Genomic DNA, 141,271 nt, shown 5'->3' on the forward strand with positions numbered 1-141,271 from the left:
ACAGGAAATATAAACCAGAACTTTTCCGACCTGGGGTTCCCAGCCAGGAGGTGCAACAGAATCACCTGGGATCCTCCTGCAGTGTACGCACACCTGGGCCCCCTCTCAGGCTTACTTCTTTGTAGGGTGGGCCGGAGAATCAGCATTTCAGTTTGGACTCGCCATTGGGTTGGCCCTTCCCTCTTCCTTCTTCATCTTTCGGAGCGCCGGGTGCCTTGGAAAGATCTTCCCAGTCTCTGTGGCCCTAACCTCCCTCTGGGCCTGAGGCTCGCCTTCGGCAGGAAGGTGGCCTCCTGCGGACCTGCCCGCGGCGCAGGATCTGGTTGGAAGGGGACAGGTGCGAGTTATTTGTGATCATTGGCCAGTTTTCCCGAAAGAATATAACAAATATATTCAAAGACGCCATTACTCTGACTAGTGTTTTTTTTTTTCTTTCCAGGCATACTTGAGTAGGCACTTTCTTTGCTTTACTGTGTTAATAAGTAACTCTTCGCATGTGCTAGAAAAAAATCTAAACGTGAAAGCGTCTAACAGTGAAAGAATAAATAGAAATAAATCAAGCGTAAGATAAAAAAGAAAGAAAGAAGAAAGAAAAAAAGAAAAAGAAAAAGAAAAAGAAAAAGAAAAAGAAAAAGAGAAAGAAAAAGAAAATGAAAATGAAAGAAAAAGAAAAAGAAAGAGAAAAGGGAAGGGGACAGGTGGTTTTCTGAAAGGCCAGCAGAGGGAGCCCAGAAAGGCGCTCTCCTCTTGCCGCGTTTCTGTGGCTGCGGATGTGACAAACTGGTAATTTTTTTCTATCATTTGGAGCAAATTAAACCAGGCTCCTAAGGTCCTGAAATTTGGCAAGTGAGGGTGCCTGGCATTTCAGCCCCGCTTTGCCACGCGGCACGGATGTAACGCGCTGGTGCCGATGTGGACGTCCCCGCTGCCCCATGACCCTTTCTGGGAGGGTGACAAAGAGCAGAACCAAACTGGACTCCGGATTACAAGACAAAAGGCCAATACATTTCTCTTTGGATTTCTTTTTTTTTTATTTCTAACTAAAGAATCCCGTTCCTTAGGGTGACGGTGTTATTCTTTCTGAGAGGGGCCCTATTGGAGGCCTGAGCAAGCTCCTCTTGTTTGATCCTTACCCGGCTAATTACTTTAGATAAAATGAAGTGGGTGTCATGCTGGGTCTGCAGATGAGTCAAATAGGTAATATATAAATGAAAAGGAGAATCAGCCACAGAAAGGGAGGAAAAAAACAAGAATTCAACCCAGTTTTACAATTGCAAAGAGAAATGGAGATACTTAAGGGAAAAAAAAAACGAATTATAAAAGAAATGTGCTGATGAATAGAATCCTTTCAGGTCCTGAGCAAATGGAATAATAACAATAAGTCTGTACTAGTGGGGGAACTTGGGATTATTCCCTGGGTATTGGTGGGAAATGATGACCAGACCGGAAAGGAGCATAAGTATTACTTGAATCAGAGCCCCTATTCTTCAGATGGTGAATGAAATAGCGATTTTAGAGTGAATTGGGCTAAAAATAGCTAGAAGACTTTTCTTTTTTTCTTTCTTTTCTTTTCTTTTCTTTTCTTTTCTTTTCTTTTCTTTTCTTTTTTCTTTTCTTTTCTTTTCTTTTTTCTTTTTCTTTTCTTTCTTCTTTCTTTCTTTCTTTCTTTCTTTCTTTCTTTCTTTCTTTCTTTCTTTCTTTCTTTCTTTTTCTCATTCATTCACTCAGAAACCTCTGCAATGGGTCAGCGTCGGCTTTTCTGGATTCTGGTAGGCAAATGCCAGCCTAGGAGCTCTCAGAGTTGTTCTAGCTGAAGGACACACTGGGGTTTGGGCCTGTAGCGCCCAGCCCAGCTGGCTCCGGACACTGCCCACCGCCTCTTCCAGAAAGATGGTTCTGAGAGGCAGCACCTTGTCAAGAGGCCAGAGCCCCCAGGTTCCTGGCAGCTTCCCGAGGTTGAAATATATGCCCCCTGACGGGCGCTCGGTGGCCTTCTCCTGTTCTTCTATAAGCGGGTGTCACGGGGGGCTGACCTGCCCCTTGGGACACAGGGGCAGTGCCTTCAACTCTCTCATGACTCGGCCTGTGGGAAGTGGCCCGTTGGTCCCGCAGGCCGACCAACCTTACGTTATCCTCTGAACATCCTCGGCCTTCTGTTTGTCTTCCTAGGTTGTCGGGGTCGCCCCATGTCAAAGGTGGAACATTAGCCGCTTTAGTTTCCACCGCAACACGTGGGCACGACTCACACAGTGTGGATGAGGCTCCTGGCTGAAGACGGTCCCGCGGAAATGACGGGGAAGGTCCAGGTGATCGCAAACCACAGCCCGTCCCTCTCAATCGTGCCATTTTTCTCTCTTCCTCCTCTCCATTCTCCACTGGATTCCCTGAGGAGGTCCGGCGGTTTCTCCGCTTATTTGCAGAGCATTTCACCTTTTTCTCTTGAGCCTTGGTTCTGGGCTTCATGGTGGCCTGTGCTGGTGGTGGCGGTAGCGGTGGCGGTGCTGGTGCTGGTGGCGGTGGTGGCAGCCTGGAGAGGAGTGGAGATGAACTGTTCCCTGGGTTCTTTTCAAATTATTTTTCAAAAGGGAAGCGTGCCATTCTGAAGGCAAATTTTGGTGCAAACCGTTGGTTAATATTTTGTCAACATCCCCGTGATGGTTTTAGGTCAATTACTGGTATCCTTGAAAGATAACCACTTCATGTGACTCAGTTAAGCTTGATTCACAGCCTTGATCTTGAGAAGTCCATGGAAATGGCTGGTTGGAGAAAGGAAGTTGAGACCTTTTAGTAGGAAAAACATGCCTATAAAGGTTTTCTTATTAAAGAATAGTAGTTCAATAATACTGATGAAAAGAAAAATCCAATCCATTCACATGGGCGCATGAGCATAATAAAATCTATCGTCACTTCCTTTCGTCCCCCTCCTCTCCCACCTGCTTCCCCGAGGTCGCCACTTGTGACCATTTCTGATTTTACTTCTTCTGATGGTTATAATCATGACTTCCCTGAACGAGCGGGATGACTAAGCTTTGAGCGTGGGGGCGGGCTGTGCGCCCCACAAGGCTTAACTTGAAACACGTGGGCAGGAAGTCACGTTAGAACTGCTCAAAATGCCAAAACAGGATGGGCCCTCTCCCCGCGGGCTGGGTGCCCAAATCCAGTGATCCTTAAGCCAGCGCCATCAGCATCATGTGGGAGCCCCGCAGAAATGCAGACTCTCCCGCGCACCCCGAGACTCACGGAGTCGGAGCCTTTGGGGGTAGAGCCCAGAAATGTGTTTGTTTGTTCTTTTCTCACAAGTTCCCCAGGCCTTTCTGATGCCCACTCGAGTCTAAGGAGCTCGGCTCTGAGGCACCCACAGAAAGCCCATCCCTCTTGCTAGGGACTGGTTCAGGGCTGCGCGTGTGGCCCTGACCCGGCTAAGGAGATGTGCTAGGAGGTTGGCCTGGAAGGCTTCCGGGAAAGAGCTGTTGCTCGCAGACAAGAGGCCTGGAAGAGGGGAGCCCTCCTCAGGCCTTGTGCCAGAGGTTTCCACGTCTCGCAGGGAGGGTGCAACTGCCGCCGCCGTCCTGTGGTCCTGATGCACTGAGCAGGGGACCCGGGAAATGGCAAGACTCTGCAGGCCTCCTGCTATCCCGGAGCTTCCCAGAGCTCCGAAGCGAACCGTCCTGGAAGCGTCCGACCCTGGACGGTGTGGGGGGGAGAAGACAGGACAGCGAGCCTCCGCCACCGTTCACTCCGCAGGCATCGTTCGTTCTCCTGCCCCTGCTGCCCCTGCTGCCCCGTCTGTCCGGGCCGTGTGCTGGGCCAGGGTCCCTTCTGGCCGGTGTTTATCCTCCCTGTGACTACCCGCGCCCGGTTCCCGGAGATGCCCGGGAGCCCTTGGCCTGCTGAGTCTCTGCTCTGCCCCCTTCTGCCCCGTGGCCTGCGAGGCCGAGAGGCCGCGGGGGGGGGGGAGGTTGGGGAGGGCCGGAGGCCGGGGTGTTGCTTTGCTCGCCCCTGCTGACGAGCGGTGCCCAAGTACGAAGCGAAGATGCAGCGTACGGAGGAGGAGGGGAGCCGGCTGCCCAGTGGGGTCTCCTCTGCAAGGTCCGGGGAAGCCCTGTGGGACCCATGCGGAGGCCGCAGAAGTCACTCTTACCCCGACCTGCTGTGGCCGGGAACGGGCGGCGAGGCCGCGGCCTCAGGTTGCTTGCACCTGCCTGGAGCTCGGCCCAACGGCCTTCCCTCCCGAAGAGTGACTCAGAAGACGCGGACTGCGGCCCTTCTGCTTGATGATTCTCCACGACCTAAGTTTCCATCGTCCAGCATATGACGACGGAGCACGTACACACAGTGCTCGCTATTCCACCCCAGCCACGCCACATAATCTTGAAGTAGCACTTACTTTGGTGAGAAACCACCGTAGGGTCTCTAGGGCCGTCTCAGGCATCTGTATTCTGGTTTTTTAGAGTTTTCTGACCTAGACTTCCTTCAACCTGATGTGGTTTTGCCACAGCTGCTGTTTCTCTTTACTCTCCGACCCTAGTTCGCCAAAACAATACGTGCAATTCTCTCTTTTTAAACATCAGAATGAAAAAAATAAAATAAAAAAGAAATAAACGTCAGAATGTGACCTTCTGTTTGTCTACAGGTGCGTGGCTCGTGTGCGTTCCTTGCTGCTTCTCCTACACGTGGGTGCATGTCAATCGGCCTCGTGCTGCTTCTAAGCAGGGAGCCCCCTTGAAGGGTGAGGCTGGGCAGGGGCGCCATGATCCGGCCTGAGGGTGGTGAGGCTTTGGCTGGTTCCAGAACTCAGTCGATTCACTCTTTTTTTTTTTTTGGCTTCAGATTCTTCCTCTGCAAAAAACAGAGATTAATCACAGCCCCTGACAGGTTTGTGGTGCTGAGTCCTGACAGGGCTGGTCGGTAGCCCCGGCAGTGTTGTGGAAGTAAAACCAGAGGTCTGAAGCATAAACAAGGCCGCTGTCACCACCACCGAGAGAGGGAGCGGCCACTCGACCTTCAGTGTTTCACCTAAGAACCAGACGCGTATCCTTACAGTTTTTCTTGTCAAAATGTTTGTCATCTGCAACGTCCTCAAGAGGACAATTTTGGTTTCTTTAAAAATGGGGGTGAAAATTTGAAGGCATATTTTAAAGCATTCTAAGTGCAGAGAGCTTTAGGATCCCCCACCCCTCCCCACACACTTACTCCCATGTGATTTGACAGGTTTTAAATTCTCTTTCCAAATCTAATTACTTAATTTTAATAGAAAAAGCTCTGTTTTTTTTTTTCTTTGCACTCCTATTTCGTTGGTTTCAACTAATCAACTTCATCATATGATTAAAATATATGATTAGGGTAAGTACAGCTTGGATCACCCTGGCATGCATTTGCTTGGGAACGGATCCAACCGAGAGTATGTACAGTTCACTTGGTGGGAGTGGACGTGAATGACGTGCTGCCCGTCATGAGCGCTCTGCAGACCTGGGCACCTGTCAAGGAATTTTGCAAAGACCCGGATAGACTTGGGAACTGCCAACGGACAAGTCCACTGGTGGAGACTCTTGTGTGCCAATCAAATGTGCCCCCTTCGAAGTGGTCCCCTGGACCCTGGCCGCTCAAACTGTGGGGACCAGCTGCACGGGGTCATCAGGAGCATGTTAGAAATGCAGAAACTCAGGGTTCACTCCAGTCCTTCTGAGTCAGAATCTTCATTTTTTTCAAAAAAATTATTTTATTTAAATTCAATTAATTAACATATAACATATTACTTATAAGTTACGGTTTCAGAGGTAGAGGTCAGTGATGACTCATCAGTCTTACATAAGCCCCAGTGCTCATCTCATCACGTGCCCTCCTCAGTACCGGTCACCTGGTTTCCCCATCTCCCCCTGCCCCCCGCCCCTCCAGTAACCTTCAGTTTGTTTTCCATGATTAAGAGTCTCTTACGGTTTGTCTCCCTCTCTGATTTCATCTTGTTTTATTTTTTCCTCTCTTCCCCTGTGCTCTTCTGTTTTGTTTCTTAAATTCCACATATGGGTGAGACCATATGATTATTGTCTTTCTCTGACTGATTTATTTTATTTAGCGTAAAATCCTATTGCTTCTCAGCCTTTTGGCTAAGATCAAGTGTAATATTTGTTCTTACCAGAATCTCCATTTTAACAAGAACCCAGGGAAGTCTAGGAATCACTACTCTAGGGTCTGCTTTAGGGCTTCTGTTCTCACTTCATACACTCTCTGGGGGGAGCTCATCTACTTTTGAACCTGGTATGAAATAGGCAGGTCATAAATATGTGATACCCTTGTTCTGAAAAAAAAAAAAAATGAGAAAGTTTGTTTTGTTGGAAATTGCCTCCAGAGCCAGCTTATGGGCCGCCCAAGAAAATAAGTTTTATAATCGTATACAACGAGTTTCTGCTTGCTACTGTAATAAATCACTACAATCTCAGTGGCTTAAAACAACACGGATTGATTCTTAGATGGTACTGGAGGTCAGAACTCCAAAATTGGTCTCACTGGGCTGAAGTCAAGGTGTCTGCAGGGTGAGCTCCCCCTGAAGGTTCTGAGGGGACATCTATCTTCTTCTTCCAGCTTTCAATTTTTTTTTAATTTATTTTTTTAAAGATTTATTTGTTTATTCATGGAGACAGAGAGAGAGAGAGAGGGGCAGAGACACAGGCAGAGGGAGAAGCAGGCTCCATGCAGGGAGCCTGACGTGGGATTCGATCCCGGGTCTCCAGGATTATGCCCTGGGCTGATGGTGGTGCTAAACCTCTGAGCCACCCGGGCTGCCCCTTCTTCCAGTTTCTAGAGGTCATCTGCATTCTTTGGCTCATGGCCTCTCTCTCTCTCTCTTTCTTTCTTTTTCTTTCAAGATTTTATATATTTATGAGAGAGAGCAGAGGGAGGGGCAGAGGGAGAGGGACAAATAGACTTTGTGCTGAGTGCTGAGCTCCACATGGGGCTCGATCTCAGGACCCCCAGATCATGACTTGAGCTGAAACCAAGAGTCAGATGCTTAATGGACTGAGCCACCCAGGTGCCCCTCATTAGCCCCTTTCTCACCTTGTTCCATAATCACATCAATCCCCCCCTGCTTCCTTCTTACAAGGGCCCTGTGGTTACACTGGACCCACCTGACAATCCAAGACGGTGTCTTCATCTCAAGATCTTTGACCCAATCACATCCGCAAAATCCCTTTACCCGTTCTCATGTTCTGTGGATTTAGCATGTGAACATCTTTACGGGTCATTAGTCAGCCTTTTTACAACCTAGTTGTCAACTATTGCCTAGAGGAAATTTAGCATTATTATTATTGCTATTTAACAATGGCTGCTGTTGTCCGGGAGCTTCCCATACAGGGAGCCTAATCTTTACAAGTCTAGCCCACAGTCGGTATCATCAACTTGTCCTTGTAGATAAGAAGGGTTCAGAAATCACAATGAGATGGAGCAGGGGTTGCTCTCGTGAATCCAGGTCTACCGAGCGCCTCTTGGCCCCTGGCTCATGTCACCAACATAAGCACCTGATGTATTTCCAAACTTAGCACGTGAGATGTCAAACAGCCCAGGTTTGTCCAGTTACCTGTTATGTCTATTGGTCTAAGGTTCATGCTTATTTTAAGAAGGAGTCTTTAAATGTAATGCAGCGACCAAGGTGATGGTTTTGGTGAAAAACCCTTGCAACTTCCTGCTCGCTATCAGCTGACTGATCAGGACTCATTTCTAGAAATCACACACCCAGACAGGGAGGGTCCCCACCTTAAAAATCACAGGAGCCAGGCAGCAATGTTGCCTGGTGGCAGGAGGTGGTTTGAGAGATGCCATTTTGATGAGATTCTATGATAAAGTGCAGCTCAAACTTTTGGTGGAGCAGAGGAGTGAAGCTGGGTCAGAACAGAGCTTGTAGACGTGGAAATATTTCAAATAGTTTTCCTAAAAAAGAAAAAAATAATAATTATAACAACTCTTCTCCTTGCCCTGGAAGCTTTGCTATGGGCAGAGATCAAATTCCCCTCGGTTCTGTGGCCGTAATCACTTTGTTATTGGAATCAACCGGAAGAGCACCTTGTTGCCGCAGAAGGACCAGTGGGTGCTTTCAGCATTTCCCCACCTGCCACATTCAAAGGTTCTCTAGTGAGGTGGGCAAAATCTATGTGGTTTTAGAAGGTGTGGGCTATTGTCAGATACACCCCCGGCCCCTGCCAGATGTTTTGGAAGATCTGAAGTTGATCTTAATGGACTCCTCTGTTTGGCCAGTATGATCTTTCTGAGCAGAAATACATTTTTATGGAAATCCAGCTATGCTCATGGATGTGACTGAATGCAGAAATGCTTAAGACACCCTCAGACTCCAAAGCCTTATTCTTTTTTCCCTCATTCTTTCCCCCAGGGTCTGGAACCACACATGAAGCTTCCCGATAGCGACTTTAATACCAGCGTCATGTTAACAGACAGTTACGTTTCAGACCACAGTGCGTGCAAGTCTTAATTGCACCGGCTGCTCAGAATTTAATAAACAAAGCTTTTTTTGAACCACAGGTACAGCGACAGGTAAAGCACGGCGACTCCCTTTGTGAAACTGACCAAAGCTCGTTTCCTCTTTTTACCGGAAGAACTGACCGTCGGAGATCAATTCCTTGCTTTATTTTGAATTTTATACTTTATTTCAAGCGTTCTGGGGCGTATTTTCTGACCATAAGATTTGCAACAACTCTTGGGCAAAATACAGATTTCTAACTCGGCCCTTCAGTGAGTGAGTATCTCACTGGCCCACGCCTCGGTTTTCTTCTCCGTAAAATGGATGAACAATATTCGCCCTATTGACACGAGGGGGAAAATGTATTCGTAGCATACGGTCCACGGGAGGACAGAGGAGACCACTCACAGGGTGACCGCAGTGTCTGTCACCAGAAGAAGCCCCGAGAGGGCAGGTCACTGGCCCCAAGGAGCGTTGGTGGTCTGGCGGTCGTGTTGTCGGCTGTGGAACCAAAGAGCCCTGGAGGGAGGGTCCTCAGAGCTCCTGATTGTGGATGACGTGTAGGGCACTGGGGCCTGGGCTGCTGCATTTGACCCTTTGGCTTCTCCTCATGAATGTGAAGGACTGGGGGGTGTGGAATGGCACCAAAGCATTCGCTGGGAGAACAGTTCTGCACCATTATGCTCTGGGGCCATCTGGGGAAAATACACTAGACTTTCTAAGGCCCCCACCACAGGAATCTTTGCATGGACTCTTTATGCGGCTGACAAAGGCCCAACAAGCCACAGTAGGGGTTAATGCAGGGCCTCTTGTGGCAAAATGAGGTTTCTAGACTGGCTGGTCTGTGGGGGCGACACACCTGGCCTCAGGTTGAGCCGGACTCCGAGTGGCCAAGTCTGCATACCTGTGTGTGGTGTGTAACTTCCCAGAGACCCCGAATGCAAAGTTGAACCCCCCTGAGACCCCAGGAGCCGTGAAGGCTCAGCCTCACACACGGTAAGAGCCCAGACAGGATGCGTGCGGCTTCCAGGTCTCTACCCGGGGAAGCGTTAGGAGATGAAGGATAGGGGAGGCTCAGAAAGGATGGCCACCAGCTTTTTTGATGGATGAGAAATGGAGCAGCACCTAAGTCTGAAACCAGGGGAGAATATGGACAGTCTAAAAGGGAAAGCAGCTCCGCAGGGTCACATGAGTGTCATCTGTCTGGGTGCGTGGCCTGGTTGGCCTGCATAGGGCTTGTGCTCAAGGCCAGGAGGCCGCATCTGGGCTCGAGAGCCTGCAGGGCAGCCCCCTCCGCACGGCACTGTGGCTGCAGGTTACCAGCAAGGAAAGGCTCGGCGGGGCCAAGGTGAGGAAGGAGGGCGTGGGTCGATCCGAGGGACAGGCCTTCCGGCGGGCACAGTGCACCGGGCCTCTCGGGCAGCTACTCCAGGACCAGCTCCAAACAGAAAGCCAGTGGGCTTCCCCGAATCCCTGAGGGGCCTGCAGAAAATTATAGGAGTGAGCTACATTTATTGGGCACCTGCTAGTGGCGATTTGTAGTCGTCGGGACCGGTGTACGGGGGGTAGATCTAAACCTGGAGCCGTTCCTGTACGGAGTGTGACCTTCCAGAACCTGGTCAAGGAGGAAGGTGGGCAACAGGGCCCCCTTCTTGTCCTAGGCTCCCGTCTAGGGATCAGTGAGCAAGCCCCCACTCCCTCCTGGTTCCCAGGGCTTGGAGGGGAAGAGAGTGCCACTGCAGCTTGACCCCATCAACATATTTTGGGGTCTGTCGTGGGTGGAGTGCTTCGGGACTTGCGGAGGGCCCGTCACAGATGAGACTCCCCTGCCCTAGGGAGACCCATGGGCCCTTGAATGTGAGGATCTGAGGGATGGGGGATGGACGAAGCTGTTCCCTGGTCCCCTTGGTCAGGTTGTGCTGCAGGTTGCTGTGACCTGCCGTCCCCCTGAGCGCGGGGACGGGGCGGAGACAGGCACACTTCTGCCTGTAGTCTGGGAGGGATGCAACCTGAACGTATCCATGTGCTTTGGGTGATTTGACTAGTACCCTCTCTGGTCCCTGGCGTCCCCTGTGGTGGGGGGATGGAGACTCCCCACTCCGCACAGAGCCCATTTCTCCCCTGGAGATGGATCATCGGGCTCACTCTGGAGGAAGTGAGAGGCCCTGGCTGGTTGGGCAAGGGCACTTCCAACGCTGGCACATGGGTCAGGTGGGGCAAAGAGTCTCGCTCTTTCTAATCCAGGTCCAAGGGAGCTATGCGCTTGATGGATGAGCTGCTGGGGTCGAAGAGCAGAGCTGTGAGGTGGGCAGAACTGTCCAGCGGGTGACCTGAAGGCTGCTCTGCACAGCCACGAGGGGCGGCTTGCCTCCTTCCAGGGGGAGGTTGAGACTCTTCCAGCCTCAACTTCCCACCACGCTGGGGCCCCCAGTTCTCCAGGCTGTGGGTTGCTGACCTTCCTCCCAAATTCCCTAAACACCAACATGGAGTTCCGACTGCTTGACAACTGAGCCTATAAGGTTGGCTTCCCCTGGGCACAGCCCCTCTACTGCAGGGCCCCAGGATAAAGGAGAAAGATACCGGGCAGCCACCTGGCTGGGTCTGGTCACCCTGGGCTGGCTTCCACCCCTGGCGAGGCTGTGGCACTCACCCTTCCTCGCGCTGGAGGGTCTAACACGGATCTTCACCTGCCTCAGCCTCACTCCCCTGAGACCTTTACTGGAATGTCGCGTATCCCTCAGGAAGCTTCACCTGGGCCGTTCCCAGCTGCAGTCCACCCCTCCTGGAACTTACTGCTTCTCTTACTTCCCAAGACACACTGACTTTTTTCTCCGCAGCACTCACCACCCACTAGCTTGTCACACTTGTTTCACTTACGTTATTGTTTCTTCTCACCAGAATAATCTTCACAAAACGAGATATTCCCATCCCTCTTGCTTCTGGCCACATCCTCTGCACCTAGGACAGTGCCTGGTACACAGTAAGGGAGCATTTGGTATCTGTTGAGTGAATACGTGGCAGGAAGCAGAGTGGGCCTCTGACAACCAATCCTATGAAACTACTGTTGTTTGCAGGTCAAACATGGGCAAGTATCAGCAACTTCGTGTGGTTCAACCAACTATGTCAGCTGTGACTGGCCTGAGGGAGGTGTTATGTGGGGAAGTGTTTCCCTCTGATTTGCTGTGTGTGCTCTGATTCACAGAGTTCAGATTCTGCTATGATCTCATGGTTATATATTTCGTGTTTCAATAGACAGTTAGAGCGTGGCCGGTGACAGTGGCAGTCTTGGCCTTCAGGACCAGAGAGATTTCTTTTCTTTTCTCTTTTCTTTTCTTTTTTTTCTATTCTTTTCTTTTCTTTTCTTTTCTTTTCTTTTCTTTTCTTTTCTTTTCTTTTCTTTTCTTTTTTTCCCCTTTCTTTTCTTTTTCCTTTTCTTTTCTTTCCTCTCTTTTTCTATTGCTATGGGAGGAAGTAAGGGTTAATAGACTATAAACTGTGACCAGACATCAGAACCAACACCACTAGGGGCCTTGGCAGAGATGAGATCAGTAACGAGGCTTGTCCACCTCACTGCTCAGGTCCCAGAGGATACAACACCGAGAGTGAGTCCTAATGTAAACTATGGACTTCGGTTAGTAATGACATATTCATATTGGCTCATCAGTGACAACAAACATACCACACTAATGCAATATGTTAATAATGGGGGGAAAGCAGATTAAGAGGGGAAATGGAGAATAAGAGGGGAAATGGAAGAGGGGAAATGGAGAATAAGAGGGGAAATGGAGATAAGAGGGGAAGTGGAGAATAAGAAGGGAAATGCAGAGTTAATAAGAGGGAAAATGCAGAATAAGGAAGGAAATGCAGACTAAGAGGGGATATGAAGACTAAGAGGGGAAATGGAGAAAAGAGGGGTAATGGAGATAAGAGGGGGAATGGAGAATAAGAGGGGAAATGGAGATAAGAGGAGAAATGGAGATAAGAGAGGAAATGGAGATAAGAGGGGAAATGAAGATAAGAGGGGAAATGGAGATAAGAGGGGAAATGGAGATAAGGGGGAAATGGAGAATAAGAGGGGAAATGGAGAATAAGAGGGGAAATGGAGATAAGAGGAGAAATGGAGATAAGAGGGGAAGTGGAGAATAAGAAGGGAAATGCAGAGTTAATAAGAGGGGAAATGCAGAATAAGGAGGGAAAAGCAGACTAAGGAGAAATGGAGAATAAGAGGGGGAAATGCAGGGTGGCTGTATTGAGGAGGGAGGTGGCCTGTGGGAACTCTGCTTTCCATTCAATTTTTCTGTAGATCTAAAAGTGCTTAAAAAAATAAAGTGTGCTGATTAAAAAACAAATGAGTGCTGTACTGAAATTGTCAGGGTAAGCTCATTAAGATGTAGTTTTTAAGGTATTTTTTTTCCATTTATTTTTGAAAGGTTTTATTTAAATTCCAGTTAGTTAACACACTGTGTAGTGTTAGTTTTGGACGTGCAACCTAGTGACTCAACACTTCTGTACAACACCCGGTGTTCACCATGAGGGCATTTCTTTTTAGAAGAGCATCCTACAGGTTTTCTGACCACACCACCTAGTTCAGATCCAAGGCTTATGGGAAAGCTCACAAGCAGAGGGGGTTTCTTAGAGCACCCCTGGGGAGAGTGGGGTAGGGGCTTGGTTTGGAGCTCAAATCCTCAAGAAGCTGTGGTGGCAAGGAGTGGGGATGGTGTGGAGTTTGCAGGTGAGTGGTGTGAGCAATCAGAACACGCAGGTTCCACAGCAAGGAGAAAATTCTCCCCCCTGGACGAGGTGGGAGTTCTTGTTACCAGCAGGGTCATGGGGACCTACCAGGAGGGCAGGGACTGGAGGCGGTCCAACGAAAGGGAGGACTGTTTGGCACAGGCATTATCTAGAATTACTATGCATGGTGGTGATTTTAAAAAGTAGGTGGTTTTTAGTTTTGTTATACTTTTAAATGGACTCTGTCACCCATCGCTTTCCCTTCTCGGCCCACTGCACCCTCACCACGGAAGGAGAAAGACATGGGACTCATGGAACCACCGCCATGGTCAGGGCCTTAAGATTTCACCAAGCAACTCCTCAAGGACTAGGGGAGACAGGTGCGATGGAGCCCCAGCCTCAGCCACCTCTTTATTTACGTTCCATGAGCTTTTTTTTTTTTTTTTTTTTTTTTTTTTTGGTTAAATAGTAAAAAGCAAAGTCCCTTCTGTTTAGGCTCTACCACCAAGAGGCTCAATCTAGATTCATCTTTGCTTGTGTCTCTCCCCCAATATACAATTAATTCTGTTAAAAACGTCATGAGCTACAGCACCTGGGTAGCACTAGCAGCCAAGTTTCTCTTTGTCCTTGGTAAGGGAAGAATCTACGGATCATAGGGAACTGTCCGGCCGCACAAGGACCCCAGCCCAGAGAGGACTCCCCGGCTTTGTCTCCTGAACAGAGACCTCCTGGCAAAGGTGGGCCCTCATGCTGTGGCTCTCCTGGAGTCTGCTCAGATGCTCCAACTGTGGACGATCCAGAAAACTGAACTCCCTTTCTCTGCCACCCGTTTGTCCCATGCTGGTCAGTGAGGCAGCTCGTGTGTTGTCCTTCCAGCCTCCTCGGGCGTTGTTATGAATCCTTGTGGAAAACATCAGCTCCAAGAGTAATGGTGATGAGGGTGATGGTGACAAGCATCATTGGGGCATGCTGTGGGGAGAGGGATGGAGAGATCAACTGGCAAGTGGGTCTCTCCAGCACACCTAATCACTGCCACTAAGGTGTGACTGCTATTTATGCAGGGCATCACTTGAAAATCCCAGAGAGCCAGGCAGTGGGGAGGCGGGGTGGGGGGGCAGGGACATTGCACTTCAGTGGGAGCAGAAGCATGTAGGAAAAAGGCTGCTGGAAATTTGGGGTGGTATTTAGCACGGTGTGTCTCCATCAGCTAAGAAAAAACTTAAAGGAAACAAAACAACATAGGACGTTAAGTCAAAATCGGAGGTTCGAGTTGTCGCTGAATGCAGTCATAGACATGCAGGTTCCCTGTGGCTACATCTGTGGATGTTTCAAGAAGCAGAATTTAAGTCTTTTGGAAAACCGAACCAGCCCGATCAGCACACAGAAAGAGGGTCGACGTCGTTAGCCTTCAGAGAAAGGCAAATCAGACCCACAGGGAGCTGCTGCTTCGTACGCAGGAGAAAGACAGATGACAACGAGAGTTGGGGAGGCAATGGAAGAGATGGAACCTTCCTACATTGCCGATGGGAACCTAAAGTGGTGCAAGCACTTTGGAAAAACGTTCGGGCAGTTCCCCAAAAAGTTTAAAAGTGAGTCTCCATAGGACCCAGAAATTACGCTTCCAGGTACGTATCCAGGAGAACCAAAAGCACACGTTCACACAAAACTTGCATGTGAATGCTTCTGAGAGCATTACTCGTTAACAGCCAGAGAGCGCAAACGGTCCACATGCCCGTCAACCAGTGACCGGATAAAGTGTGCTACACTTGTACGGCGGGATAGGATGTGGCCATTAAAAGAAATAAAGATCTGACGCCGGGGACAACACAGGAGAACCTTGAGAACATTATACAGAGTGAAAGGAGCTGGTCACTAAGTGTCATGGGCCATAGGATAGCATTTATACGAAATGTCTAGGATAGACAGAGGAGAGACAGGTAGTGTAGACCCGTGTTAGCCCAGGGCTGGGTTGGGGGAATGGGAAGGGGCACCTCCCCCTTGGGCACCCCCTTCCCCTTGGGCACCTCCCCCCTGGAGCCCCCCGGGCACCTCCCCCTCATGCACCTCCCCCTGAGGCACCCCCCCTCCCCGCCAGGACACCATCCCCTACCTCCCTGACCGGCCTGGGCCTCCTTACTATCCATGGGCTGGGCATCTGCCCCGACCTCCTCCTCCTGCTGCCCTGCCGTGCTTGCTGCCCGGCACCTCTCCCAGGGGTTGCCTGTCGGGGGAAGCCACCCATGCCCGCCCGCACACACCCCCACACCCCGCACAGCACTGCCGCTGTGCTCACACTTCTGTCTGTCCACACGGTCACTTGGGGCAGACCCTTAGTCATCCTTGTTCACTTAGCCTCCGGCCAGTCCTGGGTCAGTGTTTAAGGAGTGAACGAGTGAATGAACGGATGCATGTGTCTCCCGAGCTCTAGCTCCGCCAGCTGGGCCCCCAGGCTTCTAGAAGTCTCCAGATGCTCCCACCGGGCCCAGCCCACCCGCTCCTCCCTGGGCAGGCGACTCCCTGCTAGTCAGCAGCAGCCCTCAGCCCCCTCTCCTCCTGTGTGCTCTCTGGCTTAGTGGCGGGAGCTCCATCCCCCTGCAGGGACCACAGCCAGGCCAGTGGGTGCCCTGTGGGGTCTCTTTCCCTCCCACAAAAGTCCCCTGGACATCCAGCGTCCCACCAGAAGGCCTGTTGCCTCGTGTTCCCTTCTCCGCCTGCGCACTGTGGCTGACCTCCCTGTCTCCCGCCTCTCACCCGCCCTTTGCCACAGCCCCGCATCCCAACCCCAGTTATGAAGTTCAAATGACTTCTCTTTCCTCCAGGTAAAGTCCAGACTCCATGCCAAGGCTCGCCGGGGCTCCACCGCCAATGCAGCCGTCTGTCTGTCTGTCTGTCTCTCCTCCCTCCTACCCCTTTTCATCCTTCTCCAGAGCAACCCGATGAGCTCTTTCCTACTTCTGTGCCTCTTGCATGCCCTGTGTTTTGTCTGCAAGCCTCTCCCAACCCTCTTGCCTCCCCAAGTCACTCATAAGCCTTAATGCAAAAGACATTTCCCCCAGGAAGCCTTCCTTCACTGCCCCAAGTCCCAATCCGGCACCTCACGAATAAGCCCCCATAGCTTCCTACACCTCACCCAGTGTAACCCTTCTCATGCTGTACTGTTGTCTCTCAACAAACTGTCAGTAGAATGAAAGCAGAAACAAAGTCTGCTTGTCCATGGATGTTCCTCCAAAGTCTAGCAAAACCAAGTCCTTACTCAAGAAACGGTTGCTCGTAGTGAGCACGTAGATGCTTGGATTTTTGCTTTTGTTTCTGCTATTGCATATGCTGGTGTAAACTTTGGGGCCACGTGGGACATCCCGATCTTCATTCCCTGCAGGTCAAGAAGGAGAGAAGCCCCACCCAGGCCGCAGGCTGACCCACAGTGGGCTCCCCAGAGGGAAGGCTGCCGTGTTGGGCCTTTCCAGGGGTGCTTTGCGTCTGATTGCCTTTCCAAGTATTCACACCCAACTTCCCCATCAGTCACGAGTTTTTCCAAGAGTTACAGGAACCTCCCCCTAAAGAGCGAAGGAAGTTCTCTGTATGTCTGTAAGTGCTAGCTTCAAAATATGTTCAGAGTTCCTCACTTAAAGATCCCAGGACTGGAACTTTGGGTGGTGTCACCTTCCCCGTGGAGGCATCGCTGGGCGGGGGGCTCAGGATGGTTACCCACTGCTCCTCTCCTCCAGGTCAAGGTAGGAAACAGCGGTGGTGTTTGGCAGTGATGCCGAGGTGGGGCTCCAAAGTCTCTGGTAGACCGAGTCAGGGTCAAGGTTAGTATGATGGATTGGAGTCTTGATTGGCAAATAGTCACTCCCTTCTCCCCGTCCCTCCCCACTTGAGGGACATGTGTCCTTTCTGCCTCCCTGCCTTTGGGGTTTGGCCACATGATGTGTGTTGGCTACTGGAGGCTTTGAGCTCCTAACCAAGCCCCTACCCCACTCTCCCCAGTGGTGGTCTAAGAAACCCCCTCTGCTCGTGGGCTTTCCCATAAGCCTTGAATCTGAATTAGGTGGCAAGGAAACAGAGACGGAGCAGCTGGGGAGGCAGGCAGACGACCAGGCCAGTGAGGACTCCAGGCAGCCGAGCCGAGAGAGCTCAGAGTTGGAGACAGTGATCAGAGCGTCCAAACCTGCTCGGAGGGCGCTGAGCTGACTTGCAGAATCGACCGTGATTCAGTGACAGAGACGCTGCCCACGTCCTTGGCGAGAACATACTGGGCAAGAGCCTCAAGGCAGAAACAGCAGCAGGAAGGGTCAGGAGAGAATAACAGGACAAGCATTTGCAAATGTAGACAATTCTTACCAAAGCTTTGCCCAAAAACGAAGAAAAGAGATGGGGCTGTAGCAGGAGGGGGAAGTGGAGTTTAGAGTGATTTTTTTTAAAACAAGCTTGACTGCAGGTGGGAATGATCCAAGAGAGAAAAAGAATCGATTCAGCAAAGATGGGGGAGTGATGGGGGCACCTGGGTGGCTCGGTCTGTCTGACTCTTGGTTTCGGCTGAGGTCACGATCTCAGGGTCATGAGATGGAGCCCTGCCTTGGGCTGTGCGCTCAACGTGGAGTCGGCTCGGGATCCTCTCTCTCTCCCTCTGTCCCTCTCCTTGCTCTCTCTCTTTCTAAATACATACATAAATAAAAATCTTAAAAAAAATAATAATTGATAAAAAAGATGGACGACTGAGAACACTACAGTCCACCCCCTGTTACTAGGAAAATGTCCAGTGTGCGGGCTTCCGTGTGGGCCTTAGTCGGGTACAGTAGTGGGAGCTCGTAGACAGTGTCCACCAGCTTTTCTCAATAAAACGGGCAGCGCGGTCGTCAACGGAGAGTGAGCATATGTGAGACGAAGAAGAAAGTATGACGGCGTCACCTGGTAGCGTTGAAGGATGAATAGACCCAGGATGGAGCCTTGCACGCTGGCTAGTGGTGGCTCTCGTGAGCACGTCTACCTACGGTCCAGTAAAGCCTGACAACAGATGTGAGGTAGAGCCTACGATTGGCCTCCTTTCCAGATGAGGAGCTGAACCCCAGGGTGGTCAAGAAAGTTGACCGAAGTCACGCAGTGAGAAGGTGACAGGACCAGGATTTGAACACAGGCGGTGTGGCTCGAGACTCAAGCACCTAGTCACTAGATTAGGCTGCCCCAGGTGACCGCGTGGAGGCCTGCCGTAGACCTGAGCCCCATGACGCGCGGGTCCAGCTACCGTTTGTGGTACAGTCGCCACATGTCCGCTCCGTGCTGGACGCCTTGGTCACTCGCTGCAGTCACGACTTGAGAACATGGAGGCCCAGAGGGATGCAGCTGTTCGTGAAGAGCTGCAGAGCTAGGAAGTGGAGGCTCTGCGTTTTGAACCCGTGGCCGCCTGACCCCCACACCCACGCCCTGTACACAATGCCAAGGAGCCGTCATAGCACGGGGGTCCCCCGCCCCCTCCGTTGGAGCTGACTTGGTGGCTCAGTCCCTCAGGGCCCTGGGCGCAGGCGGCTCATCCCTCCCGTGGATGGTGGAGGGCGGAGGACTGAGGCTTGGGTCTAACAGCGGGGAGAATTTAGAGGAAGGAAGCTTGGAGGAGGATGCAGGTGGCCTCTTGACCACTTTCGGGTGCGTGAGCCACTGGGGCCGGAGGGGGGCTTAGAGGCATAGGGCGGCAGTCCCGGGACCGGGCACGTCTTTCCCTTTTCCCTGAAGCTGTAGCCTAGTATCATGAGCACTCGCTCTACTTACACGAGCATTTCCAAAAACCGTTTTCTCAAGAAACAGTGCTCATGATGCATCATCTACACCGAACAACCACCCACTTCCTCAAATGCAAGGAAGCAGACAGTTAAAAAAAAAAAAAAAAGGCCGAGAGGCTGCAGTTGTTGATCACGACCTCGCCTCCGTGAGGCCTGAGATCCTTTCGGACGGGAACCCTGCTCCTCGCGACGCAGGGCCAAGTGCCACCCAGGATAGTTCTGGTAAGAACCGAAAGCAGGAAAAGCGAGGTGCACCCTTCTGGGAGCAGCAGCCCCTGCGGGCCGGTCGGAGGCCCTGGGGGGGATTTGGGTGCCAGCCCCAAGTGACAAAGTGACAGACGGATGGACGGACCTTTCTCCTGACAGTACGAGGACGCAGGCTGGCAAATCAGCCTCGAGCCCAAGCTCGCTCGGGAAGAGATCACACGGGGAGCACGCACACGGGACCCGGAGGGAGAGCGGCCCCGGCAAGAGGAACGAGGCAACAGGGGAGGGGAATCGAGACGGACTTGTGCTTCAGCAGCTACTCACCCCGAGCGGGAGCAAAATGTCCCTGAAGTTGCCAAGAAACTGGGATTTCAACCTGAAAGTGGAGGCTGGGAAAATAGGTACGTCCGTGTCTGCGCGCGCCCTCGCCCTTCTTATAGCTTCTTCTAGCCCAGCGCCCACCATTTGCATGCTGGTCTGCGGGGAGCTTGCGCTGGAACATGGGTGTCAGCAAACCTGAGTTGGGGGAAATTTGCATTCAAATTGGTACGTTGGCTCAGAGTTCCCATCACCTGCAGGGAGGGGGTTCTCCTCTGCTTGGGGTGGTGTGGGAATGGAGCTTGCTGGCCTGTGATGGGCTCAGGCTACTGATCCCACACGGGGCCGAGGGGGTTTTCTCTATTTTTAGGGAAAGGATAATCTTCCTCCTATTCAGACACTTTTCCATATTTTGGGTGGTTTTTCACAGGAGCGCGGAGAGGAGAGTCTTTCTCAAGGGCTCCATCTGGGAAGAAACTCGAGGCGTCCTATTTGTCAGGCAAAAGGAGCAAAAAAATAAGCAAGGAAGACCAGGCAGGAACGTAGAGACCGTTGACGATGGCGTAGAGACCTTTTTGCTTAAAGAGAATGGAAGGGACCGCTTGATGGTGAAATTGAAAAAGAGAAACGCGTTGGAGATTAATTAAGGGATGGCGGCATGTTTTCTGGCATATTCTGGCCTTTAGTCCGTTCCTCTCTTTATTAATGATGATAGTGATATGTTGATTTTTTTTTTTTTAAATTTTTATTTATTTATGATAGTCACAGAGAGAGAGAGAGGCAGAGACACAGGCAGAGGGAGAAGCAGGCTCCATGCACCGGGAGCCCGACGTGGGATTCGATCCCGGGTCTCCAGGATCAGGCCCTGGGCCAAAGGCAGGCGCCAAACCGCTGCGCCACCCAGGGATCCCTGTTGATTTTAATCTATGTCATTGGTATCAAGAGTTCCTCTGTGTGGGTTTCTTCCATCTTTTTTTTTTTAATTTTTAAATATTTTATTTTATTTTATTATTTTATTTTATTTTTTGGTTTCTTCCATCATTAAATCGATCACAGTAATTTGGGGGAGAGCAGTTGGGCTGAAAGCGATTTCCTGGGTTTACACTCCCCCCCCCGCACGGTGAGCTAACCTCCTTGGCGTTAGGTGAGCGGGGAGATGTTTCTTGTGGCTTGGAAAGGTCTTGCTTGGAACAAGGCTCAGGCTTGGTCTTCTGAAGGTGCTTAATGTGTCACGAAAATAAGTGGTGTGTGGCCAAGTCACATAATGGAGGGTTAATGATGTTGGTCTGAGCAGAGATTTGGAAGGAAATCGAGAGTAATCAGAGAAGCCATTAATCGTGGTGTCCAGGGAGGATCCGCAGGCCCCAATCAAGCCAGGAATCACTGCATGCTGAGGTTGGTTCCGAAAATAGGTGGTGTGTGTACCTCCGACGGAAGCAAGAGATTTTTCTTCTAAGGCACGTTGATGCCAGCACCCTTGGCAAATGCTTTTTTTTTTACTACATGTCATAAAAATTAGTTTTTAGACGTAAGACTTCTATGGTTTAGTTCCTTTGGAAGTGTCCTGCTTCTGTTTACATGGGGTCATCGTACCCTCTCGGCACCTGTGTTTGAACAGGTCTTACTCTCCTGTTTAAAAATAGGAGACATGAGATTAGTGATTAAATGATTAATTGATTCAAGGGTTACACAATTTTTTTTTTTCCCCTCCAGGGATATGGGAAATGACCATGTTAGAGCTCAGGTCTGCATATTCTCAGAGGTTGGGGAGGTTGGGGAGATTTCGTGATTTCTACCAACGTTGATTAAATCGTGGTCCCGTGAACAGGCTACACGAGAGTCACCTCAAGTACTTGCTCAGAAAGGCCGGTTCCTGGGCCTTCTCCTGAATTGTGAGATCAGACCATCTGGAGGGAGGCTCGTGTGCCTGCAGTTTAGCAAGCCCCCCGGCCTCCATCCCACCCGATGAAGAAGTCCCACTGCATGGGCTGTGGTCTGAGTTAGTGGCCTCGTAGAGCGCCGTCCCTGGTCCTAGGGGGCATGCCGTCAACATTTGTCGACTGAATGAATGATGGGCTGACTCTGATCAGGTGATATTATTTCGTGTTATTTAACGAAAAAAATAATCCCGTAGTGAAATGCAAAGAAGCCCTTCCCGTTATCCATGTCGTTTACAAGCCTGTCGCCCCCAGGGATTGGACTGCAGCCAAAACACCTTCCACGAGGGTCATGCAGATGAGATCTCAGATCCCAGGCTGGGTTCTCCTAGAAAACGAAGTCACTGGCCCGGCCACAGGACCACCGCTCCCCGCTCTGGCATCCTGTGTCCAGGCATGACGGTTAGAACCGGCTTAAGGGGCTATCGAATCCCCCGGCTGCTACGCAGACGTGCGGAGTCGGGAGTCCCGTCAGGGAGGCCAGTGACCGGCCTTGAGAGGATCAGGGTTTCTCAGCCTGGACGCCACTGGTATCTTGGGCTGGGTAATTCTTCGGGCTGGGGGCTCCTCTGTGTGTGCATTATAGGGTGTTAGCCGCCTCCTTGGCCTCTACCCTTTAGGTGACAGTGACCCTCTCCTACCACCACCACCTATGACAACCGAAAGTATCTCCAGATGTTGCCAGATGTCCGGGGAGAGACGTCTGCCCTGGTTGAGCCACTAGAGGAGACGATCACCCCAAAGGGTGGAACCCAGGTGGCAGTTGCCTCCTCATTCACCACTTGGGTCAATTTTCAGGAGAAAATATATGGGGTGGGGAGCAGTAGCATGAGGAGCTCCGCCCCTCCCCCCACGCCCCATCTCAACCAGAACCAGCTGCAAGGCTCTGACCCGCTATGAGGCCCGGGGAGGGATCCCAGCTGTTCCTTTGTGCCAGCTGTGCTTCCAGTTTCCCAGATGCTGGGGGAGGCGAGCCGGGCTGTAGTGAAAGTGAAAGTGTGTGAGAGTGGGGGAGGGGATCCCCTGCACTCCCGCCGCTGGGAGCCGGGGGTGCAGCAGGGCCGGGGCACCCAGTGGGCCACCCCAGGATGACCGGGCCAGGGGCGCAGGCCTGGCTGCGGCGGAGCCCAGAGCACGCACTTCTTTCATCCTCTATCATCTTCTATTTAGTCCCAGAATGAAACCCGATGCAGCCTCCCCGACTCTCCTGCACTGCTACCTGCGTCTTCTCTCCCAAACCCATCCCTCTCGAAGCTCCAGTGAGGGGTCCGGGGCTCAGCACCACCTTCGGAGGGCATCGGGCCAGAGGAGGGCGGCTAATGGGCCGCAGGTGGGCAGCACCTAGTGGGAAGATTACCCGTGAATTCCTGGGCCTCCCGTGTGGCCTCCGACTTTGTTCTCAGTTCCCCCCAAGTCCAAACGGGAAGCAGACCCTAGAGACCAAATGGCTCCGAGATTCATAGTGAAAGGAGCTGTGGAAGTGGCGTCTCGACGCTTTCCCCCGCCCCCAACCCCGGCGACATTTAATGTTGAAATCAGAAACAGTTGAGAAACACAATGTCATTATTGTAAGCTCCCAAGTAGGAAAGGGAATAATGCCAATGTGGGGTTTCTTTTCCTCACTTGATTTTTTTTCTCCTCTTTGATAAATCGTTATTTGCCTGAACAGTTGAACAGTTCGTCTAGTTCGGCCCTTTAGAAACTCAGAGTTGGGGAATGAAAACGTTTGTTCCTTAAGGCTGCCACTGCGAGACCAATTTATAAAACCTAAGGTCTTATGCAATGAAGCTTGTTTTATTTTATTTTATTTATTTTATTTTATTTATTTTATTTTATTTTATTTATTTTTATTATTTTTATTATTTTATTTTAATTTTTTTTGCAATGAAGGTTATTATTCTTGTTTAAGGGAGTCGGATTTGAAAGTATGGGTTTAGGATACACGGATGCATCCGTAGATCCGCAGATACACAGCTGTCCCTCGAATCAATAAAAATTAATAAAAGGAAATGAGCAACGTGAACATGAATTTTACAGAAGAGGACGGATACGACCAGTAAACACACGGGAACGTGCGCACTGGCGATGATCAGGACACGCACGGTGCACAGCGCGGCTGTACACGCAGGGCCGCGTGCATCCCTTTGAACGAGCGCCCTTGTACTTTTTGGATAAATAGTAGAGCGACTACTGGCTCGTAGGGTCATTCTGGTTTTGACTTTCCGAGTAACATTCATGCTGTTTTCCAGAGCGGCTGCGCCAGCTTGCGCTCCCCCCAGCAGGGCACGGAGGCTCCCCTTTCTCCGCGTCCTCGCCGCCCGCCGACACCTGTTGTTCCCCGTTGATTTTAGCCATCCCGACAGGTGTGCGGCGACATCTCCTTGGAGCTGCGATTTGTGTTTCCCTGATGAGTGACGTGAGCATCCTCTCACGCGTCCGTTGGCCGTCTGTGATGTCTTCTTCAGAGAACTGCCTGTGCGTGGCTTCTGTCCGTTTTTAAATGGGATTATTTGGGGGTTCGGTTGTAGAAGTTCTTCATGCATTTCGGATACTAACCCTTTTTCGGATCTGTCATTGACCAACATCTCCCCCCGCCCCATTCCGAAGGCCGCCTTTTAGTTTTGTGGATTGTCTCCTTTGCCGTGCAGACTTTTGTTTGGGGGAAGTTCCAATAGTTTATTTTTGCTTTTGTTTCCCTCGCCTCAGGAGACACGTCTAGAAAGCAGTTGCTAACGGCCCATGTCAAAGAGGTTAGTGCCTGTGTCCTCTTCTAGGATTTTGATGGTTTCAGGCCTCACATTTAGGTCTTCAACCCATTTTGGATTCATCTTTGCATACAATGTAAGGGGGTAGTTCAGTTTCACTCTTTTGCATGTGGCTGCCCAGTTTTCTAGCTCCATCTGTTGAAGAGACCGTCTGGTTCCCATTGGATATTCTCTCCTGCTTTGTCAGAGGTTAATTGGCCATAGAATTGTGGGTTTATTTCTGGATTTTCTGTTCTGTTCTACTAACCTGCATGTCTATTTTTGTGCCCGTACCACACTGTCTTGATGGTCACAGCTTTGTAACAGGACTTGAAGTCTGGAATTGTGATGCCTCCAGGTTTGCTTTTCTTTTTGAAGATTGCTTTGGCTGTTCAGGGGACTTTGTAGTTCCAAACAAAATTAGAATTCTTTGTTCTTGTCTGCGGCCATACCGCCCTGAACGCGCCCGATCGCGTCAGAATTCTTTGTTCTTGTTCTGTGAAAAATGCTGTCGGTATTTTGATAGGGATTGTATTATTATTTTACAAATGTTTTCCAGGCTTCCTATGATGAACAGGTATTATGTTATTAAAATACCTAAAACTAGGGGCGTCTGGGTGGCTCAGTTGATGAGGTGTCTGCCTTTGGCTCAGATCATGATCCCAGGGTCTTGGGATGAAGCCCCACATTGGACCCCCTGCTCAGCAGGGGACTCTACTTCTCCCTCTCCCTCTCCCTCTGTCCCTTCCCCTATGCCCACCCCCAGCTCATGCACACAGTCTCTCTCAGTCTCTCTCAACTAAATAAACAAACTCTTTAAAAAAATACCTAAAGCTAAAACAAATTCCAAAGTGTTTGGTCACGCATGTTGGTGTAAGATACTACAGGCATCATGTGCTCTTCGGGGATCTACAGCCAGCTGCAGAGGTTGGAACAAGCCAGGACCCACAGCTGGTCATCTGTAGACTTTCTGTACCTCTGGACTCAGGGTAGAGGGTTTTCTTGGAAGAGCTACATGGTCCCAAGGTCACCACGCTATCCTGTTTGAGTACATTTCTCATTTTATAGGAACACAGAAATGCTCATTCCCCAATTTGGGAATCCTGAAGCCATGAAGCTCATAGTGAGCTGGTCTGTTTATTCGGCTTTCAGCTTTGGTGAATACTTTCTTCCCTCTTTCCTTTCTTCCTTCCTTTCTTTTTAAGATTTTATTTATTTATTTGAGAGAGAGAGAGAGAGCATGAGTGGGAGGAGGGGCAGAGGGAGCGGGACAAGCAGACCCCTTGCTGAGCGGGGAGCTTGACCCAGCGCTCAATCCCAAGACCTTGAAATCATGACCTGAGCCAAAGGCACCCACTTAACCAACTGAGGCACCTGGGTTCCCTGGTTTATTCCTTGTTCAAGTTAAAATGTCTGACCTATGTTGTCATCGACTTATCTTTAGGCATAAATTAAGTTCTTTCCATGAGGTGCATGTGTCTCCTGCTGCCCAGGCCGAGAGCCTCCTGGCCATTTGGGGAAGAGGCTGATGTCAACCTAAAAACAGCAGCAGAGTGAGGGTCGACTGGGAGTCAAGATTTTGTTTTGTGCTCACTCGTCGACAAAGGTCTCCCTGCAGATGCCGGGCAAGGGTGATTTAGAGGCTGCACGTTGTGTTGGATTGGGCACCAAAGTATACTGGGATCGGCAGAGGTGGGCTCAGTGGCTTGGGGTCTGTGTCTTGGAAAACGGGTCTAGAGTGAGATACCCCGCGGTCCTCGCATGGTAGACACAGCCCGAAGTATCTTCCAGTCAGGGCACTCCTGCTGTCGCTGGCTCGCGACTTATGAAGCATCTGCACAGAGCGTCTGGGGGGGACCACGCGGAGACTGCCGGGGAGCCTCAGGGCTGGAGTGCGGTCCTCTGCATAAGGGGGTGAGCATTCTGGGCTTTTGGAAACATCTTGGCAATGATTGAGGAGAAGCTGGTGATGATGAGGGTCCTTTACCGCAAGGTGCTTGAAAGGAAAAAAAGGTATGACCTCTCGTGAAGCGGCACCGTGGCTGGATAACTGGATGCGCAAGAGGTGACGCGCCGCCCTGGCTGTGGCCCCAGTGATCGAGACCCATGACGACGGCCCCGACGGTGGAGCCCGGGGCAACCCCAGGGGCTATCCACAGGGAGGCCCAGGCCAATGGAGGGGTTCCTTCCAGGGGATTGTATGTAAACGCTGTAGACTTCCCAGATAGGAACTGAGATATGGAAGTGACAAAAAGAGAAAATAATTTACATTTCTTGTTTTATGCTTTACTCATCACCATGTTTCTCCTGGAGATTTTCTCTCCTTTGAAAGTTTTCTAAAAAACCAAATATCCCTTTACAAAAAAAAAAAAAACAATACCCGTAGGTGTGGTGACCCAATATAAAGAGAGTCCTGCTCTCTGCTCCTGCAGGGCTTCCAGGCTAGTGGGGCACAGACAAGGGGACGACTAGAAGGCAAAGCAAGTCCGGTGATGACACGAGGCAGGTCCCGCGGGAGCCGGGGGAGGGTCCCTGTGGGTAGGAACCCTGGTCCGGCCATTCTTTGCTTGAGGATATAGACTTGTGCTTTCTCTAGCGCATCCCAGGCTTGCCATCTTCCTTGGGCTGGTTTTCCTGAACATAGCTTGTTTCTTGGGAGAAAAAAAGCGTTTTTTTTTTTGCTCGGCTCCTCCCAGTGGAGTCGTTCAACTCAAAGTCCTTGGGCTCTGGCCCTGCTCGCCTGCCCGTTGGTCCCCTGCCGCCCGGCTTCCCCAGGTGCACGCACACCAGGACCCAGCTTTCCACCTGCCCCGAGCCCACTCCATAGGGGGTTCCCTGTCTACAACCCAACTCCTACCCATGCTTTGGTCACAGTGTAGACGTCTTGCCCTCGTGGAGACTCTAACTCTGCAGATCACTAGGAGGAGAGTCCAATAACCCTTTCTCAAGCTGTTTACGCAGAGAAGCTTAGAGGTTAGAGACCGTGGACTTCCACTGAGATGAGCTCAACGAACGTCCCCGACCTTGCCTCTGTGCATCCACACGGCCCAACCACCGCTTGGTTTTCTGAGCGTAGACATTCGCCTCGATCTGAAAGACGCAACACAGGGTGCTCTGGGCCCTCCCCGGAGAAAACAAACTCGAACAGCCCGTGAACATTGTCTAAGGGACGAATTGCGCGTTGAAGTCTTCCTCGAGAGGCGTGTCGGCCGGTAGGAGGGTGTGTGGTAGAGAAGAGAATCCCTGAGCTTAAGACAATCCTGCTAATTTGCAGTGAATCCCAGGGCAAGTTGCCCACTTATTCAATAGGATAGTGATACAGATGTTGAGAGGGAAAAGAATATTTTGTACGCATGGCACATGTTTGGTGTTCAGCAAACACCTATTCCCTTTCTTTGTAGGTAATCTCATTTCCAATTCAGGGTCAAACTAGGGGCTGTACTTGGACCAGGTGACCTTGGCACCCTCCCAGAATGGGCCCGCCGAGTTGTGCTTTCCCGTCACACCCTCGGTTTTCATCTTCACCGCAAGTGATAACGTCACGAGATTTCGCCCCTGATTGTGTTGGAAAATGAGAACGAGGTGTGGACAATGCCCCTGGGACCCACACTCTGTGCGAGAAAATCCACTGAGAACTCAGCACCCGGAAACACCCCGTGTGTCGGGAGGGAGGGCGCTTTCTCCTTTCTGCACAATTGTGCGAGTCCTCACGTTTTTTTGTTTTTGTTTTTGTTTTTCCTTTTCATCTCGGCTGCCCGGGAGCTCAGCGCTACCCTGAAGCTCCTTCGCCGCTTTTGCCTCTTCAACTAAAACACTTCATATCTTCCTTTGCCTTTGATACAAATGTGCATGTTCACGGCAAATGAGTTTTCTGTTTGTCTTTTTTTTTTTTTTTTAGTTTTCTTTTCGGATGTGAAAAGCCAGTGAAGCCTCTGAGGAAAGGAGGGTAATCCCAGGCGCGAGATGAGCGCACAATTCCCCGGATGTACCGTGGTTATGTTTCCTATTGATTAGTAGCAACCGGGCATTAGGATTTTTTTTTTGAAGAACCGGGTTCTGAGACTGTGGGTGCTGAGAATGCGGTTGGTTTTTGTTTTGTTTTGTTTTAGTTTATGAATGAAAATGCAGCCCTACTGCCACCTACGTTTTTTCCCTGGAGTTGCAGATGTGGCGTCTTCAGGACTTTGGGGCCGGTCCTTTCCCCCGTTGGCTGACTTCTGTGCGATAGATCCTTTTCTAGAAGCATCCTCGGTGCCGTGCTTCTCACGCTGGTGACCCGCCCCAGACCGGCACCTCCATCTTTCTAAAATGTATGTCTTAGGCTTTGGTGCCACCACATTTTCCCCCGTAAGCTGTGGGGTGTCAGTCACCAGGACTGTGACCGACTCAGGTGACAGCTGCTTCACTTCCTCGCTTCCTCCTGGGGCTGCCCACCCACCGGTCCCCAACGCGCACACGCGGATCTAGGTTTTCCAGGTGGGGCCGGGGACGCTCTACCGCTGGCCTGGCCTGTGGCTCCCGAGCCAGATCCGCGAGCTTCCTTGCAGGCTGGGGAATCTCACAGCGAGAGGAGCAGTGCTGCCGTAGGAAGGCTCTACGGCTACGCAGAATGGTTTCACTTTTTTTTAAAAAAAAAAAACAACCCTGTTGAAGACGACGAAAAGAGTTTCCTGATAGGGTGTGAACTGGCCGGTTCGAGAAGAAGCCGGCCGGCCGGCTGTGTGGCGCGGCGGTTGGGACGCTAGCTCTGGAGTCCCGCTGCCCAAATTCCACCCCGCCATCGGGGCTCACCGGCTGGGTGGCTTTGGTCCTCAGTTCCCTCGTCTGTAAAATGGGCACAACCCTAGTGCCAAGCCACGTGGTTACCGTGAGGACTAGGGGACGCGATCCTCGAGCGCCTGTAGTGTGACAGCGAGCCCTGGTTCGCGCAGCACGAGTATCGGTCGTCATCGCCGCCGCGTGGACGTCCCCACGCTGTACCTATGATACCAGCTGCCTCCGACAAGCCGGGGCCGAAAGGCACAGCCGGCAGCGCCAGGGGTTGCCTTGTCCTGGTCCCATTTAGTTCGTCTGTGCTTCCTTTAGGCGCGGTCTTGAGGGCATCGCCCGTGGCAGGGCCTGGCCCGCAGCAACCGGCCCGCGCGCTGTTGACCAGCCACCGCTTCTTTCTTACTCCCTTGGTCTCCGGGCTGCGGAGGTGTGGATTCCTTCCTTCCTTCCTTCCTTCCTTCCTTCCTTCCTTCCTTCCTTCCTCCGTCCGTTTCTTTCCTCTTTGATTTTCCTTTTATGTATTAAGATTTATTTAGTATAGATGGAGGGAGGGAGGGAGATGAAGTCGCAGGCGTTCATTTCGGGCCTACCTCCATAACAGCTACGTCACATTCCGGGGCTCTTCATCAGCCGTTCACCCGTGGATGTCTCATAGTTCAGTGACCTCCTCTCCTCTATCATCACACAGTAGCCTCCAAGCCTTGTTTTCCGGCATGGGGGGATGCCATCAGCTCAACGAGCAGAAATCAAAAGGCTCCGGTGAATCTCTAACCTAGGGGGATGCGGGAGGGACAAGGTTATTGCCGGCACCGCACTAGGGGGGAATTAACGCCGGGGTCACACAGTCGGTGCAGCGTGTTTCACGTGTTAGCTGAGAAAGGAGAAGGGTCGAATGATGGTAAGGAGTTGGACGTATTCCTTGATAAACTGGGTGTAGTCTTTACACTAGTACTTGGGGGGGGGGGGAAAAAAATCGAAAAAAGAAAGACATAGAACGATGTTTCTTTCTATAAATAAAGTCGGCGATAATAAAAATTCTATCAACATCTCATATTCTAACTACATTAAAAAAAACTCATATATACATAGGTGATACCAAAAATAAATAAAAAACTTTTTTAAAAATTTATGTAATAATAAAATTAACTTATTTTAAATACTAACATGGAAAATAAGCAAAAGTCAGCAAAGAAGAAGGATAAATCGGTGACTTAAGGAGAAGGAACAAGTGAATGAACAGTTGAAGAAGGAGTTTGTTCGGGTATGGGTGCATAGGATTTGGCCTAAGATACCATCCTCCAAAACTCCTGGCAGCCCTGAGTACCCAAGGTGAGGACCGAATGAATGACGGTGGCTGGTCACCACGCTGCGGGCTCCCGCTTCGCTGTTACCTTCCTGTTCCTTCCCGTGTTTTTGCTTGTCCTTGCGCGTGCCCCAATTCTTTGGTTATTTTTTTCTTTTCCTTCCATTGCACTTATCTTGTCTTTTTTCTTTCTTTCTTTGCTTTCCTTGGATCTTTTTCTTTCATTTATGTTCCAAGTTCCAGTTTCATTATCATAGTTTCTATCTTTCTGTTACTTTTCTGCCTATAAGGGAAATTTGGCTAAATCCTAGTCAAAACGTTAATACCTTGTCTTGTTTGGGCTTTCCACTATCGTCTCTTAGGGAATCATTATATTTACGGTGTCTCCTGGGGCTCGCATTCCTTCCTTTCCTTCCTGCCTTGGGCCGGGTGGAATCGCATGTGGGGGCAACACTAAGGACGCGTGGTCCTAGGTCTTTTTCGTGTATATTTGCTGTTAAGCCTTCTGTCAGTCATTGTGGGTGTGTACTGGCTAATCCCGGAGGGGGGGAGGAGTCGATATAAGAAATCAGTACTTCCGGGTGATGCCATATGATTAAACATGTGGGCTTCTTGCTGAGACTTATTCATTTTACAGAAAGTCTATTGAGTGAATCGATGTCTCACAGATTGTTTTTACTTCTTATGTAAATTCCTAGCACAGTGAGAGAGACAGAGAGAGAGATGAGGAGCGACACACAGATGAGCACATGGCAGAGTGAGAAGACCAGGCTCCCTGCACCGTGACCACGACGTGGATTCGATGTCGGGGGGGGGGCGCGGCGGTGGGTCTTCGCATGACATCAGGTGTTGTGCCCCTGTATTGGCCAAAGGTCAGGCACTAATCTCCGCTATAGAGAGCGCTACGCAGGCCTGAGCAGGTCAGAATCCCAATTTTGCTCTTATTAACTTTACACCATGCCCGGTGAGCCCCGTAATCGTTGGTCTTTGGGCTGTTGTGAATTCCTTGTCGGTCCTAGTCGCGGTATCTCTTTCTCTATCGCTAGCTGTCCATACCGTTCCGCGCCATCATGCCGTGCCGGTCCTGCTTCTTCTCGATTTCGTGCCTAGTTCCCCATTCCTCTATATCTTCTAGCGTAACTACTCTCTTTCGTCGTCTTCTATCAGGGTTGTTCTTTTTCTTCTTTAAAATAAGTCGTGTACTCTTCCATTCTTTTTCTGTAAGTTCCGTAGAGCCTTCCTCGGCAATCTTGCACTGCTCTCTCACGATCTTCACAGAAATAGCTTCAATAAGTATCTCACCAATTCTCAACCTTGATCTTCAATGTGAATGCTCTGCGGATCTGGCTCGGTTGGCCCACTAGGTTCCATGCTCCTAGTCGAGTCATTATGACGCTGATAACAAAACCATTCTCGTCTGTGTCTCTGCCCCACGCCTGGACGACACTCCTTCCATCACTCCGAACAGTCGCCTTCGTTCCGACGTGCGTGTGGCAGTGACCGGGTAGTGGTGAACGTTGGTTGCAGCCCCATGGAGAAGCAAGCGTGCACAGGAAGTGAAGCAGCTGAGCTGGTGGGGGGGCACCTTATCTTTGCGGGCTGCACAGTCCTGTGTGACTGACCGACATACGCAGAACCCCAGCTACGATCTTGTCCCCCACGGGTGTACACCCCTTGTGTGTGTTGTAGGCAGAACCGATAAGCCTACCATACAATACTTTAGCCACCAGATCCGGCGAGTCGTCGTGGTGCAGCGGTCTGAGACGGCGGGCTCACGGGCCAGCGTAGAGCAGGGAAACCGGCAGGAACCGAGGGATGCTTCCAGAACATGGATCCTATCTGGTCGCACCATAACCAGCGGCCAACGGGGGAAAGGACCGGCCCAAAGGCGCTGAAGACGCCACATCCTCTGACACGGATGCCATTCACTGCGCGTCGAGAGCGCAGCCACTAACGTAGGCTGGCAGTCAGTGGTCGTCCTGTCCATGCACATTGGTAACTCATGTGTCATGCTTGAGCTCTCTGGCAACGACACGTACGAACGAATGAACAAAACGAAGAACAGTAACCGGCCGTTTGTTCGGGCCTCGCTATTACGCCGCATTGCTCAGCTAGCGCGACACAGTCTTCAGTATTGTAACATGCACTTGTTCAGTGTCGGTGACAGGCAGCAGCAGGCTGGATTTTCCGGTGCACTGTAAGAACCTCACGGTCGTGGCCTACCATGCATTTTCAGATCGTTATTTTTAGATGTCATTATGAATAACGCAGGACCCGTTCTCTAGCAGTCGATGGCTTCCTGCCTCTTCAAAAAAAAAAACTCTAATCCCCTCTGGCCTCTTCGGTCTGCTGTTGTTGCACAAATCCCCGCGTTCACTTTATGTGAGTGCGTCAATCCTATACCCCGCGAATCGCTCATAACGCATGGGGCATGCTCGCGTTCACGTCTTATGACTCATTGGAGGAATTGTCGCGCAGTTCACAATCCGTTTCTGCTGGGCGGTGCGGGTCGGGCGCGTGGATTACGCAAACAATCTCCTTCACTTCCATCGCAGTCACAACGCTTCACAAAAGATTCCTTTCACATCCGAAGTAGCAACGGGAGTTACGATGATCACCGTCCCGGTAAGCAAGCTGTGTACCCAGGCCATCCCCCCCCGCTGCTCCCCGTTTGCTGCAACCTGCCCCTTCATGGCTCTTTACACCTTTCCTTCTTTGCCTGCTCGCCCGCGGCGACCGCCCCCTGTGTCTGTCCCATCAGTCCTCAGTTTTCTTCTTCTTCCCCCTCTTCTTTTTTTTTGTTTCTTTTTTCCTCTTCCTTCTTGAACCCCATCAATTCCCCTTTTTATTTTCCTTTCTCTCTTCCCCCCTCTTGACTTCCGTCCCGCCCACTTCTCCGTCACCTCCCTATTTTGCTTTTTCCCCTCCTTCTCCCCTGCCTTTCCATGTTAGTTATTCGTAACAAGCGGCCTGCTCCTTTCCCATGTTATCTCATTGTATTAGGTCCCCGAACTCTCATCCATCCGCGTGTTCCGTTGTTATCTTGCGTTCCCAATCTCAGCCCGCCTCTGCTTTCCGGCTGTCAATTTCCACCCTTTGCCTTTGTTGTATCGTATTCTTGGCAGAGCTGGTTCAACGCGCTTTTCGCTCCTTTGTCACTTTGCGTCGGGGCGGGATCCCCGCCGATCCTGGTATCTTCGTGAATCTAGCCAGTACTGCTGTCGGTCTTTCGCTCAGTTGCTCTACTTGTCGTCTCAGTGTGGAATCCGTGTTATTATTCTATTCTCATTTTTTTATCAGAAAATGAATTTTCACGTTGCTCCGTACCTGAGGTAGAGGACGTCTTATAGTCTTTCTATTTTCTTACCATTTCACGCCTGATGTCCTGCCTCCCAAGAAGGGTTGGTCCAGATTTACGTCCCCTCTATCCTATCCCTCAGACTTGTTGCCCCCGGGTGCAGGCCCTTCCAAGTCTTGACCACAAGCCGACTTTTCTACCATCGGGTACTTGTTTTCTTCGAGTTGCCCGGGGGGTGCCTGCTCGTTTGATTTTCCCCTTCCTTTCTTCCGGTTTGCTTTTTTCTTTATATCATCTACAAACATAGGTCTCTACCACCTTCTATCCTCAGCTCCATATTCCTCCCGGGCTCCTACGAGAGTTCCCCTCCAGCGAACACACGCGCCTGGCAAGAGTGCGCTGACAAGTGACGTATCCATACACTTTAACATTGTCTTTCCAGCCCGTTCTTTCTGTATGCCAGGATTAGACCTTCCTGCTCTTTTTTTTTTTTTTTTTTTTTTTAAAGATTTTGCTTATTTATTCATGAGAGACACACAGAGAGAGGCAGACGCACAGGCAGAGGGAGATGCAGGGAGCCTGATGCGGGACTCAATCCCAGGACCCCGGGGTCACGCCCTGAGCCGAAGGCAGATGCTCAACCGCTGAGCCCACCGGGCGTCCCAAGACCCTCCTGTTCTGTGAAATTGCACCACTTTGCTCATTTTCCTCCTGTTGTGCTTGACACGTATTTATCAGATGCCTACTGTGTGCCGGGTGCTTTACTAGGCTCAGGATGTAAGAAGGCAAAACAAAGATTAAGGTCTTGACCTCGAGTAGCAGCTCCCGGTGTCAATGGGGAGACACCCAGAGGGGAGCAGGGTTCACCCACTAAAGAGAAGCAGAATTTCCTAAGTGAAGTAACTGCGATTGTGGGATTTAAAACGCTTCTGTAACTACAGCTTCCTTTGCCCTCCCCCGGCCCTTGAACCACAGCCTCTAAATACCTACAAGGGGCAGGTTTTCACTTGGTGATTCAAGTGTGTTCTCTTCCAGGAAGAGAGACGGTGTAGGATGGCAGGCTGCTATTCCCACCAGCCGCCAGTAGACGGCGTCTGCAGACAGTGACCATAAACCTGGGTGTTTCTATCAAAGCCCTGGATTTAACCCTCTCTGGGCAGCATAGTGTTGTCTTCATTTTCTTTTCTTTTTTTTTTTTTTTTTAAGATTTTATTTATTCCTGAGAGACACACACACAGAGAGAGGCAGAGACCCAGGCAGAGGGAGAGGCAGGCTCCATGTAGGGGGCCTGACGTGGGACTCGATCCCAGGATCCCGGGGTCATGCCCTAGCCCCCCAGGGGACCCTTTATATCTTATCCTTCTGTGCCTGAAATGCCAACAGCATTATAATGAAAGCAAAAGATAATTTAGTCCCTTTTGTATCTTTTACAGATAAAAAGTTTCTCTTGAAAGAGGAAAAAGAAAAAACAAACGCACACACAAACTCCAGTTAAATAAGAAGCCAGACCTGAGCATAGTTGGGGGATAGAGACGTCTAGGAACACGGCCTTGAGCCCAAATAAGCCTGGATTTGACTTGAGCTGTGAGCTCAGTCTCTGGTCACCTGTTTGATTTGCGGCACGTAAGCTTCCACCTCACTGTGCCTGAGTGTTTTTATCTGAAAAATGGGGCCGGTAGTCTCGCCCACTTCATAGACCTGTTATAAGCCTCAAATAACGTGCATCGCGTCTCTTGACAATGGACTGCCGCTGTTATTACTGTTGGTGTCCTTGCTTTGATGACCTCACCTCCCGTGACCCATTCTCCGCCCTGCCCAGCAGCTTCTGGTCCTGAGTGAACCGTGTCACCCCGTATGACTCTACCATCCCTCGAAGTCCACGTCCAGGCTTCCCGGGCTGTGGTGCCCCATTCACCCCCTTCAGAAATTCTCTGACTTCTTTGAGTTCCCCCCCACCCCCCGTTCCATTGCTTCTATGACATTTTCACTATTAACCCCCCTACGGCTTCCTTCCCATAGAGTCGTCTTTCTGGCAACGTAGCTCGGCTGAACCCTGGAGCTCCCTCCTCTGTCCCACTGTCAAGACCACAGGGATAGTCCCCTGACCCTGTTGAAACCCCACGACCCACCTCCTGGGGGCCTGTTCCTGGGCAGCTGAACGTTGCTGAGGAGCATCAGACCCCTGAACCACCAGGATCGATTGGATTTGTGACCAGTCGTACTGGGTGGACGTTCAGCAGGGCCAGACGGGCCTACTGCGCCTACCTCACATGTTTACTGTCCTTTCCTCTGAACTACCTCCTCCACATTCCCCCTCGCTTCTATATTTCATAGAGAAACACATGGCAGCTGTGTGGCTACGCCGTCCTTTCCCTACCGCCCGGTGCTTCCGTTGCCCTAGCTGTCGCCTCCTGCACTAACCCCCACGTTGGGGCCGCGGGGACCCCCCATCTGGAGGCCCGGCCCTTGGGGGCTCCTGCTCTGGTTGGGCTGCAGCCGTGTTCCCCTTCCTGGGGTGAGGCCCCTGGCTGGGGCGGGGAGGGGACACATGCTCTGCTTGCCTCTAGGCCACGTGGGACCGCAGCGTTCCCTCACGATTGCCCGGAGCCGCTTCCACACTCGCATGAGTGTTTTCCTGGGTCCCCCCAGGGCCTGACCACAGGGAGGCCCAGGGCAGAGCTGGCGGGTCGGGGCAGGGCAGTCCCCAGGCACGTGCGGGAGGCTCCCCCCTGTGAGAAGCAGGGCTGGGTGCACAGAGGAGGGGCGTGGGGTGCAGGCCGGGCCCCGTCCGTGTTCCCAACGCCCAGCCGGGTCGCAGCACCAGCGCACACTCTCCACCAGGCAGGTCATCATCGAGATCGCTAACGCCCCGCACCTCGGCGGGCCCTCGTGTCCCCGGGTGGGGCTGCGGCGTCCTGCGTGCTCGGCCGTCATGTGCTGTCACAGGACCCCCCCCCCCGGCCTCCCTCGGCCTCGCGGAGGCTCCTTCGGAGTCTTCGGGGTGGAGTCCCCTGCTCGGCCAGGCCCCCCAACTCCGGGCAGGACCAGCTGCCCCGCCTGAGGTGCCTGAGCCAACGTGACAGTGTGGAACCTGCTGTGCCAGACGGCGGGGACTTCCCGGGGCGTGAGCGCAGAGCTCTAACCCACGCGGGGGCCCGGCTGACCGCACGGCCTGCGCTTCTTAAGGAGGCCGCCCTGGCCCAGGCCTCAGCCCCTGGTCCCTGTCTCTCCCCGCCAGCCGGGGGACCGCAGTGGGGCCGCGGCTTGTAGCTCCATCGGCACCATCTCCCTGGAGCCCCAGGCTGCTCGCGGCCCCACCTGGGTCCCCCGGGCTTCTGTCTCCCGTGGACTGTCCCTCCCCGCCCGCCCTGGGTGCACCTGCCTTCCCAGAGGCTCCACGGCCCCCGCGGTGCAGACGCTGAGGCCCCGCCGCCCCTCCACCCGCGCCCTCTCTCCCACCGCGTGTCCCGTCCCCCAGGGGAGAGCTTTGGGGCGCCTCGCGAGCAAAGCCTCCAACCTGAGAACTTGGTCCTCCGGGTGCTGCGTCTCCTGTGGCCACTTGCCAAGCAGTCGTCCCGCCTCACTCGTGTCCCGTGTCCCCGGCTCTCGGCGCCAGGGCCGGACTCGACGACCTCGGCACAGAGGCGGGCGCCGTCAAGCCTTCTTTGAGCCCTTCGGCATGTGGCGAGCACCTGCCCCTCCGTGGTGCTGCCCACAGGGCCCGTGGCCCAGCCGCCCTCGGGACTTCACCTTGGTGCCCGGGTCGTGGCCCGGCCGGTGCGCCCCCGTCTCTGGAGCGCGGCTCCCGGGTCCCTCCGTGGCCCTTCCTCGCCCGCTCGCTTGCAGCTCAGGTGTCGGCCCTCGAAGGGCTCTCGGGTGACCGCGGGGACAGGCCCTCTGCCCTGCCGGGCTGTGTTCCAGTGTCTTACGGGACTCTCTCCACGACACTTTTTATACCTGAAACGGTGTTTCCTCGTTCACGTGCCTGTGGCTCCAACCGCCGAGGCCGTCGGCTTCTCGAAGGCAGGGCTCCGTCTGCTTTGCTCCCTTTCGCTCACGGCCGCGGGGACAGTGCCCGACACACGGCTGGGGACAGTGGCCAGGGACTGGCCTGCGATCGCTGGCTCCCTCCCATCCCGACGAGGGGAGGAAAGTTAAGACGAGACGGATGCGGGGCTTTGGGCCGCCCTCGGGGGTGCTGAGCGGCGGAGGGCGCGGCCGCAGGAAGGCAAGGCCCCTCTCGCTCCCTTATGGGGCCGGTCAGGGAGGGTGCCCGAGGGGTGACCCGCCCTCCCACCGCCACCCTGGTCGGAGTGGCCTGGGCACTGAACGTCACCTGCCTGACCCAGAGAGGCGGTGCTGGCTCCCTCGCGGAGGAGGACGCGGGGCGTTTGGTTCCCGAAGCCAAATGGGAAAGCGTGCCCGCCCCTCCTGGAGGGATGTCGGGGCTCCGGCAGCCTGTGACCAGGCTTCTTGGGGACCCAGACCGAGTGTGGCTGTGAACCCCTTCAGCTCAGACTCGGGGGCCGGGAGCCAGGCTCAGCAGCTGCCCCGCCTGCCCGGGGGCTCCTTACCGGGCGGCGCCAGGCAGCCTTACCCAGGAAGCCACGCATCCAAGGTCTCGGTCTGCGTCACAGTCGGAGAGCTCAGTGCGCGGCTGAGCCGGGGAGCGAGGGCGGGCAGGGGACCCGAGGACAGAGGGGACGCCAAGCACTTCTGTGGCTCCTGCAGAGGGACCACAGCATCTGTCGGGTGGTCTTCCTTCTCGTCGCCTCTCCCCAGGCACCCCGGCTCCACCCTCCCTGCTCTGCCCGTGGCCAGGACCCCTCCTCAGGGCCAGCTGTGTGGCCACGGGACCCGTGCAGGTGCACACAGCCCCTCGCAGAAGAGCCCTGAGGGTGCTTTGACCCTCTACTCTTGCCATCTTGAGAGTCAATAATTTTTTTTTAAAAAGATTGATTTATTTATTTGAGGCAAGGGGAAGGGGCGGAGGGAGAGGGAGGGAGCGGATCCCAAAGCAGACCCCCTGCTGAGCGTGGAGCCCGACGCGGGGCTTGACCTCATGACCCTGAGATCACGACCTGAGCCAAAATCAAGAGTCGGGCGCGAAACCGATGGAGCTGCCCAGGAGCCCTGGAAAAGTCAATAATTTTTGAACGAGAGACCACCCGTTTTCATGTCACACTGGGCCCTGAAAATTATGCAGTTGACTCTGGAAACTGGGCCACCTCTGAGCCCACCGCTGAGCTCAGAGCCTCTTGCTCCTGCAGGTAGTGCCCAGGGCCTACCCCTCTGTCTCCTGCCTGCGCCGTGGATCTGCCCACTTGCCTTCTCTCCCTTTCAGGCCCCGACCACGCGGCAGGCCTCCTAAGTACTGTCCAGCCTCTTGGTTTTCCCCATGTTGCCCTCGTTGGCTAGGAGCTCTGTGGCGCCTGCGCGCGTCCGTGGTTCCATCGATCAGTGGCGTCGGCCCGGACCTCCGGGGAGCCCGAGCGGGGGGCGTCCGGGTCTGCAGCGCCCCTCCACCTCCGCTGAACCGCTGGTCCGCACACGTGGCCGCTTTTGGAATTGCCTGCGGAGCTCTTAAAATATTCTTGTCGCCTGGGTTCCCCTCCCGAGGTACCGATTTAAGGGGCCGAAGCATGGTCCGGGTATTTGGGCTTTTTTTAAAAATATTTTTTAATCTATTTATTCATGAGAGACACACAGAGAGAGAGAGAGGCAGAGACACAGGCAGAGGGAGGAGCAGGCTCCCTGCGGGGAGCCCGATGCAGGACTCGAACCCAGGACCCCAGGGTCACGCCCTGAGCCCAAGGCAGGCTCTAACCCGCTGAGCCCCCTGGGCGTCCCTATCTGGATATTTATTACAAGCTCCTCAGTGACGCGGGGCCGCCTGCTGCGGGGCCGGTCCCACCACTACCAGGACCTGCATTTGCAGCGCCGCTGCGCCTCGGACATCGCGGGCCGCCCGTCTTCCTGTGGTTTTCGCCTGTTCTCGGTGGCTCTGCCATCCCCAGGGGTGAGAAGCTCGTCGTGGGCCGGAGCCCCGCGAGGGTGTGGGGCGCTCACGGCCACCTGGGTGGGTCGGGTGTTGGCCTAACCGCAGCCACTCTTCCCCCTCCCAGCTCAGGCCCACCCGCTGCACCGCCAGGGACTCCGGACAGACACCGGGGGGCTGGGGAAGCCAGGGGACCCCCCGATACGTGGCAGGGACCCAGCGTTACGGGGGCCGGGGGAGTGTGCACAGCCGAGTAGATGGGGCCAAGGCGTCATGGAGGCGCCTGCCGCGGTCTAGGGATGGTCTAGGGACAGTAGGGGGCTTCGGGTTGCCCAGTCAGCACGGGGGTAGCCCGGACATCTCCCTTTCTGCTTCGCAGGACCTCAGGCCGCTTGTGACTGTACATCTAGTGCCCGACTAACATCTTTATCAGGCCGTCGTCGGGGTCCTTCCCCTCGTGCCCTGGGTCGGCCTCAGTAAGCGCACGACCTTCCCAGAGTTGTAAGAACGAGTGTGTCCACGCAGGTTCCCAAGGCACCTGCAGATCCCCTAGAGCGACAAGATCCAGCAGCGACAAGCACCTCAGCCGGGGCGCCGTGGTGACGGGGTGTGGGGCGACGGGCGAGTGACCCTGCTCCCCTGCCTTGCCCCTCCCGCCCAAATGGAGTCGCTGGGTGTTACGTGGAGAGAGCGGCTGAGTGGGAACCCCTCGACGGACCCCCAGGCCGCAGTTGTGTCCTGCGCCAGGCTCCCTGGCCTGGGCGACGGGAGGGCGAACGACGGGGGAAAATCCCTAGGACGGCCCGTGGCTGCAGAGCCCCAGGTCTGGGGGTCAGGCCCCCCTCAGGGCCGCCTCCCATCTGCTGACAGTGGCACCGGAGCCGTCGGTGGGCCGGGGACCCTGGAGGCCTTGCATCGGCTTCAAAATAACTGGGCCTCGGGGAGCAAGAGGGGGACCTCGCTCGTTGTGCTGCTCAGGGTGACTGGCCTTCCTCCCGCGTAGCAGGACCGCCTGTGCGTCCCGACAGCTCTCGGGCCTAACGAGGGGCACCCCGAAATATGCGGGTCTTGTCGCGGCTCGTGCAGTCAGCTCCGCAAACTGTGCAGCATCTGTTCTGGGGCAGTTTAAACATTGCAAACTGTTCTTCGAGACAGAACGGAAAAAAAACAGAGAAAAAGAAAGAAAAAAAAGAAAATTTAGGAATTCCATTTGGAGGGACCTGCCATTTCCGCTTCCCGGTGACCTGGGGCCCCCAGTCATTGATTTCGCTGCGGGCTTCTGGAGGCTAGGTGGCACTATTCTCACTTCCCGGATTGGATTCCCAGCTCCGCGCTCTCCGTGGGTGGCACAGGCGTGGCCTTTGTCCCCCTGCCCTTGGGACAGAGCTGACAGGAACCGGGTGAACAGCCGACCCAGGCTGTGTCTGTCTGGTTTTCTCTCAGGCTGAGGCTCGCAGCGGGACGGGCAATCAGGACTGAGCCCTGGAAAGCTACAGGACACTAGGACGAGAGCCCCTGAGCTTATTCGGGGCTCAAAACTCACTGAATCTACCTTCATTCCTACTCATCCTGAGCCTGAGTGATATTTTTTTTTCTGAAATTTCCTTTTGTTTCAAAATAAGATTATCCTTTAAAAAAAGTTATATGTACACACCACACGCACGCTTGCTCTACACGGGCGTGTGTGCGTCTGTATTTCCATGGGGACTGCCCTGCTGGGCCAGACAATTCTTGGCTGCGGGGCTGTTCTGCGCGGGGTGATTAGCAGCAGCCCTGACCAGGATCCACCTGACGGTACTGGTGTCCCTCCCTGTGTGACAACCCCGGATATCTCTAGACGTCACCAAATATCCACCGGGGGTAAGACTGTCCCCACTCGAGATAGATTGATCTGTCATCTATCTGTCTATCCATCTATCTATCATCTATCATCTATTTATCATCTATCAACCCAATCATCTATCAATCTATCATCTATCTATCCATCTGTCTGCCTATCTGTCTATCTAATTATCTATCATCTATTGTCTATTTATCATCTATCGACCCAATCATCTATCGATCTATCATCTATCTGTCTATCCATCTGTCTATCTATCCATCCATCTATCCATCTGTCTATTTGTCTATCTATCATCTATCAATCCAATCATCTATCGATCTATCATCTGTCTATCCATCTATCCATCTATCTATCCATCCATCTATCCATCTGTCTGCCTATCTGTCTAATTATCTATCATCTATCTATTGTCTATTTATCATGTATCGACCCAATCATCTATCGATCTATCATCTATCTGTCTATCCATCTGTCTATCCATCCATCCATCCATCCATCCATCCATCCATCCATTTGTCTATCTATCTATCTATCTATCTATCTATCTATCTATCTATCATCTATTTATCATCTATCAACCCAATCATCTATCGATCTATCATCTATCTGTCCATCTATCTATCCATCTGTCTACCTATATATCTATTTGTCCATCTATCTATCATCTATCATCTATCATCTATCAATCCAATCATCTATCGATCTATTATCTATCTATCTATCTATCTATCTATCTATCTATCATCTATCTATCATCTATCTTAAACCAGTTTGATTCAGAATCTATTTCTTATAGCCAAAAAAACTGTTAAAACTAAGACAGTGAGGAAACATGGAAGAAATTCTGTGACTGCCCAAATATGAACACAGCAAATTAGGACCGAGTATGAGGTCTCCTGAACAGCGCCCGGGAGTCTACCTACTGCTTTCCACAAGAGAGCTTCTTTTTTTTTTTTTTATTTTTATTTATTTATGATAGTCACAGAGAGAGAGAGAGAGAGAGGCAGAGACACAGGCAGAGGGAGAAGCAGGCTCCATGCACCGAGAGCCCGACGTGGGATTCGATCCCGGGTCTCCAGGATCGCGCCCTGGGCCAAAGGCAGGTGCCAAACCACTGTGCCACCCAGGGATCCCACAAGAGAGCCTCTTTGCAGGGTCTCTAACCCCACCAACCCGCCTGCCGTTGGGCCCTCCCTTACACTAAAACCTCAGCACCTTGAGAATTAGGAGATTATGTGGACAGAAGGAAACACCCCTGGCTACATTTCCTTGTTTGTTTGGGACGCCAAAATGGATCATCTGGATGAGGGTCACGTTCAAACTTTCTTGACCGGAGGGTGGGCTTGCATGTCATGACCTTCCCTGGCTCCCATAGAAGAGACCAGCCAAATGAAGGGCATGACCGCCAACCCTAGGGTCCTGATCCCTAAGATCCCTAAAGATCTGGAGAGCTTTAACTTGACGTGTTAATCTTCCCCACGCTCCCGTGTTTTCTGAGGCCACTCACCTCACCCGAGCCACTGTGGCTGACTGGTGGAAATACCTGTTTTTTCCATTCAGAACTCGCATCAGCTGCAGGAACTCTGAAGGTCACAAGGAGGTGAGAATGCCGAATGGTTCTGTGTGACAGGCATGCAGCAAAGTCGAGCAGATGGAAAGGATGATTTTGAAACTGACATGTCATAAAGTTTATTCATTTTGGCCTGCAATTGTATGAGTTTTGGCAAATGCCTGGAGTCCCGTGACAACCACCGTAATCAGGGCACAAAGGAGTTCCGTCATCGCAAAGAAGGTCCCCCTGTGTCTCTTCTTCACCAACCCTCGGCCTGCGCAACCACTCATCTGTTCTCCGCCCCTATAGTTTTGCTTTTTCCAAAATGTCTCGTAAATAAAATCGTCAAGTCCGTAGCTGATGGATTCCGATTTCTTTTACTCAGCAGGATGCGCTCGAGATCCACTCATGTTACTGCACGATTGACTCAACGGTTTCGTTCTCGTTGCTGAACAGTACTCCACTGCACGGTGCGGCCACTTGTCGGTTGAGAGACATTAGGGTTGCTTCTAATTTTTGGACATTTAAGTATGTGCCTGTGGGTTTGGGCATGAACATTAAGATCTCCTACGTCTCGCGGAAACTTCAAGAAGTGGGACTGCTGAGTTATGATACGTATGTATGATGTCAAACATAGGATAAATGTATGTTGAACTTTGCAGGAAACTGCCAAATTGTTTTTCAAAGTAGCCGAACCGTTTTGTGGAATCCCATCGGCCGTGAGCGAAGATTCTAGTTGCTTCTCATCCTTACTTGTCCTTGATACTGTTAGTTTGTTCTAAATTTTATTTTAGTTACCCTAATATGTCTGTAGTGGCCTCTCACTGTGGTTTTACTGCGTGTTTACCTAATGACTAACGATGTCGAGCATCTTTTTCACTTGGTGAACTGTCTGCCCAAATATTTTCCCCTCTTCAAAACTTGGTTTGTTTGTTTTCTTGTTGTTGAATTTTGAGAGTTCTTTACATCTTCTGGATACAACTCCTTTGTCAGATATGCGATTTGCAAATGTTTCATCCCAATCTGTGGCTCGCTTTTCGTTCTATTAGTGCCTTTCACAGAGAAAAAGGCCTTTTTGTTTTGTTTTGTTTTGTTTTTAGAAAAAGGTTTTAATTTTGATGAAGTCCAGTGTCAAATTTTTCTTCTATAGACTGTATTTTCGATGTCAAGGGTTGTTTCTGACAATCTCAATCCAGGATATTCTGTGGACACCAAATATGCTTCATAAATGCTATGGGCTCTTTGGGTTTCTCATTCAGCTCCTGCCTGCAAAGGTCTGCAAACATTTTCTTTCATTTTGCTTCCCCAGCACCGCCCACGTGAACACACCCACACACTTAAGCATTACAAACACAGATTTCCTGTGTCACTCGGAACCATCAGCCCACCCTTTCCAGGCTTCCTCCCAAAGATCACAAAAGTCACATTTTCCAAAGCAAATTTTTTTTTTTTTTTTTTTTTTTAAATCACGCAGGGGAGAGTGCTGGAAGATTGGAATGGCCCGTGCTGTTTTTAGGGCCGAACCGTCTAGAATGTCACTCTGGATCCTCTTTCTCAAAATTACACAAGTAGAAATGATATTCTGGAAACTCATGTCCCACTCCCCCACCACCCAAACTACGTCCACCCCTGGTGTCACAAAGTCATGCTATAGGTCAATGGACTGTAATGTCTCATTGAGTAGCTCACTATGCTTATCGATTTGTTTTTTTTTTTTTTTTTGAAACATCTCCCCATCTCCCATCTCCCCATATATTCAAAGGAACATATGTTTTCAGGGGCTGCTCTTAGGTCTGGGTACAGTTCCATCCCACTTCGCTCCGATGTGAAGCCATGTCATGTCTCAGTCGATCCAATAAGGGAATGCCAGGAAAGAGGGGTGGGAGGAGGGTGGCGTTAAAGCACAGAAGAGGAAACATATGATTCATTCCTGAGCACGTGAAGTAAGTCCTTTCTTCCATTTTTAAAAAAAAATCTGCATTAAAATCTTAACCATTTCTTTTCTAAATGTGCCACGTGCCAGTGTATTATAAGACATGTCAGTTGTTTTAGGTCCAAGCATCTACCTTGAGTTTAGTGAAGTTACTGCCTTAGAACAAACCCGACCCAAACGTTACAAGTAACTTTTCCAGACCTTCTGGAAAAGGTCTTTTCTGCTAGAGGCTGCGCCAGGCCAGAGGGACTCCGGATTGGGAGCAAATCCCACATGTCATGGTGTCAAGTCACCGAGTCCCCCGTTCGTGGTTCCCCTTCTTTCACTTCCTGTTTGTCTATTTGCATTTCCTGCTTCTTCATCTTCTGCACCCAGAACCTCACAGCGTCGTTTGTCCTTCAGTGACCATGGGCTGAAAGCAAACACATGGATGAAGGAAAAAGAAAGCGTGTGATGTTCTTGGGGTTCTCCTAGCGGGTACCAGGAGACTTGGTGTAGAGGCGGCGAGAGCCGTCAAAGGCCACCGCAAAGGGACACATCAGGGCAAAGGCCTGTGTCTCGCCCCCGAGAAAGCTTGGGTGGCACAGGTGCACCACGGTTGCCCGCAGATGCAGACCAAACAAATCCTAACATTTTTGTGAGGACCTCGGGCGACGAAAGGGAAACACGCCCCCCACCCCCGCCCAAGCATCTTGTTTTCAGACAGCTGATAAAGTGTGACAGCTTTGAAGAGGAAACAGAACTGCAGGATGTCAGTAGCAGAGTCACAGGGGAAATTCTGCACTCTGCAAGGCCTCACTCAAGGACTGTGAAGCACGGGCTGAGATGGCTCGAAACGCCGGGGAAGGACATCGTCCTGCAGCAAAGCAAGAGCGCGAGAATTTCTCACAAGTCAGCAGCTCTACGCGAGACATGGGCATTGACGTTTGATTGTGTTTCCTGAATTGTAGAATGATCTCTTCTGACAAAGCCCGAAATATCTTTTTTTTTTTTTTTTTTTAACCAACATTGCAAAATGTCACGACGGTGGACATTTTCATCCAGTGGGCAGTCCCTCAGTTAGACGACACCGTGGACGTGCAGAGAGTGCTCTGCTGCATTGTTACCTGTTCCTGTGACGTGCCTCACCTGCGCGTCGTCGTTTTTCCCTCCACAGCCCAGACCGCCAACACCTGACCTGACCCCCCAGAATGTAGGAGCCTTCCCTCCACCCTTCGGCAGTCGACTTCTCGGGGACACAGAGTGTGCCTTCAATCCCCCGCCTGTATACACGGTCTTTACCCCCCAAGACATAGTCTTCTGTTGGCGACCGTTGACTTTGCAAATAATCAATATCGAACGTGATCAAGTGTAGGTTCACAATCCTTGGAAAACATGCGGCTTCTTAGTTCTCCAACTGACTGGCGTACTAAACAGTGACAAAACTATTAGGATAGGTTTTCCAATGCTGAAGTATTCTTACGTTCCTGGGGTGTTCTAGACACTTGGGGTACGTGCTTGACAAAACAGGCAACTCTCTACCTTTGTGGAGTTTGTGGCCTATTTAAAATGATTTCTATAAAAGGAGTTAGGAATTATTCCTTATTTTTCTATGCAGAGACTGTTGTGCTTTTCCGTACTTCCGTGTGGGTTTTGTGTGTGTGTGTTTTGGGGGGGAACTAAATATGCCTAGTTCTTGAGCTTTCCTTTTACAACTTTGCTAAGAAGCTTTTATGGTACAATGCCATAACATTTTTTCATTGTAAGTGTATAGTTCAGTGATTTTCGGTAAATTTATAGTGATGTGCAGCAATCACCATAAATAAGCCCGTTTTAAGACACCCTCATCACCCCAGAAAGTTCCCTCCTGCCCCTTGCAGCCTTCCCCTGCCCTCACCGCAGCCCCAGACAAGCAGGATCTGTGCTGTCTCTACAGCCTTGCCGCTCGGGGCCTCTCACGTAGGGGATCGGAAGGTGCCGGGTCCGGCGTTCAGTTTCTTCCACCGCGGGCTGTCCCCGAGGCTCACCGTGTCGTGGGATGCGCGAGGACCTCTCCCCTTCCTTGCTACGTCTGGGTAGCGTTGCCTGGACGGGCTGCTTCGTGTTGATTGCGCTTATCCAGCCCCCGCTGGTGGCCTCTGGGTTGTTTCCAGTCTGACCACTAAGAAAAGTGCTGCTGGGAACGTTTGCATCCATGAAAGTTTGTGCTTTCGCTCCTCATGAGTTCATTCCTAGAAGTGGAAATTGCTGGGCACTATGAGAAGCTTAAGCGTAACTTTTTAAGAAGCATCCAGGAGGGACCTTTGGGGAGCTCAGCGGTTGAGCGTCTGCCTTGGGCTCAGGCCGTGACCCCAGGGTCCTGGGATCGAGTCCTGCATCAGGCTCTCCGCAGGGAGCCTCCTTCTCCCTCTGCCTCTGTTGCTGCCTCTCTCTCTGGGTCTTTCATGAATAAATAAATAAAATCTTAAAAAAAAAAAAAAGAAGAAGCATCCAGAGTAAGGAGAGTAACTTTCCTTCTGAAAGGTTTCCCTTTTTTCTCCTTCTGGTAGCCCCAGAGTAGTTGGAAAAGTGTCCCCTACTCTCGCTGGTACAGTGACCACCCCGTTTAAGAGCCGGCAGGACAGGGCCACCACTTTTTCTCTGGCCAGACTTTCAGCGTGTGGGGTAAGCTGGAAATGACACCCCTTGCCAGGTTTCTATTCTCTGAGCATTTCAGAGGGCTCCTGGGGTCCCCGTTGTCCCCCATCTCCAGCGCTGCTCTCCCCTCTCCGGAGGGGACCTTCCTGGGACCTTCCCCCCAGGCAGGTGGCCCTTCCTGCACTCACACTGCACTGCAGGTGGGTCAGCCCTGCCCTCCCACATCTTACAGAAACCCTCCTCCCACCCCAGAAGCAGGCAGGTATAGCATCTTTCTTTTACTTTCATTTCACATTTTCCCATCTTCTTACAAAAGGAACTTTTTGTCATTTCAATGGCAGTTTGCAAATGAGTCTGTTGCGCCAGGAGGTTGGGCCCCCGCACCCCGAGGCGCTCCTTCCTCCCTGGGCTCCCTCAGAGCATCCTCTTGTGCTCCCTCTGGCATCCCCACTGCCTTTCCTGTCTCCCCAAGGATGGCCCCTGCTTAGCCCCAAAGCACGCGGTCCTTCGGGTTCTGTGGTTTCCCTGATGCTGCACTCTTGCCCTTCCTCCCGGAGCACTTTCTCTTTGATTCTTTCCCAAATAATGAATCCCTCCTTCCTGCTGCCCTTCTCTCTGACCCTCAACCCGGTGAACGTTGAACGGGGGTTGGGGGGGTAGAAGAATTTGGGGGTCGAGGAGGACCTTAGCAAGCAGCCAGTTAAACTTCCTCATTCTGTATATGGAGCAACTGGCTCTGCAGAAGCTCTTCCTGTTAATGATAATAAAGCATGTCTAGACCTACTTTATATTTCCAAAAAGATCATTTATATATTGTAGCCTGCTGGCAAATTCTCCCACGAGGCAGGACAGGGTGAGGTGCCCGAGATGACATAACTGGCCCCCGAAATGCTCTATTTCAAAACTTTTGGAGTTTCCTTTCCCTTTGGTTTAGATTGTGTAAATTTAAATTCTTTCTAACGCTGGGACAGATCGTCCTTACTGATTTCTGTTTCTCGATTCGCTTACTTTAGTCTTAAAATCTTCACTGTGGGAGACTCAGCCTGAAGGTCATAGAAGAGAAAGGTAACATGGAGCTATTACAAATAATTTTTTTTAAAACTGAAAAATGACAACAAAGAGAAGACATAACAAATACCCATACACCTACCTCTCGGGGAAAATAACTTTTAACCCTACATCAGTCTGGTGTGAATCTTGCTATCATGTTTTTTCTGTGTTATAGGACATTTGTATTTATGATTTTCCTGTGCTACACTGTGTGTATGTGGGTGTGCGTGTGTATTTTTTTTTTGACAAAATGGAGTCACCTTGTATGTACTATTTTGGAATAAGTAATTTTTAATTTTAATGTCCATTCAACATTTTCCCATGTCATTATAAACCAATAACATCATCTTCAAGTCTATATAATATTTTATTTTATGGGCATCCCATACTTCAATCAACTGATTCCATGTTGTTGGACATTTAGTAGTTTACGTTTTTAAAACAATAGTACTGCAGTGAATATCCTTATAAATAAACTTAACACACTAACCTTATTATCTCCTTAACTAAAACACTAGAAGTTTTTGTTGGTAGAAAGAGCACGGATGGGTTTGCAGTTTTTGATATATGAGGTCTGGTTTAGAGTTGGAGATATACGCCGAGGATGATGGCTCCCTAATATTTGGGAGCTAAGATATTACTCCAGAAGAAGTCGACCACACAGCCTGTTGCCTTGTCAACCCTTGAGTAATAGTTGCAGTGGCTTCTGTCTTTGCACCTCCCACTCTGTATTATCAGTGGGACTTCTCAGGGGCTCTTCTGCAGCCTAACAGTGGAATTCTCAAACACTCTACCCAGGGGCATGCAAAACCATCTGTGTTTAATTAAAACAGCCTAGAATATGTCTTTTGCCAAGTCTATTTTTCTTAATCCGTTAAATAAATGCATTGCTTGGAGGCCCATGTTCTTTTTTTTTTTTTTAAGATTTTATTTATTCATGAGAGACACAGAGAAAGAGAGAGGCAGAGACACAGGCAGAGGGAGAAGCAGGCTCCACGCAGGGAGCCCGACGTGGGACTCGATCCTGGGACCCTGGGGTCACGCCCTGAGCTGAAGGCAGTTTCTCAACCACTGAGCCCCCCAGGCGGACGTCCTGAGGCCCATGTTCGTGATATAGAACTGAATTGACAAATTTAGACCCGTGGCACCTAAAATAAGATTACAGCACAAATTAAGCGGCTGAAAGACGTGTTGTGGATTAATCAGAAAAAAATTTAGAGTTGGAAATGGATTCAAGGTGGTTTATTGTCATCCTTTGATTTTATAAATGAGGAAATGAAGGCTGAGAAAGGCCTAGAGAATTATACCGTTGGTTTGTGTCTGGGCTGGAACTTGAACCCAGGTCTCGTGGTGCCATCCCAGAGACACCTTCCCCTGCACTGTGCCGCCTGCCTCTCTCCCGGGGCTGGGGGAGCGAAGGTCAAGCGGGCCACCCACCGCGCTGCAGTGAAAGTCTGTGGGCTACCACTTTGTCTCACGTCTGGCATTGCAAACCCCCATCCAGTCACTCCATTTCCCCCCATTGAGCTGTACCAGGCCTCCGACGCCCCAGACGTCACCCCTAGGAGGAAGGGATTGTCATACGAGATGGAGCCTCTTTGCCTTCCTTGCCACGGCTGTCAAGGTGCAGCCGTCCCTTCCTCCTCTCCCTCCGTGGGGAAGGGTGTGTGTGTGCACGTATACGCGTGTACAAACGCACACACGCCATCGCCGCCGCGAACAGTTTGGGTAAAAGTTGACTTTCACAGGAAATACTATCCATAACTGGGAGCATCAGGAGTCCCTCAGCAATTCCCCTTCATTAACTGATAAAGTGACAGCGCAGGGGAACGCAGGGGCAGGATCCGTCCGGGAAGAATGTGTCCGTGTGTGGTGTAACGTCTGCGTAGTGTCACTCTGCTGGGCTCGGAGGAATAACTAACAGGTCTGCAAATGCAGGCCTGGGAAAATGAGCAAGTTGGAGTTCAGGGCAATCGTGGATGTGTGGGAAAAAAAAAAAAAAGAAACCTCATAGAATGTATTTTTAAAAATTTAATAGAATCTGGAAAAAGATTTTTTTATTTCATACGCTTTTCAAACACCGATCTAGAAGGTAAGTGTAATGAACCTCCGTGTGTATCCATCCTGAAATTAAACAGTTATTGGAATTTTGGCCCATTTAGCCATCCCTTTCTATTTCTTCTTTTCTTTCCTTTGCTGAGACATTTTAGAGCAAACCCCGGATGCTATGTGATTTTATTCCTCATCCTTATGTTCGCACCTTTAAGAGTAGGAACATCTTGCACTTGACGGGATGGGCACTGGGTGTTATTCTGTATGTTGGCAAATTGAACACCAATAAAAAATTTATTATTAAAAAAAAAAAGAGTAGGAACATCTTGTTTCCTGACCACGCTGACTGATCACAGCTGGCAAACTCATTAATAATTTATCGGCATCATCTCCCCTCTCCCCTGTAGCCTAATTACCTCTATTTTTTTTAACTACCTCTATTTTTAATGGAATCTTTTTATTAGGTTGCAGAATAAGAGAAACATGTCATGGCTCGTATGCCAGGCCCAACCCGCCGCGAGGACTGTTCGTCGTCCACACTCTTAGTAGGATCGTAAGGTCAAAAAATCACTATTCCTGAAGAGCAGGGGAAGGCTGCGGGAACAGGATGGGTGACCTTCGACCTGGCCACGGCGGCCAGTCCTGAGCATGGCCTTGGCTGGGGCGCTGCTGGGAAACACTGGGATCCTAGACCTCATCCGGGCTTGTAGAATATGAATCCGTCAGGCATTGGAACGTGCTATTTATGTATGAATGCCAGTGACTCAGCAGAACCTCTTCACTAGAAAAAAAAAAAAAAGACCAACAGTGACCATGGAAGGGTCACTGCCCCTTGCAAGGCCCTCCTGGCCCTAGCACGGCCACGTGAGCAGCACGCAGGGCCTCCCGGGAGCTAAGGGGCCCCAGTGCCACCCCGCGCCAAGGCCTTCCTGTCGCTGATGTGCGAGGAGGCCGTTGGCTTCCACCCACACAGCCGCGCTGCCCCCCGAGGCCGTGTGCACCCCGACTGCCCACTGCGCTCCGCCTCGTGCTGAGCAAGAGGCAGCCCCGCAGCCTGGAGTAGGAAGTACTCACAATTCTGCAAGCTTCTCGTTATTACACGAGGCTTCCTGTTATGCAAAGATAGGAGGAGGGGAGGGGCCCTCGGGTGTTGCAACCGGTGGAGACACACACCCCCAGAAGGCAACCGGGCTCTAAATTCCTAAGAAACACAGAAGCTCCCAGATGTGGACGCCAGAGGGGCGGCCCTGGAAAGGCGCCCTGGCCTGACTCGGTTTGTAAGCACAGGAGGCCTTGGAGGCCCAGAAACAGGAAGCCAGCGGCTCGCTCCCTCCCTTGCCCGTCTCCGCCCCCGTCCCTCTCTCTCTCCCTCTCTGACACCCCCACCCCCTGCTTGTCTCACTCCCTCTCTCTCTCCCCTTTATATGGCTACTGAGACCACATTTTAAACCTCTTCCTGCGAAAGACAGTGACCTGGCCTAAGTGGCTTCCAAAACACAATTTGCTCTTCTAGGGTTGAAGTGCTGACTTGTCAAACGATGACGGGCATTTCTACAAGCTGCAGAACATGGGAAAATTAAACCTGCTCAGCTCCTGGGAATGGGGGCAGGCGTTGGGAGAACGGCTTTTAGATATTTTCTTTGAGTGAAGTGATGTAAATGGGTGGCATGACTGAGTGAGCGTCCGGGGAAGCCCGTGTGATTTGATTTCACAGGCACAGAGCCATCCCCCTGCCCCTCGGTCCCTATGGCTTGCTGTTTTCTGCCGGTGGCAAAGTTTTTCATACAAAAAATTAGAAATCATGTAGGATTAAAAGGAAAATCCGGGAGAGTAATCACAGGATGAAGTTTTCCTAAGGTTTAAGGGCCGGGTTTTGAGGTGAGAAGGTCCCCACGTTCCTGAATGCGGGTGCTTTGACGTGGAGGGCAGCTCGCCTTGGAGAGGGACAAGAGAGGAGCAGAGAAGGTGAGCCTGGAGGTTCCGACGGCCAAGACCCAGCCGTCTGCAGGAGCAGAGCTCCCAGTGTCGGGATCTGGGCAGGCGGCCTGCGGTGGGCGGGCGTGCAGGCTGGGGGGGACGCTGCGCACAGAGGGACGGGCCCTGCTGCCGTGCACGGCTCCCCCGCAGCCCCGTCCTCAGCCTGGGTGGGCCGCCAGCCGCCAGCCGCACGCCGTGCCCGGGTCAGCTCCCCCTGCCGCCCCACCGGGCTTTGGGCAGAACCCTTGGTGTCCTCTGATGGGCTGGGGCCGACGCCGGCCAGACGTGGCAGGACCACCGGCTATGCCCATTTTCTTGCCAGGGTGTCAGCACAGCCTTAGCGATGGGCACAAGGTTTCAGTTCCATCTTTTGTCATTGTCCTTCCGAGACCCGTTGAGGCTTGCAGAGCCTGTGGTGGGCGGGAAAACGTAGCACAAGATTGTTTATGCGTGATACTGAGGCAAAATGGATAGAGGTTGAAGCAGGCGTCACCCGTGATGGGTTTGGAGAAGAGGCTCTTTGGTCCCTTGCCCAAGGAAGGGTGGCACCATCTCCCCTTCACCTCCCGCGTGCTCCCTGACCCTGGCGATATTACACAGTGATTCCCAGTTTAGGGGCTTCTTGTTACCACTGGACTACACGCCGCTCCGTGGGGATGAAGCCTGGGTGTGTGTACGGGGCTTTGAGATCAGGTTTCCAGCAGGAAGACCGGGGCGTAGCCTTTCACCTCTGTGAGCTTCAGTTCCTTGTCTCTAAGACGGAGATGACCTTGTCTGTGAGACAGAGAGGGCGCGTCCCGTTAGCATGAAATGAACCTAGATTTAGAAGCATTTGCACTGTGGCTGGCACACGGAGAATATTCAATAAGTATATCCCCACTGATGTGCATCATTATTAGATCAGGGATTACCATCGTCTATCGGCCACCCTGCTTGAGCGGGCGCGTGTGAGGCCGTCTAGATGTCCCACGAAAGGGTAACCTGGCCAACATTTGTTGCATGTGTACAACACCCGGTAGTGACTTGCGTCTCATTCTAAAATGCTTATTTTATTCACTTAGCAGATATTTGTTGGGAAACTTCAACTGGCCAGATGCTCTTCTAGGCGGTGAATTTAGGTTCGTGAAGAAACAAGAGAGAACTCCCTGCCCCCCGGGACCCCGCGTTCTGATGGTTGAGCTTCCGTTCCATTTTCTTCATCTGCGCTACTCTTGACTCATTCTGATTTTACCAGAAAGAAAGCCTCGACTAGATGTTAATCTTCCCTCTGGCACTTCGTGATCCATGACCGATTATGAATCCCCCCTCCATCCCATTCGGTACGTGGGGAGTGTGATGGGGCTGAGGTCGTCAAGAGATAGGGCTGGGATTGGGACAGCCGTTGGAAACAGTGGATGGTGGGATGCATTTTTGTATGCCGGGGTGCTCAGTAAATATTTGAAACCCCACAAGACTCAAGTTCACTCATCTAAAGAGTTTCCTCTATTTTTTAAACCCCACCTATTACCCAGCACTCTGACCTGCACATAAGAAATGCCCAATTAACTTTTCTGATTGGTTGATAAAAGAGATAAGAGAGAGAAAGACTAGGTTTTTTTGGTTAAAAATTCACACTATGAATCTTTTATTTGAACATTATTCAACATTATTTTCTCTCCATTACTCTCTCTCTCTCTCTCTCTCTCTCAGGCACACATGCACACACACACCTCTCTCTCTCTTCTTCATTCCTCCCAGTTGACTTTTCTGAGCCGGACCCTATGAGGGTGCTCAGGATACTAAAATGAGTAAGACACGGTCCTTCGTGCTCTCAAGAACCTCTTTATGGCTCTAGCGACTTACCACCTGCAGACACGCAATAAGAGCACAAAGATGTTCGTCCCGGAGGCCACGGGGCCTTCAGCCCACCTTTGTAGTCAAGTACACTTCCTGAGAGAGAACACCGAGGTCAGAGACTCAAAAATGCCTTTAAAGCATGTCTTGCTTTTGAATGTCTTGCTTTACACCCTTAAGTGACCTCTTGCAGAACATGGGAGGCTGCAGGAGTGTGCACTGCACGGGGCCTTGGCAGAAAGGGAGAGTAGGGCTGAAACCCCTGGGGCTCCTGTCATCTCCGCTGTTATCCCGGTGTGTGGCTGCCTCTACCCATCCAGAGGCAGAGGAACCTATTTCTCCATTCAAAGGACCACGTGCTCCCAAGGACAGCTCCCGGCCCAGGGATGTGGAATGGGCCAGAACTGGCCCTGGGGCTCCGCTTGGCCCAGGATGACAGCCTTATCCCTCTGATTTTGCCTTTCTAGGCGGCAGCCCCTGCCTGCTCCAGCCCCAAACACTTGGTGATAATGGATTTTCTTGCTACACTTCCTTTCCCCCATGTTTAGACCTGCTGCAAGCTCTCTCTAAAGTGCCAAGGAGAACAGTTAATGTCTTCATCTCCTATCTCAGTTTATCTCCATAGCCTCAAGTCAAAAATGCTTCCCCCTGTGCTGCTGTCCCGTGCGCCCAGGTTTTTCTTTGGTTTCTGCACATCTGTTGTGTTACTTTTCAGATCTGAGGCTTTCACGTCACTCCAATACCCTGGCTTTCCCTTGCACCTTTTGCTTTGATTTCTATCTTTCTTTCTTTCTTTTTAAAAAGATTTTATTTACTTACTCATGAGAGACACAGGCAGAGGGAGAAGTAGGCTCCCTGTGGGGAGCCTGATATGGGACTTGATCCCAGGACCCGGGGATCATGACCTGAACCAAAGGCACATGCTCAACCCCGGAGCCACCCAAGCATCCCTCTGATCTCTTTCTTAATTCCCAAGCCCCACTTGTCAACACCAGAGCTCTCGTGAGGTCTACAGCTCTTGGTCCAGCTTGACCTCTAACGGGGTCCAGGACTGGATTCCCCTGCCTGTTCAAACCCACTTTGTCCTCTGACCTCCTCTCTGGCCCTTACAAACAAGTGTCCCAGATCCATGAGCTATTTGGGGACGGAGTTGTGTCTAGTTGATCTTATATCCCGTCCCCTGACACGGGTCCTGTACACACTGTGCGCTCAGCCAAGGTAGAGCAAATGGACAGATGGAGAAGGCAACCGTACCCGAGGTGGCCCGGGGCTCACAAAGGTCTTTGCCTCCCTCTCCTCCCTGTCGGGTGGTTCCCCTCACAACTGCCTCTCCTGTTCCATCCTTCTCCACTCCACATCCCAACTAGGCCTCTGGATTGGCACCTGGAATGTTGCACAATGTCCAGCCAATCTTCTCTTTTTCCTTTTCTCCCTCCCTCTCCCTCCTTTTCATCCCTTCTCTCTCTCATCTCTCCCGTCTTTTCTCTCATCAAACATAAAATTGAGTCCATTTTAGTAATAATAGCCTTCACTTGGGCCTGCCCAGATATCATTATTCATTTGTATAGACAAGCTGCCTGCAAAGCACATATCATTATCACAACTTTAAGGAGGAGGAAGCCAACCCTCGGAGATAGACCATGACTCACCTACGGCTACATATGTAGAAGCCTGAGCCTTCTCTTTCAGGCTTCTGGGGCTATAAGGATGAGCAAGGCCAAAGGCTGAGCCCCTTTTTCTTCTTAGAACACATGTGGAGAGGGAAGACAGAGTAAGAGAAAGGACCAGGCAGGATGGGAAGTGCTTTGATGGACATGTCCCCCGTTAGAGGGAACAGAGCCCAGGGTGGGCTCTGGCTTCTGCAGTCCGGCTTCTCATGGGAGATATGGCTTGAAGTGAGCCTTGAAGGATAAGCAAGGGCTTTCCAAGAGGTCAAATTGGAGGTGGGTGGGGATGGGTGGGGAGAACATTCCAGCAGAGACAATAGCGTGCTGCCCTGAGGAAGCAGTAGGCCTGGGGAGAAGGGGCGGGAAGCACTGAAGGGAACCCCTGGGAGGGAGTTTAGCCTGCATCTGTTAGTGATGAAGGTGCCCGAGGATCATGGAGGCTTTAGGCAAGAGAGTAACCTGATCAGATTTGTGTTTTAGAAGGACCACGCCGTAGACAATGTCACCCACGGACCGGAGGTGACACTGGTAGGAGAAGAGATGCATCAGAGAACTACTGTGGGAATCCAGGGGGAGGATAGAAGGGCCTACAAAAGCAGGGAGGTGGGTGTGTGGAGAGGACGGCTGAGTCTGAGAGAGCGTTGTTGATTGTGGTGACTGTGGAGGGGGGCGGCTTTCTGCTTTGGTGGGTTGGCTGGGAAGACATGGCTCACAGCTCATCATGGAGACCAGTGGAGGTGAAGTGGGTTTGGGCGTGCTTGTGGGTGTAAGGCGAAGGGAACGGTGAGGTGGGCAGGGGAAGGTGGTACTTTCACTAACTGTATGGTGACCTAGAGATTCCATCGAAGTATTTATAGACAGTTGGATGGATGGGTTTGTAGCTTAGAAGAGGGTTTCTGCAGGTGAAGCATATAATTTCTACTCCTTTCCTTTTTTTTTTTAAGATTTTATTTATTTATTCATGAGAGACACAAAGAGAAAGGCAGAGACACAGGCAGATGGAGAAGCAGGCTCCCTGCGGGAAGCCAGATGTGGGACTCGATCCCAAGACCCTTGGGATCACTACTTGAGCTGAAGGCAGATGCTCAATCGCTGAGCCACCCAGGGGCCCCTCTACTCCTTTTCAAATCCATTTAAACATGGTTCCCAGACTAACGCACTGCTCGTATCAACATATTGAGAAAATACCCAGCTTTGGGTGAACTATCAGCATCTCACCCACATATGTGGAGCCATCTAGAATAGAATCTAAACTGAAGCAGAGTTGAGAGCAGATAAAAGAAATATCTCAAAAGTAGACCCTAGAAGATTTTGTGATGGATTATTTTGGGGGTTAGGGGTCAGAAGATGGGAAGATGAAGAAAGGAAGTGATAATGCTTCCCAAGCTAACTTCTCTATTGATACTTCTGTCTAGAATTTTCTGTTGCTCCAGCTTGGGGCAGAGAGTAGCTAACTTCTACTGCACAAACAGCATCCCCTGGGCATGTGGCACTTCTTCCATGTCTCTTCTTCTCTTTCTGGTGCCCTCCATACTGCAGACTAAAGCTCAGCACACACAGTACTATTATGGAACTCATCCGTATTTTCTCATGGGCCTCCCTTGCCAAGGTATGTGAACTGGCTCCATATCACTTCTCGGATCAAGGCTGTGTTTCTTACTCGGCCCCCCGAAGCCACTTCTTCTCAGGGACCTCTAGCTTGATTTTCTATTGGATGACATACTGCCCCACCATTTACCATCCATCTTTGTCTCATCTTAGTGATGATAAGACTCAGATTCCAGGAAGTGCTGACCAGTAGAAATTTCTGTGATGATGGAAATGTTCTCTATCTGCACTGTCCAGTACTGTGGCCATGAGCCACAAAGGGCTCCTGAGGACTTCAGATGCCATTGGTGTGACTGAGGGACTACATTTGATATATTTTAATGCGTCGATGTGGACATGGCCACTCACAGCAAGGGCTACTGCTTTGGACAGCACAAGTGCTAGGGCTTCTTCCTCTCTCTACGAAAGTAAGGGGGGGGGGTTTCTCACTGTACTGAGGCCCTCACTTCCCACTTCCCCAGAGTGTTCTATAAATGCTTAGCAACTGCCTTCTGACTTCCTGCCTTGCCTGGTCTGCCTGCAGCCCCCTCTCCAGCCCACAGCCTGGCTCAGATCTCCTTCCCACAGGGCTGGGAGCATGCACTCAAGTGTGCAGTGACTGGCTCACAAGTGAAGCTTATCACAGTTATTATTTTCATTATGAGAAACAGCTCCATTAATAGTAACAGATCTCTTTGTTTACTTTATGTGGGAACAAGTCACACCCACAAAGAAGAGAGACTGTTCAAAGGAACTAATAAGGGAACTTAGCCAAAAACAAGTCACACTCAAAGCCCACCAGGCTTCCTTCCCTGATTATTTGAATCGTCTCATGGTAGGCCTGACTGATGAGCAGAGATGAAGGCCAAGGTGGGAGATGCTTCTGATGTGGGACAGAAAGCTCCCCTGCTTAGTCACTGGCTCACTGGAGGCCCAGCTGTCACCTCCCCAGTGTTTGGGGCGGATTCTAGCAGCATGGAGGCTTGAACTGAGCTATCCATACACCAGCTTGACCCAGTGTGTATAGTCAGACCACCCACAGCGAGGATGAGAACAAATACTCAAGAAGCACTGGGCGGATGTATGCGTGAAAGGTATCATTTCTGGAATACAAAAGGTGGTTACTCGAGGCCTTGACCGTATGCAGGCAGAGCAAGTGGTTGCCTACCAGTCACAAGGGCATCCAAGTGCCTCGTGGCCAGGCCTGAGAACATAAGATCTTCATCCCTCCTCTTGCCTTTGTCAGGCCATTCCACAATGCACAGATGTTTCTAGAGGAGATTTTGTTTTTGTCATCGGTTTCGTCACAACAGAGCATAAAAATTTCACAGTTAACCACAGAATAACATCCCGGCAACCGAGTCCCATGCTGAGTTAATTCTCTTCAGTCTACAGTGTCCTTTTGGCTTCTGTTTTCCCCATCCGGCTTCTTCAGTGCTCTTGGAGACCTTTAGTTTCTCCCATCGTGGTTCTCACAATTTCTTTGGGTCTCTGGGGGGCTCGGGAGACCTGAGTCTTCATAACCGTAGTGTGGCATCTGCTTGTTTCTCTCCTTTTCTGGGCTGGAGTCATTTGGTGGCATCACCCCAGAAGCCAAGTGAAGGTTCCTCATTACGGCCCTGTTCAGAGGGTGGCCTTCCCTCCCAGGTCTGAGACCACGTTAGGTGAATGGTCACGCTGGCCTAGGCTATGCTGAAGCTATTGAGAGGAAAGAGAGCCCTTTTGAACTTGTCAGAATGCCCCAGTCCTCCAATTTCTCCAAAGATTGTGGGTGCAAACCATTCTTTTTCTTCTCTGTCTACTATCTGGCCTCTTTCTAGGACAGTTAGGAGCTTTCACAAGTTATGGTCTCTGACCTAGAGAGACACAGAGCTGTACACAGTTCTTCAAATTCCTTCCTCCTGTTGTATTCCTGCCAAGACCCTCCTATCATCCCTGCAGATCATGTACACAGCCTCAGAGTACGTGACTAGCCTCAGAGTGGCTGTTCTTTGAGCTATAGGTGGAAAATCATGAAGACAGTAGTTAGCTGAGGAGCAAGATCTAAGATAAAATTCTTAACCAGGGTGCCAGGACACATGATATAGAGCATACCCTCTGCAGGCACGCTGCTATGTTGTCATCGAAATGTCAAATTCCTTTTTACTATAACCGAGTTCATGCACTGTTATGATGACATCTACCCGACAGGAGGTTGAACTAGGTATTCCCGTCCCCCGGTCGACAACACAGTATGACCTCTCCAGTCCCCATGGGAGCTGAGGGGTGACTACAGGCTACAAGATTCATGACAGGAACATCAGCTCCTTGTGAGCATCGAAGGGAGCAGAGTCTTCGTCAGACAGCAAGATAGGACTTACGGGTAAAACACATAGATAGGGTGATCACTCTGAATGCAACTAGCCTGTGACGCCATGTAAAGTTCTGGTATTTGAAAGTATACCAGAAGCATAAATAAAGGTTGAAGACCATAGGCCTAGAAGAAGATAGAAAGAAAGGAATCAGAAGTGATGGGAAAAGCTGTCGCTTCAATGCATTAAAGATAAGAACAAAGGAAGAGAAGGAGCTTGACGATGGAGTGACATTTTGAAATGTAGAGGGAAATAGGAGGCGCTCCGAGATGGTCTCCGACCCTGTAGTGGGAAGCGACATCACCTGTTGATAAAATGAGCGAGTCACCTTCGCCTGCCTTGGACCTCTTGTATGTGCCCACGTTTCATACGTTTATATTCGCCAGCTTGTTTCATCTCCACAATAATTCCACCGAGGAGGGAGTGTTATCACCCTGGTTTAACAAGCGGTGAAATTGGTGCTCAGAGAAGCTGTGTGATGAATGTACCCAAGGGCCTGAGAACCAGGAAGGGAAGGACTGGTCTCCGAGCGGCCGGAGAAACCGGTCAAAGTGAAGTTGGCTGCATTCGGCTGTGTCATGAATGTTCTGGGAACCCACAAAAGCTGAAGACAGGGCCCGTAAGCCGGAGACTTCTCCCAGCAGGGAGAAGAGGGCAGGCACTCGGTGGTGGTGGTGGTGGTGGAGGGGCAACAGCGCAGGAGCGGGGTGCTGAGCTCCCACGCGGTGGAACTGTCTAGAAGGGCACCGCAGAACTGGCAGGTGGGCGCAGAGGGCTGTCCAGCGGGGCCCTGGCCTGCCCACCGGCTGCTGTGGGTGGAGGAAGGGAGACAGTTGTCCCAGCTGGGAGCTCCCCCGAGGTGGGGGGGACCTGTGGACCTGGCCGGGGACAGCAGGGCTCTCTAGTGCTCAACAGAAGCCAACTGGGAGGTGCAGTGCGTGGAGGGTCTGGGTTCAAATTCCCCTCCTGTGTTTTGGGGGCAGGGTCATCTGTTGGGGTCCTTGCGTGGCCAGTGCAGGGAAGGGCCCAGGGTGACCCCGACCTCAGTCCCAGGGGAAGGGGGGGCTGCGGGGAGGCTCTGGGAAGGGGGAGCAGGGGGCAGCGTTCTGCATGGCCGGACCCCCGGGACCCCTGGGACCCGTGCAGCTGCCCGCACCCCGGCCCTGCGTCTCTCTCTCTCGGATACTGACGCCCCCGCAGGAAAAAGGAAGCGCCTTTTGTCAGATGCTGCGGCCACTTCCTCCCCGGGAGGCTCCGCCGCCGGGTGCAGGATGCCGGGCGCCCCGGGCTGTCGCCGGCCGCCCCGTCCCCCCGCCGCCCGGGCCCCTGAGCCGCCTCAGCCCGCGTGTCCCCCGCAGCGCGCTCCAGGAGTGTGATGACCGGCGAGCAGATGGCCACCCTGCACCTGCCGGCCCCCAGCCCGCTGCAGAGGCCCGTCAAGATGGGCTGGCTGAAGAAGCAGCGCTCCATCGTGAAGAACTGGCAGCAGAGGTACTTCGTGCTGAGGGCGCAGCAGCTCTGCTACTACAAGGACGAGGAGGACGGGAAGCCCCAGGTAGGCCGGGCCGGGGCTCCTGGGGGGGGCACCTGCGGGCCTCCCCCCTCTTCCACCAGGGTTTAGACCTGCCAGCTGACCTCAGACAGAGCGGGGCATCCTCCAAGCCGGGGGTGAGCCCTGAGGGGCTCCCTGACGCCGAGGTCGGGGACCTGGCCTTGATGGTGACATGGTCTGGACCTGACATGTCCTAGACGGTGACGCGGCGTGTCAGGGCTCAGAGACAGCGGGCTTGCCCTCGGGCAAATGGATCTGCTTGTGGGCCCGGTGTTTACTGGGTGTTTCTTAGGTACCAGGCGTGGTTTGGGTACTTGAAATCGGCCAGCGAGGCAAACGGATAAAAGGCCCTGTGTGGGGAGCTCAGAAGATAAGGAGACAGGAGGACAAATACGGAGACTATGTGGTTTGTTAAGGACAGACAAAACAAAACAAAACAATAAAATGACCAGTTCCATGAGATTAAAAAAAAAAAAAAAAAAGGAATGGGTCAAGGGGAGATCAAGGAGGTGATAGCATCTCACCGAGGGTGGTCAGCATGACTTTGGAGGAGAGGTGGCCACCGGGTGGCAATCCGGGGAAGGAGCACCCCAGGCAGACGGGAGGGCCAGGGCCCAGCTCGACGGTGGCGCACGTCTGCTGGGCGTTCGCAGTGCCAGGGAGACAGAGCCAGGGACAGGGCCAGGGGCGGAGAGGGGCAGAGGGGACGGGCTCCGAGAGAGGACGGCGGGCCCGAGGGTCACTGTGCAGAGAGCAAAGATGAAGACCGCTGCGAGGACTCGAGGGGTCGTGCTGAGGGCCTTGTGGAGGCATTGCAAGGTTCCGAGCAGAAAGGGGACGTCGCTAGGCTTACGCTGTAAAAAGCTGGGCAAAAGGAGAGTCAGGGCCAGAGGAGAGAGGCATGAGGGTCATCTAGGGGAGAGGTTATGTTGCTTAGAATGGCCGCGAGGGCTGCGGGCTGGAGGAAAGTCGTCAGGTTCCTGGTATGCTCTGAAAGCACAGACAACAGGATTTCCAGAGGGAATGCATGAGGCCAGAGAGCACTTTGGCCCTAAATCTTGGGAAGAGTGAGTCCTCATGACCATCACGGTGCCTGAAAGTGAAAGAGGGTGCTATTAACAGGTACCCTATCCTGGAGCAACCAGGACGACGGGCCACCCCATCTAGAGCTCCTATTGGTGGAGGTGCAAGAGTGAGCTTGGCCAGAGGGAACTTATTAGGGAAGACAGAGTCTAGAACCTTCTGGATCCAGAGAAAAGGCCCCGAGAAGGGTGAGGATACTGAGGGTGGGTGGCAGGGTATGTAAAGAAACAGTACAGTCATTTTGGAAGAAGACAGTTATCTGTGAGAATCAGCTTGGGGCTCCGTGACACATGACCAGCACCTGGTTAACCAGCCCGCACCCCCCCAGCTTGAGGGCTGTGAGTGTCTGTCACTGCAAAGGCTGGAGAAGGACCAGCGACCCTACCACAGACGGGGTTCTTGCTCAGTGACCTGTGCATGGTAGCCAGACTTCCTTTTGCTTTATGAACAACCCAGACCCTATCAGAGCCCAGCAGCTATAGGCTGTGGTGGTGGTGGCTGGTGCACGAGTAGCCAACGCAGCACATCTTCCCGTCTGCAGGGTGAGGGAGGTGGCACTACCGCATTAGCCTTCCCAGGTCAGCCCGAAGGACAGCTCAGTGGGGCTGGCTTCCACGAGGTGTAGACGATGAGAGGTATGATATGTCCAAGCTTGTGTTCTTTTCCTGGCTCTTCTCCTGTCTGGCCAGATAATCATTTAATTTTTCTAGATCCCTCTTTCTTCTTCCGTGAAACGAGACCATCATACCTGGCCTGCACTTATCACAGGCCCGAATGATATGAAGCATGCGTAAAAAAATGTTTTGTGAAAGCATTAAACTAATGTGGAGGTCCTAGCTTCTGTCCCTTAATTTGAAGGGGGAAACTCAAAATCTTCCCAGGGTTAAAGTAGCCTGGGACCTGGGATAATAAAGCAAAGCTTGTTCTAGGTTTTTGTTTTTTTTTTTAAATTAAATTAAATTTAGTTTAATTTAATTTTTATTTTTTAAAGATTTTATTTATTTATTCATGAGAAACAGAGAGAGAGAGAGAGAGGCAAAGACACAGGCAGAGGGAGAAGCAGGCTCCATGCAGGGACCCCGACGTGGGACTCGATCCCGGGACCCCAGGATCACGCCCTGAGCCGAAAGAGGCACTAAACCACTGAGCCACCCAGGCTGCCCTGTGTTGTTTTTTGTTGTTGTTGTTGTTTTTTGGGTTTTTTTTTTAAGGGAATCTATGAATAGAATATCAATAGGCTGAGATCAATAAGTCAAATAAGGAAAAATTGTGGCTGAAAGAAGCACTTGATAAAATCCAATACTCAAAAAAAAAAAAAAAATCCAATACTCATTTCAGGTATAAAAAGTTTTTTAAAAAGCTTTTAGAGATAAAATGATAATGTATTAGAAAGATGATTTTACTGCCTTTAGCTATGGATACTTTGATTACAAAAGCTATATGTGTGCATGGTAGGAAATTTGGAAGATGAGGATGAGCACAAAGCAGAAAATGAGAATGATCCCATTAGTAAGAAATAGTCACCTAAATTCTCGCTTTTTCCAGTCCTTTCTATACATATACATTTAGAAACCAGTCTATTTTAAATGCAAATTAGTATAATAATATTCTTTAATTAAAAAGTTAACAATAAGTCATGAATTATTATTATTATAATTAAATATTATTTTACAATGTAATTCTTAATGGTTGCAGAATAATCCACTGTATGGACATTCTATAATTTATTTAACTTATTAGTTGAAAATTTGGGTTGATATTTTTATATTATTATGAATAAGAATTAAGTGGACATTCTCATAGACTTATATATCAACAATTCTTTCATTAAGATGAAAAAAATCTGTTAAAAACAAAGCACTTTTTTATGCTATCATTTAATATTGTTTTGGGATTCATAGAGAAACATCTAGAAATGAGATGAAAGTTGAGCTAAATTCTTGGGGAAAAAAATAAAGGCATGTTTCTAGGCTCTGTTTCACACCATTCATGATTCTGGATGGACTGAAAACTTCAATGTTAAAAAAAAAATGAGTTCATAAAAGACCTAGAAGAAAATGCAGTTATCTGCATAATTTTTGGAAGGCAGGTGTTTTTCAAGCATAGGATAAGCAACAAAAATAGCACAAGGGAAAGGCTATTTAATTGCATAAATAAAAATAACTGTATCTTAAAAACCAGCATCACAAAGTGAAAAAGCAAATAATAAGGAAGAAAATATTATATATGTATGCATGTGGTAAACAAATATACTTAATATTTAAAGTATTCAAACCTAATTTTAAAAAAAGTCCAAATATCTCAATAGAAAAGTGAGCAAATGACACAAGTGGACAATCTACCAAGAAATGTAATAGCCAACACATGTATATAAAAAAGTTCAGGGACACCTGGGGGGTTCAGTGGTTGAGCATCTGCTTTCAGCTCAGGGTGTGATCCCGGGGTCCTGGGATCGAGTCCTACATCGGGCTCCCTGCATGGAGCCTGCTTCTCCCTCTGCCTGTGTCTCTGCCTCTGTCTGTGTCTCTCATGAATCAAATAAATAAGATCTTTAAAAAAAATTAAAAAATAAATAAAAAGTTCAGTCTCAGTAAAAATTAGACATGAAACATAATCTAACGAGACATCACCATCCCCTTATCAAATTAGCAAAGCTTTTCTAGAAATTTCAGCGTTGGTAAGGACAGGGAATAGGGATTATAATGCAGAGCCGATGGAAATGAAAACCTGTACCACCTTTCCGGAGGGTAAGACATGCCTTTTCAAAAATGTAAACTCTTCGGCCCTACATTTCTAATTCTAGGAATTCAACCAAAGTGATTGCTTAAGATTGCTGCTGATAATTACTTTTAAAAAATATTTTATCTATTTATTTGAGAGAGAGGGAGACAGCATACTGGTGGTGAGGGGTGGGGAAAGACAGGGAGAGAAGCAGACTCCGTGCTCAGCAGGGAACTGGGCAAGGGGCTCGACCCCAGGACCCTGAGATCACGACCCCAGCCGAAGGCGGCTGCTTAACCGGCTGAGCCTCACAGGCGCCCCAAGACTGATGTCGATGATAAATCGACCCGTACAGGTTTTCACCACAGTGTTGTTTATAATACTGATGTTGAAAACAATGCCCAGTGGTAGGTACTAAGTTGTATCAAGGACCGTTTGTGTGTTTATACCACAGACTACAAGTCTGCTGTGACGCCCTCAACTAATACTTTTTGAACTAGAAAGATATCCATAATATTGCTTCAAAAAACAAAAGCAAAAAAAAAAAAACAAAAACAAAAACAAAAAAGAAAGGCCAGTTTACAGCAGAGGATGATGTATCTACTAATCCCATTGTTGAGGGAAAAAAGTATTGAAAGTGAACTTATGGGAAAGTGGCTTGGTGGGAGAGAAATACGTGGACCTATTAATAGTGGTTATCTCTGATAGTGGAGTTTTACACAATTTTTAAATTTCCTCCTTTATGTTCATTTTCTGATTTTTCTATAACGAAGGTATAAATTCATTATAAATTTAAGAAGAACTTGGGGCACCTGGGTGGCTCAGCGGCTGAGCATCTGCCCTCGGCTCAGGGTGTGACCCCGGGGTCCCGGGATCGAGTCCTGCATCAGGCTTCCTGCGTGGAGCCTGCTTCTCCCTCTGCTGTGTCTCTGCCTCTCTCTCTGGGTCTCTCATGAATAAATAAATAAAATCTTAAAAAAAAAAAAAAGAGAACATGCCCACATATTCTCTCTTAAAAAAAAAAAAAACAATTTCAAACAGAAACCCCAGTAATCTTGGAGCAATCAGGTGAAAAAGGCCCTCGTGTACGCTGATGATATGCATATGAGCTGGTGCAAACTTTCTAGAAAGCCATTGGCCAGATTTCCAAGAGCCAAAAAAAAAAAATATCATAGGCTTACATCGAGTCATTTTGGTTTTAGGAAATGATCCAAAAGAAAGAAGATAGGTGCGGTGCTGTCCGTAATGGAGAACTGTGAGCCTAACGTCCGACAGAAGAGAAGGGCGCAGTCGATTAAGGGGCCCCTCTGGGGGACGCCTGTTCCTGCCTCCCGGGGTGCCTGCATGTCCCCCAGGTCTCCGCGAGGGGCCCGGCTCTGGCAGCCTGGGGCTCGGTGGGCCTGATGTAGCTCCTTCCAGAAGGTTCTTCATCAGGGCAATGGTTCCAAACAGAAGCTCGGCCAACGTGCTAGAGTCCCCGCGGCGGCGAGGCTCTGGCCAGTCCCAGCGTCATCGGGCCCTGTGGCGTGTCCCTGCCTCCGGGGGCCTGGCCGCGGTGGCCGGGTGGCCGCGGTCTGTGGCGGGGGCAGGCCGTGGCTGTGAGCGGCCGTGAGTCCCCACAGTTGGGGCCGCGCTGAGCGCAGAGCGGGGAAGAGAAGCGCCCAGCACAAGGTCTTGGAGCAATTTTTTTTTGTACCACCCAGAACGGATGCACACACCACATACACGAACAGGAATAATAGTAAAATACACTCGCTAACTGGGGGGCCACGAGTATCATCCCCTTTATTTTTTATACGAACGGTTTCCTCGTAAGCGTAGATGACTTAGCGCGTGATGCCGGCCGTGCTCGACGACTGGCTCACCGTGTCCCTTGAAACTGTGACGGTTCAGCCTGGCAGTCCTGCGAGGCCGTGGGCCCGGAGCACCCTTGCTCACAGTGCACCCAGTCACCTGCCCGGTGGGGCACGGGGACATCCTCCCCCGGCCCTGTGCAGGCCCCCCCACCGCTGGCCGCCCTCACGATGCTCAAGGCCCTTGAAGGGCGTACGGTCGGCCGCTTGGCGAGTCACCTGAGGGTGCCGTCCTCCCCCGGGGTACGTCCAAGTCCCACTGACTGGGGCTGGGATCGCAGCCTTCCTCCGCCGGGCTCCATGGCCTTGGGCCAGCCACCGAACCTCCCTGGCCCCTGCCTGCGCCCTCGCCCAGGCTCGACGTGCCAACGTGCTCAGGGCGCGGAGCCAGGGCCCGGCTCCTCGAGACTGCTCGATTCACGGTACTTAGGAGCTCGGTATTTTATTTTTACTGCTTTTGGATGAAAGCGGTTTAGGCCTATCAAACAACAGGTCAATTGGGAAGAGGCAGGTGCCTCTGAAATTATTCTTTTCTTTTGCCCGACACTGCTCCTCCTTGTCTAAAAATAACACGGCTTTTTATTTGGGGCCGTAAGTCATGCAAAGTAGCCCAGCTGCACAGTCTCGAGGACATTTCCGCTCCCCCCCACCCGCCCCTTCCCCCAAGGACACTGATATTACTTGGACATGATGAGGACCATGCAGGTGGAGGTTATTCTCAAGCAATAAAATTAGAGAAATGTAGAAAAGTGCAGATATTTTATAAACAGATATTTTCCCCTTTGTCCCTCCCCCCTCCTTTCCACTTCCCCTCTGTCCCCTCTTCCTCCTACTTTTCCTCTTTTGCTTCCACTCTTTTTTCTCACTCAGTCTTAGACATTTTTCTCTCCAGACTCTCAAGAAGCATGTATTCCCTTCAGGCTCCTGAGCTGACCTGAGAGCTCCTTAGGGCTGTGGCCCTTATGCTCTCAAAAGTTCAGAAATAACAGAAGTAAAACCAGCAAATCCCCGAGGTAGTAGCCGGCAAAAAAAAAAAAAAAAAAAAAAAATTGTGCATGCAGCAGAAAGTGTGCAAACCGGAAACCCTCACACCGCGACGGGGAATGAGGCTCAGGGATAGCTTGTTACAGAGCAGCTTTTTAAGTGAGAGAGCACTGGCTGTTTATTCTTTAAGGTGAATAGTTAGTTATCATGTCAGCATTCCCTTAGGGTCGCCCGGTGACTTCGGTAAATGCCCAACCCTTGAGGTCAGTTCAGGTCAGGACCGCTTGGTCACAAGATCGAGCCCCACGTAGTGCAGGGTCCGCTGGAGATGCCCTCTCTCCCTCTCCCTCTGCCTCTCCCCCCGCCCCCCACCCCAGCCCCTGCTCCAGCATTTCCTTAAATGATAGGAAACTGGTCAGTGATTGCAGTTCAAGTTCTGCCCATGACTCCCAGAGGCATAAGCAAGAAATGATCCGGGTCACCTCGGCCTTGCAAAGTAAGCAATGCCCCGCTGGGTCTGGCTGCACTGGCTTCGTTTGCTCCGGGAGTTTCCAAGGCCGCCCCCTGTTTTCGACGTTAGTGGAGGTTCTGGTGCCGGTGCTCCTCGCGGCCACTCTGCCCCGGGACCCCTGCCCTCACGCAGCTGGAACCTGCCGCTGCCTACCCTGGCCATCGATAGAGGCTGAGGGGGCACAAAGGAGCCACGTCCCGTGGTGCAGTCGCCACAGGACTGGCCTCCTCATCTGTGACTAGAGGACGCAGCGGCCGTGGGGACCTAGGGGGATGTGGTGGGCACCTGGGGAGATGCTGGTGGGCACCTGGGGAGATGCCAGGTGGGAGCCTGGGGAGATGCCGGGCAGGGACCTGAGGACATGCCAGGCGGGGGCCTGGGGAGATGCCAGGCAGGGACTTGGGGACATGCTGGGTGGGCACCTGGGGAGATGCCGGGAGGGGACCTGGGGCGATGCCGGGCTGGGACCAGGGGAGATGCCAGGCGGGGGCCTGGGGAGATGCCGGGCGGGGACCAGGGGAGATGCTGGGCGGGGACCTGGGGAGATGCTGGATGGGCACCTGGGGAGATGCCAGGCGGGGCCTGGGGAGATGTTGGGCAGGGTCTTGGGGAGATGCTGGGCTGGGACCAGGGGAGGTGCCAGCTGGGGCCTGAGGAGATGCCAGGTGGGGACCTGGTGAGATGCCGGGAGGGGACCTGGGGAGATGTTGGGCTTGGACCAGGGGAGGTGCCAGCTGGGGGCCTGGGGAGATACCTGCCGGGCAGGTACCTGGGGAGATGCTGGGCTGGGACCAGGGGAGATGCCGGGCGGGGGCCTGGGGAGATGCTGGGAGCGGGCCTGGGGAGATGCTGGGCGAGGACCAGGGGAGATGCCGGGTGGGGACCTGGGGAGATGCTGGATGGACACCTGGGGAGATGCCAGGCAGGGCCTGGGGAGATGTTGGGCAGGGTCCCGGGGAGATGCCCGGGCGGGGGCCTAGGGAGATGCCAGGTGGGGACCTGGCGAGATGCCAGACGGGGACCCAGGGAGATGCTGGGCAGGGTCCTGGGGAGATACCAGGCAAGGACCTAGGGAGATGCCGGGCAGGGCCTGGGGAGATGCCGGGCAGGGACCGGGGTCCTGGGGAGATGCTGGGTGGGCACCCGGGGGGGTGCTGCCTGCCGCAGGGTGCCCTGCATGGTGAGGCTGCCAGCTGAGCCCTGCGGGAGGCCCTGTTCCTCCGTCTCGCATTCATCCTCGCTGGCCTCGAGCATCCGTGATCCTCGTCCCCATTCCCAGGGGACACTAGGCTGCTGGGTCCCTGCCCTGTCAGCTTTAACTCCCGTCGGGGCCGGTTCCCACCCGTCCCTCCCCAGCCCCATGACATCGGGGGAAGTAGGCCCCCTGGTCCCCCCACTGCTAGGTGCGCGGGGCCACACGTGCTGGGTCCGCTGCGGGAGCAGATGGGCGCGTATCCTGCGTGCTGGGCCCAGGGCCAGACCCTGGGATGTGCTCTCGCAGCTCGGGCTGCTGCCAAGTCGTCGGCCTCCGGATCGGTGCCGCCCGTGGTTCAGTCCCCGGGGCCCAGGCAGCCGGCGCTGGAGGGCCCGCCTGACCAGCTGGTGGGAGCCCGGGGCATGCCCGGCTCCGCTGCTTACGAGGATGGGACGGCGGCGGCGGCCAGGAGACCGGTCATCGGACAGACGCCAGCGCCGGCCCGTCCCCTCGACCCTCCGTCAGGGCCTTGTTTTCTCTCCAGGCGCCTGGCGCGTCCTCGGGTGGCTCCCGCGTCCCAGCCCATCCTTCTCCCGTCTGTCCCTCAACGTAATTTTAGGTGACAGGAGTGCTGCTGGTCTCATGGGGCTGACCTTTGACCTTTCAGGGCTGCCTGTACCTACCAGGAGGCACGATCAAGGAGATCGCCACCAACCCAGAGGAGGCGGGGAAGTTTGTCTTCGAAGTCATCCCAGGTAGGCAGCACGCGTGGGGATGGAGGCCCTCTGGGATCCCCGAGCTGGGAGACTCGGGGGCGTGGGGCCAGGGATGCCGCGGACTCGGCCTGGGCTCCCAAAGGCGCCCCGGCCCGCCTGCCGCAGGGAGTGCAGCTTCAAGGCTGAGCAGTGCGTGGAGACGAATGCGGTGACACGTCGCCGTCTCCGGGGTCGGAGGTGGCCTGTGACCAGCACGGCTGAGTCATTGAGGTTAAATGACAGCAAAGAGGCGTCAGGCACTGGGTCGCCTCTGCCACGGGGCTAGGGCCGCACGCGGGTGCTGCTGCCCAGGTGAACGCCCCCTTCTCAAGTGCTCCTGGGGCCAGGGGACCGTCCTGCTCCGTCTCGAGGGACGTTTGTGTTTGCGGGCGTCCTGCTCCAGGTCTCTGGCTCATCTCCCGGCCCCGGCCTCCCCAGGAGCTCGGGGGCTGCTGGGCGGGGGGTGCAGCCGGGCGGCCCCGGGCCCCCTCCCTACTGCTCCCACAAGGTGGCCGCACCTGACAGGTGACCCCGCTGTAGAGCTCGCCTGCCCTGCTCCGACCCGGGCCCTGCCACCTTGTATTTGCATAACTGTGAGCACGTGATTTCGTTTCTTCCTGCCACTGTTTCTTCATCTGTGAAATGGGCACAACGAGGATGACAGTGAGGATTAAAGAAAGAAACGTATTGGGCCCACCTGGTGTAGTGACCGACATGTCGCTAGTGCCATGTAAGCGCTTGACATTTGGGGATCACTAGAGGAAAGTATAATGTAGAAATCAATCCTAAAACTGGCTACTACTATAGAAAACAAAGAAAAACAATTAAAAAAAAATTTTTTTTAAAGTTAGGCTCTTCCCAGGTGGCCTCCTTCCTGATGGGCACTCCTTTGTGGGGTTTTTTTTTTTTTGGTTTATGTGTTTGTTTTTCATCCAAGGCTCTGTCCATCTCTCTCACCACCTCCCAAAGAAAGAGTTTTTTTTTTTAGTGTCTCATCTCTGAGAAAGCCCCACTTCTTTCCCTCCAAGATTCCTCTAGTCCTAGGACCCCTCTCCCGGTTCATGGGATGCAAGCGTCCATGGTAACACGCGTCCCAGAGCCTGAGCTTTCCATCGAGGGTGACCCTACTGGGCGCTCTGGCTGCTGACTCCCCGTGGGCCCGTGAGGATTGCTATGTTACGCAGGACCAAGGTTTATCCTCTCATCATCACTCACACCTGCTGCGGTCTCCTGGGTGTGCAGGTGCATTGCTTGCACATGCACACACACGTCTCATAAGAACAAACAACCCTAAAGCAGTAGTAGTCGGGTGGGAGCCACTTTCCTGAAGGTTCCCTAAAGGCATCATTGTCAAGTCTTCACCCAACTTAGAATGAGGCAAGCCTGTATTCACGGTGCAGAGACATTTCAGTTCCTTTCTTGTCACGCTCTTCCTAACCGGGGCCTCTGTGACCACCGGCACTGGGTGCACGAGAGCCAGGGAGAAGACTTTCGCTGTCGTCACACTGTGTTTTGGGGCGGGCAGGAGTGCAGGACAAGCTTCCCTCTCCCTGCCGACTTCTCACACAATCGCCATCGGTTCTCCTTCCACCCCAAGGAAGTCATCAGGGATACCAAGCATTCTTCCTCTTGTTGCATTTAATTCTCATCTCACCTTGTGAGATGTCACAACAGATTCATCGAGTACCTGCTATATGAGCCAGGCCCTATGACAGGGACTGGGAATCCAGCAAAGAACAAGCTCGTGTGCTCTTAGTCTAATGGGGAACCAGGACTCTGCCCGGTTATGGGGTCGTGGGGCCTGAGAGGGTGATGGCAAGATCCATGCCCAAAGCTAGGAGAGGCTTATGATGGACTAAGCACAATGGAATAATTAAATGGAAGAAAGAGCGGGAAAAAAAAAAAAAACAACCCTGATTGAGGTAGGGACCGGGCAGCCACTTACCATTTCAAATAGAGTGGATATTCCATTAGTTGATATTTAGGGAAGATTTTCAAATTCCCTCTGGTTTTGACCGCTTGAACCCATCTCATATCATGGAGCATCACCTTCTCTACCCCTTTGCGATGACTTGATTTAGAAGCCGTCGTGTCATCGCGTCATTGGCTTTTTTTGACCAGAAGGGTGAGTCCGTAGCCGTTCAGGGGCATCCTGAGAGCAGGGGGTTTTCTCAACCGCATTGAGAGACAAAACTAAGGACAAAACTAAAAGCTCTCCCAGAAGTCAGGGTAAACCGAAAAGGCATGTTTTTGATAACAGGGTAGACTGGAGAACAGCCATGGTGGAGAAGTATGCCAGACGAATTTTGGCCAAGGCCAAACTGGAAGCAGCAGGGGCCAGTGGCAACTATTGGGAGAAAGAGCAGGGGCCGTGCCTTGAGTTTGGCCATATAACTTACGGGGTGCCAGCGGGCAGGTGTCTGCATCTCGGGGCTTGAGTTCCATTAGCTGTAGCGCAGAAATGATCCCAGCGCCCATTCTACTTCAAAGGGACACCGTGATTGCTACAGGATCCTTTAGTTCCACCCCGACCGCTTTCCACTTCCTCTTTTACTTCTGGAAACACCTAGGTCTGAGGAGTGGTCAAGGGCCTCCATGGACTGACCCTTCTGGTCAGAAGAGCTGATGACCCTTTTGATAAGATAGATTCAGAACTGGGTTGTTCCAGAGCTCAAAAGAGCGCGGTGGTGATATTAATAGAGGCTCGAGAGATCCGGACCAAAGGCAATTTGAAGGTTTTTTTTTGTTGCCCTTGAAGAAAATTCGGTGTGGGGCACAATTAGGGTGCTGGAACTAACTCTTTTTGAGAGAAAGGCCCTGACATTGTGAGAAGAATGGGTTGATGTTTATATAGACACTTTTAATAGAATTTAATTAATAGAATTTAATAGAATCCCGTGATTGAAAGGGGTTGCTCTTGTGTTCTTATCCTTCCTAAGACCTGCGCTTGATGCTTTCCTTCTCCCCGCTCTTCTCCTTTTCTGTCCTGGTTTTTCTTTTTTGTCTCTTTCTCTCATTCTTCCTCTTGGTTTCCTCTCCCCTTCCACCCCGTCTCGTCGTTTCCTCCACCTTCCTGTCTACTTGCTAACACAGACCCGGGAAGCATTACATACGTCTGCCCGTAATCGTGGGTTTAAAGTGAAAATGATAAGGTCCTAACGAACTTCGTTTGTCCATCAACTACGTCTTGAGAACCTTCCTTTTTACAACGTCTCGTGCAGGTAGGAGAGTAGAAGTTCTGAGTAAGGAAGCACTGATTTTGTGAGAAAGGCACACGGGTGCTCATCGTCCCTCCCTCCCGAGTTGCTATCCCGTGCCCACCCCAACAGCTGAGCTCATGAGTAGCTTGGGAAACTCTGTGAAGGCGTGATGGGCTCCGAGCTTCAAACTCGTGCGGGCTGAGCCTGTCTCCTCTAACACTGACGCTGCCCCGTGAACTCCTCTTCCTTTCTGGCAGGAAATGGCTTCTCTCCCCCACAGGAGCACACCGCAGCCCAGGGCATCCCAATTGCAAACCAGCGGTGCTCAATGATTTATCTATGGAATTAGAGTTTTGGTTCCCTTGAGGATAAGCAGGTTACGCCTTTGTGTCGTGTGCCTGCTTGTTTAATTGAACCAAGGAAGCAGCTGAGGGTTAGTTTCCCTTTGCTTCCCTTGGGCCGCTCGCCACTCGAAGACCTTCATTAGTATTACTTCTTCCTCCAGCCTCATGGGACCAGAGCCGCACAGGACAGGACTCCTATGTCCTCATGGCCAGCTCTCAGGCGGAAATGGAGGAGTGGGTTAAATTCCTTAGGAGAGTCGCTGGCACGCCCTCCGGAGGTAAGGACTCTGCGGACGTTCCTGGGCAGGTGTCTGTGGCATCTCAAAGATGGGGAGTTAGTAGCTCCAGACACGATAGATAGCTCCCTCCTTGAACAGTGTCCAGGGGAGACCACGGGAGGACAACTCTGAAGCCACACTCATTGCCAAGCATCTAGCCTCCCCCCTACACGACCTCAAAGAGCCGACTCTAGACTAGCTGGGCCGCCTGCGGCCCTTTGCACCTATGTGATGCCCTGAAGCACCAACGTTCTGCAGCACCAGGACTCTGCCCGGTTATGGGGTCGTGGGGCCTGAGAGGGTGATGGCAAGATCCGTGCCCAAAGCTAGGGGAGGCTGAGCAGCACAGGAAAGTCAAGCGGTTGGTCAAAACTGGGGTGGTCAGACTGGGGAGAGGTTCAGGACCTGCGTCCCGCTCACGGGTTTTCCGTCAATTCAGGGTGAGCACTTCTCTGGGTTCCATGGCTCGAGTGTTTGAGTTTTTTGGGTGCCCTGGTGTTGGGTCCACACTGGAGGAGAAACTGCCGTGAAAAACATACCTGCAGTTAACACGGTGTCCACAATAGCCAAAATACGGAGAGAGCCCAAGATGTCCATCGGCAGATGAATGGGTAAAGAGAGGTGGTGTATACGCGTGCCGTGGGGTATTACTCAGCCGTCAAGAAGAGTGAAATCTTGCCCTTTGCGATGACATGGATGGAGCTAGAGGGTATCGTGCTGAGTGGAAAAAGTCAGAGAAAGAGAAATACCATGTGATTTCACTCATATGTGGAATTTAAGAAACAAAGCAGATGAACAGGTGAATAGGGGAAGGGAAGGAAAAATAAAATAAGATGAAAACAGAGAGGGAGGCAAACCATAAGAGACGCTCAACTCTAGGAAACAAACAGGGTCGCTGGAGGGGAGGGGGGAGGGGACCGGGTGACTGGGGGACGGGCATGAAGGGGGGCACGTGATGGCATGAGCACCGGGTGTCACGTGCAACTGATGAGCCTCTCAATTCTACCCCTGAAACTAATACTGCACCATCTGTTAACTAAATCGAATATACGTAAAAAACTAAACAAAACAAGAACAAACTGCAATTAACAAACAGGCGAACCCAGTATGTTTTTTCCTTTCATGAGAGGCATGAAAGAACTGATATGGGAGATCTCGAGGGGCCACTTTCCCTCAACTTTTTAGGAACGTACTTTGTGTCAACTCCAGGATAACTGGATATAGTTATTTATCAACTGTTCTGCCTATTATTTTGGAAGTCTGTGTGTGTGTGTGTGCGTGTGTGTGTGCTGGGGAGGGTGTTTTACAGCTCAAATATTAAATATTTATTGGGTTGCTCAATGGTTTCTTTAAAAAATTATGAGCACCATAACAATTCTGCGAAAATTTGGAAAAAAATAGAGGAAAATAATCACCCCTGAAACCACCGGGAGGAATTTTTATGTTTTCTTTTCAGGTGGTATTCATATATATATTCCTTTTTTTTTTTTTTCCAGAATGACAAGCATGGAATATATACAATTTAATACCTTTTATTTTGTAGCTAAAGGGGTTTTTTTTTCCTCTTTTTCATGTTGTCGTATTGATTTATTTCAGGGATTCTAATATATACAATTTAATACCTTTTATTTTGTAGCTAAAGGGTTTTTTTTTTCCTCTTTTTCGTGTTGTCGTATTGATTCATTTCAGGGATTTTAATATATACAATTTAATACCTTTTATTTTGTAGTTAAAGGGTTTTTTTTTTCCTTTTTCATATTGTCGTATCGATTCATTTCAGGGATTCTAATATATACAATTTAATACCTTTTATTTTGTAGCTAAAGGGTTTTTTTTTCTCTTTTTCGTGTTGTCGTATTGATTTATTTCAGGGATTCTAATATATACAATTTAATACCTTTTATTTTGTAGCTAAAGGGTTTTTTTTTCCTTTTTCATGTTGTCTATTGATTCATTTCAGGGATTCTAATATATACAATTTAATACCTTTTATTTTGTAGTTAAAGGGGTTTTTTTTTCCCTTTTTCATATTGTCGTATCGATTCATTTCAGGGATTCTAATATATACAATTTAATACCTTTTATTTTGTAGCTAAAGGGTTTTTTTTTTCTTTTTCATGTTGTCGTATTGATTCATTTTAGGGATTCTTTGGTTACAAAAAATGGAAATCAAATCACAGAGAGGGATTTACTGGGTTGGTACGGTAGCTACTGAAGGAAGCCATGGGAGAGCTGCCAAGAGGAGTCAAGGGTTTGGGGCAGAGAAGTGGACCATGGGCCCGGAGCTTATTCTGTAGGTTTCTCTGGGGCCACATAGCGTAGCGTTCTGCTTTTCCCTGCATGCCTGCCTGTTTTTGCGTGGTTAGCGGCCCCCGGTACTTCCTCCTGGCCCAAGACAGCGGTGCCAGCCCCAGCTTTGCTCTATTTCCGTCCCAAGCACAGCAGGGACAAGCTCAGCCTGCACCTCCGCACTCCAGCCTCCTGGGAAAGAAGCTCCGCGGGCTTCGCTGGGGTCAGGAGACCACTTGTGCAGCCTCAGGCGCTGGGGCAAGGGGGCGGTCCTGCCTAGCGGGGCCTGGGAGGAAAGGAGTCACTGGTGGGACACCCAAGCTCGAGAACGCCCGCCACCGCCATCCCGTTACCAAAGGAGGAGCAGGGCTTCCTTACCCATCTCCCAGGTCCTAAACACTGTGCTTCGGGCCGTGCTCATCAGTCCCAGGTGAGGTTTTTCGTGCTGAAAGCTCCCTTGTATCCCATTCAGCCTGGATAGCCTTCGCTGTGACCCTCCGGATTGCCCCGAGACGGTGGGCCCCGTCCATGTTTCCTGCCTTCCCCAGCCCAGGGCTTTAGGCAGCCTGCAGCGACAAGGGACAAGGGCAACGGCCGTCGCCGGATTGTGCACTTATTCTGAGTCAAAATGCTGCCCCGACGGCGACGTCTGTGTGCCTTAGATGGTGCTTGGCTCAGCGTGGCCGTGCGAGCTGCCCTCCCGGGTTCTAATCCACGCGGGGGTTTCTCCTTTACCCCACCGCACCACCTGAGAAGCAAATCGAGCAGAGATCCTGCGGGCAGGGGAAAGTCCAGAGGAAGCCTATTTATTTATTCAAAGAACAGAATTCGTCCGTGACGTGGCATCTCAGATGTTTCAGGCCTCTCGTTGAGTCCGAATGCCCCGTCCCGGGCAGAAGGCGTTTCAAGACAGCAGAGTCCAGTGTGGGGCCACCAGGCAAGCCACACCCTGGTTCCTCCTGCTTGTATGGGAAACCTCTGTCCTGAGGAAGTAGCTGATGAGTGGAGGGGCCCGCACCGGGCCTGGACCCATATGGAGGGGGCCTTGGGCCTGGTCCCCCCCACCTGCAGGGTCCCCCCACCTGCAGGGCCCGCCTACCCCCCCACCCAGCAACCTGAAGGGCACCCCCCCCCCCCCCCCCCGCCTGCAGCACATGCCCTACCTGCAGGGCCCGCCCACCTGCAGGGCCCCCCACCTGCAGTGCATGCCCCACCTGCAGGGCCCCCCACCTGCAGCGCATGCCCCACCTGCAGGCCCCCCCCCACCTGTAGGGCCTGCCTACCTGCAGCGCACACCCCCTGCGGCTTCCTGGTTTCCCGTGGCTCTTCCCACCAGCACCTCCCTCTCCTCACCTCCGCGACCTCCATCCTTTGTGAGGTGCCCTACCGTCTCATCTAAACCCCAGCGGTGGCCCAGAAACCCATGTGCTCTCCCCTCCCCCCGACCCCCGAGGCCGTTCCTATCAGGCACGCAGTCATGTGCTCCTTCTGGAACCCTCTCTCCCCGGGTAGCCACGGGGCTGGGTACTCGGCGCTTGGCAGGTCTTTGCTGGGACCCTCCTCCGTGAGCCTCCCGCTCAGCCGGGGGGACGCGGGGTCCCTTCCTTGGCCCACTCCCACCCCCTTCCCCTCGCTCCTGCTTCCTTTCTCTCTCTGCCCACGTGCTGAGTATCTGGCTCGTTTGCCTGACGTTGGTCTCCCCGGGCTGGAGGGAGCCTTCCACCCGCTTCGGGAATTCCTTCCCCAGAATCTAAACGGTGCCCGAGGCCGGGGATGGGCAGGGGCGGCCTTCCCGTCCGTGGTGGCCCCGGGGTCTACACCGCAGGCTCTGCTCTTTGCTGAACGGCCACCAGCTGGGAAATCACTGGGTAAGTGGGTGGCCGCCTCTAGAACCATCTCTCTCCCGATGTGTCGACGGTGAGCTTTGGTGAGACCCTCTATGGTTTGTAGAAGTCTGAGAGAATCTGCTAAAAGCTGTGGAAACTTCCAGAAAAATTGTTCTGATAGAGCGACAGCCGGCGCCTGCGGTCCTTTTGCTGCCCGGCTACTGGACCCACACTGTGACGTAGAGCCCCTCTGGGACGAGCCACACACCCCACCGCCCCCTTGGCTCCTCGGCCCCTAATCATTCCGCTCACCTCGTCCCATTCTGGGGCCATGTCCACTCGTCCCGGGAATTCTTGGGCACCAGCTACGCGTCCAACAACTGACCGCAGTTCTGATGCTGTCTCTAGGTAGATGCCATCGGACCCCACAGGCTGAGGGCCCAGCCCTACAAGAACTGCCCCTGCCCCTGTCCCTGCCCCGCAGGCCCCAGGTGCCGCCGGGATCCGTGCTTCAGGCCACCCGGCTTAGAGCAGACCCTCCTCCCGCCCCGCCTCGGGTGTGCGTCACCTGCTAGAGCGGCTCCCAGAATCCAGGAAGCGTCTCGCTGGTTAGACGGTTGGTTTGTCCTAAAAGGATAGAACTCAGGGACAGCTGAGGGGGAAGAGGTGCCCGGGGGCGGGGTCAGGGGCGCCCTCCCGGGAGTGCCATGCTCCCCGACCTTCAGGCGGCCACCAACCCAGAAATTCCGCACCCCCCACATCCCTCTGGGGTTTATGGACGTTTTGGTGCATCCGATGGTTGATTAAATCCTTGGCTGTTAGTGGCCGACTGCGGCTCCAGCCCCTCCCGCTCCTTGGAGGGCAGCGGGGCTGCACTTTCTGACCCTGTCATCCTGGTTCCACCGGCCTTGGTGTCGGTTTTGCTTTCAGTTGGTTCCACGTGCTTTTCAAAAACTCACCTCATTAACATAACAAAAGACAACCTTTATCTCTCTCGACACTGCGAATTCCAGGAGTTTTAGGGAGCTCCCGGGAGGAAATGGGTAAAAGACCAAAAATACACTTCTTATAGTAAATCCCAATGTCCCCCCTTGGGACGCAGCACCTTGCTGCGCCCTGATGTCCCAGCCTTCTCTTTCCTAGCCAAGCCGATTTCTCTCTCCACCCCCCACCCGCCTGCCCCCTGCATGGTTCTTTCCTAAGGGCCAGGCTGGAAAAATGAGATTAATTTTTTTTCCCCTGGAAGTTGTGGATGCAATTCCAAGTTTTCCTGCTTTAAGTGGAAGAAAGCGAAGGGAGGTGATCCCATCTGGACTTCTGGACTTGTCTCTTTCTCCCCAGCGGGAGGGTCCTGTCCTCCCTGGTCCCCCGCGGACCCGACCTCTGTGTCCCACCCCAGGCAGCGGGCGGCCGCATCACGACCGGCTTCCCTCAGAGCCTGCCTCTCCCTCTTGCCCCGGAGGCTCACGTCTCTGTTTCCCCTCAGGCCGCTGCTGGGCACGGAAGCAACTGCACTACCTTGTGCCCAGTTCTGTTGTGAGCGGCCTGCCGGTAGGCCCGGGCCGGGGCACATGGTTTTTTTGTTTTGTTTTGTTTTGTTTTCTTGTTTTTTAAGATTTTTAATTTTATTTCTTCATGAGAGACACAGAGAGAGAGAGAGAGAGAGGCAGAGACACAGGCAGAGGGAGAAGCAGGCCCCAGGCAGGGAGCCCGACGCGGGACTCGATCCCGGGTCTCCAGGATCATGCCCTGGGCTGAAGGTGCCGCTAAACCGCTGAGCCACCCAGGCGTTCCCTGAGTCTTTTTCTCTAGCTAAAAGGGACATTAAGAAGGATGGGTTTTCTTCTTTCTTTCTTTCTTTTTTTTTACTCTCTCCCCAAGGAGGATTTTTACTTATTTTCAGCGATCCCCTTTTCTTTGGGGATCATGAGACAGATACTTTTTTTTTTTTTTTTTTTTTTTTTTTTAGATTTCTGTATTTTATTTGACAGAGAGAGAGAGAGAGAGAGCACAGGCAGGGGGAGGGACAGAGGGAGCAGAGGGAGACTCTCCAGCAGACTCCCCGGCTGAGCACGGAGCCTGACGCGGGGCTTGATCCCAGCACCCTGACATCACGGCCTGAGCCAACACCTAGAGGCGGGCGCTAAGCTGACTGAGCCCCCCGGGCGCCCCCGAGACAGACCCTTATTTATTCACTTAACAAATATCCGTTGAGCGTGTGCCAGGTGCGGAGCGCGGTGCTAGCCCTAGAGGTGCAGGCGGTGACCCCAATGCCCTGCTCCGGAGCTCACGTCTAGCAGGAGACACGGAGCGGGTGAGCCCGTGCGCCCTGACGGCTGGGACGGGCCCTGAAGGAGGAGCGCGGAATGCATGGGGGAGAAATGTCTTGGGCAAGAGGATTGGGGGAGGCTCCCCTGAACTCGTGATGATTAAGCTTAAATCCGAAGGGTCAGTGGAGGCTCGGCAGGCAGAGGGGGGCGCAGAGGAATGGACCTCAGCTGGAGGAGCAGCTCCCGCCCAGGCCCTTCGGCAGGGAGGACAGGCTGCCGAGCCGGGGGATGGACGCGTGGACGCGGCCCTGCTGAGGATGGTGGCCTCGGCCCTCGGGTGGCCTGGGTGGGGGCTGTGCTGGTGGAGGGGGAGGGGGCTGTGCAGGGCTGACGTGGCCGTGGACACGACAGGGAAGGAGGGGGCAGTGGCGGTCGAGTCTCCGATCCCGAGCGTCTGCGGGAACAGGGGGTGGACCTCGGGTTGGCGGCCCGCCAGCCCCCGACGCTGAGGCCATCCCTAGTCCCCGGGCCGGCTAGCAGGGAGGCCGCGGTGTCTGCTAAAGTCTCAGTGGGAGGGGAACCAGCCCGGTGCCCCCCCCCCCCCCCCGCCGGGGACCCTTGTCTCCGAAGGCTGGACCGAGGCCTCTGGGTTGGGGGTGGGGGCGCCGGGCGGAGGCCCGTGCTCGTGCCCACGCGGTGCTACACGGAGGGCAGGAAGGGAGGTGTGCTAGCGAGGCCACCCGGGCTGGTGCGCCGGATGTTGTTGTTTTTTGGGTTTTTTTTTTTTGCCCACCTCCGTGCTAGCCCTCGGGTGGCAGGTGACAATCAGCTGCTGAGTCACAGGAGGCGCTTGCACGGGCGGGCGGCCCGCGGGCTTCAGGCTCGCTCTCTAAAGGCCGAGCGGCGCGTGTGAAGGTGAGCGGGGAGGGAGGAGGTGTGGGCAGGGCCAGCGAGGCCCGGGCAGGTGCGGACAGATCGGCGATCTCCGGCCTTGCAGGCAGGTGCTGAGCGAGCCGGATGGCTGTCCTGGGGCGGGGCGGCGGGGGGAGGCCTCCGTGGCTCCGCGGCCTCGCCATGCCTCACGTCCTCAGGTCGCCGCGCTGGGGCCTGGGCCGTGGCCTTGCCGCCCTGGCACAGCTCTCCTGCTGGAATTTCAGGAGGAAAACCCCCAAGCTCCGAAAGAAAGGTATTTCCTCCCTATTCTGTGATTCCATTCTTCCCCTGCAAGGTGCTCTACCCAGCTCCCCGTCCCTGTCCTGTGGGGTGGCTGTCCTGGAGCCGTCCTGGAGCGGAGCCCCGGGAACGGGACGCAGGGGCCAGCGCGGGTGCCAGGCCAGTGGGAGAGGGGGGCCGGGCTGCACCAGAGGCCGGGCGGGGGGGGTCTGAGCGATGGGGAAGGGGGACAAGCTCAGAATCCTCCCGCTCCGCTTCCCCAAAGCGCCTCAGGGTCCTGGGGTGGCCTCGCAAACCTGGAGAGGAGGTTAGAGGTCTGGGGTGTGGGGGTCCCCGAGCAGCCGCCGGCCCTTGTTCCTCCCCCCCGAGACTTAGTGATGCCTAAAATTTCACCTGGAGGCTTGTATTCCACTGGCTCTACGCCAGAGAGATGAAGGTATTGAATCTAGAATCACGGGGCGGTATGACGGCGGAGACATTCCTAACCCCAGTCTCAGTTTATCCATCTGCGAAATGGAACGATAGTACCTACTTTGTGAGGTTCTTATGGGGATTAGGAGAAAGCACGCATGAAAGCTTCTAGGGTACTTCATGAAATTAGCTGAACTAATTAAATGCATTCGTAATTAGAATTATTACATCATATATTATAATCCATCCGTCAGTTCAGCTTCACACCCATTGCGACAGCAGTGCCTGGTACAGAGCGAGTAGCAGTCGGGAGTTACGGCGGGCTGGGAGGGCAGGAGGCAAGTGCACTAGCTCTCCCTGAAGGAGTGGGTGCAGCCACGGCGCGGGGCGGGGGGGGGGCCTGGGGAGGATGGTGGCCTTCAGGGGCCTCGCATCCCGCAGGCTGCCGTCTTCCTCCCTCCCTAGTCTCCTTGGGCTCTAGGCTCTTTCACGTCCACGCAGGATCAAAGGGCAGTGGCGAGGACTGAGAAGTCAGAGGTGGCTGTCACTCAGGACGGGGCTTGGGAGCTCCAGGGAAGGTCTTCTGCCCCTGACTCCTCACACGTGACCCGGGATGGCAAGTGGCCACGTCTGATTGAAGCAAACTAAGGCAAAGCAGGAGGCTCTTTCTCCCCTCGTGTCCTGCTGCCTCTGGAGCCTGTAGGGGCCATGCCTTGTTGGAGGGAGTGGCTCTGACTGATTTCTCAGCAGGAGGTGTGAGGTCCTGTGTCGCCCGTTGTAGGGGCAGTAGGAAGGCAGTGGGGGTGCTGGGGGGGCATGTGAGGGTGAGGGAAGGGAGGCCCAGGACGCTCCAGCATTCAGAGGACGGGGGAGAAGGAGGAGTCATCCGAGGAGGCTGAGGGAGTGTGGCCCACGAGATACATGGAGGAGCCAGTGCAAGTGCCAACAGCCAGGTGGGAAGGGTCTTAAGAAGGAGGGATTTGCGATGTCACATGGTGCTGATAGAGCAGTTAGGAGGAACATTGAGAATTCGACTCCTCGGTTTTACAAATGTAAAGGCCATTGATCTCCTTGACAAGAGCAAGTGCTGGTCAGAGTACTTCCGGGAGAGAAGGGCCGTGAGAGAACTAGGAGAGACCGCTGGCGGCGGCTCTTGGAGGACTGGTCCATCGCGTGCCAGGCTCTGTGCCAGGCAATACAGATAGAGGGTGAGCCGGGTGGGCTGTCTGCCTTGGAGGAGCCCGCAGCCGGTCCAGGAGAGGAGAGACACGTTTAAAACTAAGTTACGTGGGAAGTGGCAGGAGACAGCATCTGCAGGGACCCATGGGTTCCCTCTGATGAGAAAACGGTTGAAGCTCCTGCTGCAGGAACATCAGGTGTCCAGGTGGGGAGAGGGAGGAAGGGTATGAGCTCCAGAGTGTTCAAAAGCAAAGACCGTTGTTGTCGTTGTTGTTTTCTCATTCTTTTAATCATAATCTCCAGCTACCAAAGAGGCTGGCCCCCAGCACACGCTCAGTTCGTATTTGCTGAATGATTTTGTGAATTCCAGGGGAAGAAGTTTACAGGAAACAGAGGCACAAAAGAAACCATCACGATAATTTCGACAGAGAAGAGAGATGGTTTAATTTAGAAAGTGTTGATCTGTTTGGAGGGAACGAGAGGGTGTTGCAGAAGATCCTGACACGCACACTTTTGCTAATGGGGTTCGGTGAGTGCAGGGACCTTGCGTTGATTGCTTTGTATTCTCCATGCCTAGGAAAGTACCTGACGTTTGACTGCTTGAGTGACTGAATGCTGTTGCCTGGGAAGAAGGCTACGGGATAAGCGTGATTTGGGAGTATCGGGGAGGAGACAAGAGTGAGATTGGAGAAGACACTGGGAGAACTGCCATTAGATGTTGGATGAGAAAGGTTGGATGGATGGAGAGATTGAGCGATCGATCAATCTGGACCAGACAGGTGGATTTACAAGTTACCCATTTGTAGGTGATACCAAAAGTACAGAATCGTAGGACCTTTGTCAAAGAAAATGTCTAGAGGGCGGAGACAGCTACGTTGGAATGCCAGGAGGTGACGCACTATAGGCGCAGGTGGAGGAAGGAGCACAGTAAAGGAGATTGCAGAGAAGCCAGCAAGGAGATGGGACCTGAATGAGAGCAGATGGTTTTGTCATGACGTAGGGAGAAAGTCTTGAGGAGGAAGGAGAATCAGCAGCATCAGGAGTCTTCAGGGAAGACCAGCAAGGTGTGGAATGAACATAGGCCGTGTCTGGCCATTAGGAGGGCACTGGAAACTTTATTGAGTGGATTGAGTGGAAAGATGCAGGCTCATGAAAGCAGACTGGGCCTGAGATGGGTTGAGAGGTCGATAAGGGAAGAAGTAGAGCCTGTGAGGATGGAAGCAGACATGTTCCTTTATGGGTCTACTGATGAGGAGAAGGAAGGCAACTAGTGGTTGTCTGAGGGCTGGGGTAGGAAGTTATTGTTCAGTAAATCGGCAGACTTAGACTCACTTGGGCTCTTCCGACTGGAAAAAGAAAAATTTAAGATAGAAAAGAGATCCAGTGATGTCCTGTAAGAGGTGCAAACGGATGGGACGCACAGGCCGGAAAAGCAACATCTTAGAGGAAAGCACAGGGTCCTTCCTCTGCGAGAAGATGGACAGAGGAGCCAGAAATGCAGGGACGGGGAATGAGGGAGTTAATTCATTCTCTCTTAGGGAGAGAAGGGAAAGAGGAGACACGGTCATCCACTGAGACAGAAGGGAGGAAGGGTGGGGAGTGCAAGGCAGAGGGGGAGGGTTTGGAATGAAGGTTTTACCGAGTTTGGGAATATAACCTTCCATGATATGGAATACTGTGCTCCTGGGAGCTCTGCGTGACCAGACGAAGGCCTGGGGAGGGTACCAGGAGTCAGCAGAGCAGAGGTGATGGAGGAGACAGGAGGCTTGGGAAGTGGGTTTACCGGGGACAGTGGCATCGCAAGGACTAGCTGTGGGGTCTGTGAGGGATAGAGGATGAGCACAGGATGAGGCTGAGAGGCTGGGATGGGGAGAAAAACTACGGGACTTGTTACCCAGTGGGTTGTACGGAGGAGCTGGATTCCAGGCCACCTGCAAAACGGAGCATCTGCCTTGGGACCCCAGGAATGGAGCTCCCGTTTGGGACGGGACGTCGCCATGAACACCCCAGGTTGTGTCTGGGAGGCAGTTCCCTATCAGAGTCCAGGGAGCCCCTTGAGCCTGAGTTTCAGCTGCTCTGAAACGCGTCTGCCTCTCCCTTTGAGGTGTTCCTCACACACCACACATGTGGTCTATGTTTGAAGTCAGATCATTTCAATCATTTTCTTCCCGTTTCCCACCATATTGCAGGCGCTCATCTCATTTTCTTTCTTTTTTTTTTTAATATTTTATTTATTCATTCATGAGAGACAGAGAGAGAGAGAGGCAGAGACCCAGGCAGAGGGAGAAGCGAGCTCCCTACAGGGAGCCTGATGTGGGAACTCGATCCCTGGTCTCCAGGATCAGGCCCTGGGCCGAAGGGAGGCACTAAACCGCTGAGCCACCCGGGCTGCCCTCATTTCATTTTTTGTATAACTAGAGTAAATTTATTGACAGCAAGACTTGTGTCTTACGTTCTCTTGTCTGCATTACCCATTCCACGTGGCCTGCCGCTGGCACTCAGGAAATGTTCGTGTGAAGCTGAATCCTTCACCGAGGAGATCTCACTAGTATTTAAGCTAGAGATGCCACAGTTGTCATCAATCATGGAAAGCACCTGCTTAAAGATGAAATAACTCTCAAGTCATTCGGCAAAACATACTATCGACCTTGTGCCAGGCCCGGTGCTGCATCCTGGGGATGAAAAGGGGGCATCCCCGTATTTCCGGCACCGGGGAGCCTAGTCATGCAGAGGGTGTGGGTACCTACGAATAATTCCTGTACAGTGTCAAAAGGGATGGGGATATTTGAGAAGGAAGGGACAGGATCTCCCAAGTGGGGGTCAAGGAAAGCTTGTCAGAGGTGATGACATGGATAATGTCATCATGACGTGGATAATGACGTGGATAATGTCTATGATGACATTAGAGCCAAGCCAAGGAAGACAAAGTCCAGCAGACACGGAAAGAGAGGTGAGCAGACCAGGCGACGAGAAGACCATGCAAGGGCATAACGATGACTGGAGAGCTCTGTGGGTTTGGGAAACAGCGGGGTAAGGTGCCTTTGGGGGCGTGACCTGAAGTCAGACGGGAGAGGGGGCGGGGGCCAGACCAACTGCCAACCCACCAAGCCAGCCCCAACTTTCAAACGTTGTCAGAAGTATTTAACCAAACAGTCTCACTGAGACGCAGTGCATCAAGCAGATAGCAGCCCAGCAGGCCTGATGGGGAGTGGGGAGCACAGGGACCACCCCGTCTCCTTCCTTGGCTCACCTGCTGGGATGATGGACTTTGAGGGGTAATTTGGAAAATGCTACTGTGACACCTGGGGAAGAAGTGAATGATTGTTACAAACGGGGGGGTCGTGGGGGGCAGTGTGCTCGGGTAAATTGGAGCCAATTTAGAAAGGGGAGCCGCAGCAGCGCCTGGGCACAGCAGAGAAGGGACCCCGCTGCCTGGCTGGGGGCAGTGAGAGAGAGCGCGCGGGTTCACACTAGAGAGGCTGGGCCCGGGACCAGCCAGAGGGAGAACTGTGCAGGAAAACCAAAGGGCTTCGGGGAGCACTGCCCTGGGAATTGAGTGGGTCGGGGTATCGGGCTCCGAAGTGTGACGGAGGCGCAGGACAGAGCTGAAGCCGAGGCCTGTCTTCTGAGCCTGCAGGAGTCCAAGGGCATGGGGCTCTGGGGGGAGGGCGGGGAGCCAACAACTGTCCTGCTTCAACCACTAACCTTGTTACCCCGGGGCAGGGCGGGGGTGTGGATCATGGGGCCAGGCCCAGCAGGGCTGAGTTAGAGCTGGTCCACACATGCTTTGCTGGAGGCGGTGTCATTTGGAAAAATGTTTCTGGACAACAGTTTGCATACCACTGAGTCATAAAAATGTTCAAACCACTTGACCCAGTAATTCTACCTGTGGGAATTTGCCCTAAGGAAATAGTTCAAAAGGGTGAAAAGCCTACGTTCACCCATCCAAAAGTTAATTAATTAATTAAGCAATTAATTAGAAATTATACATTGCACTGAATACGTTCCAGGAACCCTCCTAGGTGGATAAGCACGTTCACTGTGGCAATTTTAAAAATAGTAGAACATTTGGGACACCTGGATGGTGACCGACCCTGGATTTAGGCTCAGGTCATGATCCGGGGTCCTGGAATCGAGCCCCGGGTCAGGCCCTGTGCTCAGCAGGGAGTCTGCTTGAGGACTCTCCCTCTCCCTCTGCTCCTCCCCCCACCTCCCACTCCTCTCTCTCTCCATCTCTCTCCCAAATAAATAAATGAATCTTAAGGAAAAATAAAAATAGTAAAACATAGAAGAAAATCTAAATTCTGCAAAGTGCCGCGATTTAATACAGTATGAGACGTCCCTGGGATGGTCTGTTATTTTCCGATGCTCTATGACACAAGCAAAATTCAAAACTGCCTGCTTGCTGCCGCGGTCAAGAGCACATTCTGGTGAGCTCACTGCCCGGGCTTGAATTCTGACCACCATGCCCCGGCGCCTGACCTTGGCAAGTCCGGTAGCGCCTCTGAGGCTCAGCGAGTGATGAGTATGACAGTTCTACTACCTTGTGGGGTTGCCGTTAGGGTGAAATGAGAACAGCGTGTGAAACGCTCAGCACGACTCCTAGCACACAACAGGTACTCAGTGAAAGCAAGTTGTTATCTTAGCCGAGTAAAAATGTGGGTCAAGAGAAAAAGAGTGACAGAGAACGCTCCACATTTAGACGTTTTAGGAAACGTCACGGACAACTCATCCCCTATATTTTGTTTAGCACCATCGCACTAAAACTTTTGGGGTTACAGGTAACACGGATGAGTCTAGCTAGAGGCGCAGCACTTTGACCTTTCAGTTCATCCAACGGAGGGCAGAGCGATGAGCGGGTCCTGTTTTTCTCTTCCCAGCTGTGTTTGGCCAGCGTTTGGATGAGACGGTGGCCTATGAGCAGAAATTCGGCCCCCACCTGGTGCCCATCCTCGTGGAGAAGTGTGCAGAGTTCATCCTCCAGCACGGCCTACATGAAGAGGGCATCTTCCGGCTCCCTGGGCAGGACAACCTGGTGAAGCAACTCAGAGATGCTTTCGATGCCGGGGAGCGGCCCTCCTTCGACAGGTACACGGCCCTGGGCCCGCCGTCCCCAGCCCCAGTGGGCTCGGAGCCCTCCCTCTACCAGCCGAGCTGGGGGACCCACAGATGCCCCCAGAGCCCCACTGGCAACCGAGAGAGCCTTCTGTTGTACCGACCACTTAAGTGAGCGATGCTGTGAACCCGAAGCCGGGCCTTGCCGGGCAGTCGGGGGATGTTGGGGAGGTGCCGAGGCGGGAGGGGGGAAGGTGGGAGCTCGCTCAAAGCCCCACTCGGGGCAGGTGCAAACCACGGGAGGGCTGAGCGGGCTGCGCACACTCGCTGGGTGGACCGCGTGCCGTGTCTGTGCCCGAGGGCTCGGCTTTCCAAAAAGAGGCCAGAGCCAGGGCTTCTGCTTGGTTTGGGAGACACAGTGGTGTCCACCTGGGAACTCAGTTTGGAGCCTCTTCGGAGAGAGTACGTGATGCCGTGGCAGCTGGCATCCTCCCCTGTGTCCCCCGTGGAGGTTGCCCAGGTCTGGGGCGGGGGCACGGCAGCTGTAGTGACAATTCTTCTCATCATGGCCTACCTGCCCCCCACCTCCCGGCTGCCCCACCGAGGTTGTCAGCTCTGCCACCGTCAGCTAGTACCGCCTCCACCCCGACATTGGACAGTCTCCGCCTCTTGTGCAATATTTGCCCTGGTTGCCTGTGTGTGCTTGTCCCGCTGGCAAGAAAGAGCCATTGTTCTTTCCAAATCAGCAGCCCATAAATCAAGATTTGGTGAGACAGGCCTAAACCCTATCTGCTTCCCAAAGGTTGCAATTCCCCACGAGGTTATTTAGAAGGACCTAGGAACGGGGCTGATCCTGGGAAAATCATGAAGTGCCATGAGCTCCCCCTTCCCACCGTCCACCCCAGCCACCGGCGATGGCTGTTCTCCCTCTGCAGCATCTCTGATGCCACCTGCTCTCTCGGGTCTCACAGCCACGGCCTGAGCTTGGACCACCACTGACTGGCTTTGCCGCCGTCGGCGTGCAGCAGGTTGACCTACCAAGGGTGCCGTACTTGTACAGGGAAGCAACGGGTGCGGTTGCTACTGGAACTACGGCGGGTTGTGGGCACCAGTGTACGGAGCCCTCAGCAGCACTATAAATTGCGATTCATCATCAGGCACCTGTTCACCGAAGCTCGCCTCCTTTATATCCAGTTTTCTTCTTCCGTTCTTCGTTAGCTTTGAGTTGATCAAAAAGATACAGGTGGGTTATTGCTAAAGCAATGTGAACAGTGAGCCAGGAGGAATAGAGGTGATTGCAGGCGTTCGTCACACACTTGCCCTGGGCTTGATTTTATGTACCTATAATGTCAGCCTGGGTGGCGGAGTCATAGTCTTTGATTCCTGTGAAATATTTGGGGCTGAAAGAAGGAAGCTTAGCTCGTCATGACCTCTCCACCCCCAGAACCAAGAAGTAGAGTTTGCATGCCTAGAAATAGGAAGGGTCACCCCGGGCTCTTGAGAGTCCTCCCAGGGCCGATTTTGGGGTCTATGTAATCCTTGTGGATGCTCATCTAGATCCCCTACACTTGTCATATGTGTGGTTTGAGATGCCCCAGATCGTCTCACGGAATGAAGAGAGGCAAAGGAGCTATTGTTTGGCAGATTCTAGTGCAGCTGTATCTGATTCTCATTAAACATTTGCATATGAATTTTAAAATCTCTTTGTTAAGTTTCTGCTGAGCTGGACACTATCTGGCCACAGAACGAATACACCTCTGATGCCTATATTTCTGTGAGAAACATGCAGATGTGCCACATCTGAAGCCCAGGGCTACCAGGGAGAGCCACTCGTGGCGCCTGGGCTAATCTCGGGTGTTGAACTCGAAACACTAAGGGTGTTGCCCTTAGTCCTTGACTTAAGAAAAGCCATTTAAAGATATTTCATTGGGGTGAAGGAATAGCCAAACTCAGGAAAAATCATGCTGGAAATTTAGACTCTAACAGTGGCAACTGCTCTGGCCCTGCTACAACGGGGGCACAGACATTAAACCAGAGATTTATAGAAATAATTGTATAATTTCTATTGTGTTAGGTGCTCAAGTTGAAAACTAGATGGTACCACGAGAACTTGGAACTGGAGCCTTTTCAAAAAATATATGCATTTATTTATTAGAGAGAAAGAGAGTGGGGGAAGGGGCAGAGGGAGAGACAATCTTAAGCAGACCCCACATTGAGCCCAACGCAGGGCTCGATCTCAGAACCCTGAGATCATGACCTGAGCCAAAACCAAGAGTGGGACGCTTGATGGATTGCACCATCCTCGTGCACGCCACCGCCCCCCCCCCCCAATACACACTGGTGTTGCAGAATAGGAACCTTTTGACATATTCTAGTGGATTTAGGGAGAGCTCCAAGAAGAAATGACACTTCGCCCAGACACATTAAGCAGGCACGAGGAGTTAGCCAGGACAAGCAGCATTGTCTTCCCCCGATAAAATGAATCGGGAAGCTTCCTCTGGTATTAAATGTTCCAAGATGCTTTACACAGATAATTGCATTCTTTGGTTATAGCTTTGAAGCAGCTACCCTACATCAGTGGTTACAGCCCTTTCTTTATTTCTAATGTTGGATATTTTTGCTATTGTAGTTTCTTCTGATTGAACTATCTAGTAGTTTGTGGGTTTTGTTATTGCCATTTATCTTTAAAAGATTCTTTTTTTTTTTTTTAAACGTGTTATCTATATTTTCTTACTTCAAATTGTTGTTTGCGACATTCGTTGCTTGGGTCTATTTTTTGTGTTGGGCGCTGTGCCAGGCAGTGGATGGAAGGTCAGAGAACGGAACCAACCGCGTGGAGGCAGGAGGCCACATAGGAAGCTGGGGCGGGATCTTGGCAAAAGGCCTTGCCTTCCGAAACAGGGCAGTGTTTGGGGGGTGGGGGTGGGACTTAGAGCGATTCACATGACATTCGGATAGAATTGAGGGGCTTGGGGAGCATAATTGGAGGCGGGGTGAGGGAGAGGCCCTGGATTCTGACTAAAACCATAGAGAGGATTGCAATGCTGGGGCTTGAGGAGAAGCTGCTCTGGGACTTTAGGGGAATGCCCACCCCCCGCAAAGTTGTCAGCTGGTTGTCCTTCCGCCATCTTCTTGGGAACGTCTCGTGCATTTTAACAAGAAGGCTTCGCCCAGGAGTATTTTTAGGCAGTGACTCAGCAGAGAAGGCTTTTCCAGAATCCCCACCTTAAGTGAATGGTTCCCAGCCCCAATTTCCTGTGGCAGCAGTGGAGCACGGTCAGGGCTCATGCCAGCTCGAGTTCTCCTTCTGAGGAAGAGAAGCCCACAGGCTGCGAAGGGGGCCCCGTTTCAGAAGACAGCTCCAAACGCGGGCTGGCAAAAGCCAACGACAAAGCTTACCCACGATGTCAAGACAGAAGTTCACAGTCAAGTCCTGATGCTCTTGCTTCTGCTCCCTCCATTCTTCTCTTCTCCTCCTTCTGGCCAAACCGACCCCTCCTGTCCCTTCTTCGGGAGCCACTTCCACGCGGCCGATTCTACATTCCCCATCACTGAAACCCAGGACACACCGTAGCTGTCCAAACCTCCTACCGCATCAGAGCTTTTCAAAATACAACCAGGACAGTTGCTTAAGAACACCATTTTTTTTTAATGAGGTAAATAAATATGAAGTAAATAATCGCTTCACTAATGAACCTCAAACATACGGTAGATCCAGACTTATTTTCTCTTCTAGAGCTGCAGAACAAACGCATTAGCTCTATGAACGAGCAGTCAGCAGACTTTGATACAGGGCTGCGTGTGAAATATCGAGGCTCTGCAGGCCAGATGGTTTCTGCTGCAGCTACTCGGCTCTGCTCTTAGCAGAGTTACAGCGCAAAATCAGCCAGAGACGATGCAAAAATGCATGAGCATGATGGTATTCCGGGGACACCGTATGGGTGCTGAAATTCAAATTTCACATCATTTCCCCAGGCCGTGAAATAGGCTTCTTTTTTTTTTTTTTTTTTTTTTTTTTTTTAAATAGGCTTCTTTTGACTTTTGTTCCCAACCATTTGAAAACATGAAACTCATTCTTAGCTCAGGGGCTGTGCGGATACAGGCAGTGGGCCAGATTCGACTCCTGGGCCATGGTTTGCCCATTCCTGTGGTAAACTGGAGAAGCTGAGCTGAAAAACCCAAGACTCCTTCACTGAACAGGCAGTCATCTGAATGCTGCCTCTCTTTCTGCAGCAGGGTCTCTGCTCCCCACCCTCCGGGCTGGTACATGTGCTCCCTTCCCCGTGCTGTAACTCCTTGCCACTCTTCCAATCTTGTCCCCATCTCACTCCCCAACTCTGCACTGGGTGTCCCTTTTTCATACTTCCATACATCCTCAGGACCTGGACCTCTTTTTTGTGCTACTAACGTCACAATATTGTAATGACTTGGTAATGTTTGAGTCTGCATGGCTCTGTGGCCCATCAGGCCAAGTGTCGTGTGTATCCCTCAGGTTCACTGCTGAAATCCCAGTGGTTGACCTAGAATCTTGAACCTAGTAGGTTCTCTCAATACTTACTGACCGAGTGCATGATCGTGCAAATAGATGAATGAATCCCAGAAATGTTTTAAGCTCTCGGAGAGTTTAAAGAGATCGTGGGCCATGGATATAAATGAGTTATCACAGGAAAAATTAGAGACTAAGTAGAGAATGCAAAATTGTGAGGTACTAGGTGACTTGGAGGAAAAAGAAAGAGGTAAAGATAAAAATAACTTAATAAGATTAATGGAAAGGTAGACCTTGAACTTACCTTTGAGGTGGGTGGAAGAGATAAAGGAAACGGTGTTGGGAATCATTATTCCCAAGAAGATTAGCAAAGATGTTCTGTTTGAATACATCTTTATCAGACTCTTCTCCTTTGCAAAACTCCCTTTCGGAACCTAGGATTCTGTTCAGTGCATCACCAAGGGAGAGGTGAGGAATGTTCTGGAGTTTCACTTTCAAAGGACATTTGCTTATTTTTTTGCAGAGATACGGATGTGCACACAGTGGCCTCCCTGTTAAAGCTCTACCTCCGAGACCTCCCAGAGCCAGTGGTTCCCTGGAGCCAGTACGAGGGGTTCCTGCTATGTGGGCAGCTCATGAATGCGGATGAGGCAAAGGTTTGTATCTCATTAGAGTTAGCTGTCCTGCTTTGTAAGAAGGTGATAGTTATTGAACACGATTCTGGTGGGCGAGCAACAGTAGGTCAGGGACCTACACCTTTTAGTGGGATACTTTGTCACATTGGAACTTTGTCAGGAACAAAAGGCAATTGAGGCCAAGCATAGGGACAGTCTTGCTGGGATATGACAATCCAGTGCAGATGGACTATAGTGAACACACTCAAGCCAGTTTAACAAGAAAAAGAGGAAGCTGCTGAGCAAGGTTCCAAGCAGTATGGCCTTGCCGAGGCCCAGTGGGACACAAGGACGCGCCGACCAGCCTGGAAGTCGGGTGAGAGGTGAGGACGTTCTAGTTCCACAGTGACGGTGAGAGTCAGCACGGCCATACAAGGAAGGCATGTGCTGGAGAAGGGAAGGACAAGGAGCTTTCCCTTTGCTTACAGGGCCGTGGCCGGCATCCGCGGCAGCTTGCTCGGCAGAGCGCACGAGTTCGCCTGCGGGATTTGTGACCTTGTGTAAATCGTCTCCTGGAAGGTCTTACAGTCCACACTCACTGCACTGGAGTCATGTTAATTAAACAAACCAACCAACGAAAGAAACCAGGAAAACCCATCTAACAACAATAAGATGTTCATGAATTTTAACCTGGATTCGCAAAACCAAATGCCCGAAGGATACATTTTTATTATGTTGCTAATAATTGGGGTCTCACTCCCCAGTTCTGGGATGTTAGTTCTTAGCAATACTGGGTTAACGCTCTTTTTGGTGAAGTGGTACTTGGAAAAGCCTCCAGTGAAGACCTGGATTTAACTTTGATTTTGCCATTAGGCAAATTAAGCATTTTCTATGAGAGTTTATTTATTCAGAGCAACACAGCATTCTATCGTGGTGCACGGGTAGGTGGTGTCATTGGTCAATATGGTGACAACTAACCCACACATGGTCATTGGGCGCTTGAAACGTGGCTGGTTCAACTAAAGAACCAAATTCCTGATTTCATTTTATTTTTTCAAATACTTAAAATAGTCACTTGTGTCAAGTAGCTGTTGTACCAGACAGCACAAACTGAAACAAGCTTTAGCATAACATCTGCTATACTTAGGATAGTTTTGAGGACAAAGGATATGAGGTAGGTGAGTGACGTCTTTAAATTATTTTTAATTTAAAAATTAACAATATTTTTATCTTTAATTATTGGTTTAGGGAGAGATTTATTCTCTATTTATAATTTCTTATGTAGTATACCCTTAGAAAATAATAAATAATGACAATAATATATATTATTTTCTGGGATTATACAACATAACAAATATATATATATATATATATATATGTTAGTTATTATCATTTTTAAACAATACAGCAATAGTCCCCTCAACCTGGTAGAAAGCACAGCTATGAGAACTTCTTTCCTGACTCAGGATGAAAAACTTCATGATTTAAGGGGATCCTGATTTTGTATTTCAACATTAGGAAATGAACGGGGTGATAGTGCTGCTGCTAACAGGCTGGAGCCAGTGTAGCTCTTTTCTGGCACAAGAGTTAGGTTGCTGGGATCCCCGGGTGGCTCAGTGGTTTAGCGCCTGCCTCCGGCCCAGGGTGAGACCCCGGGGTCCCGGGATCGAGTCCCACATCGGTCTCCCTGCATGGAGCCTGCTTCTCCCTCTGCCTGTGTCTCTGCCTCTCTCTCTCTCTCTCTCTCTCTCTCTCTGTGTGTCTCTCATGAATAAATAAATGAAATCTTTTTTTAAAAGAAAAGGTAGGTTGCATGATCTTGTATAGACCTTCCTCGGCAACATGGTAACAGCCTTCCTGGGATGTAACGATCCGTTAAAGAACGGACTAGAACCAAATACCCCAAGCCACTTGAGAATTAGTAGCTGTGTGCATGATTTTGTGCATGATTTATGATTTATTTATTTATTTGTTTTTGGTCAGGGGTGAGAAGAGGACATGAAAAGTCTTAATTCGGGCATATCAGCGTACCTTTGTGAAAATAATAACATTTTATGGAATAAGGTTTAAAAGTTGACTAAAAAAATCCACGTTCCAGACAACTTCTCATACCTCCCCCGCCAACCCCCGCCGGCACATGCATTCTTTGTATGATAGTCTCATGGATCTAGAACATTCTGACCTTTACCTGCTCCCCTCCCCCAGATTAGTCAGCCTGTCCTGTGTGCCAGCAGGTCTCAGCAAGGCCACATTGCTTAAAACCCTTCTCAGAAAAAAACAAAAAAAACAAAAACAAAAAAAAAACAAAACCCTTCTCAGAAACTTCCTTCTCTCAATACTGATTTTTTTTTTTTTCTTTTCTCAATACTTTTAAAATGACTTGGGGTGTTTGGTGATGATCCGGTTCTTTACTGCAGTGTTACATCGCAAGCATTCACTGAGCAAACAAATATTGTATGAGTCATCGAATTGTCCTGGCTTTAGAGTAGCTCTGAGCTGGGGAAGAGGGTGTGATTCGAGACAATGAAAAAAATATGCTAAAAAACAAAGCAAAGCAACCTGTGTGCCTCTACATGCTGGGTTTTTTTTTTTTTTTTTTCAGTTTCCTCGGATTTTATAATTATTTCAAAGTAAAAAGCTTTTTAAAAAACACAAAAACTGGGGCTCAGCTGGTTCAATGTCCACCTTAGGCTTGAGTCATGATCTCGGGGTCCTGGGATTGAGCACCCCTTTGGGCTCCCTGCCCAGCGGGGACTCTGCTTCTCGCTCTCCCTCTGCAGCTCCCCCTGCTTGTGCTCTCTCTCTGTTAAGTAAAAAAAATAAAATCTTAAAACACACATGTACACACACATACCACAAGCTACGGGAACAGGAATGACTGCCGGTGTTCCCTCTGCACAGAACCGCCAGTTTTGTTCCCTGTGTTCCAGAGGCTCCTGGCTGGCGAGGGAGCAGGCTTGTTTACGGTGTTAAAATCTCTTCCCAGGCGCAGCAGGAGTTGGTGAAGCAGCTGTCCCTCCTTCCTCGAGACAACTACAGCCTCCTGAGCTACCTGTGCAGGTAAGAATCCCCTGGCATCAGTTTCCAGTCAACTGTATCAGAAAGAAGCCCCCGGTTAGAGGAGGAAAGAACGTCTCTGTGAACTCAGAGCTTCTGCTGCAGACCTTGGGAAGATCAACTGTATTCCCGCGGCGCCAAAGCAGTTCCCTTTATCCACAACATAATGAAAAAGACCCACTGAAAGTCTGATCGGCTCACAAAGTGAACATGCGTCTTCCTTCAGTGCTGTCGCAGTGCTGCCTGGAGTCCCGGGACATGCAGTAACACCCAGAATCCTTAAAATGTTTCTAGAATGATCTCCCATCTTCCTGGCTCTGGGCCATAACTTAGTGCCTTAGAGACATTCATTTCAGGCCACTCATTTCCCTTTCTGGGGACCTGCTGTGTGCAATCTCTGTAGTGACATGGAGCATGTAGATTGACCCACAGTTGGCTATCGTGGACACTGCTGCTGTGAACACTGGGGTGCAGGTGTCCCGGCGTTTCACTGCATCTGTATCTTGGGATAAATCCCCAGCAGTGCAATTGCTGGGTCGTAGGGCAGGTCTATTTTTAACTTAACGAACTTCGACCCTATTTTTCAGAGTGGCTGCGCCAGCTTGCGTTCCCACCCACAGTATAAGAGGTTCCCCTTTCTCCACATCCTCACCAACCTTTGTTGTTTCCTGTGTTAATTTTAGCCATTCTCGCTGGTGTGAGGTGGGATCTCGTTGTGGTTTTGATCTGTATTTCCCTGATGATAAGTGATGCGGAGCATTTTCTCATGTGCTTATTGGCCACGTCTATGTCGTCTTTGGGGAAATGCCTGTTCATGTCTTCTGCCCATGTCTTGACTGGATTACTTGTTCTTTGGGTGTAGAGCTTGACAAGTTCTTTATACATCTTGGATACCAGCCCTTTTATCTGATGTGTCGTTTGCAAATACCTTCTCCCATCCTGTAGGTTGTCTTTTAGTTTTATTGACTATTTCCTTTGCTGTGCAGGAGCTTTTTATCTTGATGAAGTCCCAATAGTTCATTTTTGCTTTTGTTTCCTTTGCTTTCGTAGAAATGTCTAGCGAGAAGTCGCTGTGACCAAGGTCAAAGAAGTTGTGGCCTGTGTTGTCCTCTAGGATTTTGATGGACTCTTGTCTCACATTTAGATCTTTCATCCATTTTGAGTGTAGCTTTGTGTCTGGTGTAAGAGAATGGTCCGGTTCCATTCTTCTGGGTGTGACTGTCCAATTTTCCCAGCACCATTTGTTGAGATGTGTCTTTTTTCCAGTGGATATTCGTTCCTGCTTTGTTGAAGATTAGTTGACCATAGAGTTGGGGGCCCATTTCAAGTTCTCTCTTCTGTTCCATTGATCTGTGTATCTGTTGTTGTGCCAGGACCACACTGTCTTGATGATCACAGCTTTGTAACAGCTTAAAGTCCATAATTGTGATGCCACCAGCTTTGGTTTTCTTTTTCAACATTCGTTTGGCCATTCGGAAACTTTTCTGGTTCCATACAAATCTTGGGATTATTTGTTCCAACTCTGTGAAGAAAGTCCATGGTATTTTGATAGCAATTGCATTGAATATATACATTGCCCAGGGTAGCATTGACATTTTAACCATATTAATTCTTCCAATCCATGAGCATGGACTATTTTTCCATCTCTTTGAGTCTTCCTTAATTTCTTTCAGAAGTGTTCTGTAGTTTTTAGAGTACAGATCCTTTACCCCTTTGGTTAGGTTATTCCTAGGTATCTTATGCTTTTGGGTGCAATTGTAAATGGATTGACTCCTTAATTTCTCTTTCTTAAGTCCCAGTGTATAGAAATGCCACTGATTTCTGGGCATTGATTTTGTATCCTGCCACACTGCCGAATTGCTGTATGAGTTCTAGCGATCTTGGGGTGGAGTCTTTTGGGTTTTCTAGGTACAGTATCATGTCATCTGCGAAGAGGGAGAGTTTGACTTCTTCTTTACCAATTTGAATGCCTTTTATTTCTTTTTGTTGCCTGATTGCTGAGGCTAGGGCTTCCGGTACTATGTTGGATAGCAGTGATGAGAGTGGACATCCCTATCGTGTTCCTGATCTAAGGGGAAAGGCATTCAGTTTTTCCCCATTGAGAATGATATTTGCTGTGGGCTTTTCGTAGATGGCTTCTATGATATTGAGATATGTTCCCTCTACACTTTGAAGGATGCTGTATTTTGTCAAATGCTTTCTCTGCATCTATTGAGATGTCTTTTATTAATATGATCTATCATGTTGATTGTTTTACAAGTATTGAACCACCCTTGCATCCCAGGGATAAAGCCCACTTGGTCATGGTGAATAATCCTCTTAATATACTGTTGGATCCTACTAGCTAGTATGTTGGTGAGAAATGTTTGCATCTGTGTTCATCAGGGATATTGGCCTATTATTCTCCTTTTTGGTGGGATCTTTGGTTTTGAGATCAAAGTGATGCTGGCCTCTTAAAACAAGTTTGGAAGTTTTCCTTCCATTTCTATCCTTTGAAGCAGCTTTAGTAGAATAGGTATTATCTCTTCTTTAAGTGTTTGATAGAATTCCCCTGGGAAGCCCTGGACTTTTGTGTCTTGGGAGGTTTTAGATGACTGCTTCAATTTCCTCCCTGGTTATTGGCCTGTTCAGGTTTTCTATTTCTCCTGTTTCAGTTTTGGTAATTTGTAGGTTTTCCAGGAATGCCTCCATTTCTTCCAGATTGCCTAATTTGTTGGCATATAGTTGCTCATAATACATTTTTAAAATCGTTTGTATTTCCTTGGTATTGGTTGTGATCTCTCCTCTTTCATTCATGATTTATTAATTTGAGTCTTTTCTCTTTCCTTTTTAGTAAAGCTGGCTAGGGGTTTATCTATCTAATTAATTCTTTCAAAGAACCAGCTCCTGGTTTTGTTGATCTGTTCTACAGTTCTTCCGGTCTCTATTTCATTGAGTTCTGCTCTAATATTTATTATTTCTCTTCTCCTGCTTGGTTTAGGTTTTAATTGCTGTTCTTTCTTCAGTTCCTTTAGGTGTAAGGTTAGCTTGTATATTTGAGATTTTTTTCCAATTTTTTGAAGGAGGCTTGTATTGAAACGTATTTCCCTCTTAGGATTGCCTTTGCTGTATCCCAAAGATTTGGAACAGTTCTGCTTTCATTTTCATTAGTTTGCATGAATCTTTTTAATTCTTCTCTAATTTCCTGATTGACTCATTGATTTTTTTTAGTAGGTTGCTCTTTAACCTCCAAAGACATTCCTTCCAAATTTCTTCCTGTGATTGAGTTCTAGTTTCAAAGCATTGTGGTCTGAAAATATGCAGGAAATGATCCCAGTCTTTTGGTATCAGTGGAGACCTGATTTGTGACCCAGTATGTGCTCTATTCTGGATAAAATTCCACGTGCACTTGAGAAGAATGTATATTCTGTTGCATTAGGATGGAAAGTTCCGTATGTATCTGTGAAATCCATCTGGTCCAGCATATCATTAAAAGCCCTGTTTGTTTGGTGATGTTGTGCTTAGAAGATCTGTCCTTGGCTGAGAGTTCAGTGTTGAAGTCTCCTACTGTTAATGTATTATTATCTATGTGTCTCTTTACTTGGTTATTAATTGGTTGATATAATTGGCGGCTCCCACATTAGGAACATAAATATTCATGATTGTTAGGTCTTCTTGTTGGATAGACCCTTTAAGTATGATATAGTGTCCCTCTTCATCTCTTAGTATAGTCTTTGGTTTAACACTAATTTATCTGATTTGAGGATTCCTACCCCAGCTTTTTTTTGAGGACTATTCACATGGTAAATGGTTCTGTACCCCCTCATATTCAGTCTGAAGGTGTCCCTAGGTCTAAGATGAGTCTCTTGTAGACAGCATTTAGATGGGTCTTGCTTTTTCATCCAGTATGATACCCTGTGTCTTTTGACTGGATCACTTAGCCCATTCACGTTCAGAGTAACTATTGAAAGAGAGGAATTTAGTGTCATCCTAATATCTATACAGTCCTTGTTTCTGCAGATTGTTTCTTTGGGCTTCCCTCTTTGCTTACAGGGTCCCCCTTAATATTTCTTGCAAATCTGCTTTGGTGGTCACATGTTCTTTCAGTTTCTGTCTATTCTGGAAGCTCTTTATCTCTCCTTCTATTCTTTTTTTTAAAGATTTTATTTATTTATTCATTAGAGACACAGAGAGAGAAGCAGAGACACAGGCCGAGGGAGAAGCAGGCTCCCTGCAGGGAGCCTGATGTGGGACTCGATCCCAGGACCCCGGGATCAGGACCTGAGCTAAAGGCAGATGCTCAACCACTGAGCCACCCAGCGTCTCTCTCCTCCTATTCTGAATGAGAGCCTTGTGGGATGAAGTATTCTTGGCTGCATGTTTTTCTCATTTAGTACCCCAAATATATCATGCCATCTCTTTCTGACCTGCCAGGTGTCTGTGGAGAGGTCTGCTGTTAATCTGATATTTCTCCCCATATAAATTAAGAATCTCTTGTTTTTGGCTGCTTTTAGGATTTTCTCTTTATCTCTGAAATGTGCAAGCTTCACAATATGTTGGGGTATTGGTCAGTTTTTACTGATTTTGGAGTGGGAGTTCCTCTCTATCTCTTGGATATGAATCCTGTTTCCTTCTCCAGATTAGGGAAGTTCTCAGCTATGATTTGTTCAAACATACTTTCTGGTTCTCTTTCTCTCTCCATATACCATGGAACCCCAATAAGATGGATATTATTCCTTCTCAAACTATCACTTAATTCTCGGGGTCTCCTTGTGGGCTCTTAGTTGTTTTTCTCTCTTTCCTCAGCTTCCTTCCTTTGCATCAACTTGTCCTCTATAGCACTCACTCTCTCTGCCTCATTTATCCTGGATGTTAGAGATCCAGTTTAGACTGCATCTCAGTTAAAGTATTTTTAATTTCAGCCTGATTAGATCCTATTTCTGCAGTAAGAGAATCGTTAGAGTCTTTTATTCTTTTTTCAAGAGCCACCAGTAATTTTAAAAATGTAATCTTGAATTCTGTCTTCGACATTTTACTTAAATCCATTTCCATTAGATCTGTGGCAGAGAGTATTGCTTCTGGTTCTTTCTTTTGTGGTGAATCCGTCCTTCTAGTCAGTTTGTCCAGTGCAGAGTGGCTTGCAAGAAATGGTCACTTTTCTATTTGTTCCACCTGTTCTTTCTTTACATCTCAGGTTGAATTCATAGGTATTCAGGATGGTTTGAAAGATTATCTAGCTAAATTTGGGGGGATGAGATGAAATGAGGACTCCTAATTTTCTACTATCTTGCCTCCCTCTCCTCAGCATATCCATATAAAGATGTTTTTTGGAGAGGTATTTACAAATTCCTTTGCTGATATTTTTAGTTTCATTTTTTTATAGGGAAACTGAGAGCTTCATGCCTCCAATGGGTGGAATTACAGTAAAAATTCATTGCTAGTTGTTGAGCATCCACTGAAAATTTGAGATGCTTGGTGCTGTAATTGGAGGATGAGAGCAAAGAGGCACTGTGGATTTCCCTCTGTGACATCTCCTCATGATAAAGTTTTCATCTGTGGAAACGTGGGTGGGATGGGTGCCGAAAGCCTGGGAGATAAGCCTATAAGGTTGGGATGAGTGGTAGTCACATACTCATTTGAGTCCTTCTAGTTTCCTCTTAGCTCCCTGAGCCGGATCTTACCTCCTGCCAACAGGGTGCCCATCCCAATCCCCTACACCACCCCAGCAGCCGGGTAGGCTCCTCTTGGTTTCTCTTCTGCCTTGATCTTGAATCTTCCAGGGTGAAGCTAAACTCATATGGGCCAAGCAGACTAGTCTCATTCTTGAGACTAGAAGGGAAGAGATGGGATCCATCTCTGAGATCTCATTGGTACCCGGAAGCTTCCTTCTGGCAATTTCCTATTTCCTACTACGGGATTTCCTGGCTGTCCACAGGTTCCTACATGAAATCCAGCTGAACTGTGCTGTTAATAAGATGAGCGTGGATAACCTGGCTACCGTGATTGGTGTGAATCTCATCCGGTCAAAGGTTGAAGACCCTGCTGTGATCATGAGAGGTACAGCTGGTCCTGTGTGGAAGGCAGGGGCGGAGGAAGTGACAACAATTATCTAGCTACCAAAGTGCTCTGCAATTTGCCAAGCATTTTCAGTTGATTACTTGCCCCAACTGTGAAATAGCCCTGTGAAAGGAGCAGAGCAGGAATTATATCCATTTTCCAGGTCACAGCAGAGCAGAGAGGTTAAAAATTGACCTCTCTGTACACAGTACAACAGGGCTAGCACAACCACAGCTAGTATTTCTTCGTCTCTTATGACTTTTAAATAACCTTAACCAGAGAAAACAGTTTGCAAGAAAGTAGAGAAAGCAAGTTTGATTTTATAAGACAACTCACAGAAAGACCACTTGTGAAGTTGTGTTGAAAAGACTTCTGTGGCTGCACCTTGGTTCTCTGTGCAGAAGTCTTAGCAGAGAGTATTGATGTCTGCCATGGATTTGGAAGGCAGTGCATCTGGCATGTATGTACTATCCATGTAGCAAGAGAGCAAATGTCATATTAAGGACCACATCAGGGGAGAAAAATATTATGTTACCTATTTTCTGATCAAAGACTGATGCACAGGACTGTATAGGCTGAAAATAACCCTCTTACACCCCACTCTCATATCCTTCTTCTATCCCTTCACTTCCACCATGATCTCCTATCTCAAGCAATTTGGAAGGGTCCCATGAAGAGCAAAATGAGGTCCTTTTGGGCCCTGTGGTCTTAGACCCAAGTTTAGAGACATCCCATGGGTGGAGACCCTGAGGACTGCCTGCCTCTTGCCATGGTCCAGCTCGACAGATCTTTTTCTTCTTTCACCTTTCAGGGGCTCCTCAAATCCAAAGAGTGATGACCATGATGATCAGAGACCATGAAGTTCTTTTCCCGAAGTCCAAGGATGTACCCCTCTCACCCCCTGCTCAGAAAAATGACCCTAAGAAACCTCCAGTAGCTCGAAGTTCTGTGGGCTGGGATGCCACTGAAGACCCTCCAATTTCTAGGGCAGATAGCTTCAGTAACACGGTAAGGTGCAGAGAAAATTCTTCCTTCCCTCTGACTCTTCCTTTAGTCCAAGTCATTCCATGTAAGAGTTGGTCTAGGGTGGCAGTTTGGGCAGTTTTAGATACGCCATGACAGTGGGCACAGATGGTACAGACCCATTTGAATGTATCTTGGAAGTCTGGCCTCTTTCAAAATCCAGTCTCTGTTGGCATCCTAGAGGTGGGTCAGTGACATGTGTGCCAGTCTCCTAATGACTGAGCAACGGGAATCCGTAATAAAGCTCACTGTAAAAGGGAAGTCTTTCCAAATACAGTCCAGGGAAGGTCAATAGGGGAAATTATATATCACATTATAAGCATTTTAGCAAGAGTTGTTGAAAATTCCGGGTGAAAGTCCAGAGAGAACTGGTTTCCGCTAACCCATGAAACGTGATTTCTTTCTCAGAGTATGTGATGTGTTCATGTAATATTTCTCATTCCCTGATAAGCTGTCTCAGCAATGTCACCCCTCCTTTGTACTGAAGGGTTGGGGCTCACGTTCCCAATGTCAAAAAACTCTGCAGCCTCTGAAATGTAGACTTGTTGAGGCCAATAATATACAAAACTCAAATATTTTTATATATTTATAGAGACAAATATTTAAAAAAAAAACATGAACTTCATGTAGCAGCTTAATTCTTTATGTGTAACCAAGAGTAGAATTTAACATTTCTGGTTGACCGGTAATGTAAGTTGTCTATAGTACTATTAATCCTGAGGACAATTAGGAAAGTCTTGAAAAAAAAAGAAAAAAAAAAAGTCTTGAAGAAAAGGTAGGTAGTGGTAGTGGTTTTGTTTTTTCTTAGGTGACGTCTGTTCACAATGCATTTTACCAACACTCTCAAATTAAATTAATATTTAGAAATGTTCATTCTTCATATAATGAAATCTTATTAGTGGCCCTTGAGGGTGGATGTCATTATGCTTATTTGACAGGTTTCTGCTATTTATTGTAACAGTGTGGGCAGCTATGGGCAGGCACTGTGCTGGGAAACTTAAGAAGGTCACCTCTGGGGTTCTCACCATAACTCTGTAGGGTAGCATTTGTCACCCACATGTTATCTTTCAGGAGCAGAGTTCAGGGAGATTGACCAGCTGGCCTAAGGTAGCAGCAGGATGCTAGGAGGTTACAGAATGGGATTTAGCTCTAGTTCTCACCTCAAGGCCTGGGTGCTTCTGACTCCAGGAGGGGTTGTGGAAGCAAGTGTTTTGCTAGCGTGGTTAGAAGGAGAGCTTGAGCCTTGATTTTCTGATTTTAGGGCTCATTCTTTTTTTGTTTTTCTTCCTTTTTTTCATGTTTTAACTTAATTTAAAAATACACATGCACATATCAAAAAAAATCCAAAAGAGAAAAAGACATACATTGAAAAATCCTGCTCCCTCTGCTATCTCCATCTGTCACCTGCCTTTATTAGTTTCTTACTTATCCTCCCAGTGTTCTTTTATGCAAATATAAACAGATGTGAATGTAAATTATTTACTTCTTTTTTTAATGCAAATAGGATATTCTCTTGTTCTTTCTCTACACACACATATGCACACACTACTCTTTATCTTGCATTTTTCCATTTAAGAGTGTGTCCTGAAGACCTTTTAGGTCAATACATGGACAGGCCTCTCATCTGACCAGGTTGTTTTCATTCCTTTGTACCGCAAGCAAGGCTGCAATGAATAACCTTGACCATGCTTCATTTTATACACAGGTAGATATATTTCTGGGATAAATTCCCAGAATTGGGATTCTGGGGTATCTGAGTTTGGTAAGTAGGTTTGTGTATAGGTTTTATTAAAATCGTCAAACAGAGGTTGTGCCATTTTGTACTTCCACCAACAGTGCACAAAAGGACCTGTTTCCTTACAGTTTCACTAGCAAAATGCGTTTTCAAATTTGGGGCAGTGTCTTATCAGATAGGTGAAAATTGATATTTCACCTTTTTTTTTTTCTTGTTTAAAGAGAGAGTGAGTGAGCACATGAGTGTCTATGCAAGAGGAGGTGGGGGGACAGAGGGAGAAGGAAAGAAAATCTTAAGCTGGGTTGGAGCCCAAGGCAGAGCTCAATCTCATGACCCTGAGATCATGACCTCAAGATTGATCATGAAATCAAGATTGTGACACTTAACCAACTGAGCCACCCAGTTGCCCTGATATTTCAATGATTTTAATTTCGATTTGGGTTTCTTTGTTAGTGAGAGAAGCTGAACATCTTTTCTTATGTGTAAGGGCTTGTTGCATTTTTCTTTTCCTCTATGAACTGTTTGATCTTATCCTTTGTCCATATTTTTGTTGGTTGTTGGTCCTTTTCTTCTCAATTTTTATGAACTTTGTCTAGCAGAGAGTAACTTGTTGTCTGTGATATGTTTGCAAATATTTTTGCTAATTTGTCATTACTTTTTTGATTTTATATATGGCGTTTTCCTTGTTTTATGTTTGTTCTTTTTAATTTGAGGGGTCCTGGACACCCATGTAGGTTGAAATTGTCAGACTTATATTTTATGGCTTTTGGATTTTCGAGTTCTAGTTAGAAAGGCCTCCTTATCCTAAAGCTATGAAAGAATCCTCGTGTAAGACTCTCTTACCACGAATAACAATTGATTTCTAGAGCATGAGCTAGTTCCCTTCACGTGTAATGTCCTTTTGAAAAACACTAAGCAGATCATCAATAATGTGATGAATTAAGAGATGGTCTACTAATTAAGAGTTTCATGGGTGTGCAGTCAGAAGATCCTTGCGTTCAAGTTGCTAATCCTTATCTTGGGAATGTGATACACACGGGGAAAACCCATGTGACATCCATGGCCATTTCCTTCTAGACCAGCAACTCGGATGCCACTAGCCCCACTGGACAACAGCCGAGCGATGGGTGTCTGGAAGAGAGCAGTAAAGCCCCCAGGGAAAAGCTAGGAGATTGGAAGCTGCAGTCACGAAAAAGGACTCAGACGCTCCCTAATCGGAAATGCTTCTTGACGTCAGCGTTTCAAGGTGCCAACAGCGGCAAAGTGGAGATCTTTAAAAATGAGTTCTGGTCACCTTCAGACGTAAAGGCAGGGGAAGGGCACAGGAGAACGCTGTCTCAAGGTGTGCCTCACTATCCCGACGCCCAGCGGACTTCCACCTACGATAACGTCCCCACCCTGCCGGGGCCCACCGGGGAGGAGGCAGCCGCGGCCTCTTCCCCTGCTTGTGACTCCAAGAGAGAAACTCTTGCCAGCCCCAGCTCTGAAACTGGGCCTGAGAAAAAGAACTCTGGCGAGGAGGAACTTGAATCCTTGCAGACGGTGGTCCAGAAGCTGCGAAAGGAAATAGAAACACAGAAGCAAAAGTACGAGGAACAGATCGAAAAGTAAGTCACTTGCGGAGGGGCCTTGGGCAGCCACTGGGCTTCCACCTGCGGAAGCAACGGGGATGGTTCTCCTCTGCCAAAGAAATGATATTTAAAAACCTCAAGTTTAGAGAAAACGTTAATCTACAGCAGTTGGGCTTAATTAAGGAGAAGGGTAAAGGGAATGCTGAGATGACTACATTGGTGAAAGCTCTCAGTTTTAGGTTAAATTCATGAAAAGTTAAGTATGCAGCTTACACAGCCTAAGCAACTATTTTCAAATCCTGGTTCTTTAAGGATTGACATGCTCTAAAAACTAAGAGGAACTTTAGGGTTTTTTAAAATATATATTAACGTGATTCATCCATTCTGAAAATATTTATTGAGTACCTCCCGTACTGTTTATTGGGCACCCCCCGGGCCTGCTGCTGGGGAGTAGCTCTGAACAAAGCAGACAGGTCCCTGTGCTTATAGCGCTTTCCGTCTATCAGGAAGAGACAGGCAATATATATATATAAGTAATTAAAATATATGCTGTCAGAGGGCGGAACATGCTATGGAGAAAAATAAAGCAGGGCAGGAGGCTGGAAGGCTCAAGAAGGGGGTTCCTGTGTTAAATAGGCTGGTGCACAGCCCCAATTTGCTCTCATGGGGAGATAAGCTATTTTCTCGAAATCTTTTTCACACCACCGGCTTTTCCGGAGCGTAAAGCTCAATCCAGCTTCGCCGGGATTAACCCACATCGTGATGTCGTGAAATGTGGACTAGCGGGGTATTCGAGTTACAGGTACCTTTCCAGTCTGCTAAGGCTCCGGCCGTGGAAGGCAGACATCCGGGAGCCCCCATTCTTTGCCCTCTACGTAGGAGGTTTCCCGCCTAAAAGCAAAGCGTAGATCCTTTGTCTAAGAACCTGAGATCCGTCCTCTGGGGGATGCGACGGGCGCGCGCGTGCCGTCTTGTCCGTGACAGAGGCAGCCCCAGGGAAGTGTCCCCCCCCGCGCTCTCGAGTGGCTGCCGTTGGCAGGGTCAGGAGACACCCAGCTGCCACGGAGGGGCCGCTCCTCCTGAGGGGAACCGAGGCCCCTGAACTCACCCCCCGGAGGGGTCCTCCCTCCTCAGCTGGGAGGATGGTTACCAGTCCGTAGTGTCCGCTCCGAGCTTCGTGGTTCAGACGCCTTCTCGTGCAATTCGCACAGCAATGCTGTAAGACGGATAATACCCCCGTTTTACAGAAGAGATGGGGGCTTGGGAAGAGTAGAGAAGATTCCTCGGGGGAACCCATCGGATCCTCGGTAGGGCTGGGATCTGGACCTGGCCCCGTCAGGCTCCCGGGCCCACCCAGGTTCTCTCTCTGCAGCATCAGTGGTCAAAACCCCGCAGCATCCCCTCGGTTGAGGCTTTCTCCCAGAGCAAGAGGGAAGCAGGTGCAAACTTGGAGGAGAGCCCTGGGCAGGGACCGGCGGGGTAGGCAGGGCTCGAAAGAGGGGCCCTTACGTGGCCCCTGAAGAGAGAGGCCAGGCTGGGTTCAAACGGGGGCTCAGGTTTCTATGAGGAATAGGCTAGTCGGGGGCAGGGAGACCTTGCAGGGAGGCAACATCTCCCAGAAGGAAATTCTGGAGCAAATGTCCCATCATGCGGTCCCCCCGCCCCCCGTCCTGAGATTGCCCTCCCTGGGCGTCAAAATGGCATTGCCCCCGCTCCTGGGCGGTGGCCGAATGCAGCTTGGCAGGGCGGGGCAGAGCCGGGGCCAGCCCGGGACCCGCCCGGAGCAGACTCCGGGTGACCGCGGGCCCTTCTCCGGATTGCCCGCCCCTAGGGGCCTCGGGAGAGGAGGTCTGGTTCCGCCGTGGAGGCCGGCGGAGTGAGCCAAGGTGTGGGAACTCGGGGTGCGCTGGGAAGTCTGGGGCGCGGGCCGTCGGCAGGCCGTTGGGCAGGACCCGCGAGGGGCTGCAGGGAAAGCACGTCGTGTCGGGTGCTTCCCTACCTGGTGGAAGATGCAGACCATAGAACAAGGAGAAACCCGACGGCATAAGACACGGGCGTTAGCTGGCAAAGGGGACTCGGCGCACCTGGGGCCGCAGGTGGGCTGGGAGGTCGGCACCTGGGGGAGGCGCCCGGATGACAGGGACGGCTGGATAAGGGACTCGTGGGGGAGTAGGACGAGGCTGGGGGGGGGGTCTGGAGGCCCCGTTCTCTCACTCTCTTATGTCTTCCCTCGCAGCCTCGAGAAGGAAAACTACGATGTGTGGGCCAAGGTGGTGAGGCTCAACGAGGAGCTGGAGAAGGAGAAGAAGAAGTTTGCGGCCCTGGAGATCAGCCTCCGCAACGTGGAACGCTCCCGGGAGGACGTGGAGAGGAGGAACAAGGCCCTGGAGGAGGAAGTCAAGGAGTTCGTCAAATCCATGAAAGAGCCCAAGGCCGACGCGTGAGGGGCCCACGGGAGCCGAGGGGAGGCCCCCCCAGCGCGCCGCCTCCTGACTGAGAAGCAAACGACTCCCCAGGGAGTCGGGAGGAGACATTGCGGGGACACGTCCCATTTCCCAGGAAAATTAATCAGTGGAATTTACAGGAAGGTGAGGGTGAGCAGGGACGCGGGGACATCGGTGACCCCCTGCCGCTCTGTTCAGAAGGCCCTTGTCACCCAGCGGGGTCTCAGGAGGGTGAGACGGAACCTCCCACGGCGGAGGCCAGGGCCGGGGGAGGCATCGGGGCAGGCCCTCTCCCAGGGCCGACGCCGCGGGCTGCACGGAGGCGTTAGCTCGTTATTTTTTGTTTTTGTTTTTGTTTTTTTGCTTTGGGGGAACAATACATCCAGGCACATGGCCTCGCGGGGCCCTTGAGACGCCGGGCGGAGACGATCTTTCGATCTTTCGCCCTCTTGCGCTCACCTGGTGAGCTGTGGTCTGGGCCGCTGCACCTGCTGACCAGAGCCCGCTCCGCCAGCCCCTCCTGGATGCCTACCCTGGGGGCTGGAAACCCAAACGTATTATTAGACTGAGACAAAAACGAGCAATAAACTTTGTATTTATGAAGGCAAAATCGATGAGAGAAGTATATTCAAACAAACAAACAAACAAACAAACGAACAAAAAAGGCAGGTGTGTCGGGAGCCCCTGCGGGGCGGTGGGCCCAGAACGGCGCTTTCCCACCACGGTGTTGGGCTCCCTTCTAGGCTCGCTGTGGCTTTTAGAGAAGAATAGTCACGGTAATGGGGTTTTTTTATTCTGTTTCATCACAATGAAAGTGCTTTGGCTCTTGAAGGGGACCAGACACAGGAGGGAGTAGCTGCGGGGGGTTCCTGGCCACCCCACCGGAGGACGCCCCCGCAGGCAGCCTCGCGGGCTGGTGAGGCCCGTCGCCCTGGTTAGGCGCTCTCCAGGCTCTGCGGACCTGCGCCCCAGCGGTAGAAAACACCGGAGCAGAGGCGTCCCAGCGGTCCCTCCACCTGGAATCCCATACGCGCTGCTGCGTCGCTCTCTCAGGCACACACAGCGCAGACGAGGAGCAGCAACGGCCCCAGACACACGTGCACGTTCTCGAGGTGCCTTCCACCGGGAGGCCACCAGTGGAAGCAGGTGTCCCAGCAGGTGTCGCCTGGGCTCCTTAGGCGCCTGTCCCCCCATCACGGCCATGCACGGACTCGGACCCCGCAAGCAGGTGGCCGCGCCACGGGGCTGAGATCTGCGGTCTCCATGTGAGGGGGGGTGGGGGGGCTTCCCTGCGCGGGTTTCCGCCCTCACTCCTTTTTCTGCTTCCGTTTTCTCACTCCTTCTCCTCTTTGTTTTCTCCGCCCCGTTGTCCTCCCCCTGCCTGTGGCCGTGGCGCCGCCCCCACGGAGCAAAGGGTGCAGACGGGGGCACAAACCTGATGCTCAAACCCTTCCTACCCCCGTGTCGACAGAATCAGGATTTGGGGGGTGGTGGAGCCTAAGAACTTCTTTCTTTAAAAAAAAAAACTTCCAGTTATTTCCAATATGCAAACAGAATTGTTACACATGGTTGCAAAACTGCTGAGTTTGGCTCAACTCGTGACTAGTGATGATATTAAATCTTCCTACGCCTTTTTTCTTTTTTTTAAGATTTTATTTATCTGAGAGAAAGATCGTGCGTGAGCGGCGGAGCGGGGTGGGGGGGTGAGGGGCAGCGGGAGAGGCAAGGGCCGACCGCCTGCTGAGCGGGGCTGGAGCCCAGGACCTGAGGTCATGACCTGAGCTGAGGGCGGACGTTCAGCCGACCGAGTCACCCAGGCATCTCTCCGCACTTTTTAAAAGACTTTATCACCTGCTCCTTTTGTTCTGTCCCCAGTCAACACAATCCTCTGAGCTCCCCACTTAGGGTTTATCATGTGTTCGCTCACTTAGGATAACAGGCGCTTAAGACCTAGAAGATGGATCTACGTTGTAGACCCATTTTTCACATGGGGAAGACTGAGCCCAAAGACGTTACTGGAAAAAATTAGGATAGTAGTAGTTTGGTCATGAATAAGTTCGAGGAGACGGAGACGTCTGTCATCTACGGAACACTGCGACTCCGCTTCGGCGGTGGCTCTCCACGCGGGAGAGGGCGGCACCTGGGCCTTGAGTCAAAGTCTGGGACGCAGCGCTGGTTGAAAGCACCCTCCTCTCCAAGTCACGGTGGCAGAGGAAGGCGGTCTACGCGGTGGGCCCGGAGCACCGGGGGTGCGCTGTGCCTGGAGGCAGCCCGCTGGCTCTGCCCGTCGGGGACATACCGCTGTTGTGTTCGTCCCCAATTCCAGGCAGGCAGCTGCTGGGTGACACCGTGGGGGGCGCGTGGGGGGACCCGTGGGGGGGCGCGTGGGGGGGCAGGGAGTGTGGGATGTCATCAAGGGACAGTGCGGTGTGGCCACAGCTCCCCAGAGAGCCCAGGGCATGTGGGGCGAGGTCAGGGCAGGTGGCCCGGGATCCGGGGTCAGGGGGGCAGGACTGAAAGTAGCCTGAAATCGGCGGCCTGACGGCTGGTGGGGGCTGGTGAAGGGACTTCCCTGTGGGCCTGCTCCTGGTGACTCCCCGTGGTGACCCCCACAGTGACCCCCGCGGTGACACCCCCTGCGGTGACCCCTGCAGTGACCAACCCCGTGGTGACCCCCAACGGTGACCCCCTGTGGTGATGCCCCCACGGTGACACCCCCCACGGTGACCTCTGCGGTGACCTACCCTGTGGTGACCCCCTGCAGTGACTGCTCCCACGGTGACCCCCCATGCGGTGACCCCCGCCGTGACCGCCCCCACAGTGACACCCTGCGGTGACTGCCCCCATGGTGACCACCCCCACAGTGACCTCCCTCACAGTGACCCCATGGTGACCAACCCCGTGGTGACCCCCTGCAGTGACTGTCCCCATGGTGACCCCTCTTGGTGACCGCCCCATAGTGACTGCCCCCCATGATGACCCCCAGTGGTGACCACCCCATGGTGACACACCCCCCCAAAGACACCCCCCCACGGTGACTGACCCTGCGGTGACCGTCCACTCCAGCGCTGCTGGGATGCTCCTCGCAGGCACTGTCATTAAGCCTGAGACTCTAGGGCAGCCCGGGTGGCCCAGTGGTTGAGCATCTGCCTTTGGCCCAGGGCATGACCCTGGGGTCCTGGGATCAAGTCCCACATCGGGCTCCCCACAGGGAGCCTGCTTCTCCCTCTGCCTGGGTCTCTGCCTCTCTCTATGTCTCTCATGAAAAAATAAATAAAATCTTTAAAAAAAAAAAAAAAACAAAACAAAAACCTAAGACTCCAGCTGAAGCACAACGCCACCCATTTCCGGGATGCGGGGACGGAAGCTTCTGGGGAGCGGGGCCCCTCTGCCGCCCGTCGGGTCATGCAGCCCCACCTTCCTATGGGCTCCCCTGCCACCAGGCAGCTACCTCTACGTGGTGATGAATGAAAATAACCCCCCAAGGACTTTTTGAAGATTGTTTTAAAGAACACTGGTGCGAGCCCAGGCAAGAACCACTAGGCGCTGTGGCTGCGTGGAGGTGGCGAGGTACAATAGTCGGAGGCACCCCAGCTGCCCGCCCGCCCGCCCGCCCGGGTCCTCACGGCAGCTGCAGACCCGCCCACAGTGGGTTTAGGATCCCAGGATGTGCGCTCCAGCCCTGAAAGCTCCCCGGGGGGACGACCCTGAGTCCTTTAAGAGAGAGGAGAAGAACCTCCTCCTGTTCCACGTAGGAACTTTGGGGCCTCCCCGTGAGCGGGGTAGTGTTGGCGGCAGGAGGTGGGGACACAACCCTCCATCCTTCCCTCACCTTCAGATGTGTCCTAAGGTAAATACGGGCTCTGCTCTGTGGGTGTTTGCAGCCTCCAAGGGCCCATCCTGAAGAGGCTTTGCGGCTTCTGAGTACAAGGCCCCGGAGTGTCTTCAGCGTGTTGCACGGAGTCTGATTGTTTGCAAAACACTCGCGGGAGATCCGCGAGCAGAGCAAGTGTCCGAACGGGACTCCTCGGCAGCCGGGGCCCATCTAGCGATGCACTGGCTTGGACTCGCCCCCTGCTTCTTGCATTATTTTCATTACTGATTTTCAGCGCAGATTCAAAATGCTCATTTCCCTTCGGAGTCACTCCTTCCTGGCTGTGAGGGAGGCCGGCGGTCGGCCCGGGGAAAGAGCTGGGTGAGCTCCGGGCTGGGGAGACATCAGACGCACCCGTGGGACCTTGAGCTTGATCTCCAGGAAGCAGGTGGTCTCAAGATCAAGCGCTGGGTCTGTTTTAAGGCTGGACGTGACCTTCAGTGGAAAACCAACCCCGATCGGAAAAAGCCGACACCAGGCTCCGCCGTGCTGAGCTCCCTGACCTGCTGAACTGCTGGTTATTTATTAATGCAAGACGGGACCCAGCGCTCCAGCTACGACCCTCCCCGGGATCTCTTCCGTTGGATTTCGCCGATGCCAGTGGAGGTCAGGGAGGCGCACATCGATGGGTGGCTCGCTACCCACGCTACTGCCAGTCACTCCTGCACGCGTCCTTCTCGCTCTTCCGAGAGTATGGGGATCTATCTCGCAAAGAAGTCGAGGGTTGCCGGAGCCATACAACACTTGGGAATCGCACAGCTTCTGGCAGCGGCCCTGCCAGTCTTGAGAAAGCCGATCTCCACGCAGCGATAACCCGGACAGCTGTGCTGCCAGTGATGCCTCTACTTACCCCAAGGAAGCTGCACCCAAGATACAGCAAACTGTCGCAACGCTGGGTCTTCCTCCTGCCGTTGAGCGTTTTGCAAGAACTACCTTTGACCAAGGACATTGAAGAAATACACCTGTTGCTTTCTAGTCCCTTCGTGTTCACGTGTTCACCGACCTGGAAGCTTTTCAAAACCTGTTCCTTGGTGTTTCTAGGGAGGCTTCACTGCGTAGACAGCGCTCATGGGGTCGTTGGCCGTCAGGTGATTACACTCCGTCTGCAGCCTTTCTCCTCTCCCCAGGTGAATGACGCTAGGGTCAGCCCTCGCGATTTAAATTCTTATTTTTATTTTTCATTAATTCCTACAATTTAAATGCACGTGTAAGATTCAAAGCAACAGTTGCCACGATAGCAGTCACAGCCACGTGCGCTGGGGCCTGGATATCGCCCGCCGGACTGTTGAAAGTGCCCTATTTGCATTAGCTGAGCTCGTCCTAACAAATCTCCCACGGCCAGAGAGCAGGGTCCCCTTTCCACAGCGAAGTGATCTGCTTCTGCTTCTGCTCCCGCCTTTGACCGTGGCTCGGCAGATCGCCTCCCGTTCGGAGGAAAACATTTTCCCTGACAGTCTCTAGGGTTAGAGACGGAGCTGGGGCAGGTGTAGGGCAATGCTAACACTTCAGAAGATCTCCAGTAATCGGGTGACACGCTCACCTGACAAATTGGCTTTTGACAAATGAGTCCGCTGTCGCGTATTAATGGCCACGCCGGCCAAGTGGACACAGATTTGCTAGAAAGCAGAGAGGCGTGAGGAGGGAGGTCGCGGAGCAAGGAAGTTCACAGTGGCCGGGGGGAGTTGCACGAAGCCGACGAGGCCAGGCTGAGGCCTCGTGCTGGAGCCCTGCGCTGAGGGTCCGGCCAGGGCTTGGGGGCGGGGGGCAATGATTCGAGACCCCAAAGACAGGGTCAGGAGGCAGAGGGGACTCGCCGTTTGGTGCTGGGAGTGAGCACCTCCTGCCTCTGCTGCACCAGCCCCAGGCGCACAGCCAGGTGAGCCCACTCCACCCTCCGAGCTGTGCACCCCGACAGCTCCCCAGGGAACGGGGGCCGCTTCCTGCACAAGGACTCACAGCCGACTCCCTCAAGGCCGCACCAGCCTGGGTGGGCAGTGTTCAGCCCAGCCCGGGAGCCACCGGCTGCAGGGGGTTGCTCCGATGGAGGGCCGGGGCGGCACATGGGGCCGCGAGGACGGGGGCGGACCGCACCCCATTACAAGGCTGGGTAACAACTCAGGGATGTGGGATAAGAGGACTCCTGGGCCTCGAGAGATTTTCCAAGAAGTCCATCTTAAGGTGCCTCTTTGTTATTATTATTTTTTTTAATTTTTATTTTTACTATTATTATTATTACTTCTGGCAGACGGGAAGCCCTTTTTGGGGATGAAAGAGTCAATATCAGAAAGATTCAGTGACGGAGAGAACAAGGAGGCTGCAAGTTCCCGTGTAACATGACTTCCTTGGCTCCTCGAGGTGGGTGGTTCTGCTGAGGTTTAAATAGGAGTTTCCTCCCCAGGGAAGTGCTACAAGGCTGTGATTATTTATCTCAAGGTAGACTAAACATCCTTTTTTAAAAAGATTTTGTTTATTTATTCATGAGACACAGAGAGAGAGGTGGAGACCCAGGCAGAGGGAGAAGCAGGCTCCCTACAGGAGCCCAAGGCAGGGCTCGATCCCGGGACCCCGGGGTCACGGCCTGAGCCGAAGGCAGAGGCCCAGCCGCTGAACCCCGCCCCCCGCCAGAGTCCTGGGCGCTTCATGAACATCACAGTCACAGCCCCGCCCTACAGGCCTTGGCCTGCCAGCAGCGAGGGACCCGAGCTCCCCACCACACAGGACGACCATGAGGACCGAGCAGGGTGGTGGATGTGGACACGGGCGAACTAGTGGCCCAAGTGTGGGGTGCACCGCAGCTCACGACCTCAGGTCGAGGAAATCTCCATCAGCAGGTGCTGTGCCCCACACGCCCACTGGCACGCCGGCTCCCGCAGTAGGGCTGCCACCAGGCCCTGCCATCCCAGTGACGCAGAGGTCGTCGCCAGCTCTCTGAGTCCCCGGGGCTCAAGGACGGGCACCCAGGCAGCGAGGGCATGTGGGCCTCCTGTTGCAGCTGGCAAGACAGGCTGCTGTCCCACGTGTGGCAATAAGGTCCTATTGGATTAGGTCCAAGACCCGTGTGACCTGCTTTCACCTTGGTCACCTACAGTCCTGTGAGATACTGGGGGTTGGGCTCCCGTGTAGGAGGGGGAGCCAGGCCCAGTTCAGCCCCTCATACCTAACAGTGTTAAGGCCTCATCCTTAGATCCCCAGCCAAGAGGGACCCCGGTCTTTCAGAATCCCTTCTGAAAGGGAGATTTTAATATCAGTACACATTTTAATATCTTACTAGAAGCCATGGGGGTTTTGCTGCATCTTGTTTTAAACTATCGCAGGAGATCAATAGGGTCAGAACTCTAAAATCCCGCTGTTCCATGGGTACCGTGAAAGGTCACTGCATGGGGGTCAGGAAACCCGGCCTTACATGATGATAAATCCCATTTTTCTTAGATTATTTATTATTTAGATTTTCTTAGATTTTTCTTTGATTATTTGTCAAGCTTATTATTATTTAAGATTATTATTAATATTAATTTATTAATATTCTTAGGTGCTATTATGTTTATTTTTAGATTTCTTAGATTATTTTTAAGCTTATTAATAATATTAATCCATTAATATTCTTAGATATTATTTTCTTAGATTTTATTTATTATTTATTGTTATTTTATTATTTAGATTTTCTTAGATTTTTTCTTAGATTATTTATCAAGCTTATTATTAATATTTATTAAGATTATTATTAATATTAATTTATTAATATGCTTAGATGCTATTTTATTATTCAGATTTCTTAGATTATTTATTAAGCTTATTAATAATATTAATTCATTAATATTCTTAGATATTATTTTCTTAGATTTTATTTACTATTTATTATTATTTTATTTATTATTTAGATTTTCTTAGATTTTTCTTAGATTATTTATTTATTTATTTTTAATTTTTATTTATTTATGATAGTCACAGAGAGAGAGAGAGACAGAGACATAGGCAGAGGGAGAAGCAGGCTCCATGCAGGGAGCCCGACGTGGGATTCGATCCAGGGTCTCCAGGATCACGCCCTGGGCCAAAGGCAGGGGCCAAACCGCTGCGCCACCCAGGGATCCCTCTTAGATTATTTATTAAGCTATAATTAGGATTGGTGTTTCTGTTCCTAAGCTGTAGTGAGGCAGTCTCCGGCTTGACCGATGAACCCTGGATACGGAACCTGCTCCGGCCCAGTCTTCCCTGCAGCGGGCTCGTGGGGCTATGCCAGACGATAGCGCTTCCTTATTGCTACAAAGGTTTGGGTCCGAACCACAGTTCGATCCCCCGGTGACCTGGGCTGGACCTCCTGGCAGCACCAGGCCCTCGAGCTGGACTTGCCGCCTGCGCTCTGGGAAGGCTGAGCGGCCTCCTCGGCCCCTCCTGCTCCCTACCCCTCCCAGTCTCACCACCCTGGCCTGAGATAAAGCAGACCTAGGAAGAAGCATCAACAAGGAAAGCAAGGGAGGGAGGTATTTCTCTTAATTCCTGAGTGGGGCTTTTCTGAGCTTCTCATTGCAGACCCTCCTCCCGCCGCCAGCAGCCCCACCCATCTCCCTGCTGGTGGGAGGCACCGGTAGCCCAGTTGCGCATTTGTGTGTCTGTGTATTTGTGTGTGTAAACTGCACATCTTGATTCCAAAAGGTCCTCAGAGAAAGGAGGGAAGAGGGGAGGCAAGGAGGTGGTGGTGGGGATGAGGCGATTCATTAGGCTTTGCTCCTAGTAGCGGAGGCCTTGGGGCTCAGCAGTCAGGAAGCGTCCATAAAGGCCTGGAGACAGCCATTGCTCCCCGAAGGTCCCCAGAAAGCTGCCAGCACTGGGGGGATTTGTCCCCGTAAAAGGGAAGACGGTATTTTTTAATGTTTCCTGCTGAACGTCAGCCTGGGGTTCAACTCCGTGTGAGCGAGGGAGGAACGGGGCAAGGGGACCAATGTTGGAGGCCCTCTGCTGCCACCAGTGGGAGCTCTAGATTCACGCCTCTCCATCCACCCAAGGTCGGGCTAGACCTCGGGGTGAGATGTTTGGGTGGGCCTGGGCGGGGCTGAGGGGCTGAGAGGCTGAGGTCACCCACCCCCCGCAGTGTCATCTTCTGGGACCCTTACTTCACATGACTAGTTTGGTAAGACAGCTGTGGGGCCTTCCTCTACTTACACGCTGTGAATTTAAAAACTGTAGTTCCGGGGGGCTCAGCGGTTTAGCACGGCCTTCAGCCCAGGGCAGGATCCTGGAGACCCGGGATCGAGTCCTGCATCGGGGTTCCTGCATGGAGCCTTCTTCTCCCTCTGCCTGTGTCTCTGTCTCCCTCTCTCTCTGTGTCTCTCATGAATAAATAAATAAGATCTTTAAAAAAATAAAATAATAAAAACTGTAGTTCAGGGGCGCCTGGGTGGCTCCGTCGGTGAAGCGTCTGCCTTCAGCTCAGGTCATGATCCCAGAGTCCTGGATTCAAGCCCTTGCTCAGCGAGGAGCCTGCTTCTCCCTCTCCCTCTACTGCTCCCCTTGCTGTGATCTCTCTCTCTCTCTCTCTCTAATGAATAAATCCTTTTAAAAATAAAAAAGAAATAAAAACTACAATTCTGGAGATGAGAGCCAGGGTCCAGTGTACAGAGGCCTAAGATGCCAGATAGCCTGCTTCCAGGTTATAAGTTTTCGTCTGTCCGGCACCTGGACAAAAAGCATCCATCCTAAGAGACTCAGACACGCACCCTGGCCTGACCTGTAGGATTTATAGCAAAAGCCTTGTGGAAATAAAGTGATTTTTCTTGGAGAGCCCCCTCTGAATATCTCCCCTGAGAACCAGGTAAGTATGGGCATCCTTGACTCCACCGGATGCATCTCATTAAGGTTGATGTTGTTATTTTTAATTCCCCAGTTGTAGACATACTAGTTTTCTTCTCCGTCCAAGTCATTGTTTAGGAAGGACGGTGCTGAGCACAACTCTAGGTTTGCAGCTGCCAGAGGAAGCACCTGCTGTGAACCGTATGAGGACAGATCCTTCCCTGAGGCCTGAGAGCGAGGCCCAGGCAGGGACAGGCTGGTTTCACTCCCCTGCACGCGCTTTGTGAGAGTGCCTTTTTTGGTAAGATTCTTTGATTCATGTCGGTCTCATCCACTAACCTCTAAGAATCATGGGGACAGACCGTGTCCACCAGCGTGGTGCTTGGGACCCAGTGATGGGGAGAGTTCCCGGCACCTGGAAACCAATCCGATGGGAAGTTCCCACACTGTGTGCTGAGGCTCCCCGGCCCCGGAGCTGCAGCACACCCACAGGGCACCACGGTGTTTCATCTTTCTGAAGGAAACACAGCGACGCTCAACATCCGCGGGACCCAGAGCCAACTACCAGCTGCAGATAGCGCACAGCTTCAGCTTTGGATCATACGCATCCCTTTCAATGACATCAGATCTTTTGAAGTTCAGCTTTTGAGAGTGGCTGTGACAAAATGCACGGTTGCACGAGACCGATGTGGAACAGGGGACAAGAGTGGCGGGTCCACGGCTATGCCAAGGTTTGGGAAAGCACGCAATGCCCGAGAAGAGCACCGCCTGCTAGTAATTGTGGTGATTTGTTTGTTTATTTATTTATGAGAAACAAAGAAAGAGAAAGAGAGACACAGGCTGCGGGAGAAGCAGGCTCCCTGCGGGGACCCCGACGTGGTCCTCGATTCCGGGACCCCGGGGTCACGCCCTGAGCCGAAGGCAGACGTCTGCTCAACCGATGAGCCACTCAGGCGCCCCAATTGTGTCAATTTAAAAGTAAAATGAAGAATGGTCTTGTTTTTGTTTCAATGTATGTGCATTTTTTTTTTGTTCTGAACAGCCACTGAATTATTAACTAAATAAATAAATAAATAAATGCTTACTAAATTGTTTGGGCTTAAACTACTCAATAAATGGAGGCGTTAGATAGTTGTTTTGGCCCAGGGACATGGAGAACCTGTTCCTGAGAAAGCAAGAGCACCATGAACTGAATTTCGGGAGCCCCTAGCTCAGTCACCACTGGTTGATTGACAGCTGGCCTCAGGAGCACAGTTCTGGGCCTGGCCACTTTACCGACAAAATAATCCAAAAGGAACAAAAAAGCATCATCGGAGAAAAAAAGAATCGCTGAGCTTTGTCCTCACAGAGGAGAGAAGAGATCTGCCGCTGAGCTCTCTCCTTGAGCAACTTGGGGTTTATTGAACCCTTAGCCAATAGCCAGGCCCTAAGTTTTCATTTCTTTGGTTTTTGACTTGACCTCACCGAATCCCCTGGGCAGTCTTTTGAGAGCGAATGTTGCTCATATTTGCACCGGAGGAAAAGAGGGCAAAGACGGCAAGTGGTGGGCGGAAGGCTCAAAGACGGGCTTGCTTTATCCTAACACCTGTTCTCTTCATCAACACCCTAACAGTGACGATGCTGATAAACTTTGATCATTTATCATGATTGGCTGCTCATTCCGGTTCTATTACTCCTGCTCAAGTGTAAGCTTTACCTGTACATTAGCTGTTGTATATGCAGTTCACACAGATTATTCCTTTGAATAATAAAAATCTTGAGGAGTTGCCATCATTAGGATGGTGACTCCTATTTCGCTGAATAATGCTACACGAGCACACGATCAATGGGTGAAGGAGGCCACATGTCCAGCCTCGCTCTTGCTGCTATTGCAGGTGGAGCCCAGTTTTGAATTCCGACTGAGGGTGCCCTGTGCCAACGCTGCCGGCAAAACATGAGGAGCTTCCGGGAAAAACTCGGCTACTCGACAGGGAAATTACTCAGAGGCAAGGGTTGGCTACTGACGTCAAAAGCAAGGGAGGTGGATGAGGAAGGAAGACTCATTAAATTCCAGCGTTTTGACATAGTTTGATGTGGGACAGTCCCGAGTGAGCTGGAAGTTTCAAGAAATGTGAAGGCAAAGGAAGCCAAAGTTCTTAAGAGTCAGTGGGTCTTTTCAGGGGAGTTGTGAAGTCATCTGGGAGCCCACGGGCCTCTCAGCACCAGGCACTTCTTCTCTGGAGAGGCTCCATCGCTTGAATTAGCTGTAGAGTGATTTGCATGGAAGTGACAGGTGCGAGCAGTGGCCGGGGCATCCACGGGGCCCCGCCTCCTCCTGCCCTTTGCAATCACCTGTGCAGGACCCGAATGACGGCTATGCCGAGAAAAAAAATGCAGAGAGAAAGGAAAGATCATGTCTTGTCTACTCCATGATGACAATCAACATTTCTCTTTGCTGGGGGAGGGGGAGTTGAGGAAACGATATTATCCGAGGTCATCAGCACCATAGGTTAGTGGAGGTGGGAATGTTAATGGGTGGGTAGAGAGCCCTGGGCTGGAGTGAGCCTCGTACGGATCCCACCTGGCTACAGGGTGGGTCTCCTGGGTCTGGCCCCTGCTCTTAAACCTAGACTGGAATGCCCAAGGGTGCTTCCCATAGTTCCAAAAAAGAAGGGTTTCTAAAGAAAATACGCTTTGTCTCAAACCCCTGAAGAACCAGGAGTCTTCGGGAAGTATGCGGTCCTTGTCACGGGCAGACACCATCTCACCGAAAAAGTCTTTTGCATGGTTTCCACCTAAACGAGTGTGTGTGTGTGTGTGTGTGTGTGTGTGTATGTGTGTGTGTGATATTAATGATGCTGGCCAGCGTGAAATAAGAATTTCCCATGACAACAACAAAAAATACGGGTAATTAGGTTTTGGAAAAACATACAGTAATGCCCCTCTGGATTGAATTTTGGTTTTTTTTTTTTTTTTTTGGACTATCATGTATGTACCAGGCATGTTATTATTTATTCTAGCTAATATGTGAAAGCCAAGCTCTGGGATGGAGACAAGAGCAAGGTCCTTACCCTCACACAAGGGTCCTTCTAGAGGAGATTCTGGAAAGCTAACAAATAAAAGAACTGCAGATGATGATTCATGCTAGAGAAGAAGTAAATAGGGTTCTGGGAGGGAATAGATGGATTCTCAGAGTGAGCCCTGAGAAGGGCATTCCGGCAAAGGAAACAGTGGAGAGAACGTTCCCGGTAGGTATGGGATGAAATTATTAAAAATACAGCTCTTGTGAGTAGACGTTTCCAGATCGACGGGACAAGTGCTGTAATGGCGAGGCGTAGCGGGTGCTGATGGGACACAGCAAAAAAAGAAGAACCCAATGCCAAATATGGGGAAGCCCCTGGGGGAAGGTGACACTTGGGTGGTAGTCTTACACTAGGCAGGGTAAGGGTGGTTCCGGTCGGAGGAGACGTCACACGCAAAGCAGAACCATCAGTTATTCAGAAACCGGCATCACTCTGGCGGGATGGCTCTAGGTCCCAGAAGGGGCTAGACAAGACTGGATTGAAATAAAGGGAGCAGGACTTCATGCCAGTTATTCAAAGTTCACGTCTCTCAAGAGACCCATTAACGGTCGTATGTCCTTAGTTCCCAGCTCAAACTTCTAAAAAGTGGCCGCTGAGCGAATTGATGCAAATCTGGAATTTCAGAATGTCGTTTTCCCTTTCTGCTGATGGCCTGGTGCCGGCCAGTTTCTCATCTCCTTCCTTCTTTGACCCCTTCGTCGTCTCCATTCATCCTGTCTGCGATGAGGCAGCCGGAAACGTCACACAGTCAGGTGAGGAATTCTGGAGAATATAGGATTACCCTAAGTCAGTCCAAGAACAAGTATAGTGAGCGACAGGGAGGAAGAGAGAGAGCTAGAAGGGTGGCCAGCTGGCTGAGCGGCCGGGGGGCTGACCTAGCCGCATGCCTTATGAGGTAAGAGCCAGGGATACCCTATTTCTGTCTGCCCGTGTCGCACATCACAGAGGTCCCTTGTCTGACATCTGCGTTTCTGAAACACTGTTCCCAAGTGTCCATTTTTCTATCAAGATTCACAAATGCCCACGTATTTCTATTACCTTTTCACGGATGCATTCCACCTCCCAACGCATCGCCAACAGAGCCAGGCCTGACAGTGATGGAGCCCCTGTCTCCCCCGGGGTCATGTTCAGGGATGAATCTTTAACTGGGGCTTGACCCGTCTCCCCCGTTGAGGCTGCCACAGCCACTGCCCTACTTGACCCAACGGCCACGGGCCCAGCCAGGAAGACAGACATGAATCAAGTGTGCGGAAGCTACAAAGGAGAAGGGCAGGTTTCAATAAAGCATAAAACTGGAGGATTTCACCCAGTCTAAGGGTCCCGGGAAGCCTTCCCTGGGGATGCGGTGAGAAAAGGTAAAAGATCATGCAGTTCGGTGGAAATGGGAGGAAAGGCGTCCTGGGGAGAGACAACCAAAGGAGGCAATTTTCCTACTCAACCGATTTCAAAATACCTTGCATCTCAGGAACGTATAGAAGGATTTTCAAAGGGGACACATGGCCACACCATAGCTGCTTCTTTGAGACACCTGGTTTTAGCATCGCTATGGTGTTCTCAAGTATTTCCGCTGACATATCTCGAAGGCCATTGTGAGCTACATTTTTTTTTTGATAAAAGTATCATACTTTATTTCTAGCATTTGTTCAGTCAACAAATATTTATTAATGACCCACCGGGTTAGGTCCTGCTCTGGGAGCTGAGGAACAGGAGGTCCATGTGATGTGAGTGGCGGCACGTGCGATATGAAAATTGTTTATGTTGGGGATCCCTGGGTGGCTCAGCAATTTAGGGCCTGCCTTTGGCCCAGGGTGTGATCCTGGAGTCCTGGGATCGAGTCCCATGTTGGGCTCCCTGCATGGAGCCTGCTTCTCCCTCTGCCTGTGTCTGTGCTGCACCCGCCCCCCCTCCCCGCCGCCTTCTCTCTCTCTCTGTGTCTCTCATGAATGAATAAATAAATAAAATCTTAAAAAAAAAAAAGAAGATTGTTTATGTATCGGCCAGAGGGTAAAACTGAATCTCTGGGAGGATACCCCAAGTGGACACAGCTACCTCTGTGTACACTGTGCACATAGCTGCAAAGCTCCGGGGTCACACACAGACCCCGAATTCAAGAACCCTGGAGTAAGCGGTAGAAAGGGTTGTGGGTTGGGAGTTCTTGGCTCAGTCCTGCTGTGAAAGTGATTTCTGGTCCAGGAAGTTTCCATGTCGAAAAATAACAGATAAAAATAACCAGATGAATTCTAAAGCCGTTTCCAACTCTACAGATACATAATTGTGTGCACCTACAGAGTTGGAAGAGACCCTAAATCGGAAGAAACCCTAAATTACAAGAGACCCCTAAATGCATCTTGCCCATCAAATTCTTAAATTGGTCGTTAGTAGAATCTTGAAGAAAGAGTAGCTAAGGAACAGACACGGGAAACACAGGCCGAGGAGCTCTACTAGAGGGGGTTTATTCAGAGACAAAGGTACACGAAGGTACAGAAGCGTTGGTGTGGGCTCACCTTCCCCTCACCTCTGCAGTGCCGACCGGGTCTGCACGTGCGTCACAACCCTCCTCGGAGAGCTCCGCGAGTCAGCGGGAGGTCGGTTTGCAAGCAGGGCCACAGCTGGCCCACGAGGCAGGTGCCTTTGCTTTCCTATCCCCCCCACCACCCTCATTGCTCACCTCATTGGTGATGTGAAAGTGGGCAGGTTCTCCGGCCCCCCGCGGAAGGTTCTCCGAGAGAGCGTGCCAGATGTAAATCCATCTCTGTCTTCCTGGAGGAGGAAGATGAAGATGACCCGACCTCCAGGATTCCTCTCTAAGCCTTTTTCAACGTTTGGCAAGGGGGTCTCCCTTTTACATCTGGAAATTTCTTCTCACGGGTCATTCGCAAAGCTAAAAATCTCAGGAGTTCCATTTTGGCCTGTTTCTGTGGGATTTTTTGCTGCCGACAGAGAGACTTACAGATCAGTCCCATTTAAAACCGTGCGTTCCGATCCCCCCAAGTTCTGGTGTGCCAGGTTTATTGGGCTTTGGGAGATGTCCTTGCCTTTACCTAGAATGAGCCTCAGGGAGGCAGCCTGCGAGTTCTTCACTGAAGCCATCGGGGATTGTGAACATGGTGTCCCTCCCCCACCTTTAAACCAACTGCACATGTGGTCACATAAAAGTATGATGAAGTCAGTTTTATATTCAGCCTTATGGGAAAAAGAATGAAAAAATGTAATCGAAGAAGATGAACAAAATTTTCCGCGGAGGTAAGTGGGGCTTCCTGCCTCGACTTAGTAAGGCTATTCGTTGACATTTATTGCTTCTCTATCCACTTGTACACGCTGTCCCAAGTACTTTGTACGTGTTCACACGGTTCATTCCTCCCGTGACTCTATAAGGAAGATGCTTTTCTTTTTCTCACTTGGCAAAGGAGGGGACAGAGGCATAGAGAGGCTCAGCAAGAAGCAGGCAGGTTGGCCCTGGCGCTTGGGCTTTGAGTTCCTAGGACACGCGGCCCCTCTCATTGTGCTACTTCTGTGTCACTAGACCAAAGTGGGCACAAACATTTGTTCAAGTCAGATGTATTTAACACAGATGTGCACACACACATTGGCACACATGCACCCACACATGCACACATATACACACAAAGCAAAAGAGAAACTCAAAATACGTTTGCTTATTGCAGGTCATTTTAAAATTCTTATTTATTTTTTTTTAAGATTTTTATTCATTTATTCATGAGAGACAGAGAGAGAGGCAGAGACTCAGGCAGAAGGAGAAGCAGGCTCCCTGCAGGGAGCCCGATGTGGGACTGGATCCCAGGACTCCAGGGTCACGGCCTGGGCCGAAGGCAGACACTCAACCACTGAGCCACCCAGGCATTATTTTAGGTCATTTTACAGTTCATTTAGTCCAACAGATCATAACGGGAGGCAGTATCATCCCTCCGGGGTCCTGGGTGTGTTGCAAGGACTGAAGATGGGGCGCCGTACAACTTGTGTCTAGTGAGGGAGACAGAGATGTAACCATCCCCTCGCACAAGGGACAGTCCCTCACAACCACTCATTTTCCCTCCTTGAATGCAACGGTGCCTCCCCAATAAACACCGACTCGAGTTCCAAACTTTCATTTCAAAATTGAGAAACTGCTGCGGAACGATGAGGCCACTCTTAAGGTCACTTAGCTAGCTGGTAGCACCTTCCAGAGTAGATCCACACAGTTCTAGAAAAGGGCTCTTTCTGACATACCAGAGGGTCCTTAGAGGTCAAGACCATTTCCGCAACAATCCAAGACACGTGCTTTTATCATTTTCATTCTCTCACAGGATGAACAGTGCAGTTTTCCAGAAGCTACTTGACGTGTGATGTCGTGTATGTAAGATGAAATATGCCAACGGTTGGAAGATCCGTAAACAAATATTTTCAAAATGACAAATGCATGATATTGTAGGATCAGTCTTGGGTAAAATATCCATTGGAAGTGCCAGACCTTCAGTCGTGGAATGAACAGGTAAATAAAACAAAAATTTTAAAAAAATAAAGAAGAAATTGGGAGCCCTGGGTGGCTCAGCGGTTGAGCGTCTGCCTTTGGCCCAGGGCGTGATCCTGGAGTCCCGGGATTGAGTCCCACATCAGGCTCCCTGCGTGGAGCCTACTTTTCCCTCTGCCTGTGTCTCTGCCTCTCTCTCTGAGTTTCTCATGGATAAATAAGTAAAATATTTTTTAAAAAATAAAGAAATAAAAGGAACAGCAAACAGGGTATGGTCAGTGATATTGCAAGAGCGTTGTGTGGTGACAGATGGCAGCTACACCTGTGGTGAGCACAGCATCAATATGTCGTACACCTGAAACTAAGGTAGCAGTGTGCATCACCATACATAAAAAATGTTCTTAAAAGTAGAAGAAACTAACCGTGCTGACACCTTGATTTTGGATTTCTAGCATCCAGAACTGTGAAGCAAAAAAAAAAAAAGTGCAAAAAGGCCAATGGATTTGACTGTAACTAGTACAGAGTTAATATTATTTAAGATTTCCTGCCAGTAACAATTATGGAACTATCACTCAATGAGTTTTAGTGTAGTATTAAAGCATATTCACAATTATCTGAACAGGCTATTAAAATATGTCTCCCCCCTTTTTTTTAAACATTGTATTTATTTATTTATTTGAGAGAGGGAGGGAGAGCACAGAGGGAGAGAGTGAGGAGGAGCAGATTCCCTGCTGAGCCTGACATGGGGCTCGATCCCAGGACCCCCGGATCATGACCTGAGCAGAAGACAAATGCTCAACCGACTGAGCCACCCAGGCACCCCTATGTCTCCCTTTTTCCAGCTGCAAATTTGTAGGAGGTCAAATTTTCTTCATCTCTTCAACCAAAACAACATATTGCAATGGATGAAATGCAGAAGCAGAGAAGACCATCCAGCTGTCTTCCATTAAAGTCAGACATTGAAGAGATTTGCAAAATTGCAAAGGCAATGACAGTCTTCTTATCAGTTTTGTTTTGGAAAATGTATTTATTATTCACTAGATATTTTATATTGACATACAATGAGTTTATTAATTTTAAAATGGATTAATAAATATTTAAGTTTTTCTAGTTAAAAATATAGTAGGCATAAATAGTAAATACAGTAAATATAAATAGATACAAACCACATAAAGTTGTTTAAGATCTTCGGTAATTTTTAAGCATCCTTAACAAAGGAGTCTTGAGGACAAAACATTTGAGAACTGCTGCCCAACATCACACCCTTTTGATTAAATCTGATTCTCCTGGGTAAGACCAGACATTTTTAAAAATTATTAAATACCTCAGATGATTCTAATGTAGCCTGAGAACTATTGGACTAGAATGCCTTTTTGTTGGAGAAAGTCCTATTCTAATGTTAACATGTCGAAACAATTCCAATATCAAGGCCAGGCCTTAACAGGCCTACTGGGGACGCTAAAGATGCTGCTGACTTTGCATCACCAAGGAGCAGAGGTGAACTCCCCAGCTCTGGGGGGCAAGGGAGCTCCCAACCCAATTCCTGATTCTTCTTAACTAAGAACAGCAGCTGAGAGCCAAATGGAGAGAAGGGGCCTCAAGAGGAACAGTTCCAGCCTGGACACAGTTGCTAGAGCTGGGGGCTCTCTGGGAGAGCCACAGACCCAGTCGGGGGGATCGCGACTCTCCCAGTGTTCCAGCTAACCTCGAGGCCAGAGAGGTAGGGTGTGGGCCAAATCTGGCTCACAGATGTGCATTATGTGTACTTTGCAGAATGTAGACACTTCCTGGAATCAGATGGAAGCATTTAAAAAATTTTTCAATTCCAGATTTCTAGTTCATCTTTAAAACTTGGAAAATCGGGCACACATGGGCCTACTGGCTACCGTGGCAACAGTTGTCTGGAACCACACCAATGCTGCTGCCAACAGGTAGAAGCGAAGCCCTCCACCGTCTCCAGGCCACCTCACTGTTTTTATTACTTACTGGGCCTCCAGAGTTGCCATCCCTGCTCCAGGTAGCTCGAAGAGAACGCGGGATCATTGGGTGGCCTAAGAAGAAGACAAGGACGAGGGCCGTACCAGTGCCAGCACTGTACTTGTCCAGAACTACTAGAGGGCCAAACGAACTCAGGGTGGTGGCCTAGCAGAGTCTGAAATCTGTCCCTGGGACTGAGGTTGATCTAATTTGCCCAGATGCAAGGGCTAGAGGCCAACGGTTTCATCTATTACCGATTTTAAGTTATCGTGCTAGTAATAGCACTAGTAGTAGCTCCAAAGGGCTCAAATTTGCCACGTGAGTGATTAGCTGCACCTTATTTGTGAAAATAAGTGCTCAGAGAAACCAGTATTTTCCGTCTAATGTCTTTTTGACATCATTTGTGCGATTATGAAAAGAACGGTTATAATAAATCCCTTAATATCCTTCGTATAGAAATCTCTTGCCCTGCTGCTTCATTTTCATATTTGGTCTTCATTTGTCAGTCCAGTTAGAAAAGCCACCTCCTCGAGTGTCAGCTGTTGATCCAAAAACATCTACCAAAGATAAGCAGTTGTCATGGCAAAAAACAACAAACCTAAAGGTGATGGATCATGGGACTTGGTTACTGTACTTGCCCTGTGAATCCACACTGCCTCCAACCTTTACTTAACTCCACATGTTACTTTTCAACACCACGTTCCTGGGTTGTTTCAAAAGCACTTTGCTTCTCACTTTGCAACTCCTCCAGCCAATGGCATCCAACCACATTATGTAGGTCTGTGCTCACCAAATAATATTGCTCTGCAGTATTTATTTGTTAAAATGTGGCTTTTGTTCAAACACTTTCATAAAAGTTTGGAAAATGTAGAAGATGGTGCATTAGGGTCTGGGATTTTTTTGTTTGTGTCCTCTCATTAAAAACAACCACCACCACCACCACCAAGTATTGAGACAAGTCTTAGGGTAAAAGTTCACCAAAAACATCTTGGTTGCCTGAGGTTGAATCCTGACATAAGACGTTGTGGTATCTAGGTCTTAGTGATTAATTCTTTCACTGACTAGTTGACTTTAGTTAAGTCACTTAATTTTGTTGTTATTACTTTGTCCAAAAAGCAATTCCAAATTAGAATTTATTTAAAATGTAATAAAGGGGAAAGGAGAAAAAAATGAGTGGGAAATACCAGAAAGGGAGACAGAACATGAAAGACTCCTAACTCTGGGAAACGAACTAGGGGTGGTGGAAGGGGAGATGGGCGGGGGGTGAGGGTGACTGGGTGACGGGCACTGAGGGGGTCACTTGATGGGATGAGCACTGGGTGTTATTCTGTATGTTGGCAAATTGAACACCAATAAAAAAATAAATTTATTAAAAAAAAACAACTAACAAACAATAAGAACCGAACGAGGCCTACGGCTCCTGCTTAAACGTGGTGCTTAGTCATGTTGAGTCACCGAGCTTTTGAAACCTATCACAATTTGACTTAATTTAAGAAAAACATTTTCCGAATGTATTCAAACCGAATGCATTCCAGTGCATTCCAAATGAACACAAACATGTATTCAAAACGTAGCTTGTGAAAGGAGTTCATTTGGACTGCATCTGCATTTCAGAATTAAGGGGAGGGGAGGAATGGCCAACCTACACTTGACGTGGAGTAAGCGTTGCTTCAAACTGTGCCCTGCAGAGAGCCTGCTATGCATTCCCTATGTTTGTGGGGAAGGAGACCAAGGGCTCAAATCTGGGCCCCACCCAGGAGATCCAAGTTCAGTTGCCAGGCCGCTGCCCTGCTCTGGTGGAGGAGTGAAAAGAGAAGTTACTGTTGAGCCGGGACAGGCAGGCTCTCTCTGGGTTAGCAGGGCAAGGGATGCAGGCGCATCCCATGGGCCCCCGAAGGACGGTGTACACAAGAGAGAGACAGTCAGCTTAGAGGTTTCTCAGATTTCTTAGATGCTATTGGGAATTCCTACTGAAAAATCATCAGCGTACCTCCCTTAAGAACATGGGTGTAATTCCCATCTAGTTGATCACGAGCTGGCCTGCGGGGCTCGCTCCTACCTAATAGAAGTGGAGGAAGTGATGCTGCATGTCTTTCAGGGCTAGATAATAAAACACCAAACAAGCCTCATCCATCACTCTTAGGACACGGACTCTGGAACCTTCCGCCATCAAAGAAGAGGTCTGGTTACCCGGAGGTAGCCATGTAAAGAGACAGGGAAGAGAGAGACACTCAAGGAGCCCGTGGCCAGGTTCCCCACCGGTGAGTGAGGAAAGCTTCCACTTACCGTCGGGCTCCAAGCACTGTCCGGGTGTGGTTTATCACATGGGCACAGGTGATGGGAGCGTCCGGTAAGATCCCCTACAGACGTGATGCAACGTTAGCACGAAAGAACCTGGGGCCAACTCCTGGTTCCCTGGGCATAGGAGCTCTCAAGTCACAGGAACTACAGTTTGAGAGGCAACTGCAAAATTGAGGGTTTTTGGAGAAGGTAACACGACCAAGTGAGGCTTTAAATGTCTCCCAGGCCCAGTGTGAGACCGGCTGATGGTGGTCTGGGGCAGGGAAAAACGTCCCTATTCCCTCTACCTCTTCTTCTCCCTTTGGCTGTTTCATTAAGCTAGGCCAAACGGTCCCTTGCTGAACAAACATTTTCATAATTTTTAGATGGAGAAACCATTTCTAAGCACGATGCACAAGACCAAGAAGCCACAAGGGGAAAGACTGAATGAAAATGTAAAACTTTTGAACCGCAAAATACAGTATTTTCAAAAAGTTAAAAGATGAGCAACAAATGGGGAAACTATTGCCAAAGGATTAATTGCACACAGTCTATATGGGATAATATACGCCAACGAACCCGGTAGGAGGCCATGAGTAATGGGAAAGAGACAGGAAGTCTACTGATAGAATAAGGAGAATTAGTCAAGAAAAATGTGCAAATACGTTCAAACTCACCAATCACGACAAATAAATGTAAGTTTATTCATGTTTATTGTACTTAGTGTTTGTGTTCGTGTCCCAGGGCTGCTGCAACAGAGCACCACGAACCGGGTGGGCTCGAAAAACAGAAGGTGATTGTCTCGTGCTTGTAGGAGCCGGACGCCTGAGAGCAAGGTGTTGGCGAGGTTGGCTCCTCCGGAGGGCCGTAGGACACGGTGTCGCCCGTGCCGCCCTCCTGGTTTCTGGCGGTCTGCTGACAATCGCTGGCGTTCCTTGGCTTCAAGACGTGCCAGGCGGCCCTCTGCCTTCATCTTCCAAGGGTGTTCACCCCGTGTTCATGTCGGTCTCTAGGCCCAAATTTGCCTTTTGTATGAGGACTCCATCGTATTGAGTTAGGGCCTGCCCAACCGACCTCATTTACACTGACTACCTCTTTGAAGACCGTATTTCTAACCAAGCTCACACTCTGAGGTACTGGGAGTTAGAGCTCCAACCTATGAACTTGGGGGATCCCATCAACGAGTGCATCATCCATTAAGAAAAGTAATAGTGTGGGGATCCCCAGGTGACTCAGCGGTTTAGCGCCACCTTCGGCCCAGGGCGTGATCCTGGAGACCCGGGATCATGGCCCACATCGGGTTCCCTGCATGGAGCCTGCTTCTCCCTCTGCCTGTGTCTCTGCCTCTTTCTCTCTCTGTGTCTCTCATGAATAAATAAATAAAATCTTAAAAAAAAAAAGTAATAGTGTGGAATATTGGAAACTGTGTAGAAACAGTACTCTTGGGGGGACCTGGGTGGCTCAGGCCATGATCTCAGGGTCCTGGAAACATGTCCTGCATCGGACCTCCTGCCCAATGAGGAGTCTGCTTCTCTCACTCTGCCTCCCCTCTGCTCATGTTCTCCCTCTCTCTCTCTCTCTCTCAAATAAATGAGGAAATTCTTTAAAAATGAAAGAAGAAAGAGAAAGAAAGAAAGAAAGAAAGAAAGAAAGAAAGAAAGAAAGAAAGAAAGAAAGAAAAAAGAAAAGAAAGAAAGAAAGAAAGAAAGAAAGAAAGAAAGAAAGAAAGAAAGAAAGAAAGAAACTGTGCTCTTGTATACAGCTGATAGAGTATGATTTATACGACCTTTCAGAGATGAACTTGCTGATATCTTTCAGAATGCTATATTCTCAATGTGCATGTCCTTTTCTCCAGCAATTTCACTTTTATGAATATGACAAAATCTAAAACAGGCAAAGTCAACACGAAAAAGAGAATGTTTAGAGGGCGCCTGGGTGACTCAGTAGGTTAAGCGTCTGCCTCCGGCTCAGGTCATGATCCCAGGTACCCTGCTTCTCCCTCTCCCTCCCCCTGCTCATGCTCTCTCTCTCTCTCTCTCTCTCTCTCTCTCAAATAAATAAATAAATAAATAAATAAATAAATAAATAAATAAAATCTTTTTAAAAAGAGAGAAAGAAAAATAGAACTTTTAAAGGTAAGATTTTTGGAGCGCCTGGATGACTCCATTGGTTAAGTGTCGGACTCTTGATTTTGGCTCAGGTCGTAATCTCAGGGCCGTAAGATCGAGCCCTACTTGGGGCTCCGTGCTCAGTGGGGAGTTTGCTTGAAATTCTCTCTCTCCTTCTCCCCCTGCCCCTCCCCCTGCCTCTCCCTCTTTCCCTCTAATAAGTAATAAATCTTTAAAAGATGTAAAGGTGAGATTTTCAGGAGACTGGGGAGGATTAGGAGTCAGGTAATGCTACTGTCTTCAGTATCGCAGTTATCAGGGTCAAGTAGATCTTAACCTCCAATCCCAAAGCTGTTCTTCAACAACGAACCCGGGGAGCCTTGATGTGTGATCCTCTGAATAGCCCGAGTGGGAAAGGAAGGATAGCTCTTTTACGTTCCTTGGGCTCCACTCGTGTAACCTGTGGAGCCCTACCTGCCAGGTTTAGCACATACATGCACAGGACAACCAACTAAACTTGCATTTCAGATCAACAATGGGCACGTGTTTAGTACAAACATGTCCCATGTAATTTTTTGAGACCTACTTACACCCAACAAGTTCTTCGCTGCTTATCTCAGATTCAAATCTACCTGGACATCTATATTTTTATCTGGCCACCCGACAGCTGGCTCCCAATCGCACAAAGCAGGTGGGCCTGGCCCGTGGGAGCTGGGATGCTGGGACGGGATCCCACTGCATATCCCTCACGCTGCACGGTCTCAGTTACGCTTCTGCAGGGACTTCATGAAAACGAAGAACAGAACATGGGACAGTTGCAGCAAAAGATGTGCCGGGAGCTGGCCTCATGTAAATATGACGTTAATTAAAGCAGATGGGTCTACAGCATAAACAAAACAACCACAGGGGGCTGGTTTGTGTTCTGTCTGGGTTCCTTAATATAGTAACTCAGTTCCCATGTTGTTAGCACTCTCTCCTTATCAAGCATTGAACTGGGGTATAAGGAAGTTTAAATTACCAGCGATTGGAGATTCGTTTTCTAAACACTTGAAACAGATGGTTTATTGCCTGAAAAGCATGTTTCTTTTCGGGGCACGGAGTGTTGAGCTTGGTTAATTCAGGGAAATGTTTTGTTGTAGTTCACGTACTGACGTCAGGTTTGCCACACGGATGAAGTGCGTCCCCTCGCCCCTACCCACCCCCGCCTACCCCCGCCCCCCGCTCTGTTCCTTCCGTTGAGTTTTGCTGCTCAAAACGACCGGGCTAGGTCTCATCTTTGCTACTGGGCAGAGGTCTCATTTTTCGTGCAGCCCGCTTGCTTCTTCCACCATGCATTGAGCAAACAAACGCCTACTTGGTCCTCCTGTACAAACCTCGCTGCTTCTGAAAAAGAGGAAAAAAACCATGCAGGAGATTTTTGAGAATAAATAGCATTTGAGAGTCTGCAACTGATAAAGTCGGACCCTCCCCCAAACTGAGCAGCAGGGAGCCTAACAAAAAGATAATTTCCCTTTTTGGCCATTTTTTAGCAACCTAGGATCCAGGCCAGGATCACACGTTCCATTGAGGTGTCACATCTTCTTCGTCTCTTTTAATCTATAATAGTTTCTCTGCCTGCCGTTGCCTCTCATGGATGTTTTTGAAGAGTACAGTCTAGTTATTTTGTAAGCGTGTCCTTCTAATGGGTTCATGTGATGCTTCTGGAGTCTGGGTCAGGTCAGGTGATGCATTTCAGGCAGGAATACTCCCAAGGTGTTAGAACCGGATTTTCTAGCACTAGCCCCATGCGGTGCCAGAAAGTTGGCTCCAGGTCCCGGGAACTAAATATTTTCTGCCAAATCCTGATTTGACCGTGGGGCTTCATGCCTCCCACTGAAGAATCTCAATTTGAACTAAATGGCCTAAAACTTTTTGTAGGATTCTCAGAATCACATTTAAGAGTGAAAACGGCCTGAGGTGTCCTCGTGTTTCGGGGGCTCCCTTCTCGGAACGCGATGAGCACCTTGGATCTGTGCTACCAGTCTGAGGAAGGGTAAGAGAGGGCAGGAACTGGTTCTTGTAAACTGACAGTTCGGGAGAGTGAGTTGGAGATAATCACATAATCCATTTATAAACACCCAAGTTAACAAGCTCTCACCTTCTCCAAATAGGCCCCTTATTTACAAATAGTCACTTCTGGCGCAAAAGTGGGCTCTCGTCCATGTGACTGGAGTCACATGCAGCCCATCTCATGGCATTAGTTTCCTGCAACACCCCCAAGACCAGTTCACATTAGGAACACCATCGGAAACTGTATTAAATGCATAATCCCAGCATTATGAAATACTAGGAGTATGAAATGCTGGGAGTATGCAAATGAAGTGCAACCTTATGAAAATAAGATCATGTTTTCTCTCACTCTGCAAACAACCTACCCCCCAAAATAACCTGCAGCCATGTCTATCCAATGCGAACCCAGGCTGTCTCAGAAGATAAGAAAGTCCTGGGATAATGGTGGCTGCTCCTGTGCCGTCGGGCCACACGTGGAGAACGGGTCCAGGCCCCACAGTGTGCGAGACCACTGCAAACGGACAACTGCAACAGAATGCATGGATTGCTGAAGAATTCAAAATCAAGGGGTGAGAGTGGCTTCCCAGGCCTTTTCAGTCCCGCCCCGGTCTGTGGCTCCTCTTGGGCTCTCGGCTCAATCCCCCCAACCATTCGTCTCCCCCGCGGTCCCTTGCGTGCACAGCTTAGACAGAGGCCCATCGAGGCAGAGCCCTCTAAAAATGTCATCGGTACCTTGTAGAAGGTAGGGCACCACCCCTTCCCTTGACTGATACTTGCAGAAAAGTTTCAAAGTGCTTTGAGGGGCTGCTGGGGGTGAGTACTGCGGTGCACAAGTCCCCTCCACCTGAGGTCCCGTGAGGTTCAGTAATCAGATTCCAGTGAAACGTAACCTAAATGTGCCTCCTAAAATAATATCTCTTTAATCTGCGTCTTTCCAAATCCGAAGAAGAAAGATCTCCCGATTATTGACAAAGAAGAGCTCATTTCATTTTCTGGGTGTGTCTGTGATGCTCATGGGAGTCACAGAAAGTTGTGTGAAATAGGAAAACCACATAACAGAAGCTCACTCTCTTATTTTTTTTAAAGATTTTATTTATTTTTTCATGGAGGACTCCGAGAGAGAGAGAGAGAATGGCAGAGACACAGGGAGAGGGAGAAGCAGGCTCCATGCAGGGAGCTCGACGTGGGACTCGATCCCGGGACCCCGGGGTCACACCCTGGGCCGACGGCAGATGCTCCACCTCTGGGCCCCCAGGTGCCCCTCACCCTCTGGTTTAGAAGCTAAAGCCAATACGCTGCTCCTTCAGGCCGTGTTCTACTAATACGGTGGGAAGTTTTAACCGACCTGGGTGTATTGTGAGATGAAAACGTAAAAAAAAAGTGGGGGGGGGGGGCTGGTGGGGGGAGTCCCAAAAGGCATTTCATCTTAAGGAAAAATAAGCTGCAAATAATCATCGTCAAAATAGTGTTTCCATTTTACTTAACAGGATGACTCCGAACGTACACTTGTGGTTTCTGCACACAGCGAGGTATCTCCCTCCCCGTCTGAGGTCAGCGATCGATCACTGACGAAATTTGGACACAAATGGTGAACACGTTTTACACAAGAAAAGAAACGCGCGTGCTTGAGCTGACCCCGGGTGACCGTGGTATCAGCTGGTTCCCGGATCTGCAGGAGTTCGGCAGGTGGGCATGGGCGTCCCTGGCCCCGGTACGATCAAGCCAGACATGCACATGCACACACACACACACACACACACGCATGCACATGCATGCACAAGCGCCGGTGTGTGAGAGAAGCGTGCCCATCACAACAGACGGCCGCCCCTCCCCGAGGCTGTGGACTCACGGGCACATCTGCACACCGGAGACACCCTTTCGCTCTGCGGGTGGGCCTTCCACCTGCTGTGTGACTTCAGCATCCTCGGTGGGGGTGAGATGCACGGCCGTGGGGCCTTTTCCCCAGAGCTGCCATGGGCGAGGATGGCCAGAGCCGCAGCCTTCCGAGGCAGCCCCCTCCGCGTGACTGCCGCCCCCGTAAACGGCTTTGGCCACGAAGCTTCTGGGCCCCCCGTAGGCTGTTGATGGGCCCCGGACAAGGCGATATGTAAAATTCCTTTCTGTGAAAACCCCGAAAAGGATCGATTCCAAACAAAACCAAAACATGGACCAGCGGCTCCGGGGAAGGTACTCACCGTTAATTTCATCAAAAATACTCAGGGAGAGAATTAAGCATTTTGAGGGTGACTCTCTTGGGAACCACTAGGTTAACTTAAAATATATATATATTTATAGAGTACAGGTCTAATTACAAAGGGATTCGTCCAACTGGTCTCCCAACTGGGGGTCAAGGAAGCAGGGGGTACAGTCAGGAGGAAGCACCTAGTTTGGGGAATGAAAAGCCCAATTAAGCGCTGCCTCCGCTCACCGACCCGCAGCCCCAGCCCCTCACGGCCTGACAATATTCGCCTGTCCTGGGAAAATGACAATGTGTTGGTTAAATATTGTTGGGAACGCTTACACTTTGGTCAAAACGACACTATCCGGTTAGCACTGGGCTATTTACAAGGGAGCAAATATGCCCAGGGGTTCACAGCGCGCCCACAAGACACAAACATACGAAGCTATGGCAAGTCCTCCTAAAGGAACGGGAAATTTCGATGCAAAAAGATGAAAATAGAGGCCTTGAATCGTAAAGGAGCCATACTCCGAGGAAGGCATTATTTGAAAAGCGCTGTTTCATCCAAGAGGGAATCACAAACGTTAAAAAATAAAATATTTGGGGATCCCCGGGTGGCTCAGCGGTTGAGCACCTGCCTTCAGCCCAGGGCGTGATCCTGGAGACCCGGGATCGAGTCCCACATCGGGCTCCCTGCATGGAGCCTGCTTCTCCCTATGCCTGTGTCTCTGCCTCTCCCTCTCTCTGTGTCTCATGAATAAATAAATAAAATATTTAAATAAATAAATAAATAAATAAATAAATAAATAAATAAATAAAATCTCTACACTATATTACAAAAATAACTATACTCATCAGGGAATGGTGAGAAGCCTGGGAACTTTTACATGAGTGTCTTGGTTGCTGGCCATCCAAGTCCCTCTGCCACAAGCCTCCTTGAGGGTCATTGAGGTGCATCAGCTGCAGGGACCATGATTCTTTTACCAAAGAGTCAAAAATGACTAGTGTGGGAGCAGCCATGGTCTGTGGCCAGAGAGGACATCAGTGATTTCTGCTTCCCAAGGATGGTGTTGCCACAGCAATGTAGACTCGCTGCAGGAGGCCTAAGAGGAGCCCCGGGGCAGGGGTCGGGGGCTGGGGGAGCTCCTACTGATCATTTATGCCTTTGCATTTCTCCATGAGAAAAAAAAAAAAAACAAAAAAGAATGCAACTAGCGGCATCTGAAGGACCAGTCTGCGGCCTTCGGTGCTCTTTTCTCCGTCGAGTGAAGAAGCAAACCACAGAACTGCGTGCTTCTGTGCGGCGGGTGGTAGAAGGACTGACGTCTGGGGTACACGGCCTGCTCACTGCCGGCCTGGCCCTTCACGTGTCTCCAGCAGAAGAGGGATGTGAGCGCTCGCCGCAAGGTGTCTCCCCAACCTGGCCCCGTCGGCGGGGAGCACCAAGGAGGCAGGCCTGGCACATCCCGCTCCGTTCTAACGTCAGGGCTGCAGGCGCGTCCCTGAGGGTGGCCTGGCAAGGTCTCAGCAATTTGGCAAAAACCGGGTGGTAGCGCGTGGGTAGCGGAAGCAGGCCTCGGAGGCGGGATGGCCCCCCTCGACGTGTGCACGTGCCCATCACATCGATGTTTTATACAGAGAGAGCACTTGGCCTCTTGTCTGACGGCAGCTTCCCCGTTCAGCTGAGGCTGTAGGGCATGTTCCTCAGGAAGGAGAAGCAGAGCTCAGGTAAATGCAGACGGGGCGTCCCGCGGACGTCAAGGACGCGCCCCAGCTCGTGCAGGGCCCCCAGGGGGCTGTCCCAGCCAGCTATGAACACACACACATGCACACACAGGCACATGCACACTCAGGCACGTCCACACGCCAGCCTCCAGGACGCCCTCTTGCACATGAACGATTCTGAGCCGAGGGGCACCTCAAGTGTCCCTCACTGCGTCGTGCCCACCGACGGGCAAAATGCAACCTTTCGGGGGCAGGAAATTCCCAGGACCTGCCCTCTGGACTCAGGTGGGCGGTGGACATGCAGAGAGGTTGTCCAAATTGGGGAAAATGTCCTGCAAAGCAGCTCCCCGCACCTCTGGTTCCTGGAGCCATATGGGCTCCTGGCCCCGGAGGCTGGTGAAAGGAGGCTGAGGCTGGGACGCACGCACACAAGCAAGGCTTCACCAGGAGGCATTCGGCGGGCGATTGGGGGCCACGTGCTGGAGACCCATTCGGAGAAGCGTGAGGCGTCAGCGTGGACGCCCAGAGGGGCCCGCATGGGTCAGGGCCGCACGGCGCTGGGTGCCCCCCAAGCACCCACCTCCTGCACGCGGGCCGGCGCTGGGCCCCAAGGTCGTGTCCATCCCATCCATGGTGCTGGCTACCCTAGGGGACCACCCCCATCAGGATGGCGGCCCAGCCCCTTGTCCGGGCCAGTTCCAAACCGGGAAGACTGCAGAAGGGGGCGGGGAGCTGTAGGGTTTCTAGGCATGAGGCAACCCCGACTGTGGATTCCAGCCGTAGCCATTGAGTCACCTGCTCTGTTGATGAGTTATCCTGTTGGACCCTGCTTTCCTTTTCCTTACACTTAACTATTCTTCTTGGATAAAACCTTTAGTGAAGAACATTATTAGAACAAAATCAAGGGCGGCCCGAGGGGCGCAGGGGTTTAGCGCCGCCTTCAGCCCAGGGCATGATCCTGGAGACCGGGGATCGAGTCCCATGTCGGGCTCCCTGCATGGAGCCTGCTTCTCCCTCTGCCTGTGTCTCTGCCCCTCTCTCTCTGTGTCTCTCAGGAATAAATAAATAAAATCTTAAAAAAAAAAAAGGAAGAAGCACAAAATCAAATGACATACTGGGAGGAAATCTCGAGATTAGAGCGCTAACTTCACCCTCCCCAACAGCGCGTGGTTTCGAATGTCCCCTTCCAACCCGCAGCAAGGGCACTGAGGACCGGTGGAGACGGGGGCGGGGGCGGACTTGGGAATGAGAGAAGGACCCGAGGCGCTGGGGGCAAAAAGAGAAAGAGGGAAGAAGCAAAAGCAGAGGCGCAGAGGCAAGGGAGGACTAGGAAAAATTGAGGCAAAGTATGAAGAAGAGTCCAACAGACAAGAGCCCTTCTGATTTTCCTCCTCTTGGTCTTGGGTGATTTTATTTTGTCCAAAAGCTTTAATTCTCCAGTTAAAACTGCTGACAATTTTACAGACACATCCTAGGAGAGCATCTACATCCCTTTGTCTCCTCCCTCGCGAGCGCCCTCCCCCTCCTCTGCCCTCCGCGCCCGACAGTCCAACACACGCGGCCAGGCCGGGCCTTGCAGTCCTGTTCTCTCAGGAACGTCCTGCAGGCTCCTCGGTCGCCTTTTCTTGACCGGGTGCTGCCCTCTAGAGCGCGGCGGTGCTCCGGGGGCTCCTCCTTTGCTAATGTAGCTTGAGGCCGCTGCCTCTGGAAACCACCTGGTTTCTGCATCAAATCACCCTCCCCTCAAACAGGCAGCGAGCGCCCTTTACCTGGTCCTGTGGCTCTGAGCAACGGCGAAAACGCAACCCATAAAAGCGACGCCTCCGCCTCCGGTAGCATTTAGGAATTCCTAGGACGGATCCCAGGATGCTCGAACCCTGGGTGCTAATTATCTTGAGACAGATCCTACTCAGAGAAGAGTTGACTGGAAACGTATCATTGGTTTTTAATATATACACATTTCATGGAGTCGTGCACACGTGTGAGTATAATTAACCTATCTTTATGGAACCAGAAGAGTTCTGTGAGTTTGCCTATATACACATATACATACACAAACACCTACCATCTGACACTCTAGCTCGGGTTAGGACGGTGAGCGGGGCTTGCCAC

General features: G+C 50.8%; 2 protein-coding genes, 3 long non-coding RNA genes and 1 pseudogene across 8 annotated transcripts in view; 3 read left to right on the forward strand and 3 right to left on the reverse strand.

Annotated features, from left to right (window-relative positions):
• The first annotated feature begins 6,084 nt into the window (after nt 1-6,084).
• Nucleotides 6,085-6,245, forward strand: LOC119873798 (annotated as a pseudogene).
• A 6,985-nt stretch (nt 6,246-13,230) lies between these two features.
• On the reverse strand, nt 13,231-19,821 carry LOC119873704. Its single transcript, XR_005366214.1, has 2 exons — nt 19,504-19,821; nt 13,231-14,167 (listed from the first exon to the last, which is right to left on the reverse strand). It is a non-coding gene; the product is annotated as an uncharacterized LOC119873704 (long non-coding RNA).
• Nucleotides 19,054-111,289, forward strand: ARHGAP25 (Rho GTPase activating protein 25). Of its 4 annotated transcripts, XM_038551483.1 has the most exons (12): nt 19,054-19,194; nt 19,339-19,580; nt 61,367-61,563; nt 70,575-70,662; nt 74,368-74,484; nt 88,513-88,720; nt 93,697-93,829; nt 96,774-96,847; nt 102,759-102,880; nt 103,692-103,888; nt 106,716-107,245; nt 109,446-109,653. In XM_038551483.1, the coding sequence occupies exons 2-12, from the start codon at nt 19,520-19,522 to the stop codon at nt 109,651-109,653; spliced, it is 1,935 nt and encodes a 644-aa protein (XP_038407411.1). In that variant the 5' UTR covers nt 19,054-19,194; nt 19,339-19,519. The 4 variants fall into 4 exon arrangements, with proteins under 4 accessions (XP_038407411.1, XP_038407415.1, XP_038407413.1 ...); XM_038551485.1 differs by lacking the exon at nt 19,054-19,194 and having other exon boundaries at nt 19,520-19,580; nt 109,446-111,289; XM_038551486.1 differs by lacking the exons at nt 19,054-19,194; nt 19,339-19,580 and adding an exon at nt 60,665-60,769.
• On the reverse strand, nt 71,487-77,749 carry LOC119873705. The gene is made up of 2 exons (XR_005366215.1): nt 77,152-77,749; nt 71,487-75,201 (listed from the first exon to the last, which is right to left on the reverse strand). It is a non-coding gene; the product is annotated as an uncharacterized LOC119873705 (long non-coding RNA).
• A 1,982-nt stretch (nt 111,290-113,271) lies between the features above and the next one.
• Nucleotides 113,272-120,185, forward strand: LOC119873784. The gene is made up of 3 exons (XR_005365266.1): nt 113,272-114,654; nt 115,773-115,882; nt 119,832-120,185. It is a non-coding gene; the product is annotated as an uncharacterized LOC119873784 (long non-coding RNA).
• A 20,335-nt stretch (nt 120,186-140,520) lies between these two features.
• BMP10 (bone morphogenetic protein 10) overlaps nt 140,521-141,271 on the reverse strand; it is a 7,729-nt gene continuing 6,978 nt past the window's right edge. Inside the window, exon 2 of the mRNA XM_038549546.1 lies at nt 140,521-141,271. This exon is cut by the window's right edge and continues 1,168 nt beyond it. The gene's annotated coding sequence lies outside the window, so the exon portion shown is untranslated.

This window comes from Canis lupus, chromosome 10 (genome assembly GCF_011100685.1).
Source record: "Canis lupus familiaris isolate Mischka breed German Shepherd chromosome 10, alternate assembly UU_Cfam_GSD_1.0, whole genome shotgun sequence".
In the NCBI taxonomy this organism is placed as follows: domain Eukaryota; kingdom Metazoa; phylum Chordata; class Mammalia; order Carnivora; family Canidae; genus Canis; species Canis lupus.

What these genes read in the sequence shown, in the direction of transcription:
- ARHGAP25 (XM_038551483.1), top strand. Translation starts at nt 19,520, where the DNA reads ATGTCCCTGAAGTTGCCAAGAAACTGGGATTTCAACCTGAAAGTGGAG. An exon ending in CGCTGGCACGCCCTCCGGAG is followed by an intron (nt 74,485 to 88,512) that starts GTAAGGACTCTG and finishes TTCTCTTCCCAG; the next exon opens with CTGTGTTTGGCCAGCGTTTG. An exon ending in TGAATGCGGATGAGGCAAAG is followed by an intron (nt 93,830 to 96,773) that starts GTTTGTATCTCA and finishes ATCTCTTCCCAG; the next exon opens with GCGCAGCAGGAGTTGGTGAA.